This window comes from Aotus nancymaae, unplaced genomic scaffold (genome assembly GCF_030222135.1).
Source record: "Aotus nancymaae isolate 86718 unplaced genomic scaffold, 86718_ANA_hifiasm-v0.15.2.pri h1tg000003l, whole genome shotgun sequence".
NCBI lineage: Eukaryota > Metazoa > Chordata > Mammalia > Primates > Aotidae > Aotus > Aotus nancymaae.
In genome coordinates this window covers 76,409,055-76,534,991 of record NW_026988414.1, presented here as the reverse complement: position 1 = coordinate 76,534,991, position 125,937 = coordinate 76,409,055, and the positions used below count along the sequence as shown (strand labels likewise).

Genomic DNA, 125,937 nt, shown 5'->3' with positions numbered 1-125,937 from the left:
ACCTGCTAGGTGTCCGGCTCTGTGCCGGGAACCAGCAATGAAGTGCTAGATTAAGGTTACGCCTGTCCTTGAGGAGCTCAGAGACTGACTCTGCTTGAACACCTGAATCCGACCACTCTGGGTGACCCCTAGCACGGGCCAATTTTGCCAGCATTCCAACCCATAGGATTTTCTAAGAATTTACACTGAAATAGTTAACCAATGCCATCTTGCTTGAACAGAAAACCTGAGTCTCTGGCTACATTCCTGTGGGCTAGGGCCTGGTCTCTGAGAAGTCACTTCCTCCTGGAATTTGGCCTTTACCCAGAGCTGGTGTCACCAGACGTTGGGGCTGCCTCTGTTTGGGGAGAAAAAACTAAGAAAGGAAGGGAGTGGTCATCCTGCTGCATATTTGGACTTAGAAAATTCTGAGGTCCTCTCTTCAGGGCACCCATATTTTGAGGTCCCAGAGTCCAGAGAGAAGACATCCCTCCATCCTTCCAACACGTTTATAGAGTGCCTTTTGTTTCCAGTGTTGCAAAAGGCTTTGGAAGCACACTGGGGACAGGCCTGTCTCCTCCACTCAGAGGACAAGAACAAGTCTAGAAATAAAGCTGTAACTGTAGGCGCAAAGGAACAGTGTCCTTTTGAATTCTGGGTGGTCAGAAAGAGGAGATGACCTTCGCATGAATCCTGGAGGTTGAGAAGGAGCTGGCCATTCAGGACTGGGGTTAGAGAGTTCCAGGCTCAGGGAACAGACAGCACGTAAAGTCCCCACAATGTGAAGAACCAGAAAGAAACCAGTGTTTCTGGAACAGTGATGGAGAGGGGGCACGGCCATCAGGGCGGAGTGATGGAGAGGGGGCACGGCCTTCAGGGCAGAGTGATGCAGACGGGGCTTGGCCTTCAGGGCGGAGTGATGGAGAGGGGGCACGGCCATCAGGGCGGAGTGATGCAGAGGGGGCACAGCCTTCAGGGCGGAGTGATGGAGAGGGGGCACGGCCATCAGGGCGGAGTGATGCAGAGGGGGCACAGCCTTCAGGGCGGAGTGATGGAGAGGGGGCACGGCGGAGTGATGGAGAGGGGGCACGGCCTTCAGGGCGGAGTGATGGAGAGGGGGCACGGCCTTCAGGGCGGAGTGATGGAGAGGGGGCACGGCCATCAGGGCGGAGTGATGCAGAGGGGGCACGGCCTTCAGGGCGGAGTGATGGAGAGGGGGCACGGCCTTCAGGGCGGAGTTTGATTTTGTCCTTCAGGCAGCAAAGGTGGGGGGTATACTTTAAAATTTTTGCTGTAATTTATTCTGTAAATTTTTTTTTACTTTATTTCAGTAAAATCACTATGTTGTTACAGACAGCATCTTTGCTACTTTGTGTTCTATTTTCAGTAATGCCATATTATAAAACATTTCTTGAGTCGTCGTAGCTCTCAGTTTCAATTTGGAGACATTTTGCTCCTCTGAGGCATAGCAAAATTCTCAAAGCAATCCTTCTTAGATTCAAAAATGAACATGGATTTTATGTATCATGCTTGAACGTCATCATGGAGTCTCGTAAGATAATTGAGAGTTATTGTAGAAATGTTACAAATATTTTAATTCCATCATATAATTGCTATGATTTAAAAAGAAGTTTATAAAGCAGCTGACACACAATGAACTGAACCTATTTAAAGTACACTGCTTGATGAGATTTGATATACGTACTACCCAGGAAACCACCATCTACACTGAGACGTGAGCGATCTATTGCTCCCAAAAATGTCATCATGAGAGAGCATATATTTAAAAGCCTGGTCAAGCTTGTATCGGTCAGCAGTCAAGCTGGGGCCACAGGCCTGTTCTGCTGTCTCCTAGTTTGCTTTTTTCCAGAAAATAAACCCATCGGCACTTCGGTTGTGATACTGGCTCCATCAATTCTTGGCTGTGTGACCTTGGGCAGGTTACTTAATTTCTCTGCCTCAGTTTCTTATCTGTAAAAAAGTACCTACCTCATGAGGTTGTGAGGAATATAAAAGGTTGTGTGTGTGTGTGTGTGTGTGTGTACCACACCCACACATGTATGTATATAAATTATAGGATGAAAACCTCTTGGACAGTGCTTGGCACAGCATTCAGTAAATACTGGCCACTTGTTATTTGATACAAAGAGCTCCATACATGCATCTGGCTAGGATTCTATTTGGAAATACAAGAAGCCAAATAGGGTGGGAGGCTGAAAAACCTTCAGGGGAAGTGGGCTGAGACACTCACCTCGACAGCGCCACCGTTTGAGGGTGCCTTGTGTGTGTCCAGTACAAGCTACACTTAATGATCATTTCCGGTCTTCCCCAGCCTCGGCCAGTCCTATCTCAGCAGTAATGGCCTATGTTAAGTATGGTGGCTAGAAAATTACAGACTATTCCAGATCAGGAAGGAAAGTCGACTTCAGCTCTAGATACTCAGGCTCCAGCCTAGAGACATCTCATCTCTCCTCAGTCACTCTTTCCCCATTATTAAAGTTTGTGGATGTTCCTCGGAGTCTCCCAGACCTGTCTTGGCTTTAAGACCAGCCCTCCTCATCCTCTGCCTAGCCCCCTCCAGTCACCCTCCTTCCATTCTGGAAGTCATAGACCTGCTCGGGAAGCTTTGATGGATCCCTGAATAGAATAATCAAATCCAAATTCTTCCCCTGGCATTGAAGATTCTCCAGGGTCTGAACTCAGTTCACCGTCCTTGGCTCCAAGTCCTCAGAGCGCTGTGTACACTGTCAGACTGGCACAATGCTCTTCCCCAGCCTGGAAGGTTGAGGGAAGCAGCCTGAAATCTGTTCAGAAGCAGAAAAACACTTCAGTTCTACTAGGATGATGGTGCAGTAACATTTCTTTCTTTCTTTTTTTTTTTTTTTTTTGAGACGGAGTCTTGCTCTGTCACCCAGGCTGGAGTGCAGAGGCATGATCTCAGCTCCACCTCCTGGGTTCAAGTGATTCTCCTGTCTCAGCCTCCCGCGTAGCTGGGACTGCAGGCGTGCACCACCATGCCTGGCTAATTTTTGTATTTTTAATAGAGATGGGGTTTCACTGTGTTAGCTAGGATGGTCTTGATCTCCTGATCTCGTGATCCATCTGCCTTGGCCTCCCAAAGTGCTGGGATTACAGACATGAGCCACCGCACCTGGCCGAAGTAACATTTTTAAATGTGCATCTAAGTAGCTGGCATTCAATTGTTCTTAGAATGGGAACTATATTTGGAAAAAATACATTGATGAGGTATTTGAGATTCTAAGGCCAGGGCCTTAAAAGTAGTGGTGAAACTGCCCAGCCTGACATGGGAAAGGAATTTGTTAGGCTCTCAGGAAGGAGAAAAATGAGAAGCAAGGAGGGAGAGGGAGCCTTGCAATCCCAGCACTTTGGGAGGCCGAGACATGCAGATCACCTGAGGTCAGGAGTTTGAGACCAGCCTGGCCAACATGGTGAAACCCTGTCTCTACTAAAAATACAAAAATTAGCCAGGTGTGGTGGCGCACGCCTGTAGTCCCAGCTACTTGGGAGGCTGAGGCAGGAAAATCGCTTGAACCTGGGAGGCGGAGGTTGCAGTGAGCCGAGATTGAGCCATTGCACTCCCTCCTGGGCCATAGAGCAAGACTTCGTCTCAAAAAACAAACAAACAAACAAAACAGAAGGAGGCAGAGGGAGGAGAGATGAGGCTGCAGGACGAGGACAGGCATGAATCAGGTGAGCCTGCTAGGCCCGTCTCCTCACCACCCCAGCCTGTCTCACAAGTATTTGGTGCTTGTGTGTGTGCAGGGTAGAGCGAACGTGGGAGGAGGAGGTGAGCATGTGCAGAGGGGGCCACGGAACCCTCCGCCCCGGAGAATGCACGGGATCGTGAGGAAAGCTTTGGAGTGCTTTATGCTGTCAAATTTGAGGGATTCAATCCAATTTTACCGATTGTTGTTACAAAAAAAATTACCCCTCAAAAAAGATACTCCCTCCTGGGAAAGGCACAGAAGAAAGAAGAACAGAATCTTGTTGCAAAAAAATAATATATATCCTTTAGAAATGCTTGCTTGGCAGAAACATATCTTTCATTTCTTTTTCACTGTTAACCATTATGTGGAATGAGGCCCTAGAAAATGTCAGTCAGGCTCTGACCAGGCATGGTGGCTCTCACCTATAGTCCCAGCACTTTGGGAGGTCAAGACAAGAGGATTGCTTGAGTCCAGGAGTTTGAGACCAGCCCGAGCAGCATAGTGACACCCTGTCTCTACAAAAATAGAAAAATTTAGCCAGATGTGGTAGTGTGCACCTGTAGTCCCAGCTACTTGGGAGGCCGAGGTGGGAGGATTGCTTGAGCTGGGGAGGTTGAGGCTGCAGTGAGCCCTGAATGCACCACTGCACTGCAGCCTGAGCAACAGAGACCTTTTCTCAAAAAAAAAAGGTGAAAATAAAATGTCAGGCTCTGAATAAATCAATAAAGACGGCTAGTAACCATATTTTAGAAGTTTAACCTCATACTCTCACTGCTAATCTAAGAAATGCAAATTAAGACAATACATGATACTATTCTTTGCCAGCGAGGACTGAGGAACAGCTGAATCAATGAGGGAACCATGGGTCCCCGTACAGTGGAGACAGAGAATGCCCCATGTTCACCTGCTGCAAGCCTCACAGAGCAGGCCATCAAGGTCAGCTGGGACTGGGTGACAGGTGTCCCCACCTTGGGTGGTCCAGCATCCAGGAAGAAGCAGTAAGTCCTCCTACACACCCAGGAACCAGAGGGCAGATCTGAGGAGCCAGATCTGGGACAGAAAAGCACTCACTGAAAGGGTCCATTGTAACCTGAAAGGGGGTCACCCATATTAATTTTTAAATTTTCATAAAATTTCATACATACATCACATACAGTAAAATGCACAATGCCTAGTGGGCTGCCACAGGTGTAGGCCTGTGTGACCACCTGGATCAAGATATGGGCACTTCTGTCACCCTAGAAAGTCTCCTGATTCTTTTGAGTTCTGTCACCACAGACCGTACTTGTCTATTCATGAGCTCCGTAGAAATGGAACCGCATGGTAGGAGCTGTTTTTAGTCTGGCTCCGTTTGTTCGTTACACATTTTTGAGGTTTGTCCGCGGCCCTGCATGTCTCATTAGCCCATTCGTCCCGCTGAGAAGCATTCCGTTGTGTGGATATGTTGCAATGTGTTTATTCGTTATCCTGATGATGGACATTTGGGTTGTTTACTCTTTCAGACCGCCATGTATAAAGCTGCTTGCATGAATCTTTGTGCGAAGGTGTGCTTTCATTTCTCATCCACTCCCACACCTGAAAGTGGATATACCGGGTCACAGAATAGGTGTCTGTGTTACTGCTGTGTGAGATCTCGCCTCACTGACAACCAAGCAAGCTGTTCTGCGGCGGACATCAGCTGGGTGTCTTCTCACTTAGCTCGATTCTGACGCTGCCCACCTGGAGATAGCCTCAGACCCCACAGGTCAGTGTCACAAGACTTTCAATGCCCTACCTCTGTAGATGCCAATCGTAACCTGTGCTGCTGGCCAGCTATGAACGGAGGTTTCCACAACCCCCTCCTTGGGTTCAGTTAATTTGCTAGAGCAGCTCACAGAACTCCAGACGCACTTTAGTTACGTTACGAAGAATGCAGATGAACAGCCAGGTGGAAGAGATGCACAGGGCCGGGCACGTGGGGAGGGCACGGAGCTTCCATGCCCTCCCTGGGTGCACCACCCGCCAGGAACCTCCACACGTTCAGCTCTCTGGAAGCTCTTCCGAACCCTGGCCATCTGAGCTGTGATGGAGGCTTCATTACACATTACATAAGCATGATGGATTGCATCATTGGCCTCTGCGATTAACCCAATCTTCAGCTCTTCTCCCTTCCAGGGTGGTCGGAGAGGCAGGGCTGGGTGTTCCTTTTTTTTTGAGACAGACTCTTGCTCTTTCTTTTGCCCAGACTTGAGTGCAGTGGCCCAATCATAGTTTACTGCAACCTCAAACTTCTGGGCTCAAGTGATCCTCCTACCTCAGCCTCCTGAGTAGCTAGGACTGCAGGTGTATGCAGCCATGCCCAGTCAATTTTTTATTTTTAGTAGAGACAAGCTCTCACTCACTGTTTCCCAGGCTGGTCTTGAACTCCTGTGCTCAAGCAGTCCTCCCACTTCAGCCTCCCAAAGTGCTGGGATTACAGGCATGGGCCACCACACTGGCCGAGTTCCAGTCCTTTAACCGCCTGGTTGGTTGCCCTGGCAACCAGCTCTCATCTTGAGGCTATTCAAGAGCCCAGGAAGAGTCACTTCATTAGAACAAAAGACGGTCCTATCCCCCAGGACATTCTCAGGGATGTAGGAGCTCTGTGTTAGGAATCTGGGTCAAAGACTAAATATTAGAACAAAAGATCCTCCTAGCACTCCTATTTTCCCCAGGAAATTACAAGACTTTTAGTAGCTCTGTGCCAGGAACTGATGGCAGAAGCCAATATGTATATTTCTTCTTATTTCACAACTGCTAAGCAGGTTTTCAAAAGGGTTATTCCATTGTGTACTCCTACCAGCAATGTAGATGACTTCCAATTGCTCTGAGTATTTGGCAGCACAACAGAGTATCATTCATTCATTCATTCATTCATTCATTTATTGAGACAGAGTCTCACTCTGTCACTCAGGCTAGGATGCAGTGGCACCATCATGGCTCACTGCAGCCTCCACTTCCCAGGCTTAAGTGATCCTCCCACCTCAGCCTCTCAAGTACCTGGGAACACAGGTCCATGCCACCATGCCCAGATTTTCTTTTTTTTAAGAGATGGGGTCTTGCTATGGTGCCCAGGCTGATCTCGAACTCCTGGGTTAGTGTGATTCTCCTGCCTCAGTCTCTCAATTAACTGGGACCACAGGTGCATGCCACCATGACTAAATTTTTTTTTTTTTTTTGAGACTGAGTCTGTTCTTTCGCCCAGGCTGGAGTGCAATGGCGTGATCTCAGCACACTGCAACTTCTGCCCCGGTTCAAGCAATTCTCATGCCTCAGCCTCCTGAGGAGCTGGGATTACAGACACAAGCCATCAAGCCCAGCTAATTTTTGTATTTTTAGTAGAGACAGTGTTTCATCATGTTGGCCAGGCTGGTCTCGAACTCCTGACCTCCAGTGACCTGCCTGCCTCATCCTCCCAAAGTGCTGGAATTATAGGCATGAGCCATCGCACCTGGCCATTTTTTGTTTTTGATTTTTAGAGATGGGGTCTCGCTATGTTGCCCAGGCTGGTCTTGAACTCCTGGGCTTGTGGGATCCTCCTGCCTCAGCCTCCCAAAATGCTGGGATTACAGGCATGAGCCACTGGACCAGGTCATCTTTCTTTAACTCTGGCCATTTCTGGTGAATGTACAGTCACAGCTCATGTTTTTAAATTTGCATTTTCCTAAGAACCAACAATGTTGTGTATCTTTTTGTGCACTTATTGTTTCAAACAGTGATTGGAGTGTATCAGGGACCGGGGTAATCATGGAATGAGGTTCCCTAAAGACAAAACACCTTGGGCCAGGCATAGTGGCTCACACCTATAATCTCAGTACATTGTGGGACCAAGGCAGGAGGATTGCTTGAGGCCAGGACTTCGAGACCAGCCTGGGCAACATAGCAAGAATCACCCCCCGCAAAAAAAAGACAAAACACCTCAAAACTGAAATTTGCATTTGTAGGCTTTCTCTTCCTATTTCTCTCACTGCTTTTTGTTGGCCACGGGTTGTGTTGGTGATGGAGAGGGCTGGGGAAGTTGTCTTGGTGTATTTGGGGGCTTAACATGGAAACCTTGGTGGGACATTATAGCTTTGAGCCACCTTGGACTCCACATGGCTCCTTTCCATGAGGCTTCTGGGCATTTCCATTTCCCAGATGCTCTTCTCTCTGCGGCTGAAGAAACTCAGGACGGCTGTGGCCTCTCAGCAGCTGCATGGGTGGGTGGGGGCACTGGCAGAATGGGCAGGATCCCAGGCCCAATAACACAGCATACTGAGATAATAGAAAACATTGTTAGTTTTGACTGTCCGGCACCGATCGTCTTTCTCAACAGGCCCTTGGAAAATTGTCTCTTTGTCATATTGACAAACACTGCTTTAACTCACTTATATGTGGAATCTTAAAAAATCAAACTTATAGCAGAAAGTAGAATGGTGGTTGCCAGGGAGGCGGAGTGGGGGCGGGAGAGGGGAGATGTTGGTCAAAGGCTACAAAGTTTCAGCTGGAAGAGGAATAGGTTTTGGGGATCTAATGAATAGAATGGTGACTACAGTTAAGGACAGCGTATTGCATGCTTGGAATTGCTAAGAGGAGATCTTAAGTGTTCTCACTACACGCAAAAAAAGTAGCTACGTGAGTGGATGGATGTATTCATTAGCTTGATTGTGGTAATCACTCTACAATGTACCCACATATGTGAAATTATCACATTGTGCACCTTAAATATATACCATTTTTTGTCAATTCTACTGCAATAAAAACAGAAGAAAAAGGACATTATCTCTCTTGGGGAGGGAGAGAGGTGAGCCCAGCCGAAGGAAATGCCTGCCTCCCATGATGAGGTCAGAAGCCTGATCCAGCCTCTCCTGGCCCTGGTGTAGCCAGGGGTGAGGGCATGATCTGGAGTTTCCTAACAAAATAGATGTGCTCTTCTAGGACACTGGAACCCGAGAGAGTGACACCAAGAGGAATTGGAGGCGATTCTTGGCAGCTGTGGTGGGGCTGGGGTGGCAATACACATGGCAATGGCAACCACCCTGCCTGGCAGACGAGATGGCTGCCATGTGTATTGCTTCCTGGCTCCCTGGAGCTCCCTGGAGACTGCTTCGTCTCAAGCCTGGTGCCCCAGCCTCCTATCAATGCTGTGAGTCCTCCAACAGCCTTTCCGTTGGGTATGGCTCTGCGACTCAATTCTGGCCAATGGAAAGAGGAAGAACCATGTGGACACCCCTTCGGGCCTGCAGACTCCTCTGGATGCTCTCTTCCCCTGCCTGCTGGCAGCATGTTGGCTTGTCATCTAGGAATCCAGGCATTGAATGGGTGGGACTGCCCTTTACGTGAGCAGGACATACATTTGTGTTGTATAAAGCGACTGTAATTTGCGGATTTTCCTAGTACAGCAGCCAATTGTGCCTTAACTAATGTAGCTAGCCAGAGCCAATTTCTGTTGCCTGCAACCAAACACCCTGGCTGATCAAATATACCTCATGATCACGGATATAAATCTGAAGGATATACACAAAAATGTTAACAATAGCAGCCTCTAGGTGATGAAGTGATAGAGTGAGTCTTCTTTTCTTTCTCTTTTCTTTTGAAACAGGTCTTGCTCTGTCACCGAGGCTGCAGCGCAGTGGTGCAGTCTTGGCTCACTGCAGCCTCAACCTCCCAGACTCAAGTGATCCTCTCACCTCAGCCTCCTTAGTAGCTGGGACTACAGTCTTGCTTCACCATACCTAGCTAATTTAATTTTTTTTTTTTTAGAAACAGGGTCTTGCCATGTTGACCAGGCTGGTCTCAAACTCCTGAACGCATCCTATCTTACCTCGGCCTCCCAAAGTATTGAGATTTCAAGCATGAGCCACTTGGCAATTGGATGAGTCTTTCTTTCTTTCTTTTCTTTTTTTGGGATGGAGTCTCGCTCTGTCTCCCAGGCTAGAGTGCAGTGGCATAGTCTTGGCTCACTGCAATCTCTGCCTCCCGGGTTCAAGCAATTCTCCTGCCTCAGCCTCCCAAGTGGCTGGGATTATAGACATGCACCACCATACCTGGCTAATTTTTGTATTTTTAGTAGAGGTAGAGTTTCAACATTGGCCAGGCTGGTCTCGAACTCCTGACCTCTGGTGATCCACCTGCCTCAGCCTCCCAAAGTGCTGGGATTACAAGCGTAAGCCACCACATCCGGCCTTATTTTCTTATTTTGCTTTTCTATGCATTTCAATATTTTTGCAGGAACATATGTGTCTTATATAATTAGAAAAGAAAACCATTTAAAATAAGCAGATTTGGATTCTCTGAGAACAAATCAGAGATGGAGAAACACTAGCCTCCATAGGAAAGGCCAGAAAATCCAGAGAGCCCGTTGGATTTGCAAAAGCAGTGGACCATGGTGCCTGGGGTCCTCTCTGAGTGACTCCACTTCAAGGCCAGCAGGGATCCTTACCCATTTCCCATGTGGTCTCATACTGAGCTGAGCACAGCGGGAAAGGCTGGACCTCCACTCAGCTCAGCAAGGCTTTCCTGGCACCTGCTGTTCACACAAGGCACCGGGAGACCACGTGGGAGGGATGACAGGCCCCCAGGGCATTAGCCCAGGCCCCTCCCCAGAGGGCCACAGAGCAGCCCCCTCATGCTGTGATCCCTCCCCAACCCCCACTCCCTGGGCCTCGTGGGCAGGGGCAGGCCTGAAGCCCCCTCAGTGAGGTGAGGCTCTCAGAATAAGGTCCCTGTGACCTGGAAAGGTGGGGTCTGCTTTCCCAGGGCTTCCCCCTTCCAAGAGCTGAGGGCACTTTCACTTCCTCGTCCCATCCTCCAAGTAGGGTGGGCACAGTCGCCCTCACTTTGCCAGTGACAGAGTGAAGAGTGGAGGAGGTGCGGTAACCTGCCCAGGTTCACGCACAACTGAAGTGGGGACCCTGCCAGAATTCTAACCTGGACTCAGTGATCCCAAAACCCACCGTGTTCTTTCTGGTCCACCACACACGTCTCTGAGGCCAAGGTCAAATAATTGGGCCGTTAGTAATGGAGCCAAATCATGGCGTGACGGCTCTAACAAGGAAGCAGGAAAATGTCTCCAGTTCCAACAAAATCTTGGGCTCTCTCTCTTTAAAATAAGGAGTCAGGTTAGCTACAGTTCCAGCATTCTGCTGAACTTCTGCAAAAGTCATATAATCCACATAGACACGTTCCCAATTTAAAGATAGAGAAAACTGAGACCCCAAAAAGGGCCACAGCTAGCCCAGGGTGTGCAGCGTCACAGTGCAGGCATGCTAGGGCTGGAACCCGGGCCTTCTAACTCTAAGCCAATGTCCCTACATCACGTAGCCACCAAAATATCCCCCAACACTGTAGTACATTCATTAATAATTTAAAAACAAACGTATCATAATGTACACAAAGAAAATACACACTCCATAAGTGCATAGCACAACACATTATTACAAAGCAAACACTCCTGTTTAACCCTTGCCCTGCACTCCACACACCCCTGTGCCATCTGCCAATTACTATGCCCTCCGCCACCCCAGGGGAACCCTATCCTGACTTCCAGCATGCCGATTCATTTTGCCTCTTTGTAAACATTAAGTAAACGGAGCCGGGTCTTTTGTATCTGGCTTCATCTGCTCGATATCAAGTTGGTGAGAATTATCAGTGATGCTGGGTTTCATGATGGCCCATTCATTCTCATTGCTGTTCAGTGTTCCGTTGTGGGAACATGCCACAGTTTTATTTTTTCGAGACGGGGGTCTCGCTCTGTCGCCAGGCTGGAGTGCAGTGCAGTGGTGCGATCTCAGCTCACTGCAACCTCCACCTCCTGGGTTCAAGCAATTCTCCTGCCTCAGCCTCCGGAGTAGCTGGGACTACAGGCTCGCGCCACCATGGGGTTTCACCATATTGGCCAGGCTGGTCTCGATCTCCTGACCTCAAGTGATCCAGACGCCGCAGGCCCCTGAAGTGCCGGGATTACAGCGTGAGCTACTGTGCCTGGCCTTCATGCCACACTTCAGCCATCCATTCTCCTCTTGGTGGACATTAGGGTCGCTTCTAGTCTGAGACTATTATGGTTCTGCCACAAACATTCTGGGGTGTGTATTTCAGCACATGTATGTTCACACTTCTCTTGGACAAACTCCCTGGGAGGAACTGGAGTATGGACTGGGGGTGTCACCTCAGTGCCCCTCTTACCTTCTCTCAGCACGCTTCCCCTTCAGTGGAGACTCCTGCTTGGTGCGTTGAGAAACCCCAGGTGGCCCCCACCCCTCATTCCCATGAGACCCTCAGGCTGCCCTGCTGGGAAAGGGCAGTGGGCAGCCACGGCACAAATTTGCTGTAGCCGAGTGGCTACTGGGCCGGCTCCGGCACATCTATTGAAAAGTGCTCTCCTCTGAGCGCTCCAGATAAGTCTCTTTTCAATTAAACAAGAGCTCTGCAGCTGCCGGTTAGGAACTGCTTCTGTTCAGGCTGCCAGTTAGTGATAATCTGCTCATCCTGCACTGGCCTCTAATCCCGTGTGGCAGCTGGAGTGGCCTCCAGTGATGTGTTACAGCCCCACCCAAGGCAGGGGCTGCACCTCTCTTTGGCATTATCTCCCCATGGCCTAGCACGGTCCTGGCATGTAGAAAGCTTGGTAAATATTTGAATCCAGCTTTCTAAAATGCCAATGGGACAATGTTGCTTGAAGCCCCAGTGCCCACGTGGTGCTTGGGTAAGAGCGCTGTATTAATTTCCTGTAACTGCTCTAACAAATGGTTTGAAACATCGCACACTTATCACACCGGTCAGAAATCCAAAGCAAGTCTCATTGAGCTAAGAATCAAGGTGTTCCCAGGGCCGTATTCCTCCTGGAGGCTCCAGGGGAGAATCTGTTCCCATGCTTTGTCAGCTTCTGGAAGCCACCTGCATTCCTTGGCTCATGGCCCCCTTCTCCATCTTTATTTATTTATTTTGAGATGGAGTCTCAATCTGTCGCCCAGGTTGGAGTGCAGTGGCGTGGTGTAGGCTCACTGCAATCTCTGCCTCCTGAATTCAAGCGAATCTCCTGCCTCAGCCTCCTGAGTAGCTGAGATTACAGGCGTGCTCTGCCATGCCCAGCTAATTTTCTTTGTAGTTTTAGTAGAGATAGGGTTTCAGCTTGTTGGTCAGGCTGGTCTCAAATGCCTGACCTCAAGTGATGTGCCCGCATCAGCCTCCCAAAGTGCTGGGATTACAGGCATGAGCCACTGCACCCCGGCAAACATGGACATCTTTGGGGCCATAATTCTGCCTATTACAAGCTCCAAACCTTGGCCTGGCAGCAAGGCCTCAAGCCTATGAAACCGCATTTCCCTCCCCTCAGTCCGGGCCTACACCCTCCTCTCCTGGCCTGGCCCCGTCCTCCTCAGTCACTCCACGTGCCTTGCACGTTCCTACCTTTGCTCCTAGAATTCTCATGGCCCAAAACTCAGTGCCTTTGATTTAGGCGCCACTAAGTCACCTTCACCAGAAAACCGTTCCTGATCCTGTAGGTGAGAGAGGCCTCGTCTCCTCTGTCCCACACATGGCTGGTGGCTCTGACAGGTGTTGCTTGGGTACAAAGCCTGGCTCTGTCATTTATTGTCCCTGTGGCCACCTTAGGCAAGTTAAGATCTGTGTGTCTTAGTGTCCTGATCTATAACAAATGATAATAGCGGTTTGATAAGGTTGCATGAGGACAGAGAATGAGCATAAGATGCTTTAGCACAGAGCCTGGGCACAGTAAAACCTGATTTACAAAACAGTATTGTTTCACTCGCTGCTGATGTCTAAGGCTCACTTCCTAGCTGAAGTTCCTAGTAACTCCTTATAAGTACACCTGTGTTATTCATCCCTATGCCCCCAAGGCATTCCCTGCAAATCATCAGTGCTCGTTAATTCGTGTTGGAGGGATGGATGCATGGTCATCTACCTGAGTGTGGTCAGACCATGAGGCCAGCAGAAAAGTCAGGTTCCTGAGGCCCCCACTTGGGCAGAAGTGGCAGTTTAGCTGAGAGTAGCAGGGGGTGCGGGAGTCTCCATGGATATATGAGGAAGTTGGGGAATGCGGGGGTATCTAGAAAGGCTTCCCAAAGGAGATAAATGCGGAAAGCTGGAGTGGGAGGAGGCAGTGGGGCGTTGTCCTCTCTACCTGGGCCCAACCCTCAAAAGTAGCAACTCGGCCAGGCACGATGGCTCACGCCTGTAATCTCAGCACTTTGGGAGGCTGAGGCAGGTGGATCACCGGAGGTCAGGAGTTCGAGACCAACCTGGCCAACATGGCAAAACCCCATCTCCACTAAAAATACAAAAAAAATTAGCTGGGCGTGGTGGCATGTGCCTGTAATCCCAGCTACTTAGGAGGCTGAGGCAGGAGAATCCCTTGAACCAGGGAGTCGGAGGTTGCAATGAGCCGAGATCGCGCCATTGCACTGCACTCCAGCCTGGCGACAGAGTGAGATTCCATCTCAAAAGATGGAGAGCTCTCCCCAACCCTCTCTCCCTTCGTGTCATCCTCTTCGGCCTCCACAGCCCTGCAGTGTGAATATTCTTTACTAAGGGGTGAGGCCCTGAAGGATGTCAGTTAGAGATGCTGACAGTTCCTGGGGATGGGATGACTCTTCTTGCCAGGGGCCCTCCTGAGTCCTCAGAGAGGGCTGATCAAGGCTGCCCCCAGCTGTTGCCAAGCAGCCAGGATGGCGGCTCTTCTCCCACCTGTGATGGGGCTTTGCTCTACTTTCTGGGAGTGGGGGCAAGGTCTGTCTGGGTTCTGCCTGAAAGAGAACCTCACAAAGAATGAAGCTCCCAAAGTCCTACCAGGCAGGAGTGGTCTACTGGGGTGATCAGATTCTCATTTGGGAAAAGAAAAAAAATATCCTTTTTTGGGGTAACGTGACAGAAAAGAGCACAAATTCATTGAGCCGTAACTGCCCTGCATGGTGAGTTCCCCTGGGCTCCTTGAGAACAAGCAGGGAAGGCCCTATTCCCACGGTCAATGCAGCCACCACACACTCATCACCGATGGCTGCAGAGCCCTCCTCTGAGCTCCCACCCCGCAGCCTGGGAGGCACTTGGCCCTGGAGGTAGAGGCCTGGGTCAGAGGTCAGCCTGCTTGGGTTCTGAAACTGGCTTACTATGGGACCTTGGCACGTTCCAGGGCTCTCAGTGTCCCCATTTGCACAATGGGGGTTATAATAATGCCTCCTGGCAGGACTGTCGTGAAGCACAAGTCAAGCCTTGGCGGTGAACATCTGGCCTGGCTCTGGACACCATTGTCACCTCCTTCTCTCTCCTCCCTTGTTTTGGAAGTCCAGGAAGCAGCTCTCACACCTGAGTGCAAACTCATCTGGGCACAGCTTTCTTCCCAGCAGTCCCCGTCTGGACATCAACAAGCCGGGGCTGGGAGAGGAAAGGCTCAGCTAGAATCTCAGAGGGCCCCAGCCTGGTTCAGCCGAAGATGCTCCCCAGTCCCCCACTTCCGGGCCTTAGAAGTTTGTCATTAAGTAGGACATGGGGTTTGAGAAGGGGACCAGGTTCTCCACGCTTGGCTGTTCAGTCCCACGGCGAGCAGCGCTGATCTGCCCCAGCCTGCCTTGGCCCTGCCTTCTGGCTGCCTGGGCCGTTTGCCAGGACTCCTGGGCCTTGGCTCCCCGTTCCCAGACACATCCACCTGCCCAGGCAGAGGCTGGAGGGGTCCCCAGACTCAGAAAAGATACCGCTTTCTGAGATCCCCTATGAAGCTATTCCCAGGTATTCCCAGGCCGTTGCTTGGGCTCTGAGAAAAAATTTGCATATTCCCTCCCCTGCCACACCCCCTCTGTCCCTGTGTAATCCACAAACCTTCTCTGTCCTGGCCAGGTTACTTGCTCTCTCAGGCCCCAGTTTTCTCATCTGTAAAAGGAAGGCAGAAGGCTAGAAATGCCTCTAAGCCCTTCCAGGTGTGACAGTCACAGACGCCATCTGGGCTAAGTGCTCACTGGGTTTGTGTTCAGTCAGTGTAGTCATCTTACAGGTAAGGAAACTGAGCTTCTGAGATATGGAGGCCTCCCCCAGGGTCAGGCAGGCTGGAACGAATTCCTGTTGACTGTCAATCCAGTGCTCCTTCCCCAGCCTCAGGCCACTCCCCGAAGGTCAGGGGCAGCCCCCAGAGGAGGCACCGCATGTGTAGCAACAGGCATCCTCAGCTGTGAGTCTCTGTCGTTGGTGAGAGCCCTGGAGAAAGTCGCTCAAATCTCCATTTTTCTCTTGATGACCTGCCTCTGTCCCGATGTCCAGAGCATTCTCAGGCCCCAGGGCACTAAAAACAGCGAACACTAAATTTTTTTTTTTTTTTTTTGAGACAGGGTCTTGCTCTGTCATCCAGGCTGAGTGCAGTGGTACAGTCTCAGCTCACTGCGGCCTTGAACTCCCAGGCTCAAGCAGTCCTCCCACCCCAGCCTCCTGAGTAGCTGAAATTATCAGTATAATAATAATGCCACCATGCCTAATTATTATTGTTATTATTTTTAGAGAGGAGGTCTTGCTACGCTGCCCAGGCTGGTCTCAAGCTCCTGGACTCAAGCAATCCCCCCTCAGACTCCGCAGATGCCAGGATTACAGGCGTGGGTCACTGCACCTGGCAATGAACTCTAACTGAACATTTGCATACCTTCCGTATACTTAACTCGCTGCAACCTCATGAACTAGGAATCATTATGACTCCATTTTACAGATGAGAAAACTGAAGCACAGAGAGGTTAAGTTATGTATCCAAGATCAGACAGCTTATAAGCATCTGTCTCATCCCAGATTCTCTAGAAAACAGAGCCCAAATCAAAGCTTATTCCTAAGGCTTTGTTAGAAGTGCAATCCTAGGGCACAAGAGTCTGGAAAAAAAAAAAAAAAAAAAAATGAGGCAGAAAAGGAAGGAAAGCAAACGCAAGGTATTTGCATCTCAGTTGCATTCTGAGCTGTTGCACAAGGAAACAGAGATCTTTGCTATGTCCTGTAGGTGACCCAGACAGGTCCTGTGCGCTGCACTTTGGACAATTCTGTTTCGGGGAGAAAGGAGGGAACTCATGGCTGTTTGCGTCCTATCCCCAGTCTCTCCACAGGAGGGAGCCAGTGCAGCGTGAGCCACGCTCGCTCCCTCCTAAGGGAGGTGGAGAGGGGATCCTTCCCAGTGGCAGAGCACCCCTCGCCCCTTTGTATTTAGTTGTTACCCGCGTGCTGCATCGCACCCATCATCCTGTGATCCGTTTTGTCTCTGCTGGTTTCAGTCAGGGGTTCTGCCCATGACAATCAGGACTCTCCGTTTTACAGAGGAGGAAACTGAGACTCAGAGAGGTGACTTGGCCTGGGTCATGGAGCTCGTCCAAAAGCCAGTGTGTTCAGCCTCTGCCCACTACGTGGTCCAGATGCGGAGAATGCAGCTCACGTGGCCCGGGATCCAGGTCTTTCCGAGTGAGAAAATAAGGTGCCTCCTCCGCAGAGGCTGCCCAGGCTTCTGGGTTCTGCCCCTTCCTCCTTCTTCCCTAAGCCTCCAAAGGGCTCCATCCTCCACGGTTTCCGTTGCCCACGCTAGCTCGGTCCTGGTGTGTTAGAATCCTCTATGTGCTACGTTCTTCTGCCCCTGCTCTCAGGAAACCTCTGCCCTCCTGACCTACACCTCAGAATCTGAGTCCCTGGGAGAGGAGTTTCAATCTCCAAAAATCTCTGGGTTTTATCTATTTTATTTTATTTATTCATTTTTTGAGACGGAGTCTCACTCTGTCACCCAGGCTGGAGTGCAGTGGTGTGATCTCGGCTCACTGCAACCTCCACCTCCCGGTTTCAAGTGATTCTCCTCCCTCAGGCTCCCAAGTAGCTGGGACTACATGTGCCCACCACCACGCCCAGCTAATTTTTTTATTTTTAGTAGAGACAGGGTTTTACCATGTTGATGAGACTGGTCTTGAACTCCTGATGACCTCAGTAATCTGCCTACTTTGACCTCCCAAAGCCAGGTTTTATCTAGAGCTGGAGGAAACCCCACCCAACTCCATGTAGACAAGGCCCAGGCCCCAAACCCCGCCCACTCCCAGGATTCAGACCCCGCCCACCCCCGGACCCAAACCCCGCCCACTCCCGGACCCAAACCCCGCCCACTCCATGTAGACAGGGCCCGAGGGAACACAAGTGCGCCCAGAGCCTCAGTGCCCTCCGGAGCACAAGGGTCTCACAACCGGCCCGAGACCAGATGTCCAGGGCACACTGCGGTGGCTGACGGAGGCCTCCTGAGGGCAGGGGAGGGAGGACTGCTCTTTCTGGGCATGGAGACCAGGGCGGGTGGGAGGCACTGAGGCCAGCAGGGGTCAGCAGAGGGCCATTGTTCCCCTGCTCCTCCTCCACCCAGAGGACTGATGCCTCGAGCCAGAGCCCCAGGTGCAATTATTTAGAAATTTAAAAAGAAAAAAAAATCGTCTCCTGGTAATACAGACACAGGAAAACAAAACAGTGGCCCAGAAAAGCTAATGCTGAAAACATACAGCAATGAAGCTCCCACCCAAGCCTCCGGGCTCATTTAAAAAACAAAACCAAAAATACTAATACTTCTTGTGGGAGGTAGGCAGATTGCTTGAGCCCAGGAGTTCAAGACTAGCCTGAGTAACATGATGAGACCCCCTCATCTCTCCAAAAAACGAAAAAAAGAAAGAAAAGAAAAGGTAGTTTCATGTGAATTTCAACATGCATTGGGAAATATCTATACATACATTTTAATATACTGATACATAACGAGTCCTTCACTTTGAGATTTAACAGAGATAATTGCTTAGAATAAAGCTATTTCATATTTAAATTATAAAAGTTAGTTGAAAATATTAAATGAGGAACAATACCCCAGAGGAAAGCAAATATGGCAAAACTCATGAAGGTGATTAAGAAATGGATTGGAAAACAGTGGTCTTCATTCTTAAAGGCGAAAACCAGTAAGCACAGCAATCACTTCTGACAGCGGAGGCTGCTGCACAGGCATTTGGCCTTACACGCACAGCAGGCACAAACTTCCGCGATCAACAGACTCAGGTGGCCAAAACTGCAGTTTTAGTTTCTGTAACTCAATGGGGAAAAAAATTTACAGCCCTCTGCCCTTCCTCCTAATGGGCAGGACATTTAATCTGTTCGTTTCACAAAAACGTCACCTTCAAGTTTAAAATTAGTCAAATCCTAGCATCCCATTTCTAGGAATTTATCTTAGAGACAGACTAGCTCAAGTACGAACCACGCAAGGATAAGATTATTCATCACAGCTTCAGCTGTAACAGCAAAAGACTGAAAACAACCTAAGCCTTCATCCCACAGGGCTGTTGAAATGCATCACGGGCCAGCCCTTCCGTGGAATGCTGTACGCATCCCCCAAAAAGAGAACCAGGAAGCTCTCCAGGCAAAAACATGAAAAGCTCTCCAGCAAATACTGTCAAGTACATGAAGCAAGATACGAAATGGTGTATGCCATATGTTAGCATTTGTATATATCCAAGATATTTCTAGAATGATGCCAAAAAAGAAATTTTTAACAGTGGTGGCTCTGGAGAAAAGAAATGAGTGAGGGATGGCGGGCAGGGGGACAGAAAAGTGGGAGGAAAATTTAATTTTTACTGTGAAGCCCTTTGTACCTTTTTAAAAATTTTACCGAGATGAAGTTCACATAACATTAATTTCACCATTTTAAAGTACACAGTTCATGGCTGGGCATGGTGGCTCACACCTATAATCCAAGTGGATTATGGTGGCTCACACCTATAATCCAAGTACTTCGGGAGGCTGAGGTAGGAGGATCCTTTGAGGCCAGGGGTTCAAGAGTAGCCTGGGAAACATAACAAGACCTTGTCTCTACAAAAAGATTAAAAATTAGCCAGGCATGGTGGTACACGCCTGTAGTCCCGGCCACTCAGGAGGCTGAGGTGGGAGGATGACTACGATCATACCACTGCATTCCAGCCTGAGCAACAGGATGAGATCCTGTCTCAGAAAAAAAAGTGTACAATTCAGTGGCATTTAGTACATTCACAGTGTTGTGCAACCATCATCTCTATCTATCCAAACATTTTCATCACTCCAAAAGGAGACCCCATGCCCATCAAGCAGTCAGTCCCATTTGTACATTCTGCATGCTCCACTGTATCAATTAGGGATCTACAAAGAAGAGATGGCCCCCTTAAAAGGGGCAGGTGAAGAACTTAAGGAAGGGGCAGAGAGGTGAGGACAGTGTCAAGGGAGCCACAGGGGATGATGAGGCAGCCACGGGGAACTAGACACTTCTGACCTGAAGGACCTGGGGTGGAACTGTTCCCTGAGGCCGCAGCTGGCTAGAGGGGCTCCTGCCAAAAGTGTGGCCAGCAGAGAGGACGGGAGGGGAATGAAAACTCCCACCTGTCCTTCTATCCACCTTCTGCTGTCCTGCCACCGCCTGGCATTGGCCTGACAACCAGAGGCCAGAGACCAGGAGCCCAAGGGATGCTCACACAGGGCGGCTCTCGGGACAGAGCCAGGGGAGAGAGGAGGAGGGAATCTAGGGCAAACAGAATAACTGGCATGTTGCTTGTGTTTATTTTTCAAAATGAAATTAACCATTTAAAAAGTTCAGTTGAATCAGACTCCATTACGCCCTGACCTTTTCAGCACCATGTCCCAGCCTTGAGCTTCTGTTGAGATGTACCCTTTGTCCTGGTTCCCAGGTGGGGTCAGCCCTCCTCGCAGTGACAGCAGAGTGACCATGTTCCCATCAACCTCTGTTGCCAGCCCACCTCCTGCAGCCACCTGACCCTCAGTTCACTGCCTGCCCTGGCGAGGGGCTCTGCTGGGCCTTTTTGCTCTTGGTTCCTTGAAGCCATCTCTTCTCTGTGGCCTGCGCTGGGCACTCTGGGGCCCTGTTGCTTTCTTGTGCAACCTCAGGTCCCCGTTATGCTCAGACCTGGAAGATCCGCCCAGGGGAAGTCTGTCTTCTCAAGGTTCTCCCCAGGGCCTTGCTTCTGTTTGAACTCTCTTGTCCTTCCTGGTTCCCTGGATCCATAAGAATCTGAGGGATGGTGGGGGGAAGGGGGGTTGGAGATGAAGAATTTATACATTTTTCCAAACCTTCCCAAGTTTTCATCTTGACCAAGTCTTCTGAACGTCAGAGCTGAGAATCTGATGTCTTTTTCTCTGATTAAGGTTCTCCTCGGGTGGGGAGACACTGACCGGTCACTTGCAGTGGCGTCTCATTTGGTCCCTCCAATCAGCCCATGGGCAAAGGGCTCCCCATCACCTTCTCACGTCCAGTGGGAGCTGGTGGCCACTTTGGCTCACCCCAGGCCATCATCCTCATGATTCAAACAGTTAAAACTGTTGGGAGTCCGAGGCAGGTGGATCACGAGGTCAAGAGATCGAGACCATCCTGGCCAACGTGGTGAAACCCCGTCTCTACTAAAAATACAAAAATTAACTGGGTGTGGTGGCGTGTGCCTGTAGTCCCAGCTACTCAGGAGGCTGAGGCAGGAGAATCACTTGAACCTGGGAGGCAGAGGTTGCAGTGAGCCACGATCACGCCACTGCACTCCAGCCTGGCGACAGAGCGAGACTCTGTCTCAAAAACAAACAAACAAAAAAAAACAGTTAAAACTGAGGCCAGGAGAGGACAGAGATCTGCCCAACCCTAGACCTGCTCAGTGGTCCTTCAACAGCATTGGGAAGGCAGCATTTGGGGGCCTGTGGCCTGTGCCCCAAGTTTGCTAGAAAGCAGCCCAGCTTTTTCTCGGTCACCTGCCTTCACTAGTCAGACAGCAAGACAGCATCACCTGTGGCCCAGCTGGATCTATTTCTTCTGGGGAACTTCTCATAGGTAACCCCACTAACACCACCTGTACACAATGTACATGGAATTGAATTGTGTCCCCAGCACATTCATGTCTGCCAGAGTCTCAGAATGTGATCTTTTTTGAAAACAGGGTCTCTGTAGATATAGTTAGTTAAGATGAGGTTCTATGGGATCAAGGAAGGCCCTACTCCAGTGACTGGTGTCCATGTAAGAAGAGAACATAGGAACATAGACTGCTATGGTTGGAAAATGTCCAACAAATTTCATATGTTGGAAACTTAACCCCAAAATTCATATCTTGATGGGAGGTGAGGCCCTTGGGAGGTAATTAGGACTAGGTAAGGTCATCAGGGTGGGGTCCCATGTTGAAACTGGAAACTTTATAAGAGGAGGAAGAGAGACCTGAGCTGACACCACACTCTTGCCCTCTCCATGTTAGGATGAGCAAGAAAGCCCTCACCAGATGATGACACCTTAATATCGGACTTCCAGCCTCCAGAGCTGTAAGAAATCAATTTCTTTTTGGGTATTTGTTTTGGTGTTTTTAAAAATTTGTTTTGTTTTTTGAGGCAGGGTCTCACTCTGGTTGCCCCGGCTGGAGTGTGGTGGTGCAATCATGGCTCACTGCAGCCTCCACCTCCCAGGATTCAGTGATCATCCCACCTCAGCCTCCCAAGCGGCTGGGACCACAGGCACACACCGTGATGTGGCACCCAACTAATTTTGTTTTATTTTTTGAAGATACAAAGTCTCACTATGTTGCCCTGGATGGTCTTGAACTCCTAGGCTCCAACAATCCTCCCACCTTGGCTTCCCAATGTGAAGGGATTACAGGCACGAGCCACCACACCTAGCCTATTTTCTTTATGAAATACCCAGTCTGAGGTATTCAGTGATAGCAACAGAAAATGGACTAAGCCGTAGACACAGGGGAAAGATAGCTATGTGAGGGCAGAGGCAGAGGATGGAGATGCACGTGCAAGCCAAGGAACACCCAGGATGGCCAGTGACCCCCAGCAGCTGGGAGAAAGGTAGCGTCTGCCCAGAGCCCTCTGAGGGAGTGTAGCCCTGAGCATGTCTTCCAATTCCGGCCTCCAGAGCCCTGAGAGAATACATTTCTGTTGTTTCAAGGCATCCACTTTGTGAAACTTTGTTACAGCAGTCCTGGGGGATGAATACATGGTCTGAGAGGGGAGACTCCTGGTATTCAGAAAAAGGCCTTGTCCTGTGTGAATTTCCCATCTCTTTATGGCTGCCTGAAATCCACCCTCAACACACTTCTTTCCTTTAGAGGAAGAGGCAGACCCAGGCTTCTATTCAGATGTCCCTGGAAAGTCACGTTCCTCCGTCGGCTCTACCGTGTCATCAGTGCAAATGCTTCTGTTGACCATATGACAGTCCTCAGTGTTGGAAATGTCTCCTTCCTTCCCCCAGGATGGGTTCCCTCCTCAGCTCTCCAGCCTCCACGCAGGACCTGGGGGAGGTGGACTGAGTGGGTGAGGTCCCTCCCAGGGCAGCGTTCGGCAGACTGCAAGTCAAGGTTGCAGAGTGGATGCAGCCACTTCAAGATGTGGGTCTGGATTCGTGCTGAAAACCGCTATGGCCTTTTAAAGCCAGTGAGGAGGTTTTCTGGGGGCCCAGAAGCCCTGAGCCCATTGGCCAGAACTCCTGGGAGAACCGGAGCAGATTTGCATCAAAAAGAACACTGGCTTCATTGAAATTCTCCTCATTTTGAGTCAAACAAAACCACAAAGAAAAGGAAAGTTTTAATTCTGAGCAACTTCACCACTGAGGAGCGGTTTTGTTTTTTTTTTTTGACCTTCTAAAAATAGAGAGGAAATGAGCCTCTTTGGGTCACACCAGTCGCCGCCTCTCCCTGCCCCATGCCCGCCCCCACTGCCCACTCAAGGCCAGCCTCTTGCAGTGGGTGATTGAGCTCTCTTCAGTGGGAGCCTGAGGCAGATGCCACGCAATTCTGGAGCTGGATACGGCTGCCCCCACGGGGACCCCAGCATGCTGGACAGCAGAGAGACCCCACAGGAGAGCCGGCAGGACACAAGCGTGGGGACCTCCCAAGAAAAATCGAATACCAGGTAAGTCGGTGGTTGGGTTTCTGCAGACTGCATCTGTGGGCCGAGTTCTAGACTTGACCCTGCTGTGTGAACCTGGGCAAGCTGCTTCTCTCTCTGAGCCTCGGTTTCTTCACCTGAGAAATGAAGGGAAGAACCTGGGCGACCCATAAGATGGAAGAACCGGTCATTTAGAGGGCTACTTAGCGTGGCCAAGAAAGGCTCATCAAAGAACGAGGCACACTCCAGGGGTATGAGCTGGGGCTGCAGTTGGGGACCCGTTGGAGCTCAGCTGGATGGACGAAGAATTTTTCACTCAATAAGAATGTTTCCCTGTCTCCTCAGGGGGCCTTTTGCATGCAGGGGTCAAAGACAGACAAGTTTTGGCTGGGAGCCAGAGCGTCTGGCTCCAGCTTGCTGTGTGACCTTTGGCAAGTCCCCTGGCCCTCTCTGGGCTGTAGCTTCCCTGTCTGAACGTGAGTGCAGTGGCTGTTTCCCTAAAGCCCTTCCACTGTGTATACTGCAGTGATCTGTGATTCAGAGGAAGCGGATTCAATGTGTCAGGCATTCACTAGTGCCCACCCTGGCCCAGGCCCTGTCCATCCAGGGAGTAGGGGATCCTGAGAAGATGGGACTCAGTCCCAGCCCTGGGATGCCCCGGCCAGGAGGCAGGAAGATGGCAGACACACACACACACACACACACACATGCATACACACACAGTCACAGACACACAGACGTACATACACACACAGACATACAGACATACATACACACACACACACATACACACACACAGACTCAGACACACACACAGCACACACACAGACAGATGTACATACACAGACACACACACAGACGTACATAGACACACAGACACAGACACACACACACACACAGACTCAGACACACACACACAGCACACACACAGACAGATGTACATACACAGACACACACACAGACGTACATAGACACACAGACACACACACACGCATACACACACAGTCACAGACACACAGACGTACATACACACAGACACACACAAACACACACACACAGACACATACACACAGATGTACATACAAAGACACACAGACACACACAGACACACACAGACACACACACAGACACACAGACGTACATACACATACACACAGACACAGACACACAGACATACAGACACACACAGACACACACACACAGACATACAGACATACATACACACACAGACACACACACAGAACTCCAGGACCCCGACATCTGTGATCTGTGTCCAGGAGGCGCGCAGGCGAAGGGGCAGAGAGAGAGTGGCTTCTAACTGGGGGCACCTGAGATGGACCTTGACAGCCAGAGTGGAGATAAGGGCAGTAGGCGGAGAGAATGACCTAGCAAAGCAAGACGGAGTTCGGGGATGGGAGAGGTCTGGATGGCGGGAACACAGAAGGTTAGGGGGAAGACGGGGTGAAATGCCAGGGTCCAAGCCCTCTGCAGTAATACAGAGGAATTGCCAGTGTCTGAGCTACCAATACTGGCCACTATCCTGATGGGAGGTTATGGGGAAGGAAGATAGAGGGGAGCAGATGTTGTACCCCAGAGATGCAGGGGGGCTGGTGGATCGGCCCTGCCCTGGGTCTCCAGAGAACCCTGCTAAGCCAGAGTGGACTCCTGTCCTCTCAGAAGCAGTGACTTCCTGCAGAGCCTCCAAGAGCGTCGGGGCCAACCCCTCCCTGAGCACGGGTCAGACGCAGAGAGGGTCAAGGGCCCCTGGAGGAAAGCTGGACTGACTTCCTCGCCCAAGGGCAGATTCAGGATCGCCTCTGGGCCCTGGTGTCCTGCCACCTCCCCTCCTCCCTGGGGCTTGTGGGCTCAGAGAGCAGGAAGGCCAGGTGAGATGCTCAGAGAAGCACATCGAAATGTGTCCAGAGGCCGGGCGCGGTGGCTCATGCCTGTAATCCCAGCACCTCGGGAGGCTGAGTCGGGCGGATCGCCAGAGGTCAGGAGTTTGAGACCAGCCTGGCCAACGTGGTGAAACCCCGTCTCTACTAAAAATACAAAAAGTAGCCAGGTGTGGTGGCATGCCTGTAATCCCAGCTACTCAGGAGGCTGAGGCAGGAGAATCGCTTCAACCCGGGACGTGGAAGTTGCGGTGAGCCGAGATCATGCCACTGCACTCCAGCCTGGGCAACAGAGCAAAACCCCATCTCAAAAAACAAAACAAACAAATAAAAAGGGAAATGTGTCCAGAGCAGGGGTAGACAGGCATGAGGACAGCCAGGGCCAGGGGAGCCCTTGAAAACAAAATCAGGGTCTTCTGCTCCCTGGGAGTGAGGGGTCAAGTCGCGCTCAGGAGCCCAGCAGTTTTGACGTCCATGTCTCAGGCCTATGGTGAAAAGGGGTGGCAGAGGGGCCTGTGTGCCCTGCAAGGCTCACAGAGGCCCGGGCTTGTTTTGCAGACATCACTGAAGGAAGGTAGGCAAGCTTGCAGAGCCCCAGGCTTTGCAGGGAAGGACTCCCTCCTGAAAGCGTAAAAGGGTCTGGGGACCCCGTAGGGAAAGAGAAAGGCTAAAAACCCAAGAGGTAGAGTGTCAGTTCTATTTTCTTGCTGAGTGACTTTGGATACATTGTTTAACCTCTCTGAGACTCAGCAGCAGCCTCTGTGCAAATAAATATAAAACGCCTGACCTTCATTGACACTGCAGAAAAACTGGGTGGATTCCATCAGCTGATGTGTATGAAAATGTTTTCAAAGCACAAGAGTTACCCATCACAGGCATAGTCACCCTCATAGCGACATCCTGGAATGCTCTTAGCAGCAGGCTGGAGGGCACATGCCTTGGGTTTCAGTCCAGCTCTGCTCCTAACCCATTCTGTGACCCTTGATAAGACATCTTCTCTGAGCCTCAGTTTCCCCATCTGTCAAACAGGGAAGCTAAACCTGCTCTGACATTCTTGCAGAGCAGCTGTGAGGAATCCTTGTTAAACATTGTTCTAAAATCAGAGACAGCCAGGTACAGTGGCTCATGCCTGTAATTCCAGCACTTTGGGAGGCTGAGGAAGGAAGATTGCTTGACTGCAGGAGTTCGAGACCAGTCTGGGCAACATAGCAAGACCTTGTCTCTACTAAAAATTTAAAAATTGGCCAAGCATAGTGGTGTGCACCTGTAGTCCTAGCTACTCAGGAGGCTGAGGTGGGAGGATTGCTTGAGCCCGGGAGCGTAAGGCTGTAATGAGCTATGACCACTGCGTTCCAGCCTGGACTACGGGGCAAGACTCCATCTCAAAAATAAATAAATAAAAATAATAAATAGGCTGGGCACAGTGGCTCACACCTGTAATCCTAGCACTTTGGGAGGACACAATGGGTGGATTGCTTAAGCCCAGGAGTTCAAGACCAGCCTGGGCAATATGGTGAAACCCTGTCTCTGCGAAAAAATACAAAAATTTGCTAAAAAAAAAAAAATACAGAGAAAATTAGCCAGACATAGTGATGTGTACTTGCAGTCCCAGCTACTCAGAAGGCTGATGTGGGAGAATCAGTTGAGCCCAGGAGGTCAAGCCACGATGGCGCCACTGCACTCTACCTGGGTGACACAGCAAGACCTGTCTCAAAAAATAGATAAATAAATAAGGCAAAGAGGTGGTTGTTGTTGCCAGCACTGTGATGCCCCTTCCTGCTTCTCTGCTCCTCCAGGCCAACTCCAGGAGGGAAGATGTGTTCACCCTTTTTCCTGCTGCTGATAAACACATACCCCAGACTGGGCAGTTAGAAAAGAAAGAGGTTTATTGGACTTACAGTTTCATGTAGCTGGGGTGGCCTCACAGTCATGGCGGAAGATGAAAGGCACGTCTCACATGGCAGCAGACAAGACAAGACAGCTTGAGCAGATAAACTCCCCCTTGTAATAACCACCAGCTCTCATGCGACTCACTATCACGAGAACAGCATAGGAAAGACATGCCCCCATGATCCAATTACCTCCCACCTGCTCTCTCTCACAACACGTGAGACTTCAAGATGAGATTTGGGTGGGGACACAGCCAGACCACATCAGAAAGGCTCTATCTATCTCAGACTATCTGCCCTGACCTTGTGGCCATGGTGGCTGCTCCTGGGGAAAGGTGGGCCTGCATTCCTCCATAGCCTGAGAGGGGCTTATCCTCCCCCACCCCTTCCCAGTGTTGCAGAGGGGAAGGCAGGAGGTGGAGGAAAGGGGAGGGTGAGAGCCCGAGGAGGGCTTGCACCCTGGCTGACCCACACCAGTTGCAGGGCTGGAGCTGAGTGTTTGGGGCAGGTATCTGGAGGAGGCAGCCAGGCCAGGGCCAGGAGAAGTAGAGCTCACAGGAACTGAGCTGACACTGGCCCTGCTCTGGCAGCTTGTGTTCCGTGCCCTTGAGGCTGTGGCTGTAGACCATGCCCTCCATCAGAGACACCCCTTGAGCCTACCCAGAGCACGGGTCCTGTCCCTGGGGATCCCTCTGTCCTGTGGAGACACCAGTCTCCCTGAGCCTAAAGAAGCCCATTGTGGAAGAAGGGCTTGGAAGGAATCTAAGAAGAGGACAGTCCATCTGGTTTGAAAGGCTGTAGATGCCCGGATGGCAAGCAGGGCACCGTGCTGACCAAAGACGTGGTTGTGGAGATGTTACGGGTGGCCATCACACTGCTCAGGTTGGGGCCAGGCTAACTCCTGGGCCTAGTAGAGGCTGATGTGGCCAGACTAAGGGCAGCCAGGCCCAAAGGAGGAGGCAGACGGGAGCCCTGAGAGGGGTGCCAGCAGCAGCAGCCTGGGGAGAGCCTGGCTTTGGGTTTGTGATTCTAGCAGCAGTGAGTACAGGCTGGACTAGAGGTGAGATAGAGGCAGGAGGCCAGGACTTGGAAGCTCCAAGTGTCCCGTCTGGCCCGGGGAGGGATGGCAGGCTCTGAACAGACCACACTCACTCTGGGTTCCTAGCTGCTTCTCCCAGCATTGCCTACCCAAAGACTGGGTGCAGAGAGGAGGAGCCTCCTAAGAGCCAGGGACGTGGGACGGTCACAGGAGGCTGCCACAAGCCCCATGAGCAAGACTGTTCTTACTGACAGAGCTTTCCCAGAATGATAGAGAGTGCGCTCCACCTCTCTGGGGTATGCTAGCCTAGGAGGAGCGAATGTCACTGAGAGGACTTTGCTGGGCGTGGTGGCTCACGCCTTTAATCCCAGCACTTTCGGAGGCCGAGGCAGGTGAATCACCTGAGGTCAGGAGTTAGAGACCAGCCTGACCAACATGGAGAAGCCCCATCTCTACTAAAAATAAAAATTAGTTGGGCGTGGTGGCACAGGCCTGTAATCCCAGCTACTCGGGAGCTGAGGCAGGAGAATTACTTGAACCTGGGAGGCAGAGGTTGCGGTGAGCTAAGATCACACCATCGCACTCCAGCCTGGGCAACAAGAGCGAAACTCTGTCTCAAAAAAAAATAAGGACATGGACTATCTGGGCTTTCTAGTGCTGAAATTCTTCCCACTCCCACTGCCCACTTCCCATGATATAGAAAAACAGTTGTTGTTTCATGCTCTGGTTTCTTTCTTGTTTTTCTCCATTTTTGTTAAGAAAACATCCATTTATTCAAAATTATTCATTGCAGAATAATCAGGCACTGTGCTAAGCACTGAAGAATTTAACAGAAAACAAAAACTCCTTAAGAAATTTGCATGCTCACAGGGAAGACACATTAACAAATAATTATATAATTTAACTGGAATTGTGCTAGGCGCCATGAATGACTAAAAAAATAGAGGGACTAGGCTGGGCACAGTGGCTCACGCCTGTAATCCCAGCACTTTGGGAGGCCGAGGCGGGTGGATCACGAGGTCAAGAGATCGAGACCAACCTGGCCAACATGGTGAAACCCCGTCTCTACTAAAAATACAAAAATTAGCTGGATGTGGCGGCACATGCCTGTAGTCCCAGCTACTCGGAAGGCTGAGACAAAAGAATTGCTTGAGCCCAGGAGGCAGAGGTTGCAGTGAGCCTAGATTGCGCCACTGCACTCCAGCCTGGCGACAGAGCAAGACTCCATCTCAAAAAAAAAAAAAAAAAATAGAGGGAATATAATCAACACCACTGAATTACACACTTAAAATATTTCAAATGGAAAATGTTATATGTATTCTACCACAGTAAAAATATTTTTTAAAATTGTTGGTAATTTAAAAAAAAAATAGAGGGAATATAACGAAGATCTGACTTGCGGGGTGTTGAGGGTCAGTGCAGGCTTTCCTGGTAAAGCAACGTTTAAACTGAGACCTGAAGCAGAAGTAGGAGTTGGTTAGGGGAAGAACTTTCTAGGAAATGGGCACAGCTTGTACAAAGGCCCTGAGGTGGGATGGAGCTTGTAGTGTTCAAGAAACTAAAAGGCCAGTGGGAACGGGGCAGATTGGGCCTGTCATGTAAAAGCCACAGAAAATCAAGGTGCTGGTGTCAAGAGCCCAAGATCAAAAGGTAGGGCACATCCGTGGGGAGTGTGAGTCCTGGGGGCAAACCAATCACGGTCCCAGACTTCTGAGCACAGATCTGGACAACTTCTGGATGCAAGTCAGCCCAAGCCAGCTCCGGTCCTTGCAGGAGCCACAGAGTTTTTAGCCAGGGGCAGCAGAGCTGGAGCTGACCTGGAGTCAGGATCTGGGCCCAAAGCTAACTCATTATCACCAGTCAAGTCAGGGAATGACAGAGCCCTGGGCAAGCAGATTTTTTTAGGTCACTGAGTTCAACCTACTGTGTTACAACATTCACATATTATCAATCTACTCTGACTTGATTACCTCCAGGGAAGGGGAACTCACTACTTACCTCTTCATCCCTGCAAAAGCACAGTTTCATCTAGGGCCAGTGGTGGTAGAAAAAAAATCCTTTCTCACACTGGGTCCTGTGAGAGACCCCTGGACCCCAGCTCTGGCCTCCTACCCAGACAATTCTGGCTCCTTGCAAGGGACCCTGTGAGGAACACTTTAGAACAGGGCTGGGAAGGTGCTTTGGAAACTGTAAAGTTCGTGACCATGTGAGCCTAGCTCAGACTCTGGCCCCAAGCAGCTGTGAAATAAGAATATAGACGTCAGCAGGGTGTGGTGGTGCACACATCTATAGTCCCAGCTACTGGGAGGCTAAGGCAGGAGACTGGTCAATTAATCAATCTCCACCCTCAGTTTCCACGAGTAACCAGTGTTCTGAAGAGCCAGTGTTCCGGCTGTTCTTGAGGATCGCATGCATGGAATCACACAGAACGTTACTCGTCTGGTTCCTTATACTCATCAAAATGTTTGTGAGACTGATCTGTATTGCTGTGTCTCAGTGGTTCATGCTTGTTTACGTTTAAGTAGAATTCCATTGTATGGCTATACTACCCTTGTTTTATCCATTAATCTATTCATGGGCATTTGAGTTGTTGCCAGTGTGAGGATTTTATGAATAAAGCTGCTATGAAATTCTTGTACAGGGTTTTTTTGTGGACATATGTTCTGATTTTCTTGGGTAAATCCCTAGGAATAGAATTACTGGGCCGGAAGATAGGTGTGTGCTAAAAGAAGCTGCCAGAAGTTTCCATGTCTTTGTCAACACTGGGTGTTGTCACTCTTCTTAGTTTCATTCTGGTGGTGAATAGTGACACCTTGTGCTTTTATGTAAATATCCCTGATGGTCACTGATATTGAGCATATTTTCAATGTGGGTGCTAGTCATTTCCACGTCTGCTTTTGTAAAGTACCTATTCAAATCTTCAGCTCATTTTGTAATTGGGTCCTTAATCCTTTTATTCTTGATTTGTAGACATTCTTTATATATTCTGGATATATTTTATCAGATATATGTATTGCAATTTTTTTCCCAGTTTGTGGCTTATCTTCATTTTCTTAATGGTGTGTCTTTTCTGTTTCTGTTTTTTTTTTTTTTGAGATAGGGTCTCACTCTGTCACCCAGGCTAGAGTGCAGTGGCATGATCTTGGCTCCCTTCAGCCTCCACCTCCCGGGTTCAATAGATTCTCGTGCCTCAGCCATCTGAGTAGCTGGGACTACAGGTGTGTGCCACCACGCCCAGCTAAGTTTTGTATTTTTAGTAGAGATTGAGTTTCACCATGTTGCCCAGTCTGGTCTTGAACTCTTGACCTCAAGTGACCCACTTGCCTTGGCCTCCCAAAGTGCTGGGATTACAGGTGTCAGCCACTACACCCGGCCAAAGATGTGTCTTTTGATGAGCAAGGTTTTTTTATTTAATAAAGTCCAATTTACCTAGATTTTTCCTTCTCTGGTAAGTGCTATTGTGCCCTCTCCAAGAAATCTTTGCTATTTCTAGGTCATATGTGTGTGTGTGTGTGTATATGTGTGTGTGTATATATATACACACACACGTACATATATGTATATGTGTGTATATATGTGTCTATATATACATATATGTGTGTGTGTATATATACATATATGTGTATATATTTTCATAGCAGCAAAAACATAAAACTTTTAGAAACTTTTTAAAAATGTGCAAGATAGCTACACTGAAAGGTATAAAACATGGTTGAGACAAATCAAAGACCTAAATTACATATATGTGTGTGTATATATGTGTGTATATGTGTGTATGTGTGCGTGTGTATATATATGTGTGTGTGTGTATATGTGTATATGTGTGTATATGTGTGTATGTGTGTATATGTGTGTGTATATGTGTGTATATATGTATGTGTGTATATGTGTGTATATATGTATGTGTGTATATGTGTGTATGTATGTGTGTATGTCTCTGTATATATGTGTGTATATATGTGTGTGTATGTCTCTGTATATATGTGTGTATATATGTGTGTGTGCATATGTGTGTATATATGTGTGTGTATATATGTGTGTGTATATATGTGTGTATATGTGTGTGTATATATGTGTGTGTGTGTATATGTGTGTATATGTGTGTGTATATGTGTATGTGTGTATATATGTGTATGTGTGTGTATATGTGTATATGTTGTATGTATGTGTGTGTATATATGTGTGTGTATGTGTGTGTATATACATGTGTGTGTATATGTGTGTGTGTATGTATATTCCTATACGTTCTACTTTTTCCCACATTAAATTGCTCGGCTCTTCTGTCAAAAATTTGCCACATTTGTGTCAGCCTATTTCTGGATTTTTCTTCCAATGAGCAATTATTTCTTTTTCTTTATATAATACCATGCTGTCTTCATTCTATAGCTTTTTAAAAAGTTTTTTTTGTAGAGATGGGATCTTGCTACATTGCCCACGCTGGCCATGAACTTCTGGTTTGAAGCGATCTTCCCACCTTGGCCTTCCAAAGTGCTGAGATGAACAGGCTGGGGCCACTGACCTGTCCCACTACTACAGCTTTATAGTAAGTCTCGAAATCAGGTAGTGTTGGTCCTCTAACTTCTGAATTGTTTCCCCCCATCAGATTGTTTTGTCTATGCTGGGTGCACTAGGCAGCCTCTAAGATACTGCTCAATGATTCCTGCCCTCTGATATTCTTGCCTTTGGGTTCTTGTGTAATCCACTACGCTAGAACAAGGGCTGGATCTAGTGATTCATTTCTAACATAGAATGTGGCAAAAGTGACGGAGTTTCTTTTTTTTCTGTATAATTTTTATTATGACTATAAAAATAATTCTGTAGTCAATAACAATTTAATTCTACATTTTAAAATAACTAAAAGTATATAATTATAAAAAGTGATGGAATTTCAGGGATTAGACTGTAAGAAGACTGTACCTTCCATTTTGACTGCTGTCTTTCATTTTCCTACTTGCTCACTCTAAGACAGACCCACGTGGTAAGAACCCGAGGGAGACCTCTGGCCAACATCCAGAGAGGAGTTGACAGCAACCTGCAGAACTGAATCCTGCCAACAATCATATGAGTAGCTTGGAAACTCATTCTCCTCAATTGAGCCTTCATATGAAGACTGCAACCCTGGTTGACAGTTTGACAGTAACCCTATGAGACACTTTGAGCCAGAGCTAGGCCATGCCTACATTTCCAACCCATAGAAGCTTGCGAGATACAGTTTGTTTTTTTTAAGCCACTACATTTCAGAATATTTTTTACATGATAGTAGAGTACTAATATACTAGATCCTTTGTACTTCCATGTAAAATGTAGAATCATCTTGTCAGTTTATTAAAACAAAATATTCGAAATTTGAAAATAAATTGATTCTATATTTCAAATTGGGTGAATCATCTGATCCATGAACATGGTATGAATTTCCATTAATTTAGGTCTTTGATTTGTCTCAACCATGTTTTATGCCTTTCAATGTAGATATCTTGCACATTTTAAAAAAATTTTCTAGAAATTTTACGTTTTTGCTGCTATGAAAACTGTAATTTATTTTTTACTGATATTTATTTATTTACTTTTTGAGACAGAGTTTTACTCTTGCTGCCCAGGCTGGAGTGCAATGGCGCAATCTCGGCTCACTACAACCTCCGCCTCCAGATTCAAGCAATTCTCCTGCCTCAGCCTCCCAAGTAGCTGGAATTACAGGTCCCCACCACCATGCCCGGCTAATTTTTTGTAATTTCAGTAGAGATGGGGTTTCATCATGTTGGCCAGGTTGGTCTCGAACTCCTGACCTCAGGTGATCCACCCGCCTTGGCCTCCCAAAGTACTGAGATTACAGGCATGAGCCACTGTGCCCGGCCAAAACTGTATTTTAAATTTAATTTTTTGATCAGTTGCTGTGAGTATAAATACAACTGATATTTTAAATATTGACCATATACCCTGCAACCTTACTAAATTTACTTATTACTTTCAACACTTTTTTTTGTAGATCCCCTAAGATTATATGTTCAAAATTTTAGTATCTATTAATAAAAAGTTGTACTTCTTCTTTTCCAGTCATTTTGCCTTTAATCCTCGCCTTATTGCATCTTTTAGGATCTCCAAATGTAACGTTGAATAGAGGTAGTAAGAGTGGAGGGCCTTGTTTCGTTCCCAGTATGTTTAGCATCTACAGTGATCTCCATTCCTTTCTTTACATTCACGTTTCCATCAGGGCCGAGTCCCTTCAGCCTGAATAAATTTCTATAGCATTTCTTGTAGTGAAGGTGTTCTAGTTCTCTATCGCTGCTTAACGAATCATTAAAAAATGTAGTGTGTTAAATCCGTAACATTCACTTAACGTGGCTCATGGTTTCCATTGGTCAGTTATTCGGGAGCAACTTGGCTGATTGGCTCTGGCTGAGGGTCCCTCACGATGTTGGAGTCCACGTATCAGCCAGGGTAACAGCCATCTGAAGTAGGAAGACCTGCTTTCAAGCTCACTCATGGAGTTGTTGGCAAGCCTGTTTCTCACTGGACGCATGAGTTTCCCATTGGACTGTAGCAATTACCACAAACTTGGTGGCTTAAGATGACAGAAATTTATTCTTCCCCAGTTCTGGAAGACAGAAGTTCAAAATTGGTTTCAATGGGCTAAAGTCAATGTGTCAGGAGGACTGCTCTTCCTCCAGAGGCTCTAGGGCAGAACCTGCTCCCTGCCTCTTCCAGCTCCTGGTGCTACCAGCATTTCACTCTCGTCTTGCCATTGCATCACTTCCATCTCTGCCTCTGTGGTCACACTGTTTTCTCTTCTGTGCATGTCAAATCTCTCTCTGCTCCCATTTGTTAGAATACATGTGATTGAATTTAGACCCCAACTGGATAAGACAAGATCATCTTCCAGTCCCAAGATCCTACATTTAATTACATCTGCAAATCTCTCCCAAGTTTTTGCCACATAAGATCACTTTAACAGTTTTCAATTTGGTGGGTCACCTGGTAAACACTATGTGGATAACTTTTGAGGGACATTTTCAACTTACCACACTGGCTGTTGACCAGAGACCTTAGTTCTTTGCCAGTGGGCCTCTCCATAAGCTATTTGAGTGTCTGTGACATGGCAGCTGGTGGCTGAGGCTAGGTACAGGTCAAAGTCTTCTTTGCCACGTCTGGTGCCTGACTTAGGAAGACTCATTAGCTGGGATTTAGAATTGCTGGGCCCTTCAGTGTCTCTATTTTTTAGTTTCTTTCTGTTTTTGGTTCTGTGGTACACGTGTAGGACATGCAGGTTTGTTACATAGGTAAATGTGCGCCATGGTGGTTTGCTGTACCTATCAACCCATCACCTAGGTATTAAGCCCAGCGTGCCTTAGCTACTTTTCCTGATGTTGTTCCGCCTCCCACCCCACCCCACAACAGGCCCCAGTGTGTGTTCTGCTCCCTACATCCATGTGTTCTCATTAGTCAGCGTCTCTATTTCTATGTGTGGCTTCTTCACATGCTCTCCATCATGCGTTCAAGGTAGCCGGACTTCTAACACGGTGGTCAGTGATCCAAAAAGCACGTGCCCTGACAGAGCCAGGTGGCAATTGCATTGCTTTTTATGACTTTGCCTTAGAAGCCACATAGTGTGTATTTAGGCCTTGGAAGCCATACGTTGTGTAATGCATAGGGTATTATGAAAAATGCTGCTGTGAACATTTGTGTACAAGTTTTTGTGTGGACATCTGTTCTCCTTTCTCTTGGGTATATACAGAAGAGTGGAATCGCTGGATCATATGGTAACTCTATGCATAATCTCTTGAGGAACTGCCCCATGGTTTTCCAAAGTATCTGCATTCCCATCAGCAGTATATGAGGGTTCTAATTTCTCCACATCCTTGTCAACACCGTTATTAAGTGTTATTATCTCATTTATAGCCATCCTAGCAGGGATAAAGTGCTCTCTGGTTGTGATTTTGATTTGTGTTTCCTGGTGCCTAATGATGCCAGGCATCTTTTAATGTGCTTGTTGTCCATTTGTGTATCTTCTTTGGAGAAATGTCGATTTGAATCATTTGCTCAGTTTTCATTGGATTATATGTCTTCTTCTTGAGTTGGAAGGGTTCTTTATATATTCTAGATATAATTTCCTTATCACATGTATGATTTGCAAATATTTTCTCCCATTCTGTGGATTAACTTTTCACTTGCTTGATGATGTCCCTTGAAGCCCAATAGGTTTTAGTTTTGATGAAGTCCAACTGATTTGTTGTTGCTGTTTGTGTGCTTTTTTTACCTCACCTAAAAAAGTTTGCCTAATACAAGGTCACAAAGGTTGATTAATATTTTCTTATAATATTTTTACAGTTCTAGCTTTTACAGTTAGATCTTTGATACGTCTGGGTCAATTTTGTGTGTGGTATGAGGAAAGGATCCAACTTTATTTATTTATTTTTGGCATGTGTCCCAGCATTAATTGTTGAAAAGACAATTATTTTTCCATTGGATCGTGTTGGCAGCCTTCTTGAAAATCTGTTCACTGTAAATGTAAATTTCTGAATTCTTAATTCTATTCCATTCACCTATACGTCTATCCTTATGCCAGTACTTCAATGTCTTAATTACTGTAGGTTTTCAATATGTTTTGAAATCAAGAAGTGCAAATCCTTCAGTTTTGTTTTGTTTTGTTTTGTTTTTGAGATGGAGCCTTGCTTTGTCACCAGGCTGGAGTGCAGTGGTGTGATCTCGGCTCACTGCAACCTCCACTTCCCAGGTTCAAGTGATTCTCCTGCCTCAGCCTCCCAAGTAGCTGAGACTACAGGCGCACGCCACCACACCTGGCTAATTTTTGTATTTTTAGTAGAGATAGGGTTTTACCATGTTGACCAGGCTGGTCTCAAACTCCTGACCTTGTGACCCACCCGCCTCAGCCTCCCAAAGTGCTGGGATTACAGGCGTGAGCCATAGTACCGGCCCAATTTTTTTTTTCAATGTTTTGACTATTCTAGGTGTCTTGAATTTTTATATAAATTTTAGGACCAGCCAGTCAATTTCTACAAAGAAGCCAGCTAGGATTTTGATAAGAATTGTGTTGACCTGTGGATAAATTTGGAGAGCTTTACCATCTTAACAATATTAAGTCTCTTGTTCATAAGATGTCTTTCCATTTACTTAGATTTTCTTTTTTGTATATAGTTGTTTCTTATGATCTTTTCTATTTCTGAGGTTTGAGTTGTAAAGTCTCCTCTTTAATTTTTCTTCTCTTAGACTAGCTAAGGGTTTGTCAATTTTTTTTTTTTTTTAATGAGAGAAAGAAAGAAAGAGAAAGAAAAAGGGGGAGAGAGAACAGGAGTCTTGCTCTATTGCCCAGGCTAGAATGCAATCTTAAAATAGGTATTAAAAACCTCTTTTATGCCGATAATTGTGCTTAACAGCGGAGACAGGAAGAAATAAGGGAAGAAAATAACAAACATCCAACCAATATTTCATTTAAGTCTGTGAAATGCTATGCAAATGCTGAAGAGTGATTTACTTCCAATTATGTGGTCACTTTCAAAATAGGTGTAATGTGATACTGAGAAAAATGTATGTTCTGTGGACCTGGGGTGAAGAATTCTATAAATATTCACTGAGTTTACTTGTTCCAGGTCTGAGTTCAGATCATAGATGTCCTTGTTAATTTTCTATCTCATTGATCCATCGAATATTAACAATGGGGTGTCGAAGTCTCCCGCTATTATTGTGCGGGAGTCCAGGTCTCTTTATAAGTCATTAGGAACTTGTCTTATATATCTGGGTGCTCCTGTATTGGGTGCATATATATTTATAATCATTAACTCCTGTTGTTGCATTGATCCTTTTACCATTATGTAATGTCCTTCTTTGTTTCTTTTAGTCTTTGTTGCTATTAAAGTCTATTTTGTGAGAGACGCTAAAACTCCTGTTTTGTTTTTTTTTCTCTCCATTTAATTGGTGAATCTTCCTCCATCCCTTTGTTTTGAGTCTTTGTATGTCGTTTGTTGTGAAATAGATCTGGATACAGCGTACCGATGGGTTTTGACTTTTTATTCAATTTACCTGTGTCTTTGATTGGGGCATTTAATGCATTTAAATTTAGAATTAATATTAATGTTTGTGAGTTCAATATTGTCGTTTAATGATAGCTGGCTATTTTGCCCATTAGTTGATGTAGATTCTTCATTATAGAGATATTCTTTACGTTTTGGTAAGTTTTTGGGATGACTGATACTGGTTTTCCTTTCTGTATGTAATGCTTCTTTCAGAAGCTCTTGTAAAGCAGGCCTGGTGGTGATGAAATCGCTGAGTGCTTGCTTGTTTGTGAAAAATTTTATTTTTCCTTCACTTATAAAGCTTAGTTTGGTGGGATATGAGATTCTGGGTTGAAAATTCTTTTCTTTGAGGATATTGAATATTGACCCCCACTCTCTTCTAGTTTGTAGGGTTTCTGGTGAGAGGTCTGCTGTGAGTCTGATAGGCTTCCCTTTATGGGTAACGTGACCTTTCTCTCTAGCTGCCCTTAGAATTTTCTCCTTTATTTCATCCCTAGTGAATCTAGCGATTATGTGTCTTGGAGTTGCTCTACTTGAGGAATATCTTTGTGGTGTTCTCTGGATTAGCTGGAGTTGAGTATTGTCCTGCCTTACTAGATTAGGAAAGTTTTCCTGAATAATATCCTGAAGAATATTTTCCAACTTGGATTCACTCTCTTCATGACATTCAGGTACACCTATCAATCGTAATTTAGGTCTTTTCACATAGTCCCATATTTCTTGGAGACTTTGCTCATTCCTTTTTACTCTTTCTTCTCTAATCTTGTCTTCTCGTTTCATTTCATTAAGTTGGTCTTCGACCTCTGATATCCTTTCTTCTGCTTGATCAATTCGACTGTTAAAACCTGTGCATACTTCGTGGCGTTCTCGTATTGTGTTCTTCAGGTCCATTAATTCACTTATATTCCTCTCTGAATTGTCTATTCTCGTTAGGATTTCGTCAAACCTTTTTTCAAGGTTCTTAGTTTCTTTACGTTGGGCTAGAACATGTTCTTTTAACTCAGAAGTTTCTTATTATCCACCTTCTGAAGCCTAATTCTGTTAATGGAACACACTCGTTCTCCATCAGGCCTTGTTCTCTTGTTGATGAGGAACTGTGATCACCTGTAAAAGAAGAGGCATTCTGATCTTGGGTATTCTCAGCCTTTTTATGCTGGTTTCTTCCCATCATTGTAAATTTATCCACCTGTCATCTTTGTGATTACCAACTTTCAAATTATGTCTCTGAGTGAACGTCCAACTTGTTGATTCCCAGCACCGAAATCTGAGCAACCCACTGCACCGGCCAAAACAGCGGCGTTAAGATTTGTGGTGCTTTTCTGCCCTGGAATCTCCAGTCTGGCTTCCCTCTTGAGTCCCTTCTTCAATCAGGTAAATGGGCGACTCTGCCTTCCAGGAGCTCCAAACGGGGACCCAGTCCCGTTTACTCTGCACCAAGAACCGCTGCGCTAAGGCGCCGGCAAAACTGCGACACCAGCCACAAGAGTCGCCCTGGCGACCTGTGGGGCTCCTCCGCTGGGAATCTTCCGGTCCATGCGTAACAAAAATTCATCTGAAAGTGTGGCATCCTCTCGTTCTGTGCGCTTTCTCTGGGAGCTACAATCCCGAGCTGCTAGTGATCAGCCATCTTGGATCTCTCTCGTTACTTAGGTTTTCCTTGATTTCATTCAACAATGTTTTGTGCTATTCAAGTCAAAAGTACTTTTTTCTCTCTACCCTTTGGATTAAATAATTTATATATTTTGACTTCAAGGTCACTTTTTTTTTGAGACGAAGTCTTATTCTTGTCACCTGGGCTGGAGTGCAATGGTATGATCTCAGCTCACTGCAACCTCCCCTCCCGGGTTCAAGCAATTCTCCTGCCTCAGCCTCCTGAGTAGCTGGGACTACGGACATGCACCACCACGTCTGGCTAATTTTTGTATTTTTAGTACAGATAGGGTTTCACCATATTGGCCAGGCTGGTCTCAAACTCCTGACCCCATGATCCCCCCGCCTCGGCCTCCCAAAGTGCTGGAATTACAGGCATGAGCCACTGTGCCCAGTCTCAAGTTCACTTTTGTTTTTTTGGTTTTCAATCTGCTGTTAAGTCCATTTGGTAAATTTTTCATTTTAGAAATTGTGCTTTTCTTATACTTTCCACTTTTATAGTGAGATTCTTCATCTCTTCATCAATTACGTCTAATTTTTCCTTTAATTCTTAAACATGTGTTAATCGCTGCTATAAAGCCCTTGCGTGCTTATTCCAACATGTCTCATATCAGGATGTGTTTCTATTGACTGCTTTTTTCCTTGATTTCGGCTCATGTTTTCCCAGTTTTTCACATCTATGTATTCTTCATTGTATGCTAGTGATAAGGTTTGGCTGCGTCCCCACCCAAATCTCATCCTGAATTGTAGCTCCCACAACCCCATGTGTCATAGGAGGGACCCAGTGGGAGGTAATTGAATCATAGGGGCAGGTTTTTCCCATGCTGTTCTCCTGATAATGAATAAATCTCCCTAGATCTGATGGTTTTATGAAAGGCAGTTCCCCTGAACATGCTCTCTTGGCTGCCATCATATAGGACATGGCTTTGCTCCTCCTTCACCTTCCACCATGAGTGTGAGGCCTCCCCAGCCATGTGGAACTGAGTCCATTAACCCTCTTTTTCTTTATACGTTACCCAGTCTCAGGTATGTCTTATTAGCAGCATGAGAACAGACTAATACAGCTAGATATCATAAATAATATGTTGAAGGGAGTCAGTAGTATATTGGTTTGAAGCATTTAAAAATGCATGTACAGTAGCCAAGTATCTTAGCCATAGTGCTAAGCAATTCCAGTCAATTGCTTCCTAGGAAATCCTGTGTTGCTGAGCTGTATGAAGAGGTGTCAGGGACCTCATAGAGCTTCACCAAAATTTAGGCAGTGCATATAGTAGTTAAGAGGATGCAGCTGGGCGCAGTGGTTCACACCTGTAATCCCAGCCCTTTGGGAGGCTGAGGCAGGTGGATCACCTGAGGTCATGAGGTTGAGACCAGCCTGGCAGACATGGTGAAACCTCGTCTCTACTAAAAATACAAAAATCAGCCGGGCGTGATGACGGGAACCTGTGATCCCACCTATTTGGGAGGCTGAGGTAGGAGAATCACTTGAACCCGGGAGACGGAGGTTGCAGTGAGCCGAGATCTTGCTACTGCACTCCAGCCTGGGGAACAGAGCAATACTCCGTCTAAAAAAAAAAAAAAAAAAGATGTAATCTGAAGTCAGATTGCCTTAATTTAAAACGCAACCATCCCCATTAGTAACTGTATAACCTTTAGCAAATTATTCCATCTCTCTATGCTTTCATTTCCCCACAAAATAGGGATTATCTCCTTAATAGGAGATAATCAAATGAGTTCATTTGTGTGAAGCAATTGAAACAGTGCCTGGTACTTACTACATGCTCAGCAAATGTGAGTTCTTGCTTTTTAAAAAGTGAAATAACATTCCCTGAAGGGCCAGGCTCCCCCTGCTCTGTGCCTCCACCACCTGACCCGTTTGCTTGCCGCATTCAGAGCTGCGTCTCACGTGTTCAGCCTGTGTATGTTTCTTTTCTCATCTTGCTCTTCAAACCCTGGGCTCCTCCATGCCAGGGACCAAGTCTGTGAGCCAGAATCAGCCCTCTACAGAGTGCAATGCCCTCACTGGTGGAAGCCTCACCCCAGCTCCCCCCACCCCCACCCCCAGAAAGTTCCTCTGGAGTTTGAGGAATAGGCAGTGTTCTTTCTTCTTTTCATCTCCCTGGAAGAAAGGTAGAGAACCACCTGTCATAAGAGCTGGGACTTACAGGCTGTCCCATCCACTCTTCCCCCGCTTCACAGATGGGTCAAGTGAGGCCATCCTAAGAGAGAAGTACCTAAAGTCACGCTTGTGGCACTTCAAATCCAAATGGCAAGCAATGGGGAGACAGTGATTATCTAGTAGCCTTTGCTTTGGGCTGGGATTACGTCAGCTCTGAGCATCTCACTGCCCTCCCTGTGGTGACCAAAGCCACCAAGTGGTGTTCTCTGTGTCTGAAAGGAAAATACCTGAATTATGATTTAATATGTGCACTTTGTTTATATACAACATTTCCCAAAAGGGTCTGATGATGGACGGTTGGACGCGGGGATTTAGAGGACCCTGAAGGGCCTGAGTCTCTGCACCTCCCTGCCCTTTGTCCCTGTCCTGCTTCACCCCAGTCACCCAATAGGCCTGAGACTATTGGGTATGGCTGACTTGTTAGGAGCATAAACTCTGGCGCCTACTTGCCCAAGTTTATATTCCGACTCTCCTAACCAAAGGACCTTGGTGATTCCCGTAATTTCTCTGTATCTCTTTCCTCATCTGTAAAGTGAGCGTTGTTATAATACCTCATTGGGCTCTTATGAAGATTGCATGTGTAAGGTGCATAGAACATTGACTGACATACATGTTCGTTACTAGGTAGCATCACGATTATTCCTGATTTTCTTCCACCCCCTTGGGCCTGGGAGCCTGGCAACACCCAACTTTGCAGCCTCGTCCTTACCTGATAGAGCAGGATTCCAGCCCAGGGTCCTAGATGACCAATCACAGATAGAAAATGAGAAGGCCCTTTATCTGTGACATCTGAGGAAACAGAGTCCCAGAAAGAACCAGGGACTTGCCCAAGGTCACAAAACTGAAACAGCCTGGGCTAGAAGCCAGATGTTCCGGTGCCCAGAGAACTTTGTCCTGGGTACGGCCAGGCTGCTGGCCAACTCCCTTAGGGCTTTGGAGTGGAACTTGATGTCTGACACCTTTTTTTCTATACAGCAGGCTGTGGGATTTGGCTTGACAGGGTTGGACTATGAGCGCTGTGAGCGCTGCCAATTGGGTAAGAAGTGAGCTGGCTGGGCTGCCCCGCCCACCAAGGCAGGGACCACAGTACAGCTGGGATGAGCCTTCCGGGCTGGGGCCTCTCAGCAAACACACTTCCGTTGGGGTCTCGGGCTGGGGGCTCCAAGGTACCAGCTCCAAATATGCTGTTTCTGGTGGTTTCTAGGGGGCTATGTCTTGCCCCTACCCTTACCCTTTCTGACAGATTATAGGTCCCTAGCAGATCTCTGCTCAGCCTCAAACCCCACCCATGTGAGCTGGTGAACCAAGACTGGGGATGGTCCACAGCCCACATCTATCATATTGGCTTTGATCCCCCTTCTCTGCATCAGCCTCCCACACTGTCTCCCATGAAACAATCAGACCTTTAACCCCCTTTCTTCGCTACAGCCCCTCCCCAAGCCTGAGCCTAGCAGCCCTGCAATGGACGCATCTTTGTTAATCGATCCCATCATCTCTAAACCTTCAAGGCAGGGACCATGTCCGTTCTCGTCACTTGACCCCCTCATCCCATGCAACATCTGGCACAGAGGGGGTCCTAAATCAATACTCATAGAAGGAGGGAGGATCCCTGGGGAACTGTCATTACTGGGGCCGGGAGAAATCAATTCTAACTTTGGGAATAAGATTTAATTAATATTTTCATTTCATGACAGGCAGTTGTGTTTTTTAAAAAAAGCAATACCCAGTTTCTAAATGCTAAGTGCCTTGAGATGAGATCAGCCAGGGCAGTTCCAGGAAGAAGCACAAGAGCTGAGATCCCTCCCAGAGAAGGCAAGGTCTGAAGAGTCATAGGCAGCTCTGCCAGGGCAGGTCAGCTAGTGGGTTTTGCAAGGAGGAGGAAAGGGTAAATTACACGTTTCCCGGGCCTTCCTAACCTTGAAATGAGCCATGCGTTGGCTTTCTAACTGTTGGGGTTTCCAAACCTCATCAATTTGGACACCGTGCATCCAGAGCCAGGCTTGAAGGACATTCGAGGACATTTCTTCTGTCATCCTCTACCAATATCAAGTATCAGCGACAACTCCATTCATTAACATCGCAGCTCAGCCCTCACCAGAAGACGGTGAGGAGGAGAAGAGAAACAAGCTCATTTTTAGCTCTTCAGGACAAAGGAGAGGTCTGAATTCCTTTCTGGGATTCACTAGGATTGGCGTTGTTAATATAGCATGAGCTTCCGAAGTCCCGTGGGAACATAAAATAGCAAGAGAGCATCGGGGTACAAAGTGCATTGATGGGGGTTGACGGGAGGGCTCCCAGCGGCTTCTCAAAAAGGGTCCTAACCCATCAGAGGTCGGGACCAGTACTCGAGTCAAATGTCAGGGTGTCCTGAAGTGACAATGGGCAAGGACTGCTGGGATGGAATTGAAATTTGGTGAAGGGCAGAATTCTCTAGAAGTCAGAGTACTGGTGTTGACCTACCAGTTTAGGGTAGAAATCTGACAGTCGTTTGCCATCTGACTAGGGCCTCTGTGCCCTGCCCCTTGGCCTTAAAATTAGGGCTTAGGCTGGGTGCAGTGGCTCACACCTGTAATCCCAGCACTTTGGGAAGCTGAGGCAGGAAGATCTCTTGAAGTCAGACATTCAAGACCAGCCTGGCCAACGTGGCAAAAACTCTGTCTCTACTAAAAATACAAAAATTAGCCAAGTGTGGTGGTGAACACCTGTAATTCCAGCTACTCGGGAGGCCGAGGCAGGAGAACTACTTGAACCCAGGAAGTGGAGTTTGAAATAGGCCAAGATGGAGCCACTGCACTTCAGCCTGGGCGAGAGGGTGAGACTTTATCTTAAAAAAAGAAAAAAAATTAGGGCTTAAAATTTCCCCCTAACAGTGGCTAGGGCTGCCTTCGGTTTTTCACCTCATCCAACCCCCACTCATCCCAGAGGCACTTTGGAATTTGAGAGTCGTAGCTTGCAGGTAATAATTAAAGTTGAGGGAGCGTGTGAGGTCCCTAAGGGGGAGCAGGGGCTGAAAGGAGGGCAGATCACCAGGGGCAGCCCCCAGGAAACTCCAGGAAGTGGGAAGATGCCGGTGGGGGCCAGCCGTTGCCACAAACCTGCTAGTCCCTGTAGTGAAGGAGGAGGTGAAGGGTGGAGGGGGTATTAGAAGGCATAGGGCAAGGTGCAGGGACATTTGTTGCCAGGGAATAGGGGCTCTCCAGAGGGGATGGGGAGCTGGAGTGGTTGGCTGGGTTTTATGACATGCACACACTGGGTAACCCTTATGTACATAGCATCCCGGCTTCAGAGCCAGCGTGGAGACCCGGCTGCACGGTGCTGGTTCTGCCTCTCGTGACCTGGACGACACTGAGCAAGTCTAGAGTTCCATCCTCTCTTTTAGAAACTGTGACTATTAATATAACCCACTCTGCAGGCTCGTGGAGAGAATGGGAGGAGCCAGCGCAGAGCGCTCGACACAGTATGTGTGCTTAGGAAAGCAGCAAATCAAACAAGAACACCAGCTTCTCGCCCAGCCCGGGAGGACCCAGTGGCGGGAACCATGTCTCCTGAGGCTTCTGCCAGGGATGATGGGCAACTGACTGTCTCTCGTGCCCGGACTGGCAGGTCCCTCTCCTGCTGCCCGCCCTTCTTACATAAGAGCCACACAGGTGGGCAGCTGGGGTCTGTGCCATGTAGGTCAGAGGTATCTGGGGCCACACCTCGACAGCAGCCCCAGGGCAGGCTGGGGCGGGTCCCCACTTATGCCCAACCCCCCGGCCTCATCACCCGGAACCTGGGGCATTCACAGCCACTGGCTCCCATACTCAGCATGCCTTAGCTGAGGGAGCAGAGGGGATGCTGAGTCCCGTGCCTGCCAGGTGCAAGAAGGAGGAAGGTGAGCACCCTGGAGCAGCCAGACCTCCAGGCACACTCTCTACCGTGAGTCCTCTGTGGGAGTCTTCTGGCTGGGAATTGGGAATCAGGAGAGAGCTGCCAGAGGCCTGATCTTTGAGGTGAGGTAGTCATGCAGACTAAGGAGAAGCAGGGGGCATGGGGTCCGCTGTGCAGGGAGATGGGGAGGCCGGCGTGAAGCTCCCCACCAGGCCATGTGGTTGCTACTGGGAGCATCAGGCTGTGCACAGGCCTGTGTGACCAGCACTGCGGGGTTTGGAGGAGACGCTGCTGTTCTCCCTGTTTGGGATTTTAGGATGTGGGGAGCTAGTTTGGCAACACCTTCCATGGAGAACATTCTCCAACCACTGGGGATTCAGTTCTGCTTTGCCCACTGAGCAGAGAGAGGTGAGAACTCCCAGCCAGAGTGACTGGGAGGCTGGTGAGTGGCAGCCAGAAGTCCCTGCAAGGCAGGAGTCCTGGAGATTTGATTTATTTGCTCATCAGTTGGCCTTGGAGAATGGGGACCACAGCCCCAAGTCAGCTGCCTGCTGCAAGGCCTGTGTTGTTCTCCATTGAATCTGAGGGTGTGGGCTTATGAGGCCATAAATTACAGTTGGGTGTCCCACCCCAGGAGCAGATGAGTCATGCCCAGGAAGGAGGGCAGGTGTCCCCTCACCCAGCCAGGCTGCCAGCGGTGACTCACACTGTATCTCTGTTGCAGGGCGGTCCAGTGGAGCTGGGCCTCTCTGAAGCTGCTCTGGCTCTCCCGGGGGGACTCCGTGACACGTTCTCTGAGGTTCCGGCTCTCTCCCGGGCAAGCTCACAGATTGCAGCCTCCCCCCAGGCACCATGCCAGAGGTGCTCCTGCTCAGGGCTGCCAGTTCCATCTTGAGGACTGAGTAAGGAACAAGGAGTCCACCATCTCCCGCCTCCCAGCCTCCAGACAGTCTCCCAGGGAAAGTAGTTAGTAGGGAACCTGGACCCCCAGACTTGGGTTTGGGGTTTTTTATTCTGTTGGTCACCCTCTCAATCTTGCCAAATTATCTTTTTCTTCTTGCTCCCCAAAAGCTCCATGAAAGCCCATGGGTAATAACGATGAGAGCTGAGTATGTACTAAACACTTCTCATATATCGCCTTCTCTTCGCGATAGCCACAGGATACAGGCAGAAAACTGAGGGCCAGAGAGGAACCGTGACTCTGCCATGGTAACGCAGTTAGTAGAGTGAGCTGAGCCCAAGCAGGCAGACAGACTGGTGAACTTCGATGCTATCCTGTTTCAAGAAAGCATTCATGGAGCACCTACTGCATACATGAGAGTGGTCTGGTTGCTGAAGGCTGAGTGAGAAGAAAGGGCAACAGAAATAAATAGGAAATGGATCCTCATCCATGAAGCATTCACCTGGGAAATGAGGGTCCTCCGCAATTTATGTGTCACACACACACAGTGACAACTTGAGAAGGGTTAGGTCCAATCAACATATACTGAGCTCCAACAGTGAGTACTCATGGGCAGAGGACAGAGCTGAATCAGAAGTGACCCCAGCTCTCAAGCCATGTGTGACTGTCAGAGCCCAAACCTGAGTGTCCAAGGGCCATGGGGTGAGAGGGTGTTGGGGAAATCTAGGAGGGCTTCCTGGAGGAGGAGTTGAAGGAGGCTTGGGAGGCTCTGTGTTCAAACGGTCCCCATCAGCTCCTCTGGCAAGGAGAGTAAGGAGACACCAATCCACCAAGAGATGGTTAAGAGAAAGGCGTAGTGCAGGCGCTCCCAGGCTCCTCTGCACCCCCACACACATCTTACATCATATTTGCCCAAACACGCCCTGTGCTTTCTTGCTCCCATGCTGCTGGGTAGGTGCTGATACAGTTTTTTGTTTGTTTGTTTTCTGTGAAAGGAGAGCAAGGCAGTGAGTTTCAAGTGTGCTTATGTGAGCTGAGGGCAGAAAACGACTCCTTGTCCTCATCTGGGTGACAGAGGGCCGTCCTTGTAGGCTCTTCTTCCTCCTGGGAATTCAAAATGCAGACAGAAGCCAGTCAGCCTCCTCAGGCCATTCTCCCACCATTATTGTCATCCGATCATGTTAGGTGACTTCTGCCAGCCTCCGGAGTGCTGCCTTCTAGGAGGAGCATAATTTTCCAGAATGATGGGAATAACATGTTAGTCACCTTTGGGGCGCTCGTGATGAACACCACGACAGCAGCGTCAACTCACCTGTAGATCAGCTGCAGCCACCTGTCCCTCCTAGAATAGCAGCAAGAGTCAGGAGAAGAGCCCAAAACGCTTTTGAGGAGTCAAACAGTGTAGGGGCGGCTCCCCAGTTTTCTTCGAGGAACACGTGATAGGTCCATCGTGGAACATGTCCTCCAGCGTAACCTACGGTTCTAACGAGCTCGGCTGTTCTGTTTTCTATTCTGTTACAAAAAGAAATGGGAATGTAGGAGTGAGATGAGCGGCTAGAAGCCAGCACACTGAAAGCAACAAGACTTTCAGCAGCAGACTTCGACGGCTAGTCACACAGGAGAGGATTATAAACTGAAAAATGGCCGAGCGTGGTGGCTCACGCCTGCGATCCCAGTACTTTGGGAGGCCAAGAAGGGAGAATTGCTTGAGCCCAGGAGTTGGAGACCAGCCATGGCAACATAGCAAGACCCTGTCTCTAAGAAAAATACAAAAATTATCCAGGTTTGATGGTGTGGGCCTGTAGTCCCAGCTACTCGGGCAGCTGAGAGGAGAGCGTTGCTGAGCCCTGGAGGTTGCAGTGGGTGGTGATTGCGCCCCTGCACTCCAGCTTGGGCGACAGAGCAAGACCCTGTCTGCAAAATATAAATAAACAAATATAGTAAATATGGCTAGGCATGGTGGCACATGCCTGTAATCCCAGCACTTTGGGAGGCCGAGGCAGGCAGATCACGAGGTCAGAAGTTCGAGACCAGTCTGGCCAACATAGTGAAACCCCATCTCTACTAAAAATACAAAAAATTTAGCTGGGTGTGGTGGCAGGCGCCTGTAATCCCAGCTACTCGGGAGGCTGAGGCAGGAAAATAGTGTGAACCTGGGAGGCGGAGGTTGCAGTGAGCTGAGATTGCACCATTGCACTCCAGCTGGGTGACAGTGCGAGACTCCGTCTCCAAAATACATACATACATAGAAAATAAAAACTGAAAAACAACCATTACCTAGAGCAAGTGTGAGACGGCAGTCACGCCGAGTGGAGGCAGAGGGCCCCAGCAGTTTCACTTGCTTCTGTGTGACAAGTCAGGTCAGGAAAGCCTGTTACTAGTTATAACCCTGAGTGAGCAGGAAAAAGCTATTGGAGGTTTAGCACATTCTATTTCAGATGACACCTCCTTAAAGGAACTACCTCTCAAAGCCCCTAGTAAGGAAAAGATCAAGCTTAATTCATTTGCAAAATTGGGTTTTGATATTCTCTTAATCATGCACCCCAAATTCTGTAAGCATAGGGCAGACCCAGTTGAATAAGCACCTTGGGCCAGCTGCAGGGAGCAGAAAGGCGTTCTCGTTAAACAGATGCCGGAAAGGGCCAGGGGCCACCCTCTCATTGAACGATTGCTGGACAAGATCAGTGTCTGAGCAGCAAGGAATCTGACACTGGGTGCTGGCCCTCCAGGAAAAGGCCCCCACCCACAGCGAGAAGGTGATTCCAACAGCCTCACCCTCCCTACAAACAGAAGGTTCTAATCACGATGAGTATGCTTCACCCTTGGCTTCCTTCGGTGACTGTCTTTTCATTTAGGCTTTGTGTAGTTATTTTAAAACCAGAACCTGTTTACACTCATTTTATTGTGGGGACAGAAATGCTGCCAGTACCTTTTAACAAGGAGGATTTAAAAGCAGGTTTGTTTGTGAGGACGCAGTGCAGATGGACAGGACAGTCTCCTGCCTGGCTAATGTGGAGGTGGCCGCCCGGCTGGGGATCTCAAAGGCGGATGAGAGCTGCTAACTCTAACCTGGGGTGCTGTCCACCCTGCTGTCTACCATCTTCTGAGGACACAGGCCGAGATGCGGCAGGGGCATCCACCAGGTTCACAGTCTTCCCCGGATGATCACGGGGCGGGACCCTGAGCCGCCTAGCTGCGCGTGTGTCCCCCGTTTGCCGTCACTGCCTGAACCCAGAGCTCAGGGGCCATTTGGTAACACTGCAGCCCCAAGTGGAAGCCGCTTCTACCTGCCTGTCCCAGAGAGTGCTAACCAAGGATCCAAAGTCAGTAGGACGAGTTCCGCCGCGTTCAGGCGCCTCTGTCTGCCCAGTGCGGGAGGCCTCGCCCCAGAAGCCCGCTTTGCCATCTCTTCAGTTTTTCCCCAACCTCCCTGGAGCGGGTCGCCAGAGCAATGGAAGGGCTGCTCCAGCCCAGTGGCCCAGGCCTGGCTCACAGATTTCCCAAGAACAGTGCCATTTCAGTTCCCCAGTCATCCCCCTCCTCCCCATCCCCCTCCCTTCATAACCTTCTGATATCTTTCGCTTTAAAACCCATCTCAGGTTCTTAAACAGACTGCCGCCAGGTGGGCCTGGCTGTGTTCACAAACTTAGTTTTGTTCGGAACCTGCAGTACCGACAAGGAGTAAGGCGGTGTGTGAGAAGCAGGTAATTGACCTGGCTTCCTGGGAGCTGGGCGGGGGTGTGCCAGCCCCACCCTGACTGACAGACACACGGGACTCCCTGGAGCCGCGGTCCTACCCTCAGGGACACTGACCAGCTGTGCAGGTTGCATGCTGCACAACTCCAGCGGGTTCAGCTTTACATCGTTGTTGACCGTGAAATGTGTCTCTGGAGTTGTGTCACCCTGCGACTCTGTGCAGTTTTGAAGTGTGTACTGAAATCCACCAGCTCAGCCATCTAGGAGGTTGAGGTCTGGTCAGGTGAACCCCGAGGAAAAGTGGAGCTGAAGGGCAGTCAGGCTGAAGTGATAATCAAAGCCCAGAAACCCGTGAAACTCATGGGCTGGCCAGAAGGAGAGACCCTTTAGCCAAGTCACCAAGCCTGGGAGGCGAGGGGATCTGGGCCAGGAGTGAAGCCAGGAAGCACTGGGCCTTGGGCCTCTCTGAACCCGTGCCTGTCTTCTTCATGGAGACAGCAGACGTGGGGTGCACCCACAGGGGCATGGAAGAGGGGAGGCCCTCACCGGGGGCCCGAATAGGACCCCTGAGAGCCCTAGGAGTACCTGCAGCTCCGCTCAGAGTTCAGGCATGGCTGCGGACTGGTGGGTGCAGGGAGTGACAGGTGGGAGCACCCCCGCCCCCAAAGCCCGCCCTCTCCAGGAGTGGGGTTCAGAATCCTCCAGTGCAGACCTCAGCCCCTTCCTCACCCAGGTGGGGACGCTGAGACCCCGAGAGAGGCACGAGCTTGCCCAGGGTCACACAGTGACATGGAGCACAGCAGGGCTGGACTCCTCTTTCTCCCGAGCCCTCAGAACCTGCAGAGAGGCTGGGTGGGGGCAGGGTCAGCCCCTACAACCACTGAGGTCTTGTCCCCTGACTCCCACTGGGGCCTCCTCTGTGGATGGCCCCAGCTTGTGCAGGAGACAGAGATGCCAGTGGCCCCTAAGGGTGCTGAGATGTATACCAGGCCAGAGTCCCCCAGCCCAGGCCAGAGTCCCCCACGTTCTAATGAATGTTTTTCCAGGGCCCTCCACCAACCCAGCTCACTGACTGATGGGCAGCCGCTCTCCAAAGAGTCCCTGAACCATGCTCTCGAGTTTTCTGTGCCAGAGAAGGTACACAAGGCCCAGTGGGACGCTCCAGGTAAGCCAGCTGGGGGCTGCGGGCGAGGTAGAGTGGGAAACTAGGCTGTGCTGGCTGTGCTGGAGGACTGGGGGAACCACCACACGGAGCTGTGGGGAGGAGCAGCTGGGGATCTTGCTGCTCTCCACACTCCCAGGGACCCCACCAAGCCCCCTCCCTCATGGCCACCACCAGGGCCAGGTGTGATGGAAAGCAATGCGGGTGGAGAGATTTTTTTCTTCAAGAAAGTTGGGAAGGAGACTTCGATGGCACTAGGACATCATAGGGGGCCAGGCCTTGGGAACTCGGATCTCCAGCACAGGGTGGCTGAAGGACAGGAGGAAGCCCAGGTAAACAATGCCTTGGGATTTTGGGCCCTGATTAACCGGAGTGAGGGGCAGGCAGATGGCTGCAGAGTAGAAAAGTTTGTTTTGGAGGCTTGAAACATCGCATGTTCTTTTCTTGATCTTCACCATCAGATAATTGTGCCTTAAGCAAGGCAGAGTTATTTACTCTGAAGAGTCATCAAAATGATAATAACACAGCTTTTGTGCACTTTTATCGGCTGCACAACAACATTGTAGCAACAGCGGAAGTTATAAAATGAAAAGGAAACCATAGGTGCCCAGCACGGAGGGTCACGGCTGCCGGACCAGCTGCCCCCCGCCAGGCCGAGCATCGGGTGGCCTGAGCTGCAGGGGTGGGTCTTTCCTCTCGTGCCCCCACCCCCACCTCAGAGATAAAGGAGAGCGGATTGGGCCAAGAAGAGGACCAGCTGGTTTCTGAGAATGGTTTGAAAGGCGCTGGAGGGAGGCCAGGGACAGGGCCAGCTGGGTCCGGGGAGCCTCCCACGTTCATCCTCCCAGGATTCCAAGACATCTTGTTGACTTGCTGAGCCACCTGGGACAAGTCCCGCCAGCTGGCTCAGACGCTCCAGACTTTGTAATCTCAGGGGCGGGAAGGAAGCCAGTGTGGGGGAGGCTCCGTGTCCCTTGGAGCCCCTGAAAAGCACCTGGCATCCCCAGGGAGAAACACGTAATCCCCAGCCCTACGGGCCTCCGTGGCTTCATCTGAACGGCTGTCATCTGGCAGCTCTGCAGTCGCAGACACGCAGCGTGGACAGTTTTTTTTTTTTTTTTTTTTTTAATGAGAGAAAGAAAGAGAAAGAAAAAGAGGGAGAGAGAACAGGATTCTTGCTCTATTGCCTGGGCTGGAATGCAATCTAAAAATAGGTATTAAAAACCTCTTTTATGCTGATAATTGTGCTTAACAACGGAGACAGGAAGGAATAAGGGAAGAAAATAACAAACAGCCAACCACTATTTCATTTAAGTCTGTGAAATGCTATGCAAATACTGGAGTGATTTGCTTCCAATTATGTGGTCACTTTCAAAATAGGTGTAATGTGATACTGAGAAAAATGTATGTTCTGTGGACGTGGGGTGGAGAATTCTATAAATATTCACTAAGTTTACTTATAGGTCTAAGTTCAAATCATTGATATCCCTATTAATTTTCTATGTCGTTGATCCGTCGAATATTAACAATGTGGTGTCAAAATCTCCCGCTATTATTGTGCGGGAGTCCAGGTCTCTTTATAAGTCATTAAGAACTTGTCTTATGTATCTGAGTGCTCCTGTATCGGGTGCATATATATTTATAATCATTAACTCCTGTTGTTGCATTGATCCTTTTACCATTATGCAATGTCCTTCTTTGTTTCTTTTAGTCTTTGTTGCTATTAAAGTCTATTTTGTGAGAGACGAAAGTTACTCCTGTTTTGTTTTTTTTCTCTCCATTTAATTGGTGAATCTTCCTCCATCCCTTTGTTTTGAGTCTTTGTATGTCGTTGCTTGTGAAATAGATCTGGATACAGCGCGTTTTGACTTTTTATTCAATTTACCTGTGTCTTTGATTGGGGCATTTAATGCATTTAAATTTAGAATTAATACTAATATTTGTGAGTTCAATATTGTCATTTAATGCTAGCTGGCTATTTTGCCCATTAGTTGATGTAGATTCTTCATTATAGAGATATTCTTTACGTTTTGGTAAGTTTTTGGGATGACTGATACTGGTTTTCCTTTCTGTGTGTAGTGCTTCTTTCCGAAGCTCTTGTAAAGCAGGCCTGGTGGTGATGAAATCGCTGAGTGCTTGCTTGTTAGCAAAAAATTTTCTTTTTCCTTCACTTATGAAGCTTAGTTTGGTGGGATATGAGATTCTGGGTTGAAAGTTCTTTTCTTTGAGGATATTGAATATTGACCCCCACTCTCTTCTAGTTTGTAGGGTTTCTGGTGAGAGGTCTGCTGTGAGTCTGATAGGCTTCCCTTTATGGGTAACGTGACCTTTCTCTCTAGCTGCCCTTAGAATTTTCTCTTTTATTTCAACCCTAGTGAATCTAGCGATTATGTGTCTTGGAGTTGCTCTACTTGGGGAATATCTTTGTGGTGTTCTCTGGATTAGCTGGAGTTGAGTATTGTCCTGCCTTACTAGATTAGGAAAGTTTTCCTGAATAATATCCTGAAGAATATTTTCCAACTTGGATCCATTCTCTTCATGACATTCAGGTACACCTATCAATTGTAAATTAGGTCTTTTCACATAGTCCCATATTTCTTGGAGACTTTGCTCATTCCTTTTTACTCTTTCTTCTCTAATCTTGTCTTCTCGTTTCATTTCATTAAGTTGGTCTTCGACCTCTGATATCCTTTCTTCTGCTTGATCAATTCGACTGTTAAAACCTGTGCATACTTCGCTAAGTTCTCATATTGTATTCTTCAGTTCCATTAATTCACTTATATTCCTCTCTAAATTGTCTATTCTCGTTAGGATTTCAGCAAACCTTTTTTCAAAGTTATTAGTTTCTTTACATTGAGCTAGAACATGTTCTTTTAACTCACTAAAGTTCCTTATTAACCACTTTCTGAAGCCTAAATCTGTTAATGCAACGCACTCATTCTCCATCAGGCCTTGTTCTCTTGTTGATGAGGAACTGTGATCACCTGTAGAAGGAGAGGCATTCTGATCTTGGGTATTCTCAGCCTTTTTACGCTGGTTTCTTCCCATCATTGTAAATTTATCCACCTGTCGTCTTTGTGATTACTGACTTTGAAATTATGTCTCTGAGTGGACGTCCAACTTGTTGATTCCCAGTGCCGAAATCTGAGCAACCCACTGTGCCAGCCAAAACAGCGGCGTTAAGATTGATGGTGCTTTTCTGCCCTGGAATCTCCAGTCTGGCTTCCCTCTTAAATCCCTTCTTCAATCAGGTAAATGGGCGACTCTGCCTTCCAGGAGCTCCAAACGGGGACCCAGTCCCGTTTAATCTGCACCAAGAACCGCTGCTCCGAGGTGCCAGCAAAATCGCCACGCCAGCCACAAGAGTTGCCCTGGCGACCCGTGGGGCTCCTCCGCTGGGAATCTTCCGGTCCATGGGTAACAAAAATTCATCTAAATTTGTGGCATCCTCTCGCTCTGTGCGCTTTCTCTGGGAGCTACAATCCCAAGCTGCTAGTGATCAGTCATCTTGGATCTCTCTCGTGGACAGGTTTTAAACAAGCAGGGGAGGGAGTCCCAGAGAAGATCCCCTCAGACAGGGCTGGCATAGCAGCATCTGAGCAGCCAGGGGCCAGATGGGGGACATGGAGAAGGCCCTGGATTTGGTGGAGAGGCCGGGACTGAGTGGGCAACTGCAGGGGGGGTGCCAAGGCTCCTCTAGTGTATCAGGACTTTGGGAAGTTGGCAGGGATGGCTGAGGTGGGTGTGCCCCAGATCCTCCATCCTGTGTGCTGGGCTGTGAGGGAGACTGGGATGGACAATCTTCTTTCTTGCCCTCAAAGAACCCCCAGTCTGAGGGCAGAGAGGTCCTCTGTGAAAGGCAGGGACAGGCTCAGGAAGGAGGGCTGCTCTCCGGGAGCTGGGGGGCAGAGTGGGCCTCCTGTGTCAGAAGGACCTCCAGCTGTCCTCAGAACCTCGAGCTCCCTCTAGGCCTAGAGGTCTGGACTGAGTGCTCTGCCCTTGGGAGTTCAGCTTCCAGCACTGGTGACAAGGAGAAAGGGACAGTTCAGGACGGGTTGAGGAGGCACCATGGTTGTCAGCAGGTGCCCAAAGCAGATGCCCCCGGGGGACCCCAGGTGCTGCCCAGAGCAGTGTTCAGCAGGCTTCATGGGTTCCCACAGGCCTGGCTCGGGGGCCATGCTCTGTCCAGCACCCTCTCCTGCATCTCTGGCATCCCTGGGGGTGCAGGGGGATCCTCTGCACTAGAGCGTGGGTGAGTTCCAGATTCTTGTGGATGGAGTGTCCACCATGTGCCAGGCCTGGAGCGGATCTGGGACTCTTTCTTATTGACTCCCCAGAAGCTTGGGAGCCCTGGGCTCTAGTCTCTGTACAGGAAGGGGGATTGGGGCTGGCACAGATTGGGAGGGAGGTTGAAGCTGCCCATTCACAAAGCACTTTTGATAAGATTGAGAAAAGGCAACTATCCCTATCAAAGACTGCTGGGGAGGAGGGATTTGTGGGAGTAGGAGAGCTAAAAGTCCTCCTTCCCCACACGGCTGTGCCCTGTGCTAAGGGACCTTCTTGTATTCTTTCATTTTATTGTCCCATCAGCAGCACAAAAGCACATGTATCATTCCCATTTGGTAGAGGAAACGGAGCTCAGAGAGGGTTAGTGATTTTCTCAGAGTCACACAGCTGGTAAAAGGTGGAACTCTTAACTGGCCAAACTGTGTCTTGGGGACCTAGCTAACATTGTGCAGTCTGGTCTCCCAGGTCTGACCCCTCCAAGTCTGGCCAGCCCCTGCCTCCCTTCCATCTAACTGTGGACCCTGGCAGCCCCTCTGAGGAGCTCTGGGAGTCTTGTACACAGAAATCAAGGTTCACTCTGGAGCCCTCAGAGGCTCCCAGGTCTCTTTGAGTTCCCCAAAAGTTTGAGGTCCTGAACTCCGGTCCCCAGGCTGAGCTCTGAGCTGCCCCGCTGGCTATACTCCCAGGAGCAGCTGCTCGAAGCCGGGCCCCAGAGCACTGGCATCTGACCTTCACACAAAGGCAGCCTTGTGCTGGGCCCTGGAGACACATTACTTTTTACTTTCTAGGCCTTTCTAGATGGAGCACGAAGCCCAGCTGCAGAAGGGTGGCAGCATTAAGACCACAGAGAGGGGAGGGCACGAGGGAGCACCTGCCGAGGAGAGACAGCTGGAGCCGCTGCCCAGGGCCGGCTCCACACCCCTCCTCCTAGGAAACGCCACACCCCCTGGGGAGCTTTTGTGGTTGGGAAGCTGGGTGCTCAGCTCCACTGGCCTCCAGCCCCGTGAAGCCCTTTGTGGGTCAAGGGATTTGCTGGGCCTCCCTCCGTTTGTCACTCCCACCCTTCCCAAATGTCACAGGGGCTGGTGTTTCAGCCTGGAGCTATGAGCTAGGGAGCCAGAAAGAGGCCCCATACGACCCTTGTCCTCAAGAAGCTCACAGTCTGAGGCCGGGTAGCAGGAGGAGGTCGTTGGGACAGTGGGAGGTCGAGGACCTGATGGGGGTGGGGGTGGGGGCTGGCAGGAAAGACTTTCGAAGGGTCAGAGTGAATGAGTGCAGGTAATTCCCTCTCTGTGATATGTAAACAGGTGGTAATCCCGGCCCTGCCAGCCAAAACAGCGAAACCTCTGGGGGTCCTTAGAGAAACGCTTTCCATGGGGGCTAAGGCACCCACCCAACCTCTGCCTGGACAGCCTCAGACACTGCCTGGGCATCCCTGCCTGGGACCCTGCCATGTGGGGCAGGTCTGGGGCAGGTCTGGGGCAGGTCGGCCCAGGGCCCCTGGCTGGGATGCCCAAGTTCTTACCCAGATCTGGCTCAGACCTGGCTTCTCTTTAGCGGATGGAGACCCAGTCTGAGGTCTCCTATGCGTCTCCTGAGCACGGTCACCTTTATTGGACAAGTAGAATCCTGGAGGCAGGATCGAAAACCTAAAACAATTCCCATGGAGGGGCATGTCGGGAACATCTTGTCCATCTCAATTGTAATTCAGATGGGAAAACTGAGGCCCGGGGAGACCAGGGATCTGCCCAGGGTCACACTGCTCTGGCGGCCAGAACTCTGAGCTCTTGAGTCCCCATGGAGAAGGCTGAGAGTGGCAGCAGCAGGGTCCTCTCCTCGTGGGCACAGAGGCACTGCCCGACACTCCCTCTGTCCTAGGTTTTGCCCTTATCTCTCGTCATGTTCTGAGGCCAATGTGGCCTCTTCCTCTTCTGGATCCCCAAGAGTGCCTTGCATTGGGCTGGCCCTCAGTACGGGGTTCCGTGTGGAGAGAGGGGCCCTCCCGGGGCTGGTCCCTGCCTGGCCTTTGGGGTCGGTGCCCTGCAGGACCATTCTCAGAGATCTGTCCCAGGCCTGAGAACCACCTCTTCCTCCATCTGCACAATCGGCCCCTTTCCTGCAGCCTTTCCCACAGACCACAGAAAACAGGCCCAGCCTCCCGCTCCCTGCTCTTGTGTTTTTCTCCTTCCCAGCTAATTGAGTGGCGGCCTCAGCTCTTTAGATGCCTTTATTCCAGAGCCCCAGAGAACACAGCTCCCTGCCTGCCCAGTAGCCTCCAGCATAAAGGGTGGATTGATAAGATACAAGCCAGGGTGAGGCCAAGACAAGTGGCAGAGGGAGGAAGCAGGAGAGGGAGGGGGAGGCGGTAGGGAGTGCCAGCCTTGCCTGGGAAAGCCCACCTCCAGCTCTCTGCTGACTTGGCACTTGGTGGGCGGGCCGTGCGCTGGTGGTGCTGCATTGGCAGCAGGCTGGGATCTTGCTGGGGTCTCCACTGCGCTCTAGATAGAGTCATTGGTTGCCTTTCGGCGTCAGCTCCCGTTGGGATCTGGGTGCCTTGCTGGGCAACAGAGACCTTGATTGTGTCCTGGCAGTTACTGCAGCAGGGATCTTAGTTTGGGCATGGAACAGAGCTGACGGTTGTGCCCTGTTGATGGGGCACAGAGGGGAGATGGGAACTACTTTAAAGACTGGCAACTCATCCTGATTTCCTGAGTGTCCCCTACCAACGGGAAAGAGGCAGAGAGGCAGGCTGAGCGGTGCCACAGCAGACCTGGGCCCACTCACATCCCTCCCTCATGCTTGGTTCTGAGCTGCCCAGCAGGTGGCGGAGTCAGGGGACTGGGCACACTCTCTTCCACCCCGACACCATCCAGGAGAGAGTAGACTTTGGACTCCCAAGCTTCCATTCACTGAACAGCCCCCAGCTACTGACACAAGGCAGCTGCCAGGACCGACTGAGGTGCAGTCCCAACTCTGCCCCTAACTCTGCTGTGACCTGGGCCATCTCTGCCCCTCTGGGACTCAGTTTTCTCATCTGTAAAAGTACCATCTACCTCTGATATGCTGTGTATGGAAACTCCCCGCCCCCACTTCCCAAGATGACCGATCTGGCTGAGGTCTCCGCCTGTATTCCTGATGCAGCAAGAGGCATCATATGCTTCGTTTGATTTATTCTTTCAGCAAACACTTATGCAAGTTCAACGCTTGCACCAGAAGCTCAGAGTCTAGGTCCAAAGGCTGGAGAGAGATGTCTTGAACGTCCACAATGTGCTAAGCCTTTTAAGAATAATGTGTTGACACAGATCTTCTCAGTGTGGTCTGTGCATTTCTGTATGCACTTCTTTTGTCCTCCTTTCACTCAGTGCTATACTGCGAACATTTCCGTATGTCATTAAATATTCGTTTAGTACTTTATTTTAATAGCTGCATAGGAACGCATGATATGGCTCCCCCATAATGAACGGAATAGGAGACTAGGCCCCTGCGGACATTCAGCTTGTTTCCAATGGCTTTGCTAATAGACACAGAGCTGTGCAGATATCCGTCTCCACATTCTTGCTGGCCATGTCTCTGATTGCTTTCCTTGAGTAACTTCCTAAAAGTATGATTGCTAAGTGCAAGCATATTCTTGTTTTAAGCCCTTGGATATATCTTGTCAATTACCCCAAGAAAGCTGTAATCCGTTCATGTTCTGCACTGATTGTATCTTTGCTGCTTCAGGTTATTTCCTTTTAGGAGGTGAGTTCTTGTGGCTTCAGGAGATGGGCGTTATCATGAGGAAAGGCAGGGGAAAAAAAGCTTAGAAAGAAGCCAGTAGGGAATGGGGAGAAATGGACCTTTGTGGCTCCCTGCTCAAGTGACAACCCGCGTTGCTGCAATTCACCTCCTCCCTGCCCTGCAGCTACCCTGATCTCCCCAGAGGTGGGAACACATGGACATTAGAAGAGGGGGAGGATTGCGGACCCCGGGCTAGAAGACGCGTCTGTCTTCCCTTCTTTCAGCTCTCAAGGGCAGGAGTGAGCTTGGCAGCTGGCACCCAAGGCTGAGGCCACTGAGTAGGGCAGGCCCTACCTGGGTCTCTCAGGGGTGCAGGATGAGAAAGCAGCCTGCATGCCCCACTTGGGCAGATGCCTGCTCTGTGAGCCCGTCTCTCTCTGTGCCTAGGCAGCAATGTATTCTGCCTCCTCATCGACCACCCTGGGGACAAGGGTGAGGTGGGAGACACGAAACCTGGGTCCTCTAGACCCACAGTCACTGGATCTCCAGCCCTCCTAGGACTGGGGTGGGGCAGAGGTCAGCTCATTCTTCCACTGGCTTCTGCTCAGGGCCAGGCTGCTACTGGTAGCCAAGATACAGAGAGGAGGGAACCTGACTTCCAGGGCTCCAGGCTGGTGGGAGAGGCAGCCTCAACCATGACTCCATCCTCCATTAGTCTCGAGGATGGGGGTCTTCAGTGAAGAGGCAGCACGTGGTCCTTGAAGGGCAGTAAAATGTTGACATGTGATGAAGGAAAGGGCATGGCAGGCAGAGTCACAGCACAGGCAAAGTCACAGAGGCAGAAGCCAAAGGGAACTGGGAGTGGTTCAGGCTGGCTGTAAGGTGTGTATATGTGGAGGCTGGGAAACCTCAGTGAGCCCCTGAGGAGGGCCTGCTTCAGAAGCCATGGTATAGACATCTCCCTGTGGTCAATGAGAGTCATTGGAGGCTTTTGAGCAGGGCAAACCTGGGTTTAGCAAGGTCACTCTGGGAGCCTCAGGAATGTAGGAAAAGGCCAGTGGCTGGAGGTCCTGGCTGCTCAAGGTCATCCAGCCTGAGCCCGGCACAGAACTTGGCAGGAGGCATGATGGTTCTTTCTCAGAGGAGATGGGAGATGTGCTGCCGGGGTCTTCCTTGAGTCTGCCCTGAGAGGCAGCACCCCTCATGGGAACAGAACGGACTTGGGTATGGAACTGTGGGGGCTTGGATGCCAGCTCTGCCACTCAACTCTTCAGCTGGGAGGTGTTAGTGGTGATGGGCAAAGAATGACATGGTGCACGGCAGGGGCTCAGTAAACAGTAAGCAAGAGATGGTCGCGGCCGCAGGAGGGCAGGGGCCGCACCTTCCCACCAGGATCTCCTCTTCCGGCGGGTCTAGGGGCTCAGACAGGTCCCGCTGGCTCAGCTGAGCTTGTGCAGAGAAAAGGCTGGGCCATGCAGCTGGCCAGGGGGCCTAGTCACCCTTGGGGGTCGTCCAGGGCGAGGGCTCTTGTCCCTGTTGTGAAACAGCTGGGCTAATAGGGAGACTGACCTTGCAGACCTACAAACCTTCCTTCCCTTCCCACGCCTCCTTCCCTCCTTCCAAGAAGGATGTGAGATGAGCTGACACAGAAGTGCAGGCTCTGTGAGGGAGGAAACAGGAAAAAGACAGAACCATGCAGCTAACGGGAGAGGAGGCATTAGGTGAAGACTTCTGTCCATAATGTCCATCAAGATTTTAAACACTCTTTTCTCTTGAGCTGGTAAACCTCCTTCTAATAATCTAAGCCTAGAAGGAGGGCTGGAGGCTGGATATCACGTGAGCGTCCTTTGGTGGAGAGTGGCGAGTAGCTTGTGCAGGACCCAGCCACGGGGAGACAGCACGCACGCGATGCGGCAGCATGTTAACATCACCAACGCTAAAGATGGATGATTTGCCGATGCTAGCTTTGATTTGATTCATATGATTTTAAACATATATTTGGCTAGACAGGTGACGCTGTGGCTCACACCTGTAATCCCAGTACTTTGGGAGGCCAAGGTAGGAGGATTGCTTGAGACCAGGAGTTTAAGACCAGCCTGGGCAACATGGCAAGACCTTGTCTTTACTAAAATACTGGGCATGGTGGTATACACCGATGGTCCCAGCTACTTAGGAGGCTGAGGTGGGAGGATCATTTGAGCCCAGGAATTGGAAGCTCCAATGAGCTGTGATCATGCGTCTGCACTCCAGCCTGGATAACAGAGCAAGACTTTGTCTCAAAAAATTAAATTAAGATTATTAAATTTATTTAAAATATAAACACCCAGATTTCCGGTAACTCTTGGTCTCCATTCCTACTGGGTACCAAATCCTAGAGTCGAGGAGCGGCCACCTGTTTGGATGAAGGCTGCGTTCTCCCACCTCCCAGTCCGCTGTGGATCACAGACACACCCTGTTGCCTCCCTGATGCTCAGACTGGAGTCCGTAAAATTATCATTGCCTTTGCACTGCAGTGTTTCTTCCTTTTTAAAAAACTTTATTTTTGGCCAGGCGCAGTGGCTCACACCTGTAATCCCAGCATTTTGGGAGGCCGAGGTGGGCAGATCACGAGGTCAAGAGATGGAGACCATCCTGGCCAACATGGTGAAACCCCTTCTCTACTAAAAATGCAAAAATGAGCTGGGTGTGGTGGCACACGCCTGTAGTCCCGGCTACTCAGGAGGCTGAGACAGGAGAATCGCTTGAACCTGGGAGGCAGAGGTTGCAGTGAGTTGAGATTGCGCCACTGCACTCCAGCCTGGGGACAGAGCAAAACTGTCTCAAAAAAAAAAAACAACTTTATTTTTTAAATTGACAAAAATTGTACACATTTATTATATACAACATGTTGTTTTAAATTTTGTATACATTGTAGAATAGCTAAATCAATCTGATTATCATACACATTACTTTACACACTTCACAGACCTGGCTAAATTTTTGTAGAGACAGGATCTACTTTATATAGAGACCAGGTCTCTCTCTATTGCTAAGGACGTCTGGAACTTTTGGCTTCAAGTGATCCCCCTGCCTTGGCCTCCCAGAAGGCTAGGATTACAGGCGTGAGCCATGCACTTGGCCTGTAGTTTTTTGTATAATAGAGAAATATGGCCAGGCACAGTAGCTCACGCCTATAATCCAAGCACTTTGGGAGGCCAAGGCTGGAGGATCGTTTGAGCTGAGGAGTTCGATGCCAGCCTGGGCAACATGGCCAAATCCCCCGTCTCTACCAAAAATACAAAAAATTAGCTGAGCTTGGTGCTGTGCTGTGGTCCCAACTACTCAGGAGGCTGAGGCTGAAAGATCTTTTGAGCCCTGAATGACAGAATGAGACCCTGTCAAAAAGAAAGAGAGACAGAGAGAGAGAGAAAGAAAAAGAAAGAAAGGAAGAAGGAAGGAAGGAAGGAAAAGAGAAGAGAAAAACATTTCACTATTCCAATGTCTCTATCAAAAGCAGAGAACAAGAGGTGGAGTCCAAGGGCCGTGTGTCTTGAGGAAAATGAGAGGGAAAAGAAGACTGCCTCTGGGCTTCACTTGCAAATCCTGGGCCACCTCATTCATTTATTATGTATTACGATACATTTTTTACTATGATGCTGATACACTACCCACCTGGTCCCATGAGCATTTTGGGTTTGCAACCTATGATTAATACATTAATAATATGATCTCTCCCCCGCCACCTTTTTTTTTTTTTTTTTTTTTCATAAAAAGCAATTGCAATAACAAAATAAAACTTAAGTCCTCGTATGTATATTTGTAGAAAGAGGGCCTGTCACTTTTACTATCACAGACTGCTAAATTGTTCTGTATTTCTTGGAACAAGTATGCATATTTTTGTCATTAAAAAGAGATTATAGGCCAGGCCCCGTGGCTCATTCCTGTAATCCCAGCACTTTGGGAGGCAGAGGCGGGCAGATCACCTGAGGTCATGAGTTTGAGACCAACCTGGCTGACATGGTGAAACCCCATCTCTACTACAAAATACAAAAATTAGCCAGGCATGCTGACACACACCTGTAATCCCAGCTACTCAGGAGGCTGAGGCAGGAAAATCACTTGAACCCAGGTGGCAGATGTTGCAGTGAGCTGAGATAGTGGCACTGCACTCCCACCTGGGTGACAGAGCAGGACTTAGTCTCAAAAACCAAAAAAGAGCCGATAATGGCTAGGCACGGCGGCTCACGCATGTAATCCCAGGACTTTAGGAAGCCAACGCGGGCCAATCACTTGAGGCCAGGAGTTCGAGACCAGCCTGGTCAACACAGAGAAACCCTGTCTCTACCAAAAAATAAAAGATAAAAAAAATTAGCCAGGCATGGTAGTGCATGCCTGTAGTCCCAGCTACTCGGGAGGCTGAGGCAGGAGAATCACTTGAACCCAAGAGACAGAGGTTGCAGTGAGCTGAGATCGCACCACTGCACTCTAGCCTGGGCCGTATAGTGAGTGAGACTCCATGTCAAAAAAAAAAAAGAAAAAAAGAGAGATTATAAATGTTCAAGTTAAAATGTTTGGCTTGGAGATCACAAGACTCACCTCTGCTCTTCTTGGCAACCTGAGTGAACAGGTGAATACAGAGGAGCGTGAGCTTCTAGAAGTGCCCGTGGGAGTAAGTCACCTTTTCTCTGGTCCAGGCCTAGAAGGAATCTGTGCCAGGGGAGGGAAGAGAACTAATAGCCACTGAGCAGCAACTGGATGCCAGGCCCTGAGCATGCTGTGCAGGCCATCGCACAGGATCCTTGCACCACTTTGTGGGGTCAACATTCCCCCTTGTTTTTTTTTTAAAGACAGAATCTAACTCTATTGCCCAGACTGAATGCAGTGGTGTGATCTCAGCTCATTACAACCTCCACTTCCCAGGTTCAAGCGATTCTCATGCCTCAGCTTCCCAGGTAGCTGGGGTTGCAGGCGTGCACCACCACACCCAGCAAATTTTTGTATTTTTAGTAGAGGCAGGGTTTCACCATGTTGCTCATGCTAGTCTTTAACTCCTGGCCTCAAGTGATCCACCTGCTTCGGCCTCCCAAACTGCTAGGATTACAGGCATGAGCCACCATGCCCGGCCCTCTCTCTGTTTTTTTAAGTAGCTTTATTGAGCTATAATTTATATGCCATCAAATTTACTCATTATAAGGGCACAATTTGATTACCTTTAGCAAATTTACAGAGTTGCAAAACATCCCTACGGTCCACTGTGGGGACATTTCTGTCACCCCAAAAAGATCTCTGTGTATGTTCCACCGTCACTCCCCACTCCCACCTCCAGCGTGGGACAACCACGAATCTGCTTTCGATTTTTTCTGCCTTTCCTGGTGGCCTTTTGCACCGCTTCTTTCACTGAACATGTTTTTGAGTTTCACCCATGTTGCAGCCTCTATCTGTACTTTATTCTTTTTATTTATTATTTAATTTGATTTATTATTATTTTTTTTTTTTTGAGAGAAATTTTGCTCCATCATGCAGGCTGGAATGCAGTGGTGCAATCTCAGCTACCTGCAACCTTCGCCTCTAGGATTCAAGCAATTCTCCTGTCTCAGCCTCCCGAGTAGCTAGGACTACAGGCGCCTGCCACCACGCCCAGTTAATTTGTTTGTGCCCAGTTAATTTGTTTGTATTTTTAGTCGAGATGGGGTTTCATCTTGTTGTTCAGGCTGATCTTGAGCTACTGACCTCAGCTGATCCACTGGCCTCGGCCTCCCAAAGTGCCGGGATTACAGGTGTGAGCCGCTGCGCCCAGCCTGATTTAATTATTTTTTATTTTTGAGGCAGGGTCTCACTCTGTTGTCCAGGCTGGCGTGCAGTGGTGCGATCATGGCTCACTGCGGCCTTGACCTCCCAGACTCAAACGATCCTCCCACCTCTGCCTCCTGAGTAGCTGGGAACACAGGTACCTACCACCATGCCTGGCTAATTTTTCAATTTTTCGTAGAGATGGGGCTGCCCAGGCTGGTCTCAAACTCCTGGACTCAAATGATCCGCCCGCCTCAGCCTCCCAAAGTGCTGTGTTGACAGGTGTGAGCCACCGCGCCGGGCCACTTTGCTCCTTTTGGAGCAGATAATTCTGTTCCATGATCTCATTTTGTTTTTCACTCCCCAGTCAGTGGACATTTGGGCTGTTTCAATTTTTTAACTCATAATGCTGCAAAGGACATCTGTGTGTAAGTCTTCATGGGGACACGTGTTTTCATTTTTCTTGGTAGATACCTAAGAGTGGAGTTGCTGGGTCGTACCGTAAATTTATGTTTAACTCTTTCAGAAACTGCTAACCTGTTTTCCAACGTGGCGGTACCGTCTCGTTCCCACTAGCACTGTATGAGGGCTTCCGTGTCCCCATGTCCTCGCCAACCCCTCACATTTGCAGGTGACGAAAATGTAGCTGAGAGAATGGTTTGTCAGTCACACTGCAGGCAGTGGCAGATCTGAGGTTTCTGAACCCATGTGGACCTGACTTTCTGCTCTGGGCATGGACTTTTAGCAAAATGCAGCGGTTAAGGCTCTGAAGAGGCAGATCAGTGGGGTCTGCCAGGCTGGCATCCCGGGAGATGGGACAGGGCTTGCAGAGGTCTGAGGAGTGAGCGGATGGGGCTCAGTGGCCCTTGACTCATGCCACTACCCAAGGGCTCAGGCCCCAGCATGGCCAGTGGCAAGGGCATCCATCCTGGGAGGGCTTGGCCTCTGCCGTATGCAAGATCTCTCTGGCACCCTCTCCTGCCCCACCTGCATTTCCTGCAGGCTGCCATGGATCCCCACTTCCGCCCTCCACAGGAGGAGGAATGGGCTCTCCTGTCCCAGCCCCTAGATCTTTACCTCTCTCTGCCAACCTCAGAGTCTGCATGAAACCTAAGAGTGTCAAAGAGGAGGAACAAGCTCATCTAGTCCATCTGTCTTCCTCAGGGAAGGACCAAGTGACAGGACAATGGGCCAGGTGGGTCTGGCCAGCAGGTGGCAGCACAGCCCCACGTGTGCTGGACAGCCCTCCTCCCCACCAACACCGTGGCTCCACCACCCTCGCCCCAAGGAATGGAGGTCCCATGGGGCCCAAGGGTCCAGACCACCCATCCAAGCTTCCTTTGCAAACTTAGAAAAGAGGGGAAGAAGAAAAACGTGCATTCATGGAGCACCAGCCACAGGCCAAAGCTTCTTCTATACACCCTTTCTCTTAATCCTCATGTCCACCCAGAGAGCTGAGTCCTCATCTTTCTCCTGAAACTGACTCAGGGGTTCAGTGGCTTGTCCCAAGTCTTGCATACTAAGTGGTAAACCTCGGTCCCCACCCACCACACACAGAGTAAGCCTCTGACTCTTAAAGGTGGGTGGCACCCCAGCCAGTGTCCTGAGTGTGAGCTGCGGCACCAGGAACACCTGAGTTCAAATCCTGACCCTGCACTTCCTTCGTGTGTGACCTCGGGTAAATGACTGAACCTCTCGAGCTGCAGCCGCCCCATCTGCGCAACAGGGGACTCTCCAAACCCACGCTGTGAACACTAAATGAGGCACCTCATTTGTGAGGGAGGATGAGCAAGGACTGTTGTGATTTCCTGAGACTGGGGGACTTTTCAGGCTGGAGAGCTGGGCTGGTGGCTTTCAGTCTCCTCCAGACCCTCGGGAGGGTCGTTCTCTTTTTCACCTTCTACCTAGTTGGATCTGTCCCCAACCCATTCACAGGGGACAGAACAAGTCAGACACCCTGAAGGCACCTGGAGATCTGACTGAGCTCCACTACCCAACTTTGGGAGGCAAATTCCAGCTGAGATAAAAGAAGGAACAGAGTTTCTAGGACCCCCACCTGTCCTCCAGTTATTTCCTCTTCTCTTCCTTGCTGCAGCCCTAAACTTTGCTCATCCTTCAAGGCTGAGTCAGACCTCCTCCTCCAGGCAGTCTCCCAGCCTGCCCCCGTCTACCCTTGCCTGCTAGCCTCAAGGCCCAGTACCCAAGGCATTGTCAGCACCAGAAGGGGCTGCGAGTTCCTCCCAGGGCAGGACCAGGGTCCCCTGGGGACAACCCCAGGCAGGCATGATCCAAGCCGTGGTCTCCCCCATCCCACAGAGGAGGCACTGTGGACGACTCGGGCTGAAGGGCAGGTGCGCCTGCGCATAGACCCCAGCTGCCCACAGTTTCCCTACACCGTGCATCGGATGTTCTACGAGGCCCTGGACAAGTACGGGGACCTCAGCGCTCTGGGCTTCAAGCGCCAGGACAAGTGGGAGCACATCTCCTACTCCCAGTACTACCTGCTCGCCCGCAGAGCCGCCAAGGGCTTCCTGAAGGTAAGGGGGCCCCTGTGGCAAGGCTTTCCCCTGCCCAGATGTGCCTGACAGCTCTGGGCCTCACAGGCCTCCTCCCCAATTGCCCACTGGGCAAGGCCCTTAGGAACAATAACTGTAAAAGCCACCCTCACCCCTGTAATCCCAGCACTTTGGGAGGCCAAGGCAGGTGGATGACGTAAGGTCAGGAGTTCGAGACCAGCCTTGCCAACATGGTGAAATCCTGTCTCTGCTAAAAATAGAAAAATTGGGCCAGGCATGGTGGCTCACACCTGTAATCCCAGCACTTTGGGAGGCTGAGCTGGGCGGATCACGAGGTCAGGAGTTTGAGACCATCCTGGCCAACATGGAGAAATTCCGTCTCTACTAAAAATACAAAAATTAGCCAGGTGTGATGGCAGGTGCCTGTAATCCCAGCTACTCAGGAGGCTGAGGCAGGGGAATCGCTTGAACCCAGGAGGTGGAGTTTGCAGTGAGCCGAGATCACGCCACTGCACTTCAGCCTGGGCAACAGAGCGAGACTCCGTCTCAAAAAAAAAAAAAAAGCCACCACTGAGCACAGAGCTGATACCGCACACTGGGCCCCATACTGAGCTTATATTTCCTGAGTCCCTACCATGCGCCAAGCACTCGATTCTTGCTTTTCATTAGTGATCACATTCAGGCCAGGCTGGAAGCCCAGTGCGCTGGGCTGAAGTGGGGGCGGACTCCCTGGGAAGGCCCTGGGAGGGGCAGTGAGGGCTGTTGAGTGACCAACCCCTCCTGCTCCAAGGGGATTCTCTGACTGAGTGGACCCTGGGAGGGTGGGACCTGCAGGGTCCCCTGCAGTCTGGGTGAGGGCCCCAAGAGGGGCGTGAGGGTCCCGGTACCTGCCCAGCTGACCTGGCCTGTCTGCCTTTGGCCTGGAGCTCGGCCTGGAGCGGGCCCACAGCGTGGCCATCCTCGGCTTCAACTCCCCGGAGTGGTTCTTCTCGGCAGTGGGCACAGTATTCGCAGGGTGAGTGGCGGGGGCAGTGGGCAGAGGGTAGGAGAGGGTCCTTATCTCTTTTTAGTAGCCCCCACCCACTCCCCACCATCCTGCGTCCTCCCTGGGGCTTCTGGTGAACCTGCCTCTGGCACCCTCTCTGCAGGGACAGTGGTGCTGAGGTGACTTGGGAGCCCCTCCTGCCACCCTGGGGCAGCTCTCTGGGTCTGGGGGCTACAGATGGGGTGGGGAAAGGAGGTGGCTCCCCTGCATCTGCCCCAAGGCGAATCCTCCTGGGTCTCCTACAGTGGCATCGTCACCGGCATCTACACCACCAGCTCCCCCGAGGCCTGCCAGTACATCGCCCATGACTGCCGTGCCAACGTCATTGTGGTGGACACGCAGAAGCAGCTGGAAAAGATCCTGAAGGTTTGGGGAAGGGGCAGCGGGCATAGGGTCAGAGGCTGGGCGTCTCCATGCACCTTCACTCCAGCTCACACAGGGCCTTCCCACCCTCCACCCAGAGTCTCCCCTCATCCTCAGCAGGAACCCTCCAATGTACACACAGCAAGCGAGGCAGGGCAGTGGCTACCCACCCATTTGACAGGCAAGGAAATGGAGCCTGAGGAATGTTCCCCAGAAGTGGTAACAGGGCCTTGGGTAGGGCTCCTGTCCAGCCCACTGCCTCCCATGGCTTTCTCTTTGGGGCAGGATCTTCCCCTAGAGGGGAGCAGGAGCTGTGGGGCCCGGGTCCTCCGCTGGTGGAAGGGTTAAGTGCAGGTGAGTGGCTTAGGGCTCTGACACCTTAAGCGCTCGAGTCTAGGTGAGGAACAGGGTGGTGGGGGGCGGTGAGGGCTGCCACAGGGTGAGGGGTGAGACCAGTCAGACACAGTGAGGGCAGAGCAGGAGCTCGGAGCACCTCTAGAGCCAGCAGGGTCTTTTCTGGCACATTGATGATGCCTCCTGATCTGAGGCCCACCCCTACCTGGCTCTGTCCCTGCATTCACCATACTGGGGTGTGGTGGCCTGGGGACGCCTCTGTGTCTCAGCTGAACCCAACAGCCTTCAAGGCACTCAGGGGCTCCCTGCACCCCAAAGGAGGCCTCAGAGATTGACTTGGCCTGCCTCTGATTGTGGAGATGTCACCTGGGCCTCCCCATCTGCACCCGAGGGTGGGACAAATGACTCCACCCATGACTGGGATCTGGGTCCCCAGAGGAGCCACAGCAGGCGGTACCCTTATTTCTAGTGGAGAAGTCTCCTAATCCTGAAAGAGAAAAGCAGGCGGGGCAGGGGTTCCCAGAAGGGCAGGTCCTCCTTCGGGGAGGCCCAGACTACAGCCCAGACCCTTGAGGCAGAACCTCTTGGAGGGGAGCCCCAAATCAGAGTGTGTTTTAACATAGCCTCAGGTGAGGCTGTCGGCAGCCAGGCCAAGAACTTCTGGTTTACAGCAAAACAAAATGAAGCCCCCGGAAGACCTCAGAGCTGCCCTGCCAGACGCACTGAGGCCTCTGAGCACGGTTTAAACCCAGAGGAAGTGTAGAGAAGTGGGTGACACACACCCCTGGGCTGGGCCTGCCAGAGCTCAAATGCAGTGTGGCCTTGGGGAGGATGGTGACAGCCACAGAGGTCACCTCAAAGGGCTGATATGAGCGTAACTCTTAGACCAGCGTCTGGCTCTTGACACCTGTGTTCATGAACCACGGCTGCTGTGACTGGGTGGCTTCTGGGGTTTGCTGGCCATCTTTGTATTTCTTGGCTTGTAGACGCATGGCCCAGACCTCTGCCTTCATCTTCACCTGGTGTTCTCCCGGTGTCTTCATGTCGTCCTGTCTGTCTCTGTGTCCAAACTTCCCGTTTCTGTAAGGACACCAGGAATGTTGGATTCCAGCCCACCCTAATGTCTTTGTTTTAACTTCATTACCTCCATAAAGACCCTGTCTCCAAATAAGGTCACATTCCGAGGTACTGGGGGTTACGACTTTGGCATATCTCTTTTCGGGGGACAGAGTCCAACCCATGGCAGTACCATGTAATTGCTTTTAGATCATTACATTGTTACAGTCTTCACTTGTAAGACAAGAGAGAAAGGGGTTCTAAGACGTAGGGAACTTTCAGAACCTGGAGGGACTGGAAAAGCCGTCCCCGCCAATCTCCCCTGTCCATTTCACACATGAAGAAACAGACCAACGTGGGAAAGGGGGGTGCCAGTAGCAATAGCAGCAGCTAGATGCGGTTCATGGCATCCTTCCTCCTTCCCTCCGTCCGTCCGTCCCTCCCTCCCTCCCTCCCTCCCTCCCTTCCTTCTTCCCTTCCTTCCTTCCTTCCCTCCCTCTTTCTCTCTTTTTTGACAGAGTCTCACACTGTTACCCAGGCTGGAGTGCAGTGGTGCAATCTCGGCTCACTGCACTCTCCCCCTCCTGGGTTCAAGCGATTCTCCTGCCTAAGCCTCCCAAGTAGCTGAGATTACAGGTGCCTGCCACTATGCCTGGCTAATTTTTTGTATTTTTAGTAGAGACGGGGTTTCACTACGTTGGCCAGACTGGTCTCGAACTCCTGACCTTGTGATTCTCCCACCTTGGCCTCGCCAAGTACTGGGATTACAGGCGTGAACTGCCACGCCTGACCTTCCTTCCTTCCTTTTTCTTTCTTTCTCTTTCTTTCTTTCTTTCTCTTTCTTCTTCTTTTCTTTTCTCTCTTCTCCTCTCCTCTCTTCTCTTCTCCACCTCTCTTTTTTCTTTTTCTTTCTCTTCTTTCCTGTCTCACTCTGTCACCCAGGCTGGAGTGAAGTAGCTCAATCATAAGTCAGTACAGCCTTGACATTCCGGGCTCAAGTGATCCTTCCACCTCAGCCTCCCGACTAGCTGGAACTACAGGCATGGGACTCTACACCTGGCTAATTTTTTGTAGAGATGGGGTCTTGCTCTGTTGCCCAGGCTGGTCTCAAACACCTGGCCTTAAGCAATCCTCTGTCTCAGCCTCCCAAAGTGCTGGGCTTATAGGCATGAACCACCTCGCCTAGCCTTGAAACTCTTACTAAGGTTTGAAGAAGGGGTCCCACATTTACATTTTGCACCTGGCCAGTTCTGCCTTCAGGTTCCAGACCCCTCCAAGGATTTGTTCTAATCTATGTGAGTGCACCCAGTTTTATGCCGTTTTAGGATTATTTTGAAACTCCTCTTTTCTTTTCTTTTCTTTTTTTTTTTTGAGACGGAGTGTCGCTCTTGTTACCCAGGCTGGAGTGCAATGGCACGATCTCGGCTCACCGCAACCTCCTCCTCCTGGGTTCAGGCAATTCTCCTGCCTCAGCCTCCTGAGTAGCTGGGATTACAGGCACGCGCCACCATGCCCAGCTAATTTTTTGTATTTTTAGTAGAGACGGGGTTTCACCATGTTGACCAGGATGGTCTCGATCTCTTGACCTCGTGATCCACCCGCCTCGGCCTCCCAAAGTGCTGGGATTACAGGCGTGAACTCCTCTTTTCAATGGGCACTTTGGGCGTGCTTGTGTTTTACTCCGAAGGACGTATCAAATGGGCCCACTTCATGCATGAGAGGCTGGTCTTGCCTCCATCGGGGGTCCTTTTCTGTCTCCGTTCCTTTTGACCCCGTGTTTTCAGGATCTCTCATTCTGAGCATCGGCATCCTATCTGACCTAGGTCAATCCTAGAGACTGGGTGTGGATTATGCCACTTAAGATGAGTTGCTCAGAGAGACGGAGGACCGCCTTCTCCTTTGGGTCCCGCTAGGGACACCCTGTCGCTGGCCCGCCCGGGCACCCTAGGCCTTGCTGTGGCCCCAACTTCATCAGATTTGGTGGTTTCATAGATCCCCGTGGCTTGGAGGCAAAGAGATCACTGGGCTAGTTCCTGAGTTCCACCCCTCACAGCCCCAGCCAAGCGCAGATCCAGCCTCTCCCAGGACAGGCTTAAGATTTGCTTGAGGGTCAGGCTGGCAGCCACCTCAGCCGCCTGTATCACCTGTACCCAGTGACCATCCCTCCTCAGCCTCACCGAGGGAGTCACACCGGCCCCACCATTCCCTCTCATGTCAGAATCTGGGGTGGGGAGGGTGGAAGACATTAAAAAGCACCCCCATTGGGTTTTGCCTGGCCCCTCAGGGAGGCCAACCCCATTGTACAGGTTATTGGTTTAATCCAAATACCACCCCATCCCCATTTTGCAGTTGAAGAAACTGAGGCCCAGAGTTAGGAAATGACCCCAGGTCAGTATTTAAAAGGAAGCTTGGTTTTTAAATTTTTTTTTTTAGACCAAATTCAAACTATTTACACTTAACTCATTTTCATCTTCGTTGTCAAAAGAAAGGAGCCTACTGTTTTTTATTTGTTTTCGTGAGTTCTTTTTGACTGAGTCTTGATTTATTTCATCTTCATTTGGCTGCTTCTTTTTTGAGCTTCCTGTTAAACCTGAACAGTTTTCATTTGAGGGACGCTTGACTGGTTTTCAATATAGGATTCTTCCATCAGCTGAAGGTTGTTCTTCATCTGCTCTGGCAGCTTTTATTTCTGCTTTAGTTTTCATGACTTTTTTTTTTTTGGAGGCAGAGTCTTGTTCTGTCGCCAGGTGCCAGGCTGGAGTGCAGTGGCATGATCTCGGCTCACTGCAACCTCCACCTCCAAGGTTCAAGCAATTCTCCTGCCTCAGCCTCCCGAGAAGCTGGGACTGCAGGCGTGCGCCACCACACCCAGCTAATTTTTGTATTTTTAGTAGAGACGGGGTTTCACCATGTTGGCCAGGATGGTCTCGATCTCTTGACCTTGTGATCCACCCGCCTCGGCCTCCCAAAGTGCTGGGATTACAGGCGTGAGCCACTGCGCCCAGCGGGTCTTCCTTTTTCAAAACCACCACTTGAGACTGTTCATCTTCTTTGTCACTGTGATCCCCATCTTCATCTGGGAGCTGAGGCTGGATTCTCCTGGTCTCTACGGTGGGCCCCTCCCTGTAGCCCACCCGTTCCCTGAAGCAAGCCAGGAACGCTGGCTCGGTTGGCCACACATAATATACCTGGTTCCGCTTGCTCATGGTAGCTCTGGGTCAGTTTTTTTAATTTTTGAGACAAGGTCTCACTTTGGCACCAAGGCTGGAGTACAGTAGTGTGATCATGGCTCACTGCAGCCTCGACCTCCGGGGCTCAAGCAGTCCTCCCACTTCAGCCTCCTGAGTAGCTGGGACTTTAGGTGCCTGCAGCACCATGCCTAGCTAACTTTTGTATTTTTCTTTAGAGAGAAGGTCTCACTATGTTGCCCAGGCTGGTCTCAAATTCCTGGGTTCAAGCAATCCAATATGCTGGAATTACAGGCATGTGACACCATGCCTGGTAATGGTTAGGCTTTGTGTCTCTGTAAAAATCTCATCTTGAATTGTAATCCCCAGGTGTTCAGGGAGAGACCTGGTGGGAGTGATTGGGTTATGGGGACGGTTTCCCCTATGCTGTTCTCATGATAGCCAGTGAATTCTCATGAGATCTGGTGGTTTTATAAACGGCAGATTTTCCTGCACCGACACACACTTGCCCTCTCTCCTGCCGTCATGTAAGACGTGCCTGCTTCCCCTTATGCCATGATTGTAAGTTTCCTGAGCCCTCCCCAGCCATGCAGAACTGCAAATCAATTAAACCTCTTTCCTTTATAAATTACCAAGTCACTGCAATATCTTTATAGCAGTGTGAGAACAGACTAATACCTCTGGCTTAAAATAAAATTTGTATTATAAAAGTTTTCAAGCAAAAAAGTAGAGAGAATCCCCATATATCTATCATCAGATCCAATCACTATCGGAGTGTTTTCATCACGCTTGCTTCTTTAATTCACCTTTTTGCTGAGGTGTTTGAAGGAAAATCTCTGATATCATGTCACTTCATTACCTGAATACTTCAATATGCCTGTCTAAAAAATATGAAATATTTCTCAGATAAGCTCTGTAACTTTATCCCACCTAGCACAAGTAAAATAGTTCTTTCATATCATCTAATACACACATAATGTCTTTTTTCCTATATTTTATTGTAGGAAAATACAAGTAACATAAAAACATACCATCGTAACAATTTTTAAGTGTTCAGTGCTGTTAAGTGCATTCAGATTTCAACCTCCACCACCATTCATCTCCAGAACTCTTTTCGTCTTGCAAAACTGAAATGTTGTAGTCATTAAACGACTCCCTATTCCCTCCTGGCAGTCTCTCCACCCACGATGTCATTGTATCGTTGGTTTATTTGAATCAGGATCTAAACCAGGCCCGCGTGTTGCAGATGGTGGTGTCTCTTGAGCGTCTTCTAGTTCAGAACAAATCCCTGCCATTGACCAGTGTGGTCCCCAAATTCGCATCACCTGGGAACTTAGAAATGCAAATTCTCAGGCCTCAGCCCGGTCTTACTGAGTCATAAACTTACGGTGTTGGGCCCAGCACTCACATTTCACAAGCCCTCTGGTGATCCTGACACACATCCACCGTGAGAAGTTCTGCCATAGACTCTGCAGTAACTAGGCGAGTCGTCTCGTACAAGGTCTCACGTTCTGCGGTTGTCCGACGCCGCCTTCTGCTGTCGATTCACTTGTTCCTCTACCTTCTGTATTTCCTGTTAGATCTAAATGCTTGATGCATTTCAGATTGAACTTTTCGGCAAGAACACCTAACAGGTGATACCGTGTCCTTCACAGTGCACTGTCCCAAGAAGCACGTGGTGGCAGGTGTACCACTCTCAGTGATGCTGGGCTTCAGATTGTGGTGACCACCTTCTCTTCTTCCACTGGGAAATTCCCCATCAACCTTTCTCCTAATGGTTTCAGCATCCCTTGGTGATGTTCACCTGAATTAATTATTTTAGTAGAGGTGGCAGAATGTTGATTTTCGAATTCATCGGCTGGATTTCTCCAAAGAGAGAACTTTCCCTCATTACCTGAGGCTATTTGGTGCCTCTCTCCGTACAGAGTAGGTGAGATAGAATAATGATCACTTTTGGTGAATACGTGGATATTTGAAAGAACGTGTACTCTGCAGTTGTTGGCTAGAATGTTCTATAAATGTTAATTACATCAAGTTGGTTGGTAGTGTTTTAATGGTGCCTTCTGTATCCCTGTTGATTTTCTGTCTTCTTGCTCTATGAGACACTAAGAAAGGCAGTGTGGAAACCTCCAGTTATTATTGTAGACTCATCTGTTTCCTTCTGGTTCTACTAGGTTTTGCTTTATACATTTTGGAGTTCTGTTATTAAGCATATGCATGTTTACATGATTATATTATTATTATATTGAGATTATTATGTAATCCTTTATCATTAAGAAATCTTCCTCCTTATCCCTGGTAATAATTCTTGTTCCAAAACTACATTGCCTCAAATTAATACAGCCACTCCAAGTTTCTGACAATTAATGTTTGCATGTATACATTTTTCTATTCTTTTACTTTTAACCTATCTGTGTCTTTAAAGTGAGTTTGTTGTAGACAGCACATAGTTGAGTCTTGCCCTTTTATCCAGCCTGACGAAATTATGTATAAATCCACCATTTGGCTATTTTGTTATTTGTTCCATCCGTTCTTTGTTCCTTTTCTCCTCTTTTCTGACTTCTTTTGGATTTTTTGTCTTGTTTTGTTTTAGTATTCCATTTGATCGCCACTGGCTATATTAGCTACCCTTTGTGACTACCTCAGTGTTTGCTCTGATTTTGCAATGTGCATTTTTCACTTCTCACCGTGTACTCTCAGACATACCACTTCCCATGAAATATGGACGCACACCACAGCACACGTCCATTTCCCTCCTATCCTTCCAAGTGTTGTCATCCATTTTACTTCTCTAGAGGTTAGAAACCCCACGATACATTGTTACCGCTCTTGCTTTGAGTAGCTTTTTTTTTTTTTTTTTTAAGACAGGGTCTCACTCTGTCACCCAGGCTGGAGTGCAGTGGTGCAATCATGACTCACTGCACCCTCAACCTCCTGAGCTCAAGCAGTCCTCCCACCTCAGCCTCCCGAGTAGCTGGGACTACAGGCATATGAGGCTGCAGTGAGCTGTGATTGCAACACTACACTCCAGCCTGGGTGACAGAGTGAGATCCTGTCAAGAAAGAAAAGAAGGAAGGAAGGAAGGAAGGAAGGGAAAGAAAGAAAAGAAAGAAAGAAAGATACTCAACTGTTGAAAGCAAGGGTAATAACAGTGTATCATGGGGTTGATAACCTCTGTGGAAGTAAAATGAAGGACAACAGCTGGATTTTTGTGGTTTTAGTAGAGACAGAGTCTTGCTATGTTGCCCAGGCTGGTCTCAAACTCCTGGGCTCAAGCAGTTTGCCCACCTCGACCCTCCAAAATACTAAGATTACAGCCACTGCACCCAGCCCAGTTGAGTATCTTTTTAAAGAGGGAAACAATGTTTCATATTTACCCACACTTTTGCCATATCTGATACTTTCTTCCTTTATGTAGATCCAAGTTTTTATCTAATATCATCTTTTCAGCCTTAAGAACTTTAACATTTCTTATAGTACAGGTCTGATGGCAGTACATTCCCTCAGCTTGCCTTTGTCTGAAAAGTGCTTGTTTCTGCGTTCATTTTTTAAAAGTCATTTTATCTGATTTAGAATTCTGGGTTCACAGGGTGTTTTTTTTTTCATCACTTTAAATATTTCATTTCAGTGTTTTCCATGTGCATCACTTCTAACAAGAAGTCTATGATTTCTCATCTTTGTTCCTCTCTACTTAGTGCGTTTTGTTTCTCTGGCTGCTTTTAAGATTCTTTTCCTTTTTCACTGGTTTTCAGCAATTTGGTTGTGTTGTATCTTAAGGTGGTTTTCCTTGTGTTTATCCTGCTCAGGAGTCATTGAGCTTCCGAAATTAGTGGATTTATAGTTTTAACCCACCAATTTAAATTTGGAAATTTCTCAGACTGTTTTTCAATTAAAAAGATTTTCTGGGACTTCAATTACATGTATGTTAGACTTCTTGATATTGTCCCACAGGTAATTTTTTTTCCATTTTTTTTCTCTCTGAAATATTTTAAGGCTGTATTTAAGGCTTTTACAGGCCTTTAGATAGCCTTTACTCTAAGGCTAATTTAGTCCCATCACTAAGACATGACCCTTCTGGGTCTCTGTTTAATGCTTGATGGGTCCCTCCATGCTGGCGGCGGCGGGGAAACGAGCAATTCCTACATCAGCCATTGTTTAGTTTCCAGCCCCGGTCATGGGTCTGCCTCCAGCTTCATGGAGTTTCACCCCATGCATGTGCAGATGCAGCGTCAATTAAAGACCCTAAAAGAATTTCTAGAATTCTGTCTCTATATCATTCTTTCCTCTCTGGTATTCTGTCTCACAAATTCTAGCCACCTCAGCTTTCCTGAGTTCTGATCTGGGTTACCTCAACTCAGTAAGACAATTGGGTTCTGTATTACCCTCTCTCTCTCTCTGCCGTAACCCCAAAATTGCCCGTGGGCAGAAAGCTGGGGCACACCTAAAGGCTCACCTCATCTGTTTCCCTCGATCAGGGATTTCAGTCCAGTGCTTTCTACATTTTGTTCACTTTCCTTCTATTTACAGTGCGATGATGGATGTTACTCTCTTATGAACAGAATCAGAAGTCTCAGGAATATATATTTTAGCAAAAAATCACAAGTTCACACTGATAGATCTCTTCTAAAACATTTCAAATTTTATACTGTAAGGTTTTAGCTTACTGTCTTTGATTGTATTTTTGTATTTTTTGTATTCTTGTATTTCTTTTATTCTTCCTTAAAATCTTAGTTCCTAATAGCATTAACGTAATCCTACAGTATATATCAAATAATTTCTAAATAGTAGTATCGATATAATTACCAACAGTAAGGCCAGGCACAGCAGCTCACGCCTGTAATCTCAGCACTTTGGGAGGCCAAAGCAGAAGGATCTCTTGAGCCCGGGAGTTTAAGATCAGCCTAGCAACATAGTGAGACCCTGTCTCTACAAAGAAAATTTTTTTAGCCAGGTATGGTGATGTCAACATGTAGTCCCAGCTACTTGGGAGACTGAGGCAGAATCATGGGAGCCCAGGGGTTTGAGGCTGCAGTGGGCCATGCTCGTGCCACAGAACAAGAAACTGTCTCCGGAATAAAAGCAAAACAAATAAAACTAACAAAACAAAACCCCAGAAAGCAATAAGACTATTGCACAGAATTTCAAATTCCTTTTTGCCTTTAGAGTAAGTGTCACTAAAAAAGAGGAATCTAAGTTCACTATTATAAAATTCCTCGATCTTGATGTAATTCTTTGTGTGTGGGGATTTGTTACCAACTTAGAATATTGTCTATTTCATTTCTTTGATTTTATTGTTTCTGCTGGTTAGATAGCCTTTACTATCTGGACTAATTCATTTGATCTTGGACTAATTTATTTCTTTCAGAGTGTTTTCAAGTTCTAGGAACTCATTTTTTTCCCTTTCTAAACCTTTTTTACTGTGTGTGTGTGGGGGGGAGTTTGTATTTTTTTTTTTTCCCCCCAGAGATTGGGCCTCACTGTGTTGCCCAGGTTGGTCTCAAACTCCTGGCCTCAGCCGGGCGCGGTAGCTCACGCCTGTAATCCCAGCACTTTGGGAGGCCGAGGCGGGTGGATCACGAGGTCAAGAGATCGAGACCATCCTGGTCAACATGGTGAAACCCCGTCTCTACTAAAAATACAAAAAATTAGCTGGGCATGGTGGTGCGTGCCTGTAATCCCAGCTACTCAGGAGGCTGAGGCAGGAGAATTGCCTGAACCCAGGAGGCGGAGGTTGCGGTGAGCTGAGATCGCGCCACTTCACTCCAGCCTGGGTAACAAGAGCGAAACTCCGTCTCAAAAAAAACAAACAAAAAAAAAAAACTCCTGGCCTCAAGAGATCCTTCTGCCTCAGCCTCCCAAGTGGCGGGATTGCAATCATGAGCCACCACACCTGGCTTCCTTTTACATATAACTTTATTTTTCAAATGGTTAAAACATTTACGTGGTTCCCAAATCAAAATCATGTAAGATTACACTCAAAGAATTTTTCCTTTCATCCCTTTCTTCTTACCCTTATTCCCTCTCTGTCTATACATAGACAATCACTCGGGTTTCGGTTTAAACTTCCAGGGTCTTTTTTATTTTTTTTTGAGATAGAGCCTCTCTCTGTCACCCAGACTGGAGGGCAGAGGCACTATCTCGGCTCACTGCAACCTCTGCCCCCCAGGTTCAAGTGATTCTCATGCCTCAGTGATTCTCCTGAGTAGCTGGGATTATAGGCACCTGCCACCAATATGACTAATTTTTGTATTTTTAGTAGTATGGGGTTTCACCGTGTTGACCAGGCTGGCCTTGAACTCCTGACCTCGAATGATCCACCCGCCTTGGCCTCCCAAAGTGCTGGGGTTGCAGGCGTGAGCCCCTGACCCGGGCTCTTTTCGTAAATATAAGTAAATACATGTGTGCATACACAGGTTCACATCGCACCTCTTTCTTACATAGATGTATAGTGTACACATTTCTTTTTCTTTTTTTTTTTTTTTGAGACAGAGTTTCGCTCTTGTTACCCAGGCTGGAGTGCAATGGCACCATCTCGGCTCACTGCAACCTCCACCTCCTGGGTTCAAGCAATTCTCCTGCCTCAGCCTCCCGAGTAGCTGGGACTACAGGCACGCGCCACCACACCCAGCTAATTTTTGTATTTTTTAGTAGAGACGGGGTTTCACCTTGTTGACCAGGATGGTCTCGATCTCTTGACCTCGTGATCCAGCCGCCTCAGCCTCCCAAAGTGCTGGGATTACAGGAGTGAGCCACCGTGCCCGGCCCTTAGTGTACACATTTCTTTTTCAACTTAATAATACATCCTAGAAACCACTCACTCTCTGCACATAGAACTCTCTCCCTCTGTCCTCTGCCCTCTCCTCCTCTCCCTCTAGAACTGCTGCGTTCTGTGGGTTGTTCAGCCGAGTCCCGGCTTGTTTGCTGGTTTTCCTCCAGTGGGGAGCCATCCCCAGTCCCCTGGCTGTCCCCACCTTTATGGCTCCCAAGTTCTCAGGAGGGAAACTCCTGCTGGGGTCAAAGGTCAGAGATGGGACACCCAGAGACCTTTGCCCAGCGAACTCACACAGGGAGATGGGGTGCTTTTCAGGAGGTGACATTTCTCTTGCTGAAACCTGATTTATTTTTCCTGTCCATGCAGATCTGGAAACAGTTGCCACATCTAAAGGCAGTCGTGACATACAAAGAACCTCCTCCAAACAAGATGACTGATGTGTACACGGTATGGGCAGTGGGGCCCTGGGCACCGGGCGGGTCCTGCTGGGCCCACCCAGCTGACCTAGCCTGCCTGCTCCCTGCACCTGGCTGCAGATGGAGGAATTCATGGAGCTGGGGAATGAAGTGCCTGAGGAAGCCCTGGACGCCATCATCGATGCCCAGCAGCCCAACCAGTGCTGTGTGCTAGTCTATACATCAGGCACGACTGGGAACCCCAAGGGCGTGATGCTGAGTCAAGACAATGTGAGACAGATGCCGGGTCGGGGGGATAGTGGGTGAATCTGGGCCACGGCTCTGCCCAGTAGCCCCTGGGGAATTTCCTCGGGCCCCTCTGTTCTGTCTGGGAGCTGGAATAGAACAACCCTTCAATCTGTGGCCCAGACTGAGCCCAGCAAGGGGGAGGGGAGGCCTGTCCTGGGGTTTTCAGAGCCTGCAGAGATGCCACAGTGGGCACCACGTGGGGGCTGGCCCCCAGGGTGGGCACAGTGGTGAGCACTGCCAGGGCCGGCTTGTGGATGCTGCTGGGGCCCATCTGCCTGTCCTCCAGATCACGTGGACGGCGCGGTACGGGAGCCAGGCCGGCGACATCCAGCCAGCAGAAGTCCAGCAGGAGGTGGTGGTCAGCTACCTGCCCCTCAGCCACATTGCTGCCCAGATCTACGACCTGTGGACGGGCATCCAGTGGGGGGCCCAGGTCTGCTTTGCCGAACCCGACGCCCTGAAGGTCAGTCTGCCTCTACTGTGTGTCTGTCCAAGCCTGTGTGCCAGGGCACCTCCACGTGTGTCCGTGGGATCTGCGTTTGCATTTGTGTGTGTGCGCTTCCTGTGCATGTATCAGTCAGAACTCTGTCATCTGCAGTGGACACAGCCTGACTCAGATGACCAAACAAGAAGGGCCCCGATGCCATTACATGAAGGCGAGGCAGAGTGGTTTGCGGGGCTTGCGACACCATCAAGGACGGGCGTCCTCAGAGTGTCACCGGTTGGCTACGGCCCTTCCCTGAATCCCAGCCTCACAGGAGACACCTGTTCTTGGGACCCTTGTTTTAACTGTGAGGAAAACTTTCCCAGAAACCCCCAGCAAGGTTCCCTCCACCTGCATCTCAGTGGCCCAAAGTGTCACCTGTCTGTTCTCAAACTGAACGCTGCAGAGGGGAATGGATTTTTGTGTCTGAGTTAGACTAGGGGAGAGTCACCACGTTCAGGGCTGGGACGAGACTGGGGTCCTTCTGAAGCACTGGCCACCTGACAGCTGCCTGCCACCAGGGTTCTGCGAGCAAAGAGGGAGGCCACTGAGCCAACAGTACGTGCCACACCTTGCGTGCAGGTGTGCGTGGGTGCCCGTCAAGCATGTGTGTGCCACCGGCATGCCTGCAAGGCGTCTGCACGCCTGCCCGGCGAGAGGGGCCCACTGGTCCCCAGCTGTCCCTGACCTGGCAGGCCTGCCTCTTCCGGTGTGAACAGGGGAGCCTGGTGAACACGCTGCGGGAGGTGGAGCCCACGTCGCACATGGGGGTGCCCCGGGTGTGGGAGAAGATCATGGAGCGCATCCAGGAGGCAGCAGCTCAGTCTGGCTTCATCCGGCGCAAGATGCTGCTGTGGGCCATGTCGGTGACCTTGGAGCAGAACCTCACCTGCGCTGGCAGGTACAGAGGGTCCCCGGGCAGGAGGCCTGGGGAGGTGGCGGGCTGGGTCAGAACCCAGAACACGGTGAGGGTCTGATAGGCCATGCCCGTCCCAGCGCCAGTGTCCAGGCAGCTCTGGAGAACCCATGCAGAGGCCCCGTCCATGACCGGGCTTGAGCTCCTCAGCTTTTCCCAGGCCCTGCTGGGAACAGTCACTCAACCTCTGGATTCTGACTGGGAGGACTAAGTTGGTTTCTCTGAAGTGAAATTCACCTCCCTAGGAGCAGCTCCTGGCACAGTCTCCTGAGGTCTCCTGACCTCAGTGGGTGGCTGGAGAAGGGGCCACAGCGATGAGGACTTTGCCTTTCCAGCCTTTTCAGCATCCCAAGTGACCCCTCCGATCTCTTCCTCTTTCTATCTTTCTATGGAAACCACTGCATAGCGCTATGTGGGAAAACTGAACGTGCATGAACAAAGCATTTGTGGGTTTCACTGGGGTCCCATGTTTGTACCTGTGTCTACACGAATATATACTTCAAGTCTGTGCATGTGTGTTGTGTGTGCAAAAAGGCATGTGCCTGTGTTGCCTGTACACCTGTACACAGGTGAATCTGTTTGACTTCCTGGTTTAAGACACATTTGCACACATGTGTGTGCCTGCATACCTACCTCTGCATGCATGTTGACAGGCAGGCTCAATATTCAAACCAACCAACTGGAACAGACAACTGGAATGGCTGAGCCAGTGTGTTCTTACTATCACCCTTGTGTGTGTGTGTGTGTGTGTCTGTGTCTGTGTGTATGTGTTTGTGTGTGTCTGTGTGTCTGTGTTTATGTGTGTTTGTGTGTGTTTATGTGTCTGTGTCTGTTTTTGTGTGTTTGTGTGTGTGTGTCTGTGTGTTTGTGTGTGTGTCTGTGTCTGTCTGTGTGTGTTTGTGTTTGTGTTTATGTGTGTGTTTGTGTGTGTCTGTGTGTGTCTGTGTCTGTCTGTGTTTGTGTGTTTGTGTATGTGTGTGTCTGTGTGTGTTTGTGTGTGTCTGTGTGTGTCTGTGTCTGTCTGTGTTTGTGTGTTTGTGTATGTGTGTGTCTGTGTGTTTATGTGTCTGTGTCTGTGTGTGTTTGTGTATGTGTGTGTTCGTGTGTGTGTGTTTGTCTGTGTGTGTCTGTGTGTGTCTGTGCCTGTGTGTGTATGTTTGTGTGTCTGTGTGTTTGTGTCTCTGTGTATTTGTGTGTGTGTTTGTGTCTGTTTGTGTGTCTGTGTCTGTGTGTGTCTGTGTCTGTGTGTTTATGTATGTGTGTGTTTGTGTTTATGTGTGTGTCTTTGTGTGTGTCTGTGTCTGTCTGTGTGTGTTTGTGTGTGTTTGTGTTTATGTGTCTGTGTCTGTGTCTGTGTGTGTTTGTGTATGTGTGTGGTGTTTATGTCTGTCTTTGTGTGTGTGTCTGTGTGTGTTTGTATCTGTGTGTTTGTGTATGTGTTTGTGTGTTTGTTTTGTGTGTGTTTGTGTGTGTCTGTGTTTGTGTGTGTCTGTGTGTGTTCATGTGTGTCTGTGTGTGTGTGTGTGTCTGTGTGTGTCTGTGTGTATGTGTGTGTGTATATGTGTTCGTGTGTGTGTCTGTTTGTGTTTGTGTCTGTGTCTGTGTGTATGTGTGTTTGTGTATGTGTATGTCCGTGTGTGTCTGTGTCTGTGTTTGTGTGTGTGTGTGTGTGTGTGTGATTTCTTCTGTGAACCACTCTCCTTCTCCCACCAGCGACCTGAAGCCCTTCACAACCAGACTGGCAGATTACCTGGTGCTAGCCAAGGTCCGCCAGGCACTGGGCTTTGCCAAGTGTCAGAAGAACTTCTATGGAGCGGCCCCCATGACGGCAGAGACACAGCACTTCTTCCTGGGCCTCAACATCCGCTTGTACGCGGGCTATGGCCTCAGTGAGACCTCAGGCCCCCACTTCATGTCCAGCCCCTACAACTACCGGCTGTACAGGTGAGGCTGGAGGCTGCCGCACACGCGCACGCACATGTGCTCTTGCTGGCACTCCTGCTGAGTACCGTGGGGACCCCCTCTTCTTTACACACCAGTTGGGTCCCAGAGACCTGGCCGCTGGGCTTTGGAGCCCCCAAGAGCCAGCACTGCCACCTTGGGCCGAGTCCCCAGCTTACCCTCCTCAGTCTAGTGGGGGTGGCCTCTGCCACTGTGTCGTGTGGGTCTGTGGTTGAAAACAGCCTGCACAGCCCTGGTGTCCCCTGAACAGGGGTCTACCTATGGAGCAGTTTTCCTCTGACCCCTCCCTCTACTGGGGTGGGGTGTGCTCCAGGGTGTTCCGGGGGCCAGCTGGGGTGGGAGTGGGGGACCAGGCCAGTCTCCTAATGGGCGGTGAGGGCAGTCCGTTCTAAGGAGTGATTTGCAAGGTCATCTGTTGTGCTTCAATAGCTCCTCTCCCTGCCAGCCTATCACAGTGCTCCAAGTTCTACCTTTACCATTTCCTTTGTTCCTTCCTTCATTCATTTCCTAAAACCCTTTAATTGGTTCTACCTTTCAGCTCTAAGTCCCCAGTTAAAATACAAAAGCCCTGGCCAGGCGCGGTGACTCACGCCTGTAATCCCAGCGTTTTGGGAGGCCGAGGTGGGCGAATCACGAGGTTAAGAGATCGAGACCATCCTGGCCAACATGATGAAACCTCATCTCTACTAAAAATACAAAAATTAGCCAGTTATGGTGGCGGGCACCTGTAGTCCCAGCTACTCGGGAGGCTGAGGCAGGAGAATTGCTTGAACCCGGGAGGCGGAGGTTGCAGTGAGCCGAGATTGCGCCACTGCACTCCGGCCTGGCGCCTGGCGACAGAGCGAGACTGTCTCAAAAAAAAGAAAAAGAAAAAGAAATAAAAAAGCCTGTGAGGGGATATCTTCTAGCCATCAGTGAAGATCCCCCTCCATGGGGTCTGGGAGGAGAAGGCTCCCTCTGACCAGTCTCCCGGCCCCTCCCTCACCAGCTCAGGCAAGGTGGTGCCCGGCTGTCGGGTGAAGCTGGTGAACCAGGATGCAGAGGGCATTGGCGAGATCTGCCTGTGGGGCCGCACCATCTTCATGGGCTACCTGAACATGGAGGACAAGACATGTGAAGCCATCGATGAGGAAGGCTGGCTGCACACGGGCGACGCTGGCCGCCTGGATGCCGACGGCTTCCTCTATATCACTGGGCGCCTCAAAGGTGAGCGCCCCAGGTTGGGTGCAGTGGCTCATGCCTGTAATCCCAGCACTTCGGGAGGCCCAGGCAGGCAGATTGCCTGAGCTCAGGAGTTCGAAACCAGCCTGGGCAACATGGTGAAAAACCGTCTCTACTAAAAACCCACAAAAAGTCTGGGCACAGTGGCTCACGCCTGTAATCCCAGCACTTTGGGAGGCCGAGGCGGGCAGATCACGAGGTCAAGAGATCAAAACCATCCTGGCCGACATGGTGAAACCCTGTCTCTACTAAAAATACACAAAAAATCAGTTGGGCATGGTGGTGTGCACCTGTAGTCCCAGCTATTCGGGAGGCTAAGGCACGAGAATTGCTTGAATCTGGGAGGTGGAAGTTGCAGTGAGCCGAGATCGCCTTGCTGCACTCCAGCCTGGGAGACAGAGCTAAACTCTGTCTCCAAAAATAAAGCAAAACAAAACCAAAACAAAAAGCTCCCCAGACAGCTATAGTGGGGTTATGCCAGTGCCGGTCTTGAGCCTTTATTAAGTGTGACACATCTTTAGTGACATCGTTTTATTTACTCCCCTCTCCTATGAACCCTAACTTGCTAATGAGGACACCCAGAGAGGTTAAGTAACTTGTCCAAGGTCACCCAGCTGGTAAATGGTGGAGCTGGAAATGAGACCTTTAGAGAAATAAGGCAAGTCTCTCCAGAAGATTCAAGAGCATGAGTATTATGTATTTTTAGATGCAAACACGGATACGATGGGGAACAGAACGCACGTTGGATATAAAATTTAAAATAAGACAAACTTCCCACAGAGACAGGAATAGCTGGGGACGCCTCTCTGGAAGTACATTCTACCTACTTCACCTGAGTTGGTGTCACGCCCGTGGCACCCACGTGGGAATCCCGCGCCAGGGCCTCATGGGGGAAACAAGCTAAGCGAGTGGGTACTTTGCGGATGTCACGCAGAGGCAGTGTGCGACCGTGCCCAGGCCCCAGCTGATGGCCATGGAAGCTCGGCAGCCCCAGGGAGGGACAAAACGTCTGGGCGGCGTTTGAGCCCTGGGATGTGCAGGCTGGTGAGCCCTGCCAGGTGCCCTCCCGTAAGACCCCGGGAGCGACAGGTGGCTGCTTGGATGTGCCTGGGGCACCACCTGGTGTTACTCTTTGTAACGGCAGATGAGGGGACCCACATTCCTGCAGGGGGAGAGTAGCCCGAAAACCAAATTCAACCAGAGCTGGCCCTCCTTTTAGAAGTAGTATAATGAGAGGTAAGGGTCCAGATAGCTTTTCTCCGAATACATATCCAACTGACACAGCGGCCCTTCCCCGTTGCCTTGCAGTGATACCTGTGTCCTTGACGAAGTGACGGTCTGTGAGAGGTCTATGTGTGGACTCTCTCTGTTCCCTTGTTCCATTCGCTTATCCTTGCACCAGTACCCAGTGTCTTAATTTCTATAGCTCTATGACAGGGCTAGATATCCGGTTAAGTGCTTACAGCCCTGGTCTTCTTCTTCAAGACGACCTTGGCTATTCTTGGCCATTTTCATTTCCATAGGAACTTTCCATTGTATGTTTCCTCAAAAACTGGTGGGAATTTTGATTTTTTGTTTCATTGAATCTGTAGATCAATTTGGTGAGGAAAATACATCTTTATATATGGGGTCTTCCAATTCACAAAGATGATAAATCTCTCTCTCCATTTACTTAGGTCTTTTTCAGTTTCTCTCAATAATGTGCTATTTATTTATTTATTTTTGAGACAGGGTCTCGCGTTTTTGCCCAGGCTGGAGTGCAGTGGCATGATCTCGATCACTACAACTTCTACCTCCCAGGTTCAAGTGATCCTCCGGCCAGGCCTCAGCCTTCCAAGTAGCTGGGACGACAGGTGCAAGCCCTCACACCCAGCTAATTTTTTATTTTTGTAGAGAGCATCTTTTGCCATGTTGCCCAGGCTGGTCTTGAGCTCCTGAGCTCAAGCCATCCTCTTACCTCGGCTTCCTAAAGTGCTAGGATTATAGGTGTGAGCCACTGCATTCAGCCTATATTTTTTAGGCTAGAGATTTTTGCACATCTTTCCTTGTATTTTACTTCGTGTGTGTGTGTGTGTGTGTGTGTGTGTGTGTGTGATGGAGTCTCTCTCTGTCGCCCTTACTGGAGTGCAGTGGTGTGATCTCGGCTCATTGCAACCTCCTCTTCCTGGTGTTCAAGTGATTCTCCTGAGTAGCTGGGATTACAGGCACATGCCACCACCCCTAGCCAAGTTTTGCATTTTTAGTAGAGACGGGTTTTCACCATGTTGGTCAGACCGGTCTCAAATTCCTGACCTCGTGATCTTCCCGTCTCGGCCTCCCAAAGTGCTGGAATTACAGGCATGAGCCACTGTGGTCTGCCCTTGTATTTACTTCTAATAATTTTTTATGCTATTTTAAATAATGTCATTTCTAAAATTTTTTCAGCTCAGATGTTGCTGTGAAATTTTTTTTGTCTATTTGTTTGCTATTGGCATATAGAAATGCAACTGCTTTTTGCATATTGGCCTTGTAACAAATGACCTTGATCAGTCCACATATTTAATTCAGTAGTGTATATTCTTTTGAATATTCTATGGACACAACTATATCATCTGCAAATAATGACAAATGATATTTTTTTTCTTGTTGTATTGCACAGGTTAGGACCTCCAGGGCAGTGTTGAATAGAAGTGGTGGTAGTGGTCAAACTTGTTTTGTTCCTGATCTCAGGAGACAAGCATTATTTTATTCACTAAGCATGTTTGGCTGGGCACAGTGGCTTACACCTGTAATCCCAGCACTTTGGGAGACTGAGGCAGGATGGCTTGAGCTCAGAAATTTGAGACCAGCCTGGGCAACATAGTGAGATCCTGTGTCTATTTATTAAAAATAACCATTAAATCTTTTTTAGCCAGGCGTGTGGCTCATGCCTGTAATCCCAGCACTTTGGGAGGTTGAGGCGAGCAGATCACAAGGTCAAGAGGTCGAGACCATCCTGGCCAACATGGTGAAACCCCATCTCTACTAAAAATACAAAAAGTAGCTGGGCGTGGTGGTGCACACCTGTAGTCCCAGCTACTCGGGAGGCTGAGGCAGGAGAATTGCTTGAACCCAGGAGGCGGAGGTTGCAGTGAGCCGAGATTGCACCATGGCACTCCAGCCTGGTGACAGAGCCAGACTCTGTCTAAAAAAAAAATCTTTTTTAAAAAGTATGTCTGCTGTAAAATTTTTGTAGATGTTCTTTATCAGATTAAAGAAGTTTCTTTCCAGCTGTGGGTTGCTAAGGGTTTTTATCATTTACTAATGGTAAAAGATGCTCGTAAGAATGCAGAGGGCGGCAATGGGGAGAAAAGGGCAGGAATGAGGTGGCCATGATGAGGCATACGTGGGGGAGGCTGGGTTGTTGTATTCCCACATTTCCAGAGTCTGTCTTTTCCTCCTCACTTCTGCTGTCCTAGACAAACTCTGATCATCTCGACACTTGTCAGGGCTTCCTCTCTAGCCATCCTGCCCCCCAAATAACCACTCTTCACCCGAGCTGCCACAGCGCCCCAGAACTTTGCTGTCACTCCATTCCGCCTCCCAGTGCAGCTCCTCAGCCAGCGCGAGAGGCCTCTGAGATCCATCCTACTCCCTCTCCAGCCTCCGCCTCACTTGCCACCTGCAGCTCCCTTAAGGCCTGTGAGCTTCTGCTCCCGTCCTGCCTCTGCCTGCCAACCCCCATTCATGTTCGGCATGCAGCTGGGCCTGGCGCCTCCCTGCTCCAGCCCTGCAGCCCCTGTGCCTCCCTCTGTCTCACTGCCCCACTGCATGGTGGGCTCCTTGAAGCCATGGCCAACCTTGCTGTATTCTGTGCCTCATGTCAGCACAGGACCTGTGCACAGAATGTGACCAACTAATCTTTGCTGAATTACAACTGAGGGACAGGAGTGCAGTCTCAGTAAAATCAGTCGATGTGCATTCGTGCAATTTATTTTATTGAATTTATTGCCATCTACCCTAGAAGTAAGTCATTATTACTATCAGAGAATAGGTCAGGGCACTGAGTGCCTGGCAGTCTGTTGGACAGAAGAAAAGAAGGGGAGGGGACCTTCCAGGGAAGGGTGCAAGCAAGGGGAGAGGCATCCTAGCAGGGCACGTGAGAGCACGGGCTCTGGAACTGGTCTGGATTTTAAATCTTAGCTCTGCTACTTACTAGCACGTGAGCTTGGACAAGTTACTGAACATCTCTGTGCCTCGGTTTCCTCATCTGCAAAAACAATAACAGCGTCTACTTCAGTATAGGTTTATTGTGACAGTTAAATGAATTACTCTATGTGAAGTGCTTAGCATGGTGGTAAGTGCTGTGCGTGACAGGGATGGTGGTTATTAAGCAAAGGCAGGGAAGGGAAATGACACGGGCTATTCAGGGGCAGGAACTGGGGCTGGCAGAAGGGGGCCATGGATGAGATGTCTTGGATGATGAGCTGAGAGGGGACCCTGGGTGAGCATTTGTCCTTGGGGGGCCGCCACCAGCCCCCCAGCAGGTGTGAGGTGCTTCGGAGGGCCTGGCACTGCTTCTTGGCTCCCAGCGAGGGGGCATCTCCAGCCGTGCTGCCTGGTGTGCCTGAGGCACCTGAAGTACATTCTTTGCCGGGGGCCTGGCCTTGCCTCCCCAGAATTAATCATCACAGCTGGTGGGGAGAATGTGCCCCCTTTGCCCATCGAGGAGGCCGTGAAGATGGAGCTGCCTATCATCAGCAACACCATGCTGATCGGGGACCAGAGAAAGTTCCTGTCCATGCTGCTCACCTTGAAGGTGTGTCTGGGGGGGCTCCGGCTCAGAAGTAACAGCCAGTGATGGGGTCTGTGGGTCTGGCTGGCAGAAGCCACATTCAGCACAGGGCACAGGCAGATCTCATGGCTTCATTCTGAAATGACTCAAGTCCGTGCTGCCTGCACTGTAGGAGCATCTGTGGCATGTGGAAATTCCTTCCGTCCCACACATGCCACCGTGAGGATCCTTTACGTGTTACTTGCACTTTCCGGTTTACAAAGCGCTGCTGCCCTGCCTCGTTGCTCTTGGCAGGTACTCGGGTCTCAGGGTTACAGACAGGCAGGAGTTAGGGTCCCTGCTTTATAGATGATGACATCACTGACCCAGGTCTTCTAATTCTGAGACCACTGCTCCTTCCACAGTAACACGAGGCTCAACACAGTAGCGGCTACTCATTCTAGAACCATCTCTTTGAAACAGAGCTCACATGATTCACACCCTTGCCGACAGCAGTAAGACCAGGACCAGGGCTTACGTCTTGTGGGGTAAGGCTTGATCCTCATCTCATCTCTGGCTCTTCAGTGCACTCTGGACCCAGACACCTCTGACCCGACTGATAATCTGACCGAACAAGCTGTGGAGTTCTGCCAGCGGTTGGGCAGCAGAGCCACCACAGTGTCCGAGATTGTGGGGAAGAAGGATGAGGCCGTGTACCAGGCCATTGAAGAGGGGATCCAGCGGGTCAACATGAATGCGGCGGCCCGTCCCTACCACATCCAGAAGTGGGCGATTCTCGAGAGAGACTTCTCCATTTCGGGTGGAGAGCTGGGTAGGTTTTCTCTTCACTATTGCAAGGGCAGTGTGGGAAGGCAGAGGCCATGGCAGTGCCTAGGAGGTGCCCGTTATGAACCAGCCACGGCAAGGTCAAGGTCATGGCAGGAATCTGGGTGATGGCTCAGTGCCCCAGCTTGTGGTGATGGGAAGCCTGTTGACTGTACAAGATATATGCTAGAACTTTCTAATCTGAAAATGACATTTAACTTGGCCTTGACTATGGGACCATTTTCTCCTAAAATCACAATGGAACTACCAGGCCAACACCAAGGACCTGCTGGTGTTCAGGCTGGAGTCATGTGGTTCTAGCGGCGAGATACTGTGATCTTCTGGACAGTCGGCTTGTGTGATAGGTAAAGGGATGAGGCTGCCCTGGACCACTGCCCACAGAACCAGGAGAGGGCTCCAGTGCAGCCTCAGCTGAGGTCACTCTTGGCTGTAGCCAAGAGATGTTCATGGGGTGTTCATGGAACAGGGGAGGTGGAAATGGTTATGCCAGTGTGATTCCCTCAAACTCACCAAGGCCGAACCCAGATGCAACTGTCCACAGCAATGCTGAGCTGCAGTCAAGAGCCCTTGAGCTTACCTGGCCATCTGCTGCCAGCACATTGAATGCAAGGTCAACCAGACAGAAGATGCCCTCTCTAAGTGGTTAATACAATGACTTTAACACCGAAAGTTTCCACTTACATAGTCAAGAGTGAGTTAGGCATTTTAAGCTACCCAGGACCTCAAATCAGAGCTCCTTCAGCCTTACTGTAGAGGGAGGAAATCAAGGTCAAGGAAAGTAATAGGGGAAGACCTCTCTTAAAGACCATGGCAGAGGCTCCCCAGAACCTGGACTTCCCCTACCCCCATCACAACCATCAAAGCATAATGTCCAGCACTGTATGAACTTTCACACAAATGCAGAGGTGCTGTGTACTAGTCATCGAATACACTGCTGTGTAACAAATGACCCCAGAATGTAGCAGCCTAAAGCAATAAACACGTTATTATCCACATTTCTGTGGGTCAGGCATTCAGGAGCAGCTTAGCTGGGTGGTTCTGGCTCGGGTCTCACAGGATTACGTCAATGTGAGCTGGGTGCAGTCACTTGCAGCTGAGGGTCCCCCTCCACACTCACTTATCTGGCTGTTGGCAGGCCTTGGCTCCTTGCTGGCTGCTGGCTGGTGTGTGGCCAGTGGGCCTCTCCCAGGCTGCCTGTGTGTCCTCACAACATGGCAGCCAGCTTGCCCAGGAAGAATGGTCCAAGAGAAGGCCCAAGACAGAAACCTAGTCTATTTTTTTTATTGCTTCACAATTTATTAATTCAAGAGACAGAACAAATAAACCCATTTTAGAAAAAAATGGACTGAGGACTAAAAATGGGTGCGGGTCAAGGATAAGGTAGATGTAGCCTCCACCACTTTCCTACGTATATAAAAGAAACTGCAGTCTTTTATAACCTATTCTCAGAAGTGACATACCAACCCTTCCTCAATCCTCCACTGGCCACAACCAGTGGGATGACATGGTAGACTACACACACGCCACATGAATACCAGGAGCCATCAGTCTTGGAGGCTGGCTACTGACTGTCCCGACTGTCTGGCTTAATTCCTGAGTGACAGGACTCACTGAGTGTGAGTCTTTACCACACACATTCTCAGAGTTCTCAGAGCCTGGGCCTCACTCATTTCTTCCCATTTCTCTTTTAGGTCCCACAATGAAACTGAAACGGCTCACGGTTTTGGAGAAGTACAAAGATATCATTGACTCCTTTTACCAAGAGCAAAAAATGTAATCGGGGGCCGTGCTTGCAGCTTCTACAGAACAGAGGGCAGGGCTTCCGAGCGTCTTCCTGAGCCCCAGCTCTCCTCAGTCTGGGCACAGACATTTCTGGCAAGTCTGTTAGATCTCCAGGTCAGGGCACAGCACTAGGTCTACATTCACCAGGTCTTATGCCAGTAACAGCTGACAATTCCGAGAAGCTTCACGTGTGGGTAGTTTTAATTCCGTTTAAGTATTGCTTTGTGTTCAGGTGGCAAATGGATCAGCTCTCCTTCCAGAACGAAAGGGCTGATCATTTTTGGCCTTAGTTCCAGGTAGATTAACAAGCTGCTAGTTCACATACAAGACGGCCGGCAGCAGGCTGTGGAGCCGGTGGGAGGGAGATGGCTGATCCTGCTTTTGTGCGCCGCAGGGAAAGCAATCAGTTACAACTCACCTAGCGACCTGACTTCCTCTGGACTCGCGGTGGACACTGCCGACCCTATTATTCTGTTACCCGGCACTCCGCCACACACATGCCAACTGACTGGATGCTTAATAAAACTGCTGCTGCCTGTTTGACCCTATTTAATGTGTAATTTGAATATTAAACCTTTTAACAGAACTGTCGACAAGGACCCGATTTTTTTGTTAATTGAGCAGGTGGGACCACTGTAGAGAGTGGTGGGTATTAAACTCACAGGACTGTGGACAGCAGACACGAGTGGCCACTGGTACCCTGGAATAAACAAAGGTGCAGGATGGGGTTAAGTGAAGCATTCTCGTAAAAGCAGCCAGCTCTACATTAGCCTGTCACCACCAGGCCACCCCGCTTCCACTCTGAATACGGGAAGCAGCCATTCTCGGTAGCAAGCTGAGCCAACGTGACCGAAGGCATCTGAACGGGAAACAGGTGGAGAAAGCAAACGTCACAGTCGGTTTTGGAATTTTTATTACTTTGAACCCAAGAGCCACTGATAACTAGCACAACCCAATGAAACCAAGGAGGCAGCAGCTTAAACAAAGGAGAATACATTTAAGATTAGAAGTCTGGTTACAAGCTTAAAAATTGACCCAGACAGGGATATCGTTGCTTAAAAAAAATCCCCTCCTGGCCTGGGTACATTCTGCAAAGCCACAGGTTTGCAATGTTACACAAGGGTCAAGGGAGGGCATGAGATGTCTTTGGTTGTGGGGCCACAGGGTAACTGTTCATGAAAACAGTGAGTGTCTGAGAATTAAGAAAATCATGCTGCACCGGGTGCGGTGGCTCACGCCTGTAATCCCAGCACTTTGGGAGGCCGAGGCGGGTGGATCACGAAGTCAAGAGATCGAGACCATCCTGGTCAACATGGTGAAACCCCGTCTCTACTAAAAATACAAAAAATTAGCTGGGCACGGTGGCACGTGCCTGTAATCCCAGCTACTCAGGAGGCTGAGGCAGGAGAATTGCCTGAACCGAGGAGACGGAGGTTGCGGTGAGCCAAGATCGCCCCATTGCACGCCAGCCTGGGTAACAAGAGTGAAACTCCGTCTCAAAAAAAAAAAAAAAGAAAAGAAAATCATGCTGCAGTGGAGGGGAAGGGAGAGGAGGGCAGGAAGGGACAGGAGACGCCTGAGGGTCAAAAGCTGGGCCCCAGTTCAAGCTCAAGCCCCAGCATGGCACAATTTTGTGAATCAACTCAGGCTGAGTCGCCTCCAGTCTCTGCAATGTCTTCTTACACTGGTACTGCTGAGGCAGAGGGCAGTAACTGGTGCTCTGGGAGATGAGAAGGGGCACTTGCTGAAATGTAAAACAGTCAGCATCCCAAGTTCCTCAACTGCAGTCAAAATACACGTGATCAAGCCTTTTGGCAGTATCGTCCCCAGCGCTACCAGCTGCACTGTGGTCCATTCCCAGACAGAGACATGCATGACAGTCAGCCCTTCTGGCTTGAGATCAGGGGCTCAGAGGCTGTGACAACTCATGATGCTGAAAATGTATCCAATAAAAGGAAGTACTAGCTCTCGGCTTCATTAGAAGCTCTTGCAAAAAATACTAAATCTCAAGACAAAATAATTGAACACACAATACATTTGTGTCTTTGTATCCAATATATTACCTTTGTCTTATTAACAAAAATTATCTCTCTCATTATATATTTCTTGGATCTGAAGTGTTTATTCATACTCAGTAATTTCTGTAAAGGACAAATCTGTCTCTATTTTCCATATCATTTAGAAATAACCACATTCACTCTTTTTAATGTGAACTTTCCCAGGAAATCTCTCTTGTGCCCATTTAGTTTTATAAGAGTGTCACTTTGTGCTATTATATCAATATCTTGTTTTATTTCCATTATGTTTTTGAAAAACCAAAGAAAATAAGGTTTTTCTTAAAAAGTTAGACATTTTCTCTTGTTAATTCTGTATCCTGATATTTACAGCTGAAGAGAAACTATTTTAACTTAAGTGGAAAAGGGTTTAGAGTAGCAAATTATACTGTTCACTTAAGAGTTTACCAAAAAAAAAAGTTTACCAGGTAGACAATAAATAAAACAAGCACTTGGAAAAAGTTCTTTGAAAACAGACCTAGGGACATCCGCCGGCATCTTCTGCACAGATTTTGTTAAGAAAAGGCCAGATCTAAAAATGTACGGTCAAGAAACAAGCAAAGCAATGCATCCATACGTAGGTATTCTAAATAGAGGTCTATGTGGTGTCCATTTGCAGTGACTGATGCAAATACCGGTTGTAGAAGCATTAATCTAAATCTTTTACTCGGCGACAGATTTCCTCTGTGAAGTCTGAGCATTTTGCATTGCCTCCCAAATCTTTTGTCAAGCTCTGAGAAAAGGAAAAAGCAAAAATGAAAAATGTATCCGCAAACTAAATTAAACAAGGAGATTTTAAAGCCCTCGGGGAGACGCCACCGAGGCAAGTTACTTGGCTGCTCTTTGATTCAGTTCCTCATTTCGAAGTGAGGAACCACTCCACCACCATCCACCCAGCTGAGGAGGTTCAGGATCCAATCTCATAGTGTATACAACAGCACTCCACAAAGAACAAGGCACTCTTAATGCAAAGGGAGGCAGGGAGCTTTACCCAAAATTTCCCTTTGTTCACACAATAGACCCTAATACAGGTTGGTTAGTCATGGATGTTGAAATAAAAGCAAATCTAAACAAGAAGTTTCATAAAATCCTTGGGAAATTTGTAAAGGTTAAAAGACCTGAGACATATTCTGATCTATTTTGTTTTTATTTTTATTGTTTTTGAGATGGAGTCTCACTCTATTGCCCAGGCTGGAGTGCAGTGGTGTGATCTCAGCTCACCACAACCTCTGCCTCCTGGGTTCAAGCAATTCTCCTGCCTCAGCCTCCCGAGTAGCTGGGACTACAGGTGCCACCACCACGCCCGGCTGATTTTCGTATCTGATCTATTTTTGGAGGCTGAGAAACAAATATGAAGGAAACACTTTAATCTTTAACTCTCTTTTTTTTTTTAAATAGAGACGGGGTCTCACTATGTGGCCCAGGGCTGGTCTTGAACTCCAAGGTTCAAGTGATCCTCCCACGTCAGCCTATAGCTCCAACTACAGGCATGCACCACCACACCTGCCTAAGTCATTAACTCTTAAACCTCCCTCTTTAGGAAAGAAAGCCTCCCATGCAACTGATCCGTCCTACCAGCTTATCCTTTCTTTCCTATATACAGACCCCAATATATTTAATTCTCTTTATCTCTCCATCCTATACAATAAAAAGGCCCACTGTGTAATTCAGGCACCTCTCTGCTGGGCTATAGATTATAACTTCCCAAATATAATTTCAGAGTAAGAAAATCATCTGACCTCCAATGTGACTATAAGGCTGTTAAACACAAGGCTGAATTTCTTGTATTTTGGTCATATGATATAATTTGAAGTTACAGACTTTTTTTTTTAACAGAAGGGACCAACTTTGAAGATACTATGCTAAGTGAAATAAGCCAGACTCAAAGGACAAACACTGTATGATTCCACTTACATGAGGTACCTAGAATAGTCATATTCACAGAGACAGGAAGCAGAATGGTGGGTGCCAGAGGATGGAAGGAGGGGAAGGGAAAGTTACTGTTTAATGGGTGCAGCGTCTCAGTCTAAGAAAATGAAATGGTTCTGAAGATGACTGACGGCGATGGTTACATTACAACGTGACTGTACTTAACATTACTGTACTGTATACCTAAAAATGGTTAAAACGGTAAATTTTATGTTATGCATATTTTTCACAATTTTTGTTAAAAAGGACCTCAAATTAGGGATGAGTCTTCAAGTGCATTACCTCTTCTCACTTGGAATAACCCACCGCACTCCTTCCAAGGTCACAATTGCTTATGAAGGCAGTGAAGCCTGTTGGGTAAGGGCCGGACTGGGTGTTAATACCAACTTGGTCATTTAGGAGCTGTAAAACCTCGGATAAATTATGTAATCTCTCTGTACCTCAGCTTCCTCATCTGTAAGATGGAATTACAGTATCTACTTCACAGAGTTATAGAAAAGCTTTGCTGAGATGATATATAAAGAACTTAAAATTTGCATAAGTATTCCATTAATACTAGTTGTTATTACCTTTATAAAACTTCTGTATTGCTTTTGTATTATAGATGCACATAGTGTAACATATAAGACTACTATATTAGAGGCACATCTGCATCTATATCTGCCACTAGATTCCCAGCTCCTTGATGCTCAGCATCTTACCCTATTCATCATTTTATTCTTCACATCTTATAATGGACATTCAATAGACGTTTGTTGTGAAGAGGAAAATGTTGTCTATAAAAATCAATGAACTTGGCTGGGTGCAGTGGCTCATGCCTGTAATCCCAGCACTTTGGAAGGCTGGGGCGAGAGAATCACTTGAGGTCAGGAGTTAATTCGAACCCAGCTTGGCCAACATGGTAAAACCCCGTCTCTACTAAAAATACAAAAATTAGCCATATATGGTGGCACACGCCTGTAATCCCAGCTACTGGGAGGCTGAGGCAGGATTATCTCTCGAAGTCGGGAAGTGGATGTTGCAGTGAGCTGAGACTGCAACACTGCACTCTACCCTGGGTGGAGACAGAGCAAGACTCTCTCTCAAGAAAAAAACATCAATGAACTTGGCCAAGGTCACACAGCTAACAACAGGATAACTGGGCCTGAACCCGAGGCTGGCTCCCAAACCACTGCCCTTTCCACTGTACACTCATGTCGCTGTATCAGTGCTTCTTAACCTTTTTTGGATGAAATATCTAGATCCTCACCTCAGAAAATGCGCACATGTGCACATATAACCCGTTTGATCTGGGACCCACGTTAAGAATTCTTGTTCAACATCAAATGCTTGGGCCTGCTTGACAACTGATATCTGTCTCTGTCCTTTTCACTCAGATAAAACACACGGAAGGAATGCATTTTACCCAGCACGAGTATGTCGAGATTCCTGTTACCTTTCCATCCTTAATTGTAGCAAAACATGCGGCCTCTATTCTCGCAGCATGGTCGAAAAGTCCCATGTGGCGCAGCATCATCACGGCACTGAGCAGGAGGGCTGTGGGATTCGCCATGTCCTTGCCGGCAATGTCTGGAGCCGTCCCATGAACCTACATGTCGGGAAGAGTAGCATCATCAGGGGAGAGACAAGAGCTAGCAGGCCTCTTCCGGGGCAGCTGGAGTCTTAACTATCTTTCCTCAGCAACAGAAAATACGCACTGAAAGCTACTGCGGGCAATTCACCTGACACGGACTGAAGACATAAACTCTGGATTGGGTGTGGTAGCTCCTATAATCTCAACACTTTGATAGGCCAAGGCAGGAGGATCACTTGAAGCCAGAAGTTCAAGACCAGCCTGGGCAACATAGTGAGACTCCATCTCTACAGAAAATTAAACATTAGCCAGGCCTAGTGACACATGACTACAGTGCCAGCTACTTGGGAGGCTGAGGCAGGCGGACTGCGTAAGCCCAGCAGCTCAAGCCTGCAGTGAGCTATGATCATACCAGTGTACTCCAGCCTGGGTGACAGAACAAGGCCTCAACTCAAGGAAAAAAAAAAGAAAAGAAAAGAAAAGAAATAAAGCCTTGGAGAAATAAAAAGCTAAAGTAATTTTTTTAAGTATAAAAGTAAGGACTAACAATCTTTTTCAGTCAATTTTTGGTAAAATATTTTAAGGAAGGAAGGATACATAATAAATATCGGAGGGAAATGAAGACATAAACCCACACACACACACACACACGAGATAAACCAAGCGTGTGTATGTGTGTGTGTGTGTGTGTGTGTGTGTGTGTGTGTGTATGTTTAAAAAAACAACAAACAAACAAAAAAAACAGGCTGGGCGCAGTGGTTTATACCTGTAATGCCAGCACTTTGGGAGGCCAAGGAGGATGGATCACCTGAGATCAGGAGTTCGAGAACAGCCTGGCCAACATGGTGAAACCACATCTCTACTAAAAATACAAAAATTTGCCAGATGTGGTGGCACATGCCTGTAATTCCAGCTACTTGAGAAGCTGAGACAGGAGAATCACTTGAACTTGGGAGGCAGAGTTTGCAGTGAGCCAAGATCACACCACTGCACTCCATTCTGGGTGACAGAGCAAGACTCCATCTCAAGAAAAAAAAAAAGCATCATTTTGTTTTGACAATCTGAAAAAGTGAAGTTAAAGCATACTTATACAGATAACTCCTCCTGAGTTCACACATCGTTCTGACCTGAGTTCTGCTTCAGGTGTGAGGGTCCTTACCGACTCAAAAATTGCAACCCCATTGGCTCCAATGTTGCCACTTGGTGTCACACCAAGACCTCCAATCAATCCTGCACACAGGTCACTAGGAGAAGAAAAGTATTTCAAAGGATGTTTTGAAAACTACAACATCTCACCTAGCAGCCAAATTTTAGTTTTTAATTATCATTCTCCACTCAAGGAACTAGCGTTCTTTGAATAAATGGCTGTTTCCAGGGCTAAGGTTAATAAAATACAGATGAGCCTAGAGTATCCTAGTGTGCCAGAAAGCAAGGCAAGGCTCAAAGAATGAAGGACAGTGTCAAAAGGACACAGGAGACATGGTGAAGGGACACCTGCAGGCCAACTTGGGACAACCTAGGCATCAATATACATGATTATAATGATGGATGTATCACTGAATAAAACAGAAAACCATGTCCATGGCTGGGCACAGTATTTCACGCCTATAATCCCAGCACTTTGGGAGGCAAAGCTGGGCAGATCACTTGAAGTCGGAAGTTGGAGACCAGCCCGGCCAACATGGCAAAACCCCATCTCTACTAAAAATAGAAAAATTAGCCAGGTGTGGTGGTGTACACCTGTGATAATCCCAACTATTCAAGAGGCTGAGGCAAGAGAATCACTCGAACCCAGGAGGTGGAGGCTGCAGTGAGCCACTGCACTCTGCACACACTGGAGTGCCACTGTACTCCAGCCTGGAAGACAGAGCAAGACTCTTATCTCAAAGAAAAGAATAGGAAAAAAGAAAACTACGTCCATATTGACAGATAAACAAGAAAAGCATTCTTCTAGTAGAGTGCCAAGTCATAAATATAGAAAAAATGATGGGCTTAGAAAATCACCATTTGGCCAACATCTTATGTCTCCGTGTGTGTGATTGCGACAGAGACAGAGAGAGGTACAGATGTTAGACATAGTTAGGTTCCTCTTCCAACAGAATACGCAGTTCCCCCATTCTTCATTCTTCAATTCCAAGAACCCCTCCCCAACCTTTGCTGCACCCCAACCCATCTAAATATGCCTAGGCATGCCACAGCACAGTCCACATTCCTTTCCTTTTGTGGGAATAGGCTGGCTTTCTAGTCCCTCGTAGGCAACCCCTTCCTCCCCTCCCTTTCTCCTACATCACACGTTTACCTTATCCAGGAAAGTTTAAATGTTTAGCCAATCGGGACTAGTTTAGATTGTGCAGTCCAACCCCAGCCAATAGGGGAAAGACACAGAGGCAGCAGCTGCATTAGGAATAAAAACCCCTACTCTCCTTTGTTCTGTGTGCTTTCGTGGTGACCAGACCTGTGAGCAGCACCCTTCTGCAGAAGTACATTTGCCTTGCTGAGAAATCCTTTGTTTGGGTGGTTTCCTTTGCGTCTCTTGAGATTTTATTTCCAACACAGACAAAGGAGAAAAGGAGGAAGAGGAAGGGAGGAAGGAGAAAGGGAAGGAAAACGGGAAGGAGTAATACAGTAAATTTGATAAAGTACTGGCATCTGGGGAATCTGGAATCTGGGTGCTGAGTACAAGGGAATTCTTTGTACCATTCTTACAACTTTTCTGCAAGTCTGAAATTATGTCAAAAGTTACCAAAAAATAGTAAAAGTGACCACCCACCTACCTAGCTATACATAACAAAACCTTGAAATCAATCAACCAATCAAACATTTGAAAACTGGGAAGGGTCAGGTAATGATTGGGATAAAGAACCCAGTGATGATTTGGCAAAAAAATGAAGGAACAACCCATCCAACATGTAATCATTCATACCACAACCTGAATTGTTAGAATTCAACTCATGTGCTATAACAAATACCCTATTTCATAATACTCGATTGAAAATGTTAAGCCATAATTATTTTAGGACGTCTAGAAGTAAATCATAGGCTAAAATAAAAAGGTTGTGGCCAGACTCACCTAAGGATGTCTCCATACAAATTTGGCATAACAAGAACATCAAATTGGGAAGGATCTTGTACCATCTACAAGGAATACATTTGTGCATTTAGTAATCAAAATCTGCAACCCCCTCACTACACACACACACACTATTCACCATAAAAAGTAGCAGGTAAGTGTGAATATATACTTACATTCAAACATACTGTATCCAGGTACATCTCATTAAATTTAATATCTTTACAGTTTTCTGCAACTTCCCTGCATTTTTGGAGAAAAAGCCCATCTGACATCCGCCTGTATTTAATCAAATAAAAACTGCTGAAAAAAAAAGTCTTACAGAAAGAAAAGAATCAAATCAAAGAAGTAAAGTAAGTTTGAGAAATTTAAGTTCCAGAAGCCAAGCTACCTGATCTCAATTACAATAAAATTATTTCTTAGGTAGTTAATAAAATAGAAGCTGCAAATGTTTTAGGATCCTTCTGGAAGTACAAAAGGGTAAAGATGTAAAATAGCTTGATCATAATAGAGAAGACTACATTTTTACAGCGTTATCTAACAAGAATGAAGAAATATCCACTAATATTATTAAAATCGCTTTAAACTGTTAACATAATAATTTAAATGGTTTTACTATTTTGCATGTTCAATGCTTTTCTTAGGTTAGGAAAACTGTTAATACATTCAGAGAAGGACTCTAACAGCCTCTGGATGAAAATTTAAATTGCCAGAGTAACACATCAGGTATTGTTAGCACTACTTTAAACCTCTGAGTTTGTGGCCATTTCAGAGACACTCCTACTATTCTGCTTCTAAAATATATGCTATGTAGCCTCTGCTATGTGGCCAGATGTCCACAGCATCTGGGGACCCAGAGGCTCCAGCTTCCTTTTCTGATAACCCTCAGTCCCTCATTGAGCTTCCAGGACCTGAATCCCCATCCCTTCTCATTTGCTCCTATCATTTGCACAGGAAACAGGAGACTCTGGGATAGGCGCAGCAGCTCACGCCTGAAATTCCAGCACTTTGGGAGGCCGAAATGGGTGGATCACCTAAGGTCAGAAGTTCAAGACCAGCCTGGCCAACATGGTGAAACCCTGTCTTTACCAAAAATACAAAAAATGAGCCGGGCATGGTGGCATGTGCCTGTAGTCCCAGCTACTCAGGAAGCTGAGGCAGGAGAATCACTTGAACCCAGGAGGCAGAGGTTGCAGTGAGCCAAGATTGTGCCACTGCACTCCAGCCTGGGCAACAGAACGAGACTGTCTCAAAAAAAAAAAAGAGGAGGCCAGGCTCAGTGGCTCACACCTGTAATCCCAGCTCTTTGGGAGGCCGAGGCAGGTGGATCATGAGGTCAAGAGATCGAGACCATCCTGGCCAACATGGTGAAACCCTGTCTCTACTAAAAAATACAAAAATTAGCTGGGCGTGGTGGTGTGCACCTGTAGTCCCAGCTACTTGGGAGGCTGAGGCAGGAGAACTGCTTGAACCTGGGAGGCAGAGGTTGCAGTGAGCCAATATTGTGCCACTGCACTCCAACCTCATGCCTGGTGACAGAGCAAGACTCTGTCTCAAAAAAAAAAGGAGTCTCCAGCAGAAGAAAGATGCTGGACCTTCACATTGCTACAAGGTTCCTTTTCAAAGATATTAGGAACCAAGGAGCAAGCTGATGAGAAGAAAGGGAAGCCCTGTCACTGCTCTCCCCATAGCAAAGCCCCTGCAAGGAGCTCACATGATGTTGGCTTTGTGCACCGCAGTGACGTTGCTCCGGTGGTTGTTTCGGGCGTACTCAAATGCAAACTCAGCAATGCGCTTACTCGCTCCCTCGGTGATGAGCTTGATACTCTGCACGACTCCATCAACAATCTGTAAGAGAGGAAGTCCTGCCTTGCTGGAAAGAGTGTGACAGCAACGTGGTGGGAGACAGTGCATGTGGGCCTAGACAGTAACGTTTGTGGCATGCCTGCACGGTGTCAGCTAGCCTGACTAACCATACGCTATGTCAGTGGGGCTCATGTTAACCCCAGCCCTATGAGGTATTATGAGCCCCACTGCACAGATGAAGAAAACTGGGATGCAGAGACAGTCACCTGAGGAAGAGCAGACCTGTGAAGTGGGGGATTCAAAATTCAGAGGACATTCTCCCAAGCTTGTGACCTTAACCACCATGCCTTATTCCTCCTGGCATCTGTTTGAGTACCGTCGACCAGACACCCAGCACCAAGACAAACACCCACAACTCCTCACAGAGAAAAAGCAGATCTGTCTCTGGGGTCCCAGATGCACAGAAAGCAGTCCAAACAGGAATAAAAAGGGATCTGGAGTGAACATACCACATGTTCAATGCCACTGTATTCTCCTTCTGTGTTCTCTCGAATGGTCACAATATTTACGTCAGTGTAAGGGGTTTTATAGCCTTCAATAGAGACACATGGTCGGACATTTGCATAAAGGTCAAACGTTTTGCGCAGCAGTAAATTCATAGATGGGTGACCGGCTGCTATTGGGGTCTTCAAAGGGCCTGTCATACAGAAGAAAATCCAGATGACAATAGAAAATACTCTGGTCTCACGTGTGACCTACTAACCCACCTGGGCTACCTTGTGAAATGTGTTCTGTCTCTAACTCACCCTCTACCTGAGATTCAAATGAAGGAGGAAGATTTCCTCATGGGAGCTCTCTGAAACATTAACTGCACTTCTTATCTTAAGCACTTCCTGAGGACCAAGCACTGCTCATGGGCTTGATATGATCTAATCCTTACCATCACCCTGTACAACAGCAACTTTGTTACTGTCATTTAAAAATGAAGAAAAAAGAAAAAAGAAACTAAGAATAAAAAATTTGCCCAAGCCTTCTAGCCAGTAAGTAGCAGAGATGAGATTCAACATTGGTTCTATCTGTGGTTTTAAAGCCTATGCTTGCTGGGCATGGTGGCTCAGGCCCTGTAATCCCAGCACTTTGGGAAGCCAAGGCAGGTGATCACTTGAGGTCAGGAGTTTGAGACTGGCCTGGCCAACATGGCAAAACCCCATCTCTACTAAAAATACAAAAATTAGCTGGGCATTGTGGCGTGTGCCTAAAATCCCAGCTACTTGGGAGGCTGAGGCAGGAAAATCGCTTGAACCCAGGAGACGGAGGTTGCAGTGAGCCAGGATCACGCCACTGCACTCCAGCCTGGGCTATACAGCGAGACTCACAAAAAATATAAAAATAAAGCCTATGCTGAATTTAAATCTGTCACCTGCTAGTATTTTTGAATCATGGTCTTAAACATGTATTAATTAAAATAATGATAAAAATGTAGGCCAGGCACAGTGGCTCAGGCCTGTAATCCAAACACTTTGGGAGGCAGATGCAGAAGGATTGCTTGAGCTTAGGAATTCCAGATCAGCCTGAGAAACATAGTAAGATCCCATCTCTACAAAAAACTTTTAAAAAAATTAGCTGGGCATGGTGGCACACCCAAGTAGCACTCCCAGCTACTTGGGAGGCTGAGGTAGGAGGATTGCTTGAGCTCGGGAGGTTAAGGCTGAACTGAGCTGTGAGCATACCACTGCACTCCAGCCTGGGCGACAAAGCAAGGCTCCATCACAAAAAAATAATTAAAATAAATAAATATAAAAATGTAAAAATTAAGCAAAAGATATATATAGTTGAAGATAAATAGACACTGTCATTTGGTATCGTCCAGTAATACTATAATGTTTTTACTGGGGGGAAAAAATGTCCCAAATAAATAAAGCATCTTACTATGATAGTTACTTCATAAAAGAATGGCTTTACTTTCACAGATAGTTAGGCCTTACTTAGCTTAAAAGCATAAATTTTCAAACTATGTACCACCTGTAGCAGAAATCCGTAAAAATCCCCACCTCCACTTCAGTGCTACCTTTCAAGCCCATCTTGTTCTTATCCATGGACTCTTTGGCCTCTGGAGGGATCATCCACTTTCCTCCAGGTCCTTGAATGGCAGTGACGTTCCGCTCCTCCCACTGAATAGGTGCCTAGATGGCATGTCACAGAGCACAGTGAGCTGGAGAGACTGAAAGGAGACTGACATTCGCACAACTCAGCAATGCTGAATGAACATTTTCAACTTTGTTTCTGAGATGGAGTCCCACTGTGTTGCCCAGGCTGTAGTGCAGTGGCATGATCCTGACTCACTGCAACCTCCACCTACAGGTTCGAGCGATTCTCTCGCCTCAGCCTCCCGAGCAGCTGGGATTACAGGCGTGTGCCACCACACCCAGCTAATTTGTGTGTGTGTGTGTGTGTGTGTGTGTGTGTGTGTGTATATATATATTTTTTTTTTTTTTTTTTTTTTTTAGTACAGACAGGGTCTCACCACGTTAGCCAGGTTGGTATTCAGCTATTGATCTCAAGTGATCCACCCGCCTCAGCCTCCCAAAGTGCTGGGATTACAGGCGTGAGCTACCGCGCCCGGCCCTTTTTCAACTTTGGATGCGACTGCTAAAAACAGTAATCGTCCAGAAAGTTCCTGGCATGCAAGAAGAGATGTCATTCTCTAGCAGGCCCAGAGGGATTTTCCACACTACCCGTGCCCAGTCACCACTCCCAGCCAACACCTGCCCACTTATTTTTTTTCACAAGGGCTCTTAACAGTGGCTATAATTAGAATATCATAAGGAACAGAGGAATATGGTTCATAGAAACATCATATAGTACTGATGCATGGATGAAACTTGAAAGTATCATGCCAAGTGATAGAAGCCAATCATAAAAGACCATATATTATAAGCTTCTATTTATATGAAATACCCCAAATAGGTAAACCTATAGATACAGGAAGTAGATGAGTGGTTACTTGCCTAGGGCTGGGGAGGAAAAAGGGGAGGGGGAAGGGAGGGAGACAAAATGGGGAGTGACTGCATAGGGTTTGGGGTTTCTTTTTGGGTGAGGAAAATGGTCCAAAACTAGATTGTGGTGATGGCTGCATAACTCTGTGAATGTACTAAAAACCACTGGATTGGCCAGGCATGGTGGCTCACGCCTGTAATCCCAGCATTTTGGGAGGCCAAGGCAGGGGCATCACCTGAGGTCTGGAGTTCGAGACCAGCCTGACCAACATGGAGAAACGCCGTCTCTACTAAAAATACAAAATTAGCCAAGTGTGGTGGCGCATGCCTGTAATCCCAGCTACTTGGGAGGCTGAAGCAGAACTGCTTGAACTGGGGAGGCAGAGGTTGCAGTGAGCCAAGATCGCACCATTGCACTCCAGCCTGGGCAACAAGAGCAAAACTCCATCTCAAAGAAAAATAAATAAATAAATATAAAAACTACTGGATTGAAAGCTACATCTAGAAGCATTAATTAGGCCAGGAGTGGTGGCTCATGCCTATAATCCCTGCACTTTGGGAGGCCAAGGCAGGCGGATCACCTGATATCAGGAGTTCGAGACCAGCCTGGCCAACATGGTGAAGCCCCGCCTCTACTAAAAATACAAAAATTAGCTGGGGCGTGGTGGCACACGCCTGTAATCCCAGCTACTCAGGAGGGTAAGACAAGAGAATAGCTTGAACTGGGAGACAGAGGTTGTAGTTAGCCAAGATCATGCCACTGCACTCTAGCCTGTGCAACAAGAGCAAAACATCTCAAAAAATAAAATAAATAAATAAAAGAATGAATTATATCTCAGTAAAGCTGTTTTTATATATATAATATTTATATATATAGTTTTATATATACAATTTTTTATTATAATATATAATTACAATATATAATTTTATACACACACACACACACATATATATACAGACATATATACAGGCTCAGTGGCTCACGCCTGTAATCCCACAACTTTGGGAAGCCAAGGTGGGCAGATCACCTGAGGTCAGGAGTTCAAGACCAGCCTGACCAATATGATGAAACCCTGTCCCTACTAAAAATACAAAAACTAGCTGGGCATGGTGGCATGCGCCTGTAATCCTAGCTACTCAAGAGGCTGAGACAGGAGAATCACTTGAACTCAGGAGGTGGAGGTTGCGGTAAGCCAAGATCATGCCACTGCACTCTAGCCTGGACAACGAGAGCGAAACTCTGTCTAAAAAAATATATATGTGTATATATATACATAAATATTATATATGTTAAAAAAAATTTTAAATAAAATTTTTAAAGATTTTTATATATATATATATATATTATTTATTTATTGTTTTTTTTTTCTGAGTCTGCCTACAGAATTTTAAAATTATCTACCTGTATTGAAGGCTGGGCTGTTAGAAGTAGTAACACTCCATTCTTGATGAGAACACATCAAAAATTTTATTTTAAAGAGATTATTTCAAAAGTGCCTATACAGATTTTTGAAATACTAATCAATCTTTTTTTTTTTTTTGCAAAACAGTAGGTGATTTGGCAGGACTTAAAGATCCACAAACACTGTGGTACTACTTTGATTACTTTACATATAACCGATGCCCACGCAGGAGTTTAAACTATCAACGACAGGAGCAGCCAGCCAGGTATGGTGGCTCACACCTATAATCCCAGCACTTTGGGAGGTAAAGGTGGGAGAATCGCTTGAGCCCCGGAGTTCAAGATCAGCCTGGGGACCAGAGCGAGACCTGGACTCTAAATTTAAAACAACAACCACAACAACAAAAGAACAAAGAAAGAAAGAATGGCAGTAGCAAACACTGAGACACACACTGTTAAACTGACAGTCTGTGGAGATTAACAACAGACCTTACTCAATTTCATAGAAATGTGTACAATGCATCCTAAAAGTTCATAGAATCCGACTGGTTAAGAAAACTTTTCAGTGAATCATCATCAAATGTATTTTTTAAGCCCACTTACTTTGGCAGCATCAAAAATCTTCATAACTGCAGCTGAAATTTCTGGGCCAATACCATCTCCTGGAATTAAAGTTACTGTCTGAACCTGAACATAAAAAATCATCAAAGAAGACAGTAAGAATTTTTATTTTTGAAGGCTTAAAAAAGAAAATTTTGACAGAGAAATCCACTTCATGAGATGTCTCAGAAAGATTCAAACGCTGTTAAGAAAACAGACATAGCTTCCCCAGGATCATCAGAGGGGAGTCAGGAATCAACAGACGAGAGACTCTGCAACCCTACTCTTTACCTGAGCTCGCAGGTTGTAAAAAGAACTCATAAAGCAAAAATAAATTAAATTACCAAATAGATTTCCTAATTGATATTTCTTTTCAGACAAGCTGCAAAGAGACCAATTAATTCAAACCTTTAAAACCAAAGAAAGCAAAAAAAAAAAAGTTAACGATGTTCTCTCACTAAAATTTAGAGGGTTTCTCATGAAGGCAAGTGTTTTCCTTTCCTTTCCATTGTGATCCTGGAAAGCTTCTCATGCAGCTTCTTCAGTCTGGCAAAACACTTTCAGACACACTTCCAAAATACTACTGAGGTCTATTTAGGTACTCAGGGGAAATTAGACTTTCTATCAAGAGAATTTCCATTTTTTTCTTAGTTCATCTATAAAACTGGCTGCTTGAATACAACAGGAAGAGAGTCTCTACCCCCTTCTGCTCAAAATTCATTTTTATCCCTTCCTGTCTGAACAAAACTGTATGGAATCAATACCACCAAGCTCTGCGGGAAAAAAGAAAAACCTGTTCCCTTCACCCTGCTGGAAGCTGGAGGGTGCTAGGCCCCTGTGTATTAGTGCATAGAATTCTAGCCTTTTTCCTCCTTCCTCTCTATGTTGGGCTCAGAGAGTACACTGTGTCTCTATGTGAATATGGACAGCATTTACCAACATGCATCTGTCTACTTTCTCTTGTTTAAAAAAAGAAAAAAAAATCTTTTAAAAATGAGATTATAGAAGGTCAGCAAAGGGTAGGTCTGAGATGTTTGGGTGGGTTAAGTGGGCATTGTGACAACATGGCTTCTCCTCTGGCATGTCTGTGATATTTGACAGACATTCTTGCAGTTTAAGATGACATTTTTAAAATAAATTCTATCCTAATGGCGACTTGAGCCCTGCCACTCACTGAGAATCAGCAGAACCTGTAGGATCTTATTTGGAACTGACACTCTCTATTGCAATTTTGTTCCTGCTTTTTCAAAATTTTTCTTTTTGTTTCACTGGAAAGGAAAGATGATGCTCAGTTTTAAACATTAAAAGTGTACAAGTTGCTTTGTTACAATAAAAGTAAATGTGTACACACACACACACACACACAAAACTGGCTGCTTAAATCTAAGAGTAATCAATCTATATAAGCTCGGCAAAGTTGATCTGCAACCAAAGAGTATACGTGATCATACCTGCAAAGCCTGAGTCACACTTAGAACGACAAATCAGTGTTTTTACAATATAACAGCAATGATTTATTCTAAGGCTTCAGGCAAAATGAAGCCAGCATTTCAAACGCAGAAATAAAAATACGTAAGGGGAGAAGATCGGCACCTCTTTTTCCATTTGGAACCATATATTTTATTATCTTGGGACTTTACCCCTCCTAGGGGCTTGGATTTTTTTCAGTTCCAGTTGCTGGAATTGCATTTTTTTAAAAATCACTAATTTAAGTTTTGTTGGTCCTTTGCTTCGCAATCAGGTCTCCCCAGATAGGTGGACTAATTATTTCTGATTTTTTTTCTGCACAACTGAAGAAATATTTTTATTTTTTTTCATTTTTTAAATTTTCTGTTTTTATTTTTTAGAGACGAGGACTCGCTATTTTGCCAGCAGGAGTGCAGTGGCTACTCACAAGTGTCACCACAGCTCACTGCAGCCTCGAACTCCTGGCCTCAAGCAAGTCTCCCTCCTCAGCCTCCCTCCTGGGTCTCAGCCAGGGCTAAGGCTCATACCAGTTTTCCTGGGTTGAAGAAATTTTTTTAAAAATTAATATATCCTCTTATTTCTTCAAAAATAACCTCCATCAGGTGAATTTTTCTTTTTCAAATAAATAGCCTGAAAATTAAATAATAGCAGAGAGCAGTGATCATCTCATTAGCTTCCAGAACATGTTTGAAATGCTAGCATGGCTATCCTTGAGCCTGAAGTGCAAATCCCACCCTGCATTTCTGGCATAAGCAGAACCAAAAGAACTCTTTGGCAATGTCTTCCTGTTCTCCCAACATGTAGTAACAAATGTCAAGTCACCGGAAGAAAGTAAGTAGAGGAAAAAATGTACTACGGTCTTATAAATCTTCCATGGCATAGATGTTATATGGGAGTATAGGAATTACGAAATTCAAATCAGATTCTGTAAAAAGGCGGAGGGAATAAAAACAAAAATAGGAAGTCACTGACCCACAGTCTTAGAACGTTCCAAAATGTGGTCAGCTTTTAAAGCACAGCACTCTGATGCTGGGAACTCTAAAAGCAGCAGATTTAATGAACAATAGATGATCTACTACTGCGATAGTCTACAAAGACCAAATGAGGCGAGCACAAGCCTACAGGGCTTATAGATGTTTGAGGCACTCCTAATTGGCGCTCAATCTACTGGTTTTAGGGAAGCTCATAAATTAAAAATGCAAAGCAGGTTTTGAAGCTTCTCAACAATTTTCTCTCAACTTGTACTAGTTTTGAAAAAGACGGTCTCACCAAAATGAGATTGTGAAATAAAATAACAGGCTCAAGGGTACTTACTATCTATTTTTAACAAGGCTCCTTCAAGATATTAATGTGACAAACTTACATAGCCAGCTGGAAGATAATTCCTTCAAATGTGCGAGTGACCTAATAGATTTGTGCATGTCAGCCAATAATTTCAACAAACATTATAAATATGGCCAATTTTCCCTAATTTTAAATGAATGGAGATAAAATGCTATATAATAAATATATTAGAGCATCTTTCTTGAGAAACTTCTAAAAGGAAAAAATAAAAGACATAATTATACTCACACCACCGGCAAAACCTCTGGTCACCTGTTTTGGGTTGTGGAATGCCCCCAGCAGCCGAGAGACCTATATTAATATCAACAGAGACATATCATGCACAGAATTAAACCACGTACAGTAAACAGCGAGGACGTCTGACGGTTGGTTATGCCGCAACTTGGCACATTCAGTAGCTTCCCAGGAATACAAATCTCATGTATTAGCTCACTGCGGCAAGCTGTCTCAGATTTGAAAGCCTAAATATTCAAATTTTTACTTTAGATTGAGAACTTAAGTACTATATATTTTCAAAGTCAATTTAACCAATATAAGTTGTCAAATAAAAGATGTTGACAGTAGAATAAATGTTTGTTTCAGCTCAAACATTCAGATTTTTCTCAGATGCTCTGGACTGTTTTATGCCAACATTCTTGACCATCAGATCAGGTCAATTTAGGGGTAACATACACTTTTAAAAAATTACCATTAATTTTAGAGCCAGGATGTTCCTCATGAAATCCCAAGCACAACTCATTCATTTCTTCTTGTTGTTTTAGGCTTTTTGAGATGGGGTCTCCCTACGTTGCCCAGGATGGAGTGCAGTGACTATTCAAAGGCACAATTATAATTCACTGCAGCCTCCAACTCCTGGACTCAAGTGACCCTCTTGCCTCAGCCTCCTGAGTAGGTGGGATTACAGATGTGCACCATGACACCTGGCAACTTGCTTATTTCATAAGTGCAGGCACTGGTCCCAAAGAATAAGGATTTGCCTAAGATCATACGGTGAGTAATTGGCTGGGTGCAGTGGCTCACACCTGTAATCCCAGCACTTTGGAAGGCTGAGGTGGCTGGATCACCTGAGGTCAGGAGTTCGAGACCAGCCTGGCCAACATGGTAAAACCCCACTTCTACTAAAAAGTACAAAAATTAGCTGGGTATGGTGGTGGGCACCTGTACTCCCAGCTACTCAAGAGGCTGAGGCATGTGAATCGCTTGAGCCTGGGAGGTAGAGGTAGCAGTGAGCTGAGATCACGCACTCCAGCCTGGGCAACAGAGCCAGATTCTCTCTCAAAAAACAAAAAGGCAAAATGGAAACCGACAGACAGGTCTTCTGACTCCTGGACCAGTGCTCCTTCAATTATACACTATACCTGTTATTCCCCTGTGAATATTAAGAAATTACACTTTATAGTAAAATCTAAGAAAGTTTATTAATACCGGTTGGGCGTGGTGGCTCACGCCTGTAATCCCAGCACTTTGGGAGGCCGAGGCGGGTGGATCACGAGGTCAGGAGTTCGAGACCAGCCTGGCCAACATGGTGAAACCCCGTCTCTACTAAAAATACAAGATTAGCTGGGTGTGGTGGCGGGCACCTGTAATCCCAGCTACTCGGGAGGCTGAGGCAGGAGAATTGCTTGAACCCAGGAGGCGGAGGTTGCGGTGAGCCGAGATTGTGCCATTGCACTCCAGCCTGGGTAACAAGAGCGAAACTCCGTCTCAAAAAAAAAAAGAAAGTTTATTAATACCATCTGATGCCCATGCAACACAGAATAAAGACTTTAAATAAATTATTTGTTTCTTCTGATAATATAGGTAATGTGGTCATTACTCTTAGTTTGCTGGGACTAGAAAAGGATATAAAAAATAAAATAAAAGTTACCTGGTAATCCCACCACACCAAGATATTACCACTGGTATGTGTTTTTTTTTTTCCAATTAACATTATCATATACCAGAAATACAAATTTTAAAGGTTGATAATAAACTTTAACTTAGTCCTTGAGAACTGGTACAAAGTCATACTACATTATTATAAACAATATAGAAAAAGAATCTGGGTACACAGACCAAAGGTATTAAAATGCATTTAACTCTTTTAACGGTAACTTTTTCTCCTGCTAGATACATGAGTAAAAAAGATACATTTGTTATATCCTGTCTTGAATGTTTTTCTGGGGTCTGAACCTTTGCTGAGATATTTATTGGCATCTAACAACCAACAGCCAAGAAAGGTATGAATGAATTTTATTCTCTAATCTTCTGGTCATGACTCTGGACTGAAAATAAGACAGGGCCAAATGCAAAAGAATACCCTATGGCAAAACCATTGGCCAAAATGTTAATCCTAGGGCATGATCCAGCCACCAGCAAGTGGGCTGTTGAAAGGGAGGCCATTCAAAGGCTACTTTGTGACAAGAAAATTGGCACGTGTCCTTAATGCTCTCTCTGAACAAAAAAGAGGGGAAGGACATTCACACAAAACAAACTCACGTCCTTGTGACAGAAGACCCAACCAACCAGCCTGGGCAACAAAGTGAGACCCTGTCTCTACAAAATAAGCCAGGTATGGTGGCACACACCAATAGTCTCAGCTACATGGGAGGCTGAGATGGCAGGACTGCTTGAGCCCAGGGGTTCGAGGCTTCTGTGAGCTATGATTACACCACTGCACTCCAGCCTGGGTAACAGACTGAAAAAGAAAAAGGAAGAGAGAAAATGGCCCAACCAAAATGACTGATTTTAAAATGTAAAGCCACCCTACCTGCATGTACTAGGGAAAGCAATGTAAACCCAGGAGTGTAAGAATTTGTGTTTTGTTCACTGCTGTATCTAGTGTCTAGAACAGTGCCTGGCTCATAGAAGGCATTCAATAATTTAAAAAAACAAACAAAAAAAGCCACCTGAATCCAGCCTCGATCACATCTCTGTCTGAAGAGTTTCCAACCCAGCAAATGGCCTTAATACTTGCAATGATTTTCTTTAATGACCAGTCTTTCCCATGTATGTTATCTCTCTTGCATGATCTTAGAATAAAATAGTGCTGTACCTAAGTCATCACAACAACCCAGAACTTTAAGGTAAAATAAAATTTTCCGGCCAGGCACAGTGGCTCAAGCCTATAATCCAGGCAGTTTGGGAGGCCGAGGTGGGTGGATCACCTTAGGTTGGGAGTTCGAGACCAGACTGACCAACATGGAGAAACCCTGTCTCTACTAAAAATACAAAATTAGCCAGGTGTGGTGGCGCATGCCTGTAATCCCAGCTACTCAGGAGGCTAAGGCAGGAGAATCGCCTGAACCTGGAAGGTGGAGGTTGCATTAAGCTGAGATTGCATCACTGCACTCCAGCCTGGGCAACAAGAGTAAAACTCCATCTCAAAAAAAAAAAAAAAAAAATTCCAAAGCACCATTTAAAGGCTACTTTGGGATAAGCAGAGCATAAAATTGACATGAGGCCAGGTGCCACGGCTCACGCCTGTAATCCCAACACTTTGGGAGGCAGAGGCAGGCGGATCACCTGAGGTCTGGAGTTCGAGAACAGCCTGACCAACATGGAGAAACACCATCTCTACTAAAAATACAAAATTAGCCAGGTGTGGTAGCGCATGCCTGTAATCTCAGTTACTTGGGAGGCTGAGGCAGGGAAAATGCTTCAACCTGGAAGGCAGAGGTTGCCATGAGCTGAGATTGTGCAACAAAAGTGAAACTCCGGGCCGGGCGCGGTGGCTCAAGCCTGTAATCCCAGCACTTTGGGAGGCCGAGGCGGGCGGATCACGAGGTCAAGAGATCGAGACCATCCTGGTCAACATGGTGAAACCCCGTCTCTACTAATACAAAAAATTAGCTGGGCATGGTGGCGCATGCCTGTAATCCCAGCTACTCAGGAGGCTGAGGCAGGAGAATTGCCTGAACCCAGGAGGCGGAGGTTGCGGTGAGCCGAGATCGCGCCATTGCACTCCAGCCTGGGTAACGAGCGAAACTCCGCCTCAAAAAAAAAAAAAAAAAAAAGTGAAACTCCATCTCAAAAAAAAGAAAAAATAATAATACTGACATGAGTCCTTTCTCCTCTCGCAGTCCAAAAAAGAGGGAAGAGACATTCACACAAAACTAGCTTCTATCTTTGTGACAGAAGACCTGACCAATCAGCCTGGGCAAAAGAGTAAGACCCCACCTCTACAAAACAATTTTAAATGTTATCCAAGTATGGTAGCACACAACAGTAGGCCCAGCTACATGGAAGGCTGAGGCAGCAGGAATTCTACTTTACAGAATACATATATACATATATATATCACATCTTTTTATTTCTATAAAATCTGAAGAGAGGCCAGGCACAGTGGCTCATGCCTGCAATCTCAGCACTTTAGGAGGCCGAGGCACAGATCATGAGGTCAGGAGATTGAGACCAACCTGGTCAACATGGTGAAACCCCGTCTCTACTAATACAAAAAAATTAGCTGGGCATGGTGGCACATGCCTGTAATCCCAGCTACTCAGGAGGCTGAGGCAGGAGAATTGCCTGAACCCAGGAGGCGGAGGTTGCGGTGAGCCGAGATCGCGCCATTGCACTCCAGCCTGGGTATCAAGAGCGAAACTCCGTTTCAAAAAAAAAAAAAACATGTAAAGAGTGTTGTGTTGTACACTGGGGTTCTGAGATGAGAGTCTTGTGGTTACCCAGGCAGGGGCATGATCTCTACTCACTGCAGCCTCCACCTCCTGGGTTCAAGGGATTCTCCTGCCTCAGCCTCCTAAGTAGCTGGAACTACAGGCATGCTCCACCATGCCCAGCTAATTTTTGTATTTTCAGTAGAGATGGGGTTTCATCATGTTGGTCAGGCTGGTCTTGAACTTCTGATCTCAAGTGACCTGCCCACCATGGCCTCCCAAAGTAGAAGGATTACCGGCATAAGCCACCGCACCTGGCTACAAACAATCTTAAATGGAAACTCAACAGAGGAACTGTCCTGATTGAAACCGGCATCCAACTCAGCACCTCCACCATCCTGGGGTCAGCCTCTGAGCCACCTTCTGCTCCAGTCCCTAAAGGGAGAAGCTGGCCCAGAAGTCAAATGACTCTGCCAAAGGTCACACAGAGAGTCTATGTCAGAGAACCTCATCTTCTGACTCCACAACCCAACACTTTCTGAATACCTACTATGAAGGGTTTTTCACATAGATCACACTAAAAGCAAAACGAATGTACTAGCACATTCATTATCTCTTTTTTTTTTTTTTTTTGAGACAGAATCTCGCTCCATCACCCAGGCTGAAGTGCAGTGGCGTGATCTTGGCTCACTGCAACCTTCACCCCCCTGGTCCAAGCAATTCCCCTGCCTCAGCCTCCCAAGTAACTGGGATTACAGGTGCATGCCACCACACCTGGCTAATTTTTTTTTTTTTTTTTTTTTTTTGCATTTTTAGTAGATGCATGGTTTCACCATGTTGGTCAGGCTGGTCTCGAAATCCTGACCTCAAGATCAACCCACCTCGGCCTCCCAAAGTGCTGGGATTACAGGTGTGAGCAGCCCGGCCCAGCACATTCATTATCAAGTGTTGCTTTATTGCCTCATTGTGAAAGCGAATGTGCCTACCAAAGATGAATTGGGTGTTAAGTGTAAGTTCAGAGATTAAAGAAAGGACTGAGTTCAGTTTTCACAGTGACACAGAAATTGCTTAAATTTTAGGAGCATATGTGACATAAGAGTTATCATCACAAGCAAATCTGGGTCTGAAGAGAGTGACATAGTAGAATCTAGTTATCGAGGGAAAAAAAAAAAAACAACAGTCAATGATGCCCATAAAAACCACTGTCTGGGCCGGGCGGTGGCTCACGCCTATAATCCCAGTACTTTGGGAGGCCAAGGCGGGCGATTGCCAGAGCTAAGGAGTTCGCAACCAGCCTGGGCAACACCGTGAAACCAAAAAACAAATTAGCAGGGTGTGGCAGCATGCGCCTGTAGTCCCAGCTACTCAGGAGGCTGAGGCAGGAGACTGGCTTGAACTAGGGAGATGGAGGTTTCAGTGAGCCAAGATGGCGTCCCTGCACTCCAGCCTGGGCGACAGAGCAAGACTCGTTTAAAAAAAAAAAAAAACACTGTTGGATGACCAGGATAAACACATCGACAGTTAAGAAAGCTTCAGACTTCTGTGTTCCTTCTGTACATATTAGGTGCTTTCACATACGTTATTAAACAACTCTGTAAGCATAGATATTCACAGATGGGCATGTTAAGGCTTAGACATGTTTAATAATTTGCTTAGGGTCATGTAGCCAATCAGTGGCATTGCTAGGATTTAAATCTGAGACTTCTAAATTCCAGGACAGAGATCTTTTCATTAAATAGCAGTGCATCTCTGGACCTCTCTTTAAACCGAAAAAAAAAAAGGGAGAAAAGTTGTATCAAACTTACAGAAAAGCGTTAAATTGCTTATGGTAGATTTCTAGGGGACCACCCATTTATAGCAACAGGAAACCTGAGGCCTGATGGCCTATACCCATAATTTGCTATGTGACCTTGGGAAATGGGAACCAAGACACCTAGGTTCTTCTCCCAGCTCTGACCCCAACCTCCTGTGTGACCTTGAGCAAGTTCTTCTTCAGGCACAGCTTAGTTCCACTGAGAAGCCAAGGAATTGCATAGATGATTGAAAACCTTTTCCAGCTCGGGCATCTCAGCTGTCCAGGAGAGCTAAAAGCGTTCCCGATTGCAGGACTCCCACCAATGAAAGGTAAAAGGAAGGCTCTGCTGGTCTCCCTCTCTGAAGGTTCAGACGGTAATTCCAAGGCGTAAGATGCCCTATGTCCTTTGACGGGGAAATAGCTACAAGAGCACCAGAGGTCAGACTGGGAAGAGCGCCAAGGGGAAAACAATCTGGTAGAGAAAAGGGTCCCAGATTAACTCAGCTGGGAAAACCTCCCAAGCTCAACGCCAGTGCACGTGGTCCCTGCGGTTCCTCCGCCAAGAGCTGCGTAGACAGCGGGGAAGAGGCCTGGACGGTGCTGGGGGGTCAGCCGGGAGCAAGGCCGCAGCCGGGGAAGCGGCCCCGATGGCGGAGCCAGGGCAGAGGCTCCCGTGACCTTCCCGGGCTCGGCGCGCATATGAATGACAGGAGCCAGGTCTCGGCAGGAGCAGGGCCGGCGCCCCCTGCCTCGACCTTGACGCCGTCCCCGCCTCTGCGCTGCCGACCCAGCCCAGAGTGGCCCATATACGGCGAGCCGGCCACGGAGCGCGGGGCACGGGCGGCCAAGACCGGCTCCCAAGCTGTCCCCGCAGACCGCCACCGCCTCCCTGTCTGGCACGCGCGCCCGCCCACACCAGTTACGCGGCTGGCTCTCCTGTCAGCCCTTGCGGCCAGCCTGCCTGCCACACGCCGGCCTGCCAGCGCTCACCTTGGAGATCCACGCGGGCCCAGCCATCGCTTCCCTTCCTCGCTCCGCAGCAATAGCGAGAGAAGCAGTGCGCAAGCGCCCGGCCCGCGCCCGGAGCCCGCCCCTGCACGGCCACGCCCCCTAGGAGCCCCGCCCCCAATGTCGCCTAGGGATTCCTTCGCGCTCACTCGCTGCCCCGCCCCTGGACATTCCACTGGCCAATCGCCGGGCTCGTCTCTCTGTCTTGCCCGGCTGAGCACCAGGCGGACCCGGAAACTGCCCGGGATCTCGGCAAAGCTTCCTCCTGCCCTCCCTGATTCATGACTAGCTGTTTAGATAAGACATTTGTTCCACACCTACCAGGTGCTGATTAATCTTCTAGGATGTTGGGGCTACAGCGCTTCTCGTAGAGTTAAAAGCCCGTGGAGGAAGGCACATAATTTTCTCATTCCACAGATTTTGATTTTTTTTGGAGACTGGGTCTCGCTCTGCCGCCCAGGCTGGAGTGCAATGGCGAGAACAGGGTTCACTCCATAGCCTCGACCTCCTGGGCTCCAGCAATCACGACGCCCAGCTATGTTGCTCAGGCTGGTCTCGAACTCCGTAGCTCAAGCGATCTGCCCGCCTCAGGTTCACAGAGTGCTGGGATTACAGGCGTGAGCCACTGCGCCTGGCCAATATTCATTTTTTGACAGCTTTATTGAAGTATAATTTATATATCATAACATTTACTCACTGTAAGTGTGCAGTTCGATGATTTTTAGTAAATGTAAACAGTTGCACAACCATCACCACAATCCAGTTTTTGAGCATATGAAAATGTTTCTCGTGTCCGTCTATAGTCAATCCCGCTCATGTCCTCAATCCCAGGCAAATACTAATCTGTCTTTTCAGCTCAACAAATATTTCTGAGGGTCAGCCAGATGTCAGTCACTGTTGTAAGTGCTGGGGCTTAGGATCCAGTAGGAAAGGTAGGCATCCATCAAGTGCCACACACATATGTCATTAAAACTGTTGTGTCAAGAAGCGAAAGAGCGAGGAGCTATGGCAAGGCAATATCAGCCGACCTGATTCAAACCTAACCCGGAAGTCAGGGAAAGCTTCTCTGAGGAAATAACGTCCATACTCACCTCTCCCCTCATCCTCTCCCTATCCTTCACAAACTCCTGAGCTCTGCTGATGGCCAGGCCTCTAGCTAGGTGCCAGGGGAGGTCGGGTGTTTAGACCAGGTCTCTGTTACCGTGCCCGGGGAAGGGTTCTATCCAGAGAGGAGCTGCCCACCCACCCAGAGAGGTGATGAGTGGAGTGGAGTGATGCCAAGGGCTTTTACGACCTAAATAATAAACTGCAGCTAAGTCTGTGGCCCTGTCAGGAAGGAGGGTTTTTATCAACCCCTTTCCATTGGGCACCTTCCCTTCATCAGGACCTGGCAGTCCTATCCTGAAGTGTTCTCCCACGGTTCCTCCATCTCCAGTGTCACCCTTGCCCCTCTTCAGGCCTCGGGCCCAGGCTCTTACAACACTCTCTTCACCTGTCAACCTGCCCTCCACCCCCTAGTCGTCTCCTTCAGGCACAGCTCTGACCCGGGCTCATCCCAGCTCTGAAACCTCCTAGCTCTCCCTTGCATTCTCCTCTCACACCACTATCTTTTTTCAGCCTGATTTCCCACCACTCCTTCCAGCCCCAAAGACCTGGAGCGCCAGCCAACTAGGACTGCTGGCCAGCCCCCAAATGCTTCCCATATTTTACCTCTCTGCCTATGCTTATGCCATTCCCTCAGGCTGAGGCAGCAGAATCACTTGAACCTGGGAGGTGGAGGTTGCAGTGATCCAAGATCGTGCCTCTGCACTCCAGCCTGGGTGACAGAGGGAGACGCTGTCTCAAAATAAATAAATAAACAAAAAATAAAATCAAGATAGCAATTTTTAAGTGAATAAATCAGCAAAACAATATAATTATTCACATACCAAATGTTTCTTTTTTGTTACAAAAGAAACACAAATTAATTTCAACAGTTTTCCTACTTTAGTTAAAATTTTGTTTTCATTAAAGATATGATCGGCAAACGGTTCATCCCTGTCTCTAAGTTAGGAAATGATCCAACAAGCCGGGCGTGGTGGCTCACGCCTGTAATCCCAGCACTTTGGGAAGCCGAGGCGGGTGGATCATGAGGTCAAGAGATCGAGACCATCCTGGTCAACAGGGTGAAACCCCGTCTCTACTAAAAATACAAAAAATTAGCTGGGCATGGTGGCGCGTGCCTGTAGTCCCAGCTACTCAGGAGGCTGAGGCAGGAGAATTGCCTGAACCCGGGAGGCGGAGGTTGCGGTGAGCCGAGATCGCACCATTGCACTCCAGCCTGGGTAACAAGAGCAAAACTCCGTCTGAAAAAAAAAAAAAAAAAAAGATCCAACAAATTAGTAGAGAAGGTATTAGGACTTTAGTGAATAAATGGGAAAAGGACCTGAATAATCAATTCACAGCCAAAGAAACTTTTAAATAAATGTTCAACCTTAATGATTGTCAAATGCATGCAAATTTCTAAAGATTACATGCTTTTTTACTCCTTTTATTTAAAAATATTAATAAAATGAAATACATTATACCATCCACTTTATGGCGCACTGCTTTGGAAAACAGTTTAGCAATGTGTCTCAAGAGACATCAAGCGTTCTTACTCTTTCACCTACTGAGTCCATTCCTAAGAATTAAACTCTTGGGGGAAAAAAATCAGAAAGAAAAAGCCATAGACACAAAGATATTCATTATACAATTATCCTTAATTTTGAAAACTAAAAGGAAAAAAAGAACAGTCTAAATGATTAACAGAGGAAATGGTTATGTAATTTGGGGTAAATGAATGGAATGGACCATCATGCAGCCTTCAAAAGTGATCAATGGCCTGGCATGGTGGTTTGCATCTGCAATCCCAGCACTTTGGGAGGCCGAGGCGATCACTAGAGCCCAGCAGTTCACGACCAGCCTGGGAAACATGGCAAGACATTGTCTCTACAAAATATAAAAATTTAGCCAGTCATGGTGGCATGCACCTGACGTCCCAGCCACTTGGGAGGCTGAGGTGGGAGGCTTGCCTGACCCCAGGAGTTAGAGGCTACACTGAGCCATGATTGCACCACTGCCATTCAGCCTAGAAGACAGAGGGAGACCCTCTCTCTAAAAATAAAATTAAAAAAATTTTTAAAGTGATTGTTATGAAGACTTTAGCATCTTGGTAAATGTTTATGGTTGAATGTTCAGAAAAAAAATTAAAATTTAAACTCATCTATGTTCTGCTATACAACTTCTTTTTATATGTGAACAAAGAGTAGAAGGAAACATGCTCCCTCCCACAGAATCCCCCCACCCCCCGTTCAATAAAATTCAACTCCAGCCTCCCAGTTGCTGAGGCCAAAAGCTTGCAGTTTAGCTCGTTTTCAAAACAGGTTCATTTGGACCCTTCCCCTTGGCAACTGCCGCCGCTGGGGTCCAAGTCAGAGTCATCTCTTGCCTGAAGCAATGCAGTGGCCCCCAAACTGGCTTCCCTGCTTCTACCCCTTAAAATCCATCTCCTGCTGGAGGGATTGTGTTCAAACATAAGACAGATATATCCTTCTCTGCCCAAAACTGCCAGTGACATCCTGTCTGTCTCCAAGTGAAAGGCAATGCTCTGGCAGTGACCCATAAGGCCCTAAAGGGTGTAGTCCTTCTAGCCCATCTCTGAGCTTCTCCCCGACCACTGTCTTCCTTGAAGCAAACCTACCTTCTTGCTGTTCTTTAATCAGGCGGTGCTTCCTCCTACCTCAGGGCCTTTGCACTTACTGTTCCCAATGCCTGGAATGCTTTTCCATATGGCTTGTTCCGTCAGCCACTCCCCATCTCCCCTCTCCCAGTCTCTGGCTACCACCGATCTATTTTACGTCCCAATATAATCACCTACTCTGGGCATTTCATACAGACAGAATCATACAATGTTTAGTCTCTTGTGTCTGGCTTCTTTCGTTTAGCATGAGTTTTCAAGACTTCTCCATATCATAGTATGCATCAGTCCATCATTCTTCATGACAGTCAGTAATATTCCATCACATGAATAGACTACATTTTATTCATACGTTCATCAGCTGATGGCCATTTGAGTCGTTTTCACTATTATGAATAATGCTGCTATGAACATGTTTTCCTTCTGATTTCCTTTATTGTTCTTGAAATGTTACTTGTGCATAAAAATTGTGTTCCTAAAAAATCCTTATACCTCAACTTTCTAGCAGCATATGTATTGCCTAAAATGCACACCACCACCTCTGCACGCCCCCGTCATGTGTAATCAAAGCCCAGAACTGTACCCTTCCCTGCAGGAGTGAAACGATGGCTGAGATCACTCTTCAATTGGGAGATTTTTCCCTTTGTCACGCCTCCCTGGCGTGTTAATAAACAGGAGACATGGCAGAGCTTAGCAGGAAGGAGCTGAGCCCTAGGGAAACTTGCTCCCAAATGTTCCACTGCATGACTTCAGGTCAAAAAAAAGCTGCCCTGAATACAAGTGTTTCCACAGATGGGTTTTACTGTGTGTTCCCTCTAGCTATCATTGCTGAGCCACCTACTATGTCAGGATGGGGCTGGAAGTCGGAGGGGCTACAGATGAAGGATTTCTACCCCCTACCTTGGAGGAGCTCCTGGCCTCTGAGGGTCTGGGCAGCTGCACAGATCGCCACAGGAGGAGGGAGACACCTCAGGGGCAGCTCTCACTGCTCTATTCATCCTGCGTGGAGAGACTCGGCAATGATTACTGATTAAAAATGACTTTGCACTTCCCACTCTTCCATGGCCTTGAGAGAGAAATCAAGACCTAGAGAGCCACTGACCCTGGGGCCCCTCCACCTAGAAATTCCAGGGCTCTTCAGACTTTCACAATGAAAACTGAACTCATTACTCTCCCCAAAACCTGCTCTCTCTCCTGCGTTCCCATCTCAGTAGAGGGCCCCATCACCTACCTAGGTGGTGGTCAAACCAGGGTGTCAGCCTCAATTCCTTCATCAAGAAAGATTCTCTCTGTATCTATGACATTCCAGGCCCTATGCTCGGCACAGAGCAGAATGGAGTGACCCAGGGGAGGTGAAGCCCCTGCCTCTTGAACCTTAGATTGGTTCTCAATGCTGTCAGATACTCCCATTTTATAACAAATATTTTGAATATTCTCTTTAACATCCTGAAATGAAATTCGTGGATAATCTAAACCACTTATACACATAATGAAAAAACAAAATCAATATAATGCTGCTACTGTAATATGAAAGAGAACAGGAATACTGTAATAAAATAGTGTGTGTTTCAATATATAAACGCTCAGGCCTAATACTGTAAAAGACATTATGAAGCGGTCACGTGCTTGCACTTAATTACAACAAGTAAGTTTGAATTTGAGAGAGGTATGATAATATTCGGGCCGCAGTTTTTATCTTTGACATTTAAAAATAAGAGCTAAAAAAGTAGATCTTAATAGACCATGAATCACAGTGATGGTGACATTCACAAATGCAGATGAATACAGGTGTGTGGTAAGGGGTCAAGCAAAATTCTGTTTTTTTTTTTTTTTGAGACAGGGTCAAGCAATCCTCCTACTTCATTCAGCCTCCCTAGTAGCTGGGACTGCAGTCCTGAGCCACTTAGTGGCTGGGTTTTGGGGATGCTGATTTCTGCAATGCCGGGACAATCCTACTCAGTGGAGAACGTCTCATGTCCTGCAGGACACCCAGCTAACTTTCTAATTGTTTGCAGAGATAGGGTCTTGCTATGTTTCTCAGGCTAGTCTGGAACTTTTTGGCCCAAACGATCCTCCCACCTCAGCCTCCCAAAGTGTTGAGATTACAGGCATGAGCCACTGCACCAGGCCAGGTCAAGCAAAATTCTTAGTTGCCACAGGCGTATGAGTTAATTTCTTCTTTCTCAATACAAGTCATGTTGCCATCTCTGATGTGACCTTCCAAAATGGTGATCAAGTCTTGTTAAAGTTTTGAAAAAAGTAAATTTTTGTCTTCCCTTGATCTGCATTCCTGGACAATTGAGCATAGGTTAAGATCACACAGAAAGGAGTTTATTTATAAAACAGAGTTGGGTTGTTCAGGTCATTATAAACAGGTTTGCCTCCTACAGGAGTATCTGGTTGGTCACCTCAAAGTCCTGCAGGACATGAGACATTCTCCACTGAGCAGGATTGTCCCGGCATTGCAGAAATCAGCATCCCCAAAACCCAGCCACTAAATGGAAATGGCACCCTCTTGTCGCTGCATCCACAAAACACCCACACAGCTCAAAACATTCCTTAGGGAGCAGTATTCCTCCTGTAAGAACACTGATCTAGAGGGTACATATTCAGACAGTCGATCCCAATCCACTGAAACAAATGCTGTAATATGGATTCAAGGGGCAGTGGGTGCTCTAATCCTGGGGTACTTCGAGAACTAGGGGAGATGAGGGAGAGTGTCATGGGGTTTAAAGCAAACGGAGATTGTTACAAGCAGACAAGACTTAAAGGAGGCCAATTTTCCAGACAGAAAGAAGGGAAGGAAAAGGAGTGCCAGGCAGAAATAACACCAGGAAAAAAAGACCAGTGGGAAGAGGTGGAGAAAGGCAGAGACCAGACCTCATGTACCTATCATGGCAAGTAGCTTTCACTCTGTCCTGGGGAGGTAATGGGGCACCATCCAACACACCATGTGCTTTATTCATAAGTGCATGATTTTGCTTAAT

At 48.0% G+C, this 125,937-nt stretch overlaps 2 protein-coding genes, 1 long non-coding RNA gene and 1 pseudogene across 4 annotated transcripts; 1 reads left to right on the top strand and 3 right to left on the bottom strand.

Moving 5' to 3' along the window:
* Positions 1–7,651: 7,651 nt before the first annotated feature.
* LOC105720930 (uncharacterized) lies at positions 7,652–12,146 on the bottom strand. The gene is made up of 2 exons (XR_001108240.3): positions 11,889–12,146; positions 7,652–7,979 (listed from the first exon to the last, which is right to left on the bottom strand). It is a non-coding gene; the product is annotated as an uncharacterized LOC105720930 (long non-coding RNA).
* Positions 12,147–23,311: 11,165 nt separating this feature from the next.
* Positions 23,312–94,186, top strand: ACSBG1 (acyl-CoA synthetase bubblegum family member 1). Its single transcript, XM_012457717.3, has 14 exons — positions 23,312–23,600; positions 51,767–51,885; positions 67,972–68,192; positions 69,098–69,186; positions 69,462–69,582; positions 81,316–81,396; positions 81,486–81,635; positions 81,940–82,116; positions 82,857–83,038; positions 84,767–84,997; positions 86,004–86,221; positions 90,874–91,013; positions 91,554–91,800; positions 93,506–94,186. The coding sequence occupies exons 1-14, from the start codon at positions 23,470–23,472 to the stop codon at positions 93,589–93,591; spliced, it is 2,193 nt and encodes a 730-aa protein (XP_012313140.2). The 5' UTR covers positions 23,312–23,469; the 3' UTR covers positions 93,592–94,186.
* Positions 70,815–74,195, bottom strand: LOC105720862 (uncharacterized protein KIAA1143-like; annotated as a pseudogene).
* A 306-nt stretch (positions 94,187–94,492) lies between the features above and the next one.
* Positions 94,493–119,283, bottom strand: IDH3A (isocitrate dehydrogenase (NAD(+)) 3 catalytic subunit alpha). 2 transcript variants are annotated; one of them, XM_012457719.2, is made up of 11 exons: positions 119,215–119,283; positions 112,066–112,128; positions 109,030–109,113; positions 106,097–106,211; positions 104,538–104,725; positions 103,937–104,070; positions 102,399–102,501; positions 102,223–102,287; positions 100,312–100,396; positions 99,015–99,167; positions 94,493–96,383 (listed from the first exon to the last, which is right to left on the bottom strand). In XM_012457719.2, exons 1-11 carry the CDS (start codon positions 119,239–119,241, stop codon positions 96,300–96,302), a joined length of 1,101 nt encoding a protein of 366 aa, XP_012313142.1. In that variant the 5' UTR covers positions 119,242–119,283; the 3' UTR covers positions 94,493–96,299. The 2 variants fall into 2 exon arrangements, with proteins under 2 accessions (XP_012313142.1, XP_012313143.1); XM_012457720.3 differs by having other exon boundaries at positions 112,090–112,128; positions 119,215–119,256.
* Between the last annotated feature and the right edge of the window lie 6,654 nt (positions 119,284–125,937).

Bases quoted from the DNA above. Each gene is read 5' to 3' on its own strand.
- ACSBG1 (XM_012457717.3), top strand. From the start codon at position 23,470: ATGCCACGCAATTCTGGAGCTGGATACGGCTGCCCCCACGGGGACCCC. The intron at 69,583-81,315 runs GTTTGGGGAAGG...CTGTCCATGCAG, and splicing joins AGCTGGAAAAGATCCTGAAG to ATCTGGAAACAGTTGCCACA. The intron at 86,222-90,873 runs GTGAGCGCCCCA...TTGCCTCCCCAG, and splicing joins TATCACTGGGCGCCTCAAAG to AATTAATCATCACAGCTGGT.
- IDH3A (XM_012457719.2), bottom strand. From the start codon at position 119,241: ATGGCTGGGCCCGCGTGGATCTCCAAG. The intron at 104,726-106,096 runs GTAGCACTGAAG...TCTGTATGACAG, and splicing joins GAACAAGATGGGCTTGAAAG to GCCCTTTGAAGACCCCAATA. The intron at 102,502-103,936 runs GTGAGCTCCTTG...GATTAAATACAG, and splicing joins GTGCACAAAGCCAACATCAT to GCGGATGTCAGATGGGCTTT.